General features: G+C 30.4%; 1 protein-coding gene and 1 long non-coding RNA gene across 4 annotated transcripts; one reads left to right on the forward strand and one right to left on the reverse strand.

The window, feature by feature from the left end:
• The first annotated feature begins 38,349 nt into the window (after window positions 1-38,349).
• LOC142320448 (arylsulfatase B-like) lies at window positions 38,350-121,507 on the forward strand. 3 transcript variants are annotated; one of them, XM_075358224.1, is made up of 12 exons: window positions 38,350-38,545; window positions 77,966-78,131; window positions 79,204-79,363; window positions 84,250-84,476; window positions 90,120-90,375; window positions 94,118-94,275; window positions 99,669-99,804; window positions 103,227-103,385; window positions 104,538-104,735; window positions 105,846-106,062; window positions 109,059-109,414; window positions 121,358-121,507. In XM_075358224.1, exons 2-11 carry the CDS (start codon window positions 77,988-77,990, stop codon window positions 109,411-109,413), a joined length of 2,010 nt encoding a protein of 669 aa, XP_075214339.1. In that variant the 5' UTR covers window positions 38,350-38,545; window positions 77,966-77,987; the 3' UTR covers window position 109,414; window positions 121,358-121,507. The 3 variants fall into 3 exon arrangements, with proteins under 3 accessions (XP_075214339.1, XP_075214338.1, XP_075214341.1); XM_075358223.1 differs by lacking the exon at window positions 121,358-121,507 and having other exon boundaries at window positions 109,059-113,061; XM_075358226.1 differs by lacking the exons at window positions 38,350-38,545; window positions 121,358-121,507 and adding an exon at window positions 40,175-40,259 and having other exon boundaries at window positions 109,059-113,061.
• Window positions 90,013-104,662, reverse strand: LOC142320449 (uncharacterized). Its single transcript, XR_012755393.1, has 2 exons — window positions 104,526-104,662; window positions 90,013-90,354 (listed from the first exon to the last, which is right to left on the reverse strand). It is a non-coding gene; the product is annotated as an uncharacterized LOC142320449 (long non-coding RNA).
• Window positions 121,508-127,006: the final 5,499 nt, after the last annotated feature.

Consider the following 127,006-nt stretch of genomic DNA (forward strand, 5'->3'; position numbering starts at 1 on the left):
ATTTTTCTTTGTGAACTTACTTAAAATTGCGATTTCTTTTAATTTTAATTTTCAAGATTGAATATCCAGTTGAATCTAGTGTTAATAAAGATGACATAGAAACATTTTCAAAAAAGGGAATCACATGGTACCCGAGTTAAGAATTTAAATACATATTTTTTTAGAAATTTCTTATATTCTGTGTATTTTACTTCCTTGTACGAAGTAAAGTAAGTATGTGATCACGAAAAATCTGGTTTTTATATTTCAACGGAAACATCCATTTTGACCATCCCTGAATCTATTTTGACTAGTTTCGGCGTGACGTCATTACGAACGTATGTATCTCGCATAACTCAAAAACGATTAGATGCACATATAGTCTAGCACCTCCCCTTTTGATTGCAATCTACTGAACCAAGAGTGTCCAAAAAAGCCCAAAATCCAAAACATTTGGATTTTAGACTTTTTCTTGATTTCAATAGTAAGCCCTCATTGAGAGCTTTTCAACGATATCTCATAAGTGGTACTTGTTTTCATTGGTTCCTGAGTTATAGCCAAACAAAATTTTAATTATATATTTGGATCTTACAAGGAGAAGGCACATCGGTTCAAATACGGCTTCATCTCATATTTTTTTTTTTTTTTTAATTTAAGTATATTGATTTATTAATTATAATAATAAACAAGATTATTTATATGATTCCACCTGAAAATCATTATCAAGATCATGCCGGAATAGGATAAATTATCTTTCTTTTTTTCCTTCCGCGGGAGGAGGAAAAATTTTCTGTCAGACGCCCAGCAGCCCGTTAAAAAGTTTTCCCGCCAAAAACTCACTAATCGGGAACTCATTAAAAAACCTCCCCCTAAAAACAACATGCCCCGATACTCGCCATGAGGGCATTACCCGGAACATTCTGCTATCATGGATCAAGCGTAACCTTTAATATCATCCACATATATTAAACATCTTGAACATCTGTAATAGCTAGGGAGGTCGTTGACTAATAATAATAAAAATATAAGAGGGCCTAGGTTGCTTCCTTGGGAAAATCCTGAAGTATTACAAAACTTACCTGATCTACAGCCATTTAATGCACTTTAGGTAGCTAATATATTTTCTGACGGTATTTAGTATTATTTAAATCCACATAAAGGTGGGAGCAAGACCTTACTTGTAATTAGATGATTCCATTATATTAGTTTGTCATTTTGGATACGAAATCAGGCAATTTCATTTAGGGCTGGGGAATAATAAGCCTAATTTAATTGCTTTTTCATCAGTTATTAATCATTTTGTTTGATATTATCAAAATGGATTAACCTATTTTTATGAAATTTTCTACTATGATTTCTGGTCATTGATGATATTTAATTTTGGTTACAATCGGCGGGAAGGTGCGGTCACCAAGAGTTCCGTATCTAAAAATATTTTCTCAAAGAGTAGAATAAATTTTTTAATTTACATAATTCATTATTTATGTACTTTAATATTCAACTTAATTTTTCTCCTAAATAATATCTGTCGAGGGTAAAGTCCTTAATGTATTTTTAATATTTAACATTAAGAAAATAAATCAGGTCGTGGTTAGTAAAATTTTCAGCTTTATCACTTGAAAAGAATAAAATTTAGATCATTGGGGAAATAATTTAAAAGTACGACAACATTGTTGCCAGTTCTTTTATATAACGTTTTATATCACGTTTATATCTACTAACAAGGGAAAGAGAAATGAACATTGGTAAAATAGACGGAGCATACAGGAAAGTTAAGGAACATTTTGGGGTACATAAATTAAAATCTAATAATGTGTTAAACAAAGATGGTACACCAACATATAATACGAAAGGTAAAGTCGATAGATGGGTGGAATATATTGAAGAGTTATACGGAGGAAATGAATTAGAAAATGATGTTATAGAGGAAGAAGAGGAAGTTGAGGAGGATGAAATGGGAGAAACAATACTGAGATCTGAATTTAAGAGAGCATTAAAAGATTTAAATGGCAGAAAGGCTCCTGGAATAGACGGAATACCTGTAGAATTACTGCGCAGTGCAGGGGAGGAGGCGATTGATAGATTATACAAACTGGTGTGTAATATTTATGAAAAAGGGGAATTTCCGTCAGACTTCAAAAAAAGTGTTATAGTAATGATACCAAAGAAATCAGGGGCAGATAAATGTGAAGAATACAGAACAATTAGTTTAACTAGTCATGCATCAAAAATCTTAACTAGAATTCTATACAGAAGAATTGAGAGGAGAGTGGAGGAAGTGTTAGGAGAAGACCAATTTGGTTTCAGGAAAAGTATAGGGACAAGGGAAGCAATTTTAGGCCTCAGATTAATAGTAGAAGGAAGATTAAAGAAAAACAAACCAACATACTTGGCGTTTATAGACCTAGAAAAGGCATTCGATAACGTAGACTGGAATAAAATGTTCAGCATTTTAAAAAAATTAGGGTTCAAATACAGAGATAGAAGAACAATTGCTAACATGTACAGGAACCAAACAGCAACAGTAGCAATTGAAGAACATAAGAAAGAAGCCGTAATAAGAAAGGGAGTCCGACAAGGATGTTCTCTATCTCCGTTACTTTTTAATCTTTACATGGAACTAGCGGTTAATGATGTTAAAGAACAATTTAGATTCGGAGTAACAGTACAAGGTGAAAAGATAAAGATGCTACGATTTGCCGATGATATAGTAATTCTAGCCGAGAATAAAAAGGATTTAGAAGAAACAATGAACGGCATAGATGAAGTCCTACGCGAGAACTATCGCATGAAAATAAACAAGAACAAAACAAAAGTAATGAAATGTAGTAGAAATAACAAAGATGGACCGCTGAATGTGAAAATATGAGGAGAAAAGATTATGGAGGTAGAAGAATTTTGTTATTTGGGAAGTAGAATTACTAAAGATGGACGAAGCAGGAGCGATATAAAATGCCGAATAGCACAAGCTAAACGAGCCTTCAGTAAGAAATATAAGTTGTTTACATCAAAAATTAATTTAAATGTAAGGAAAATATTGTTGAAAGTGTATGTTTGGAGTGTCGCTTTATATGGAAGTGAAACTTGGACGATCGGAGTATCTGAGAAGAAAAGGTTAGAAGCTTTTGAAATGCGGTGCTATAGGAGAATGTTAAAAATCAGATGGGTGGATAAAGTGACAAATGAGGAGGTATTGCGGCAAATAGATGAAGAAAGAAGCATTTGGAAAAATATAGTTAAAAGAAGAGACAGACTTATAGGCCACATACTAAGGCATCCTGGAATAGTCGCTTTAATTTTGGAAGGACAGGTAGAAGGGAAAATTTGTGTAGGCAGGCCACGTTTGGAATATGTAAAACAAATTGTTAGGGATGTAGGATGTAGAGGGTATACTGAAATGAAACGACTAGCACTAGATACGGAATCTTGGAGAGCTGCATCAAACCAGTCAAATGACTGAAGACAAAAAAAAAAAAAAAATCTACTAACACATTCATAAAAGTTCTATAGAAGTAAAATAAATATTACTACAACAAAGTTACTAGGTATATATTTTTTTTTAATTTGATTATAATAAAATTATGTTACACACGATTCACCACTTGTACACCATTTTATTAACTTGTCACAATTGAAATATTAAAATAAATACAAGGAAAAATAATAATTAATAAACAGAAAAAATTATTTACCTTGATAAATTTAAATTCTTATAAGAAAAATTCATTATAAGGCTGTAAAGAATATAAAACTTATAATTTATAAATGTTTCTTTAAATAGAATTTTATAATTAAACTATAAATTAAATAATTTCTCCTAACCTTAAAGGTAGTTTATGATAAATTAAACTCTTCTGTTTAGTTTTTAGTCAATCATGCTAAATCAAGGATAATATATTCCGATGATATATGTTAATTTTTTTTATCCCTAGAATATTAGAACGCTTGTACCGATTTTCGTAGGTTATTTACCAAAATATTAATCTTACTTCCTCAAATGATACTGAGTACACGATGATTAACAAGATTATAATAATTAGCAAAAGCAGTAAACGATTTTTTCCAAACAAAAAACAAATCAATTTTTTTTTGACAACTTTAACAAATAATATATCAAAACATTCAAATTATATGAGTCAGATCGCTGATGTATAGAACAAGAAAAATCTTGCGTAATAAATCTATATTGTAAATCAATCATATGATTTTAAGATAGAAAGTAACTGACCAGTAAATCTAGATTTTGATACACATCATAAGGGATTTTCAATTTTTTTTTTCTTTTTTTTTTTACTTATTTACATTATATTTAATAAACTAATATTGTATTATAATATATACTTATATTTGTGTTATATAAACGTATTTATATTAATTTTACGTAATGCAGAATGTGTCATGGATATCTGACAATGTTTAAATCAAAATAACTTGGCAACCCTGACATGAAGGAAGGAATCAGATTGATTGTGACCTTGAGTACCAGTTGTTATTTTAGTAACTATGTTGCACTGGATTGCTGCACAACACGGGTTCGAATGGAAACATATTTAGAAATTGGTGGTTTAGTAGTGATTACATAGCAATCATTCTATCTATACTTCATTATTCCTTGCCACGATTCCATTCGGAATACGATAAAGTTGTGAATAGATAAGTTTTCATGTATTGTTTCTGCGACGATAAACAAACCAGGTCGTACAAAGAAAGAACCCTTGCAAATAATGACAAAATTCAGGCTGATAATAAGGAGCTCTCAGTGCTAAATCAGAAAACACGCTCCAGCCATTCGTTTATCTCACAGAATGTTAGAAGAATTCTGTACAAAGATTTGAATTTTCATCCAAATAAAATCATAGTGACACTAAGAGCTAATGAGCTTACACAGAAAATCGGATTATATTCTGTGAGGATTTTCCTAATTTTTGGTGAAATGATCCTACTGGTGAGCAATAAAGCGTAATTTGGTTTATTACACACAGTGAAAAAAAAATCATTGTTACTAATCGGATGACCAACAGCTTTAAATTCAGTCAAAATCTACGTGTAATTTTCTGATATGTTATACCACATTTTGAAATCATAGGCCCATATTTTTTTGATAATACAAGTTTTGAAAGTTACTTCTGCTCGGTAAACAACGACGTTATAGAAATTTCTTATTCATGAATTGTTTCGCGGTGTGATTCCAGCTGGATGTGACAACAACCGGTACACCTAGACCACCCGTAGCAGTGGTTTTTGTGATGTTTCCAGACCACGTAATTTCCAAAGGAGGAGGTATTCAATGGCCGCCACGATCTCCAGAGATGTTAGTAAACAACTATCTTCTCTTAGGTTTTCTCAAGTCTAGATTGTGCATCGGTAAACATAGGGACATTAATTAACTCAAGGTCTCCGTAGAAAAAAAATTACGGTAAAGCAGACAACATGATACAAGTAACGATGCGAAATATGCGGTGCGTTCTGTAACAGTGCGTTAAAAGTGATGGAAAACATTTGATAGATGCGCTATTCCAAAAATTAAGTCTCTCTCTTCATCATATTTGCTATAACACATAATAAAAAATAAAAGTTTTTTTTATTTCCATTTTAAAAATTGTCAGATTCCCTTAGCTCACTCTGTATAAGGCAAGTACCATCATTTTAGTTAAAGCAGAAATCAGCTAATATTAAATTTATTTAATTTGTATGTATCTAATGTTACTAACAGCACGTAGTCCAAGAAATTATTATTTTATTCTTGTAAAAAAACTTTTTAAAGTTTATTTTAAAACAATTCAAGTTATGTTTATTCTTTCAATTTGTAACAATTGTTTTTATTTCAATACAAACTTTAAAGGTATTTGCTAATACGAAATAAAATGAGAGGGTTGAAATTTTAAGGAACGTAGAGAAAAGCTTTTGTAATCTGTTCAAACAATCAACTAATGTGATTAGAGTAAAAACTAATAAAGTCAAACTACAGTATAGGAAGGAGTAGCAGAAAGATCTTATCTACCTGCATTGGTTTATAACTTACTCGTATATATAGAAATCAAGGAAATAACTGATCAGATATTCTTTTAAATGGAAACAAAAAAAGAATTAATTACGTAGATTTATTAAAGGAGAAAAATTTAATTTAAAGTGAATAAGAGTAAAACAATATTAGTAAATAAAAGTAAATTAGATATTAGGTTAAAAACTAATCTCTATTTTAATTAGAAGACAAGATGTCGGTAATAAGTTCTCAAAGAAACTAATGGAACAACAAAAAGTAAGACAAGGGTATATACTTTCACTGTTATTTTTAAACTTATAGAAGAGTCCGGTTGTCAGAACGTCGATTTTCCGGATATCCAACTATCCGAATGCTTGCATCCTCACGAGACAATTTAAAAAAATTAATACACTATTTAAAAGATCTAAAATACTATTCAAAGAAATTTTTTCTTCAACAGGAAATACGTTTTTACAATTTCCGTTTTTAACCAGATTTTTTAATTGACTTTTTTGCAATTCGTAGCACAAAACATATGTAAATTTACCAAATTACCAAAAACAGCAGATCTTATACTGATTTTCTCATCGCTAAGTGGATACTCAAACGTCTGGTAAGGATTTTTATCCAGTACCTAGTATTGTGCGAATTAACATGTCCGGGTAACTGAAACCATGCCTCGTCTGACATGAAATAAATGGATTTTGAGAAGCCGGTCCAATAATTAAGATGTTTCGGTTTATCTGTTCTCTCTTAAGTTGTTGGACAAGTATGATAAAGTTTCAAATTTAAATCATGACGAATCTTATGACAAGATGTATATTTTACACCGGTTTGCTGTGATAAATTTAGATTTTTTCGAACCGGTAAAAATTCTTCTTTGAATATAAGATGGGGTTATACAGCTTTAAGCTCTATAGTTGGCTGTTATAAGCTATGGCCTCTGTAGCCCTAACTTACGCCTCGCCTATTTCGTTTAACGTTTGAAACCGACCCGGTTATAACGCCATTTTTTAATCCGATCGTGTACGCTACTGGAATTCTAGTATTCAGACATTTTTCCCCGAATAATTGACACATTTCTAAGAAGACCCAAAAGGCACATAGACTTCTGGTGTAGGAACCCTTACTTCGATCGAATAAGATGTTTTAAAAAAATAAAACTGCAAAAAACGAAATTATACCGCACTGAAGAACAAACAGTTTATAACTGACAGCAATAAACATACATAATGAATAGTGGCGTTAGTAACAACAGCGATAGTAACAGCATTATAGTTAATACTCAGATAATGGTGTTCGAACCGGCACGGATCGATTTTAAGTTGCTCACCTCGCACAATATGTCGGTTATCGATATATTGGATGAGCAACTCATACACAGAGTGTCCTTCGGAGAAACGTTGACACGTTCTACTAGTGAAAATAATGAAAAAATGTTCATATAAACATGGATTTGGAAACGCTTTGTTTTTAAGTTACGGCTAGCGAAACATTTCGCCCGGATTTCATTCTTCTAATAAAAGAAAGCTCTACTGTAATTTTTGGCACCCAAATTAAGGAGTAAAGTTGGTGGTTTCTTATGTAATTTGAGCTAGGAAATGGGTTAAAACAGGTCCTAGAACTTTAACTCTGGTAGTTTTTAAGATAGCCGAAGTAAAACACAAAATTCTGTGCTGGAAAACAATTTTTTTTAGATTTGTAGTGCAATAAGTTTGTTAAATAGGTAATAAATATGGAAAATTTTGTAGCAGAACTTGTAGAGAATTTAATTCTGAGAAAATTAATGTAAATACAGAAAATAAAAAAAGGACATAAACACTTTGTGAATTTATTTTTTTTATTGAGAAAAACTAAAGAAAAATAAACAGAAAATCGTATTATTCTTTCTGTATCGAATAAAAATTATTTTTACAAAGAAAAACGCTAATTACTGAAAATAATTTTAAAAGAAATACAAAATTTACAATAAAGACACTATTTTAATTATGTATATTCATTAGAGTACACAGGTAAAACGAAATAATTACGTTTAAACCTAAATTGAAATGTATGTTACTTTAGAAATATTTAAAAAGGTTTTTTGTATAGGTTGGCAATACTAACAGCTTGCCAACATTGAAAATTGTGTACTTCGTTTAAATCTGTTGTCATAAATTATCATAAAGATGAAGGAAGTGTAGTCTTATCATATCGTAGTGTAAAAATGCCTTTTCAATTTACTAACGAGGAAATGCCGAAATAATTTCAATTTGTGGGTTTTTAACGTCGCTCGACGTGAATATGAGGAGAGATTTCCTGGAAGGCAGATTCCAAAAACGAAAGGTTTTTCTTCAGTTTATCAGCATTTACGAATGAAGAGTCATTTCCAACGTGTTCGTTTTGTGTTGAGCGCCAAGTAAATCATCGTGTTAATGTTGAACATGGTGTGATTCAGCATAATCAGCGTAGCCCAGGCACTAGTACGAGGAGATTCATGTCGCACTGGTTTGTTAAGAAACAAAGTGTGGCGCATTCTACGGAAAGAAAATCGTTATCGTACCGCCTGCAGAAGGTTCAAAATTTGTGGCCAACAGATTACCTTCGAAGGTTAAACTTCTGCCACTGGCTTCTAGACAACGCACGCTGATAAGGTAAATTCAATTTTATTTACTGATGAAGCCACTTTTACTTGAAACGGAGTCCTCAATTCTAAAAATAGTCATTTATGGAACGAATAAAATTCACACGGTACTGTGGAAACTATTATCCAACATAGATGTAACATTTTTTATTGTGGTATTACTTATGATAAAATTCTGAGACCAATTATTTTCAATGAAAACCTTACGAGAGACGCAGACATTCATTTCTTGAAAAACAATTTTCCGGCTCTTCTGGAGGATTTAAATCTACAAACTAGATTACAAATAATTTTTCAGCACGATGGTATTACGCCACATTTTTCTTTAGTAACAAGAAATCACTTGATTGCCAATTTCTTAAACTGGATTGGACGTGGTGGACTAATCGATTGGCCACCACGATCAGCTGACTTAACGCAACTAGATTGCTTCATTTGGGGCCATATGAAAACATAGTATACCGACAAAAAGTTAATACTAACACATTAAAACACGAATTGCCATTGAATTTATACGAAAGGATCCTGAGATGATAACATATAGCCACCGGAGATATTTTACGTCGAGCAGAATACATTGTGAAGAAGGGAATTTCGAACAATTACTGTAACAGAAGTTTGTTATTGTATTCCTAGCCCAAATTACATAAAAAACCACCAACTTTATTCTTTAATTTGGATCTCAAAAATTACAGCAGGAATTCTTTTTATTAGAAGAGCTGAAATCCGGGCGAAATTTTTTGCTAGCCGTAACTAGAAATCAAACCTATGTTTTTATGAACGTTTTTCGTTATTTTCACCATTAGAACTTGTCCTATAAGTTTCTCCGTTTCTTCGTGGGACACTCTATATATATATATATGTATATATAGAAATAACTGAAATAATTTTTTTTTTTTATTTGCGGGAACTACTAGATTATTCCTCAGTTTTATATATTTACATAATCGTATTTAAACTAAAAATAATATACGTCTCACCTAAGGTGCTGATCGATTGTTACTCCTAAATAAATAACAAATTTAATTCTTTTAATTTTATATATATATATATATATTTCCTGTGTGCGTGTGTATGTCACTGAATTCCTCCTAAACGGCTGGACCGATTTTGATGAAAATTTTGTGTGTGTTCAAGGGGATTCGAGAATGGTTTAGATTCACAATTTGGTCCCCACTGGAAAATGTTTTTCGTAATTAATTTTTTATTTATAATAAGTAGTTGTTGATTTTGGAATGTTTTACATTGGATCCGGCAGACTGCGCTACCTTCGCAGTATCGAATATTCAATAATATTCTATTTTAATTTTAGTTTTTCCCGACAGTTGGTGCTGCGATCAAATTGAGAAAAATATTTCGTAATTTTGTGTTATTATTGTGTTACAAAAAATCGCGAGAAAACAGTTTGTTAATAAATAAGAGGCTAAAAAATCAGATGGAAATGTAAACAAAGGAAAACCAATCAGATCAATGCAACATGGCCGCTGTCAAACACAACGACCAATCACAAAGAGCCCGTATGGCCGTTGCCAATGTAAACAAAATCACAACTGATTAGGTAACAAGTAGGCAGCACTGCGGTCGCGTTTATAATTGTGCGCGTATTGAGAAATATTATAATATTATTTATTGAAATAACGTTTTAAAGTGTAATTAAAAAATATACATTGTGCAAATTTGTAAGGTACAGTATTGAAGTGAACATGTTTTTTTAATTTATTTATGTATGTTATCTTTGGATGGTTAAGGTTCACAATTGGGTCCGGTAGGCAGCGTGTGGGTCCGGTAGGCAGAACTGCGCGTTTTAAAAGTTTTTTATTTAATTTTTGGTTTATCAGTCATACCCGGTAGTTGGTGCTGCGATTCTAGGAATTTTTTTTATTTTGTTGCTTTTTCGCATATCAGTTACTTGCGACGTAGCTTGTTCTTACATTAAAATTCGTATTTAGAGAATAGTTTGAATTAAATTCGATAGGTAGTGCTGTTCTGACAATTGGATTTATTTACATTCTGAATTTTATAAAGTTAAAGGTGAAATTTTATAAGGTTCCGTAATGTTTTGTAAGTTTCTTAATGTTCAGTATTAATTGTAATGATTTTGCAGCCGCAACACTTTTCGTTAAAAAATTATTTTCCACCGAATAGTGTAATTAGAGAGAGTGGTGTGAATTAAATCCGATAGGTAGCGCTGTTGTTTTGCCATTTGGTTTTATTTACATTCTGACTTTTATAAAGTGAAAGGTTAAATTTTGTTAAATTGCTAATGTTCGGTTTTTTAAGGTTTTATGAAACTTTCAATTGTTGTCATTTAATCTGTATGTATACTCAAATCTAGCAATAGCGAAGCATTGCCGAGTCTCCTAGAATTGTGCGCTTATTGAGAATATTATATTATATTATTATTTATTGAAATAACGTTTTAAAGTTTAATTAAAAAATGTACATTGTGCAAATTTGTAAGGTGCAGTATTGAAGTGAGTATTTTACATGATTTTTCATGAATGTTAATGATGTATACACGTGCATTCAATAACAATCAACTTAACCTACAAATTTAAATTGTCAGTTCTCATTTGATTCTATGCAACTTATGAAGTATTGAACGGCTCTTTGAAAATAAAAATTTAAGTTTGTAAAATAAATTATATAACATTTATAAAATTAAAATATAAGTTACTAAAAATATAGTTTAAAGTATATTTAAAAAATTGAATTTATAATGTTGTAGCTGATTAATTTTATAAAAAGTTTTCTAAAATTATTTTTAATTTACAATTATCTAAAATTTGGTAAAATAGATGTTAAAATAAAGAATGAGAAAAATGATAAAAATTTCTACTAATATTTTAACTACGTTGCTTTTTTACAGCGCTTTAATTTTTTTATTAATCGATTAATTAAGCTGTTACATGGTTATGAAACATCAAAATTATTAAATTTAAAAAAATAAATATGTAGGAGGTACTTTTTTAGAATGATGTTAAGTGAAAATTAGTAGTAATGTGGATGAAAATGTATTAATTACATTAATTATTAATTATACGACGTTTCGATTTTTTAATTCAATTTTCATCGGACATCTCAATATTTAGTGAAAATAAATATTAACAATACTACACATAATTAATCATTAAACCCATTACAATAATACAACAATCACACCCATTACAATAATACAACAATCACAAACTGATAATATCATACTAATAGTCATTTTAATGAAATTTTGAACATATTCCTGCTAATTTTAACTTAAGTTATTTATATTTATGTGTGTGCATTTATTACAGAATAATGCCGCGTCTGGACAACGTCTGTCGGGTCCGCTAGTATATATATAAAAATGAATGTTTGTTTGTTTGCCCCGTATGCGTTTCTATACCATTCATCCGATTGCGATGAAATTTTGGTTAGTTGTGCGCACGCCCGCGAAGGATTCTGAATTAGTTTTGATCCGCTAGGTGGCGCTGCGGTTGAGATATTTGGAAAAATTGCATTTATGGTCCGATTTGGCTGATATTCAGAATATATATTAGTTACGTGAAAAGAAATATTTTTTTCAAAAACTATACCCGCTAGATGGCGCCGGTGTTGAGATATTTACGAAACAAACAGATATCCCAACAGACTTTCTACTTCTACACATACAAAAGGCAATGTTCGTATGTATGTCCGCTATAGACTAAAAAATTACTAGACCGATTTACGCACGAGAAAAAGGGAGAAAGGGAAAAAATAAAAAAGAGAAGTATTGAAAAATGGGAAAAAATATAAAAGTAAATAGGAAAAGGGGAAAAAAGGAAAATGGAAAAGGGGGGAAAGAGAGAAAGGAAATAGGGGAATTTGGGATCGAGGAATGGGGAAATAGGGGAAAGGGGAAATTGAGTAAAAGAGGAGTCATGGTGAAAACGGGAGGGGGAAAATGAACAGAGGGAAAGGGATAAAGTGAAAGGTAAATTTTGTGAATTCGGTAATGTTCAGTTTTTTAATGTTTTCTCAAACTTTCAATTGTGTTCATTTAATCTATATATTTACTCAAACCTACCAATAGAGAAGCATTGCCGGGTCTGCAAGTACATACTCGTATATAAAAAAGTATATTTGTTTGTTCCGTAAGCGTTCTTATACCACTCATCCGATTGCGATGAAACTTTGGTGAGTTATTGTGCGCATCCCCGCGAAGTTTTCTGAATTAGTTTGGATCCGCTAGGTGGCGCCGGGGGTTGAGGTATTTGGAAAAATTGTATTTATGGTCCGATTTGGCTCACATTCAGAATATATATTAGTTACGTGAAAAGAAATATTTTTGGAAAAAAATGGGAAAGGGAAATAGGGAAAAAAGGAAAAGGTTAAATTTTGTAAAGTGTATAGTATATATATATATATATATATATATATATACTCAAATCTAGCAGTGGCGAAGCATTGTCGGGTCAGCTCGTATGTTGTAATTTTGATTTGAATCACAATTATTATCATAAGAAAAGGAATGGATTTTTATATCAAATGATCTGATTGGTCAAATATATTAGTAATAATAGTAAAACAAGTTTTACCTATATTAATGATCAACAGATTTATACCTAACCAATTTTATTCACGGTAATTATAGATATCATATAAATTTTATAATGAGTCTAAAACAAAAGAATTGAAATTTGGCATTGAACAAGTGAGTTTAAACACGGGTCGGATTACATAATCTAGTAATGTCAAACAACTTTTTGAGCTTACAGCTATTTAATTTTAATCTATATTCTTCCTTTTTCCGTATTTAGATAATTTTTTAATCTGGATTATTTATACTTACTTCCGGTAATTCATGTAATAATGAGATAGATCAAAATCTGTTAACTTTCTTCAGGAATATTTCATTTAGCCTTGTATTAAAGGTTGTTTCTTTTTTTAAATAAGTAATTTTAAATATTTTTATTACAAATTTTCAAAGAAAAACTTTAATTTTTAAATTATCCTATAATGCAATTCAAGTAAAAATAGTTTTTTTTTTTAAATCTTAATTACTAAAAAAAATGCCGTTCAATAGGTCTATTATTGATCATTTTAGATGAAATTAAAGCAGAAGGAGTAGGTTTTTAATTCGATCTCTATTTACTGTTTTTACTTTCCCCGTCTGTAGCTTAACCGCTGCTGCAGTAGCATAACTATAAGGAAAAGTATAGCGATTGACAAAAATGTTAAGTATCAGTTTTTTTGCAAATGTTAATGTTTAAAGACCCCCCCTCCATAGTTGAAAAAATTCAAAAAACTTACAGAAATTTCCGAAAAATATATTGACATATGTACTGATATTAATATACCTGGTGATATTTAAGTAAGGAAACAGCTTTGTACTGAATATCTGAGAGATATTTGAAGACAGAAAGAAAAAGAGTTCTACACAGTTAAGAAAAATCTGTATTATTGTGGGTTTTTAATTTCTGTTTGCCATCTTGGATCCACCATATTGAATCAAACTTATTTTTTTTTTTAGATATGAAGGTGTACATTCGACACATGATTTTGATTTAAAATTTTATAAGAAAAACAATGATAAACCCCGTTTTTCTGTTAATGCCGTCGTTATCGAGTTATGAGCATTCAAATTTACAACGACGAAGAAATCGTGTTAACAATAAAACGAGGTAAAACACGCTGCGTGAACAATTTTATTACATTTTACATTCATAATGCATAAAATAAAGAACTTTAAACAGCGTTATAATATTGATATTAATTAACAATAACTAATAATTAACAAAAAATTAAACGGAAATATCAATAGATATTATTTACAAGCTAAACGAGCCTTCAGTAAGAAATATAATTTGTTTACATCAAAAATTAATTTAAATGTCAGGAAAAGATTTTTGAAAGTGTATGTTTGGAATGTTGCTTTATATGGAAGTGAAACTTGGACGATCGGAGTATCTGAGAAGAAAAGATTAGAAGCTTTTGAAATGCGGTGCTATAGGAGAATGTTAAAAATCAGACGGGTGGATAAAGTGACAAATGAAGAGGTATTGCGGAAAATAGATGAAGAAAGAAGCATTTGGAAAAATATAGTTAAAAGAAGAGACAGACTTATAGGCCACATACTAAGGCATCCTGGAATAGTCGCTTTAATATTGGAAGGACAGGTAGAAGGGAAAAATTGTGTAGGCAGGCCACGTTTGGAGTATGTAAAACAAATTGTTGGGGATGTAGGATGTAGAGGGTATACTGAAATGAAACGACTAGCACTAGATAGGGAATCTTGGAGAGCTGCATCAAACCAGTCAAATGACTGAAGACAAAAAAAAAATTATTTACTTTAAATATTACAATATTTATTTTAAATAATAAATGTTTTTGATCGTAAATTACTAATGAAATAGATTTTGAAAGCACACCCTTCTACAATAAACGTTCAATTTATTAAATATACGGGCCATTTTATATATTTTCCATATTAAAATACTTTACACATTAAAATAACACGACTATAAGCAGTAATTACTGAATTTATTAATTAAATAATCAAAATATTACTACTGTTAATTAATCAGGTTATCAAGCAAAGCGAGCGTTGGTTATGTTTCGTTGAATTGTGTTGATTCCGTGTACTGACGAATTGTACGTATATTAACATAATCTACGCTCGCTTCGCTCGTTAACCTCGTCTAATTAACGTTAAATATACAAATTATATACTTTATTCTCCAAAAATGGCGACGCTTAAACAAATTCATCGGTAATTATGCATAATCAATGACATCAGATATGACATATCGGATGTTTACGCCAATGCGTAAAGCAGTTATAAGTTAATTCAACTTGTTTGGTATTTGACTTATTTTCATCTAAAATTTAACAGTATTTCGATGTAAGGAATATTTCAATTATAAATAAGAACTTTTTCATACAATGAAATTGATGCATTCCATTCAACGTACATATATGCTCAGCTAATTTTTATTTATGCTTTTTGTATCGATTATTTATTAAGATTTAACTCTGTATTATTTCATGTTTATAATGTTTAAAAACAAAAAAAAAACGTAAACATGTTGCATTCACTCGGCTCCTGATGATTCACACAGCCCCTGGTGGTTCACTCGGCTCCATCTACACAATATAAGCCGGCTCCCCACTAGAGTCAGTCAGTCTCTTTCCGGTCAGTGTCTCTTTCAGTCTCTCTCTGATAACTGTCTCTCTCTTCTGACCGCAGTCTCTGATGACCATCATTCGAAGAATCATTAGTGCGTCTTACAATTCTAATATTGTTTAGTCAAAATTTACACTTCATGCAGTTAACGAGTAAATTACACATATTCTTCAACAATGAATCTTTTTTCGTATGTTAAAAATACTTTAAACATTATGTTTGTGTTTTTTCTTCTCTATAATTGTATGATAAAATATTAAACTTAAAGGAATTTATGTAGACACATACAAAATATACGATTGTGAGATTATATTTTGTGCAAGTGAATATCAAGATGTCAATGTATTTTCATTCTACAGTAACCGTCTGTTAAACTCTCTATTATTATAGTCCAGATTACATTCTGTGCCAGTAAGTATCAAGATATTGTTTTTCATTAACAAAAAACAGTAATCGTCTACTAAATATTAAGGTAATCCTCTGTTAAATAATAAGATATTATTATTATACTCTGTATTGTTATATGCTGTGTTTATGTAAAAGAAATATTTAAGGTAATAAGTTTACTTATACTTTACTTAAGGATTGTTGTATATAATTATCGCACAAGGAGATTTTGTGCAAAGCATTTGTCTTAACAAAACAATAATATGTAATAATGCATTTATGCATTTTTTTTTGTGTTTATGAATATGGTTATATAATTTTGATTTTCATTCTGTTAAAAATAAAGTCCAATTTTCTTTTGGCAAAAACGAGCTATGTGTAATTTTATTTTTGTAACTTTCTCCAACATCGGATGGATATAGCACCAAAAACTTGTCTCTTGGTTGGTTTTGTATGCTTTTAATACATAAATACAGTATGTATATTGTTTATAATTACATCGGTTATTATGACTAATTTTTTCTACCGCAATGCAACATTTTATCGCTTATAATGAAGGACAGAAGCGACTCGTCAGTAACGTAGCATACCTACATTGTGGCTACAGAAATATTTTGACGGTTAAAATCAATCACCTTTTTCTTTTTACTGCATGAAAAATGTCCTTATTTTTTCTTATCTTCTTCCTGTACCATATTATTGTAAACTGAAGCGACCACATTCAGTTGTTAATAAATAATAATCTTTTGCTGCGAGCGTATCATATCGTGCGAGTATCAAATGCGTATCATATAATCTGCAAAACCTATTGTTGTCGAATGCATAGTTTGAAGATTATCAAAAGGTTGACAAAGATTTAGAAACAGATAAAACTGTAACAGATGATGTAGTGACTTCAGTACTTGCAGAAATAGACGGGGACGTAGGTAATGACAACGAAGTTAACGATGAAGATATCAACCCGCCAAATCTTTCAAAAGTTTTAGCGGCAATGAAAACCGTTTGCCGGTATCTCAGTTTTACAGAAATTGCTAATGAAGAAACAAAGAGGGTTTGTTTTGATTTAGAAAAGAACCATCAAAAACTGTATTACAATACGTAATGTTCGAAACAAACGAAAATAACCTACTTTTTGCAGAAAAAGTAATTTAAAAATTTTTCTCTATCTTCTTTTATTCTACCGTATTCGTATTTATTATTGCATATTTTTGTGTTTTTATATTATTCTGTTACGGAAATAAATTATTATTATTTTATTGCATTACAATATCCGTGTAGATGTCTAATTAAAGTAGTACCACTAAGCTGCCTAAACATCGGATTTTTTTTCTCATTCCCTACTCATTCCCCTGGCCCGGACATACTCGTACAATCAATTAAAGCTCAGCTCAGGAGAGTGTCCTTTTACTCAAATGAGCCCCCTCGCCTACCGGCAGAAAGTCCGGCATGGCAGGTCGGCTCACCGATTAGATCTTTAAATCGCCTGCCTCAAATTCCCAGGGAGGGTTAACCAGGCCCGACTATGTCGTTCCTGGACCCACCTCAGAGGCCGGGACTCGGTCAGTCAATTGCCTGCCTCTAATCGCCAAGAGGGGGAAACCAGGCCCGATTATGTCATTCCCGGGCCCCCACCCAGTGGCTGAGACTCGGCCTTTAATTTCACCCCATCCTGATCTCCCAAGGAGTCCCCAGTCGCTCATCGGAACCAGCACAACTCGGCATGCTATTGCTCCCGGTTGAGGCTGTCCTACCCATACACTAACAAAAAATCCCCTTCGTCTACCGTCTTCATCCTATGCACGCAACGTTGTTCTCGCAAATTCGTCAACCCTTCTCCAACCCTTTGTTTAGCATCCTTTGGATGCTAAACATATATCCCTATCAACTCTTCTGGTTTCAGGTCAGTAATACCAGCGCGCCTGCGCTGTTTCCCTCCCCCCTCCATTCTAGGCACTGGAACAGTGTGTGTTCTACCATATCGCAAACACCGCAATACATGCAAGCTGGTGATTCTCTCCTGCGCAAATAAACTTCAAAGTTCCCGTGGCACGATAACAGTTGCGTCATGTAAAAACCCAGCTCGCCATGACCTCTACTATACCATGCGGTCAAATCGGGTATAAGCCGTCTGGTACAAGCTGCCTTCTCACCCGTGCGCTATTGCTCTTGCCAGATGCGCAGAGTCCTTGCCCTCAATTCCGACTAAGTGCCACCAGAATGATTGCAAACTCGTTTCTGGACCAGAAGGTCGATGGGGGAATCCCGCCAAAACGCATAATACCTCATAAGATGCGGTCCGGTAGGCCGGCCCCTCGCCGTGTAAGGATTTGCGATAATATATATATATATATATATATATATATATGTGCATTAGCATTCCTGTCGCAGCTTCGCCCGCTCTATATGGTTTCTTGCGTTTCCCGTCGCGATCAATTTATTTATTTTATGTTTTTTAGTTAACACGTTCGCTCTGCGACGGCCTAAATAGCTTGCGCGGCTACCCTGCGCTACGGGGCATATATGACCCGTACCGTTCTCTCGCTAGCTGCGTTACGAGGTCCACTTGTCCCGTACACCAATGCTTTTGTAAATCTTCCTGGCCATAAAATACATAGTTCTATAGAGTCAAACAATATGTACATTCTGTTGGTAGAATTATGTTCTACTTCCAGCAGAAACAGTTCATGTATCCAGACGTCTTGTGTTGAATTACAATAACTAAATTTTATGCATGTTTTACGTTAAATCGTCAAATTTTTACGCCATCTTTATGCAATACAACAATCTATGTTTTTTTATTGGTCATATTTTAAAATAGTTATTATCAAACTATCTATTATTTACCCATATTATAGCGTAAAATTAGTTTTTAAGAAAAAATAAATAATAAAATGTAGTCAAAAATTCATTTTTGAAGAATCTATCTTACAGTTTATTTATTTCATTATATGTTATATATATATATATATCTATTATTTCATTATATATATATATATATATATATAATTTGGATAGCCTAAATATTTTTAAAATAAAAATTAATGTTTACTACTATACAACAAAAGAAAACTATAATATAAAAAAATATATATATACATCATAAAAAATATAGAATTTAAAATAAAGATTCGTAATAATGACTTACTAATAATTTATTTTGTGTTGAAGTTCCACAAGTGATATAATTAGATAATGAATACCATAATAAGAATATTGTAAATTATGAGAAATAGTATGAAGTTACTAAACCTATAACTTACAAAATATTGTACATGGAAAAAACTACGAACAATTAAATAACAATAATAATTTTACTGGAAATAAACAGAATCCGCACTCCACATAGCAGTGTTATTACTTCAATGCATTACGGAATGTACATGGGTCGTAAAAATAATCAAGGTCAACACTCAACCCACAGCAGAGGAAGATTATTTCATTCTCTGTCGTATCACAGACTGCAGTATGGGACACATATACTGGCTGCGTACCGCAGTGAACATGTTAAGTAATCGCAGACGTGCAGCCAATCTCATCGCACATTCAGTAACAGTGGCAGTAGCTGTGTTGGTGGAGCGTCGCGCTGTACACTCTCACACCTTAAAAAATCGAAATTCAGACCGCTCGAAAGTAGTTTTTAGATATTTATCAGAAGAATATCTTCAAGCCCAAATTTACTGAATAGTAAATTTATAGTCGTTTAGCATACTTTAGTACTCGTATATAGTTTAGTATAGTCGGAAATGCTGAAAATTTGCCACCATTGCTACAAATTCTTTACCTTTCTTCATCCCTTTCAAGATCGAATTTCAGAAAATCTAGAAATTTATTTTAAATATTCACATGAACATTATATACACCAAAAATCAAGTTGATATCTTCATTTGTTACCGAAAAATTTTAAAAAAATAGTAAATTTAATTTTAATCGTTTAAATTCGAAATCAAAAAATAATATTTTCTTAGTGTGCACTTACACCGTAAGAAGAACGTGTAAAAAATTTCATCAGTCTATTTTCAGTCATTTTTGCTGGTCGTTGATTATGAATGACTCAATGAGATGTTATTTTATTTATTTAGAGATATACCCGTATATCATAATTATCTGATGTTATGCCTGGCAGCAGATTCATTATGACACTTTGTTTCCATCCATTTCTGTTCCAAGCCATCTTCGTCTCCTTGCAGTTTCCAATCATCACCTCATCTATTAACTTCATCCTCCTTTTTCCTCGCTTCCTACAGGCTTTCAATGCAGTTGATAACATTCCTCTTTCTCCAACCATGTGTCCTAATATAATTTCCCTTTTTTTGTGTATTTCCCAAATAAGTGTTCTTTCCTCTTTAATCTTGTTCATTATTTCCACATTACTGATATTATACGTCCATCTTATTTTCTCCAGCCTTCTCCATTTCCATATCTCAAAAACCTTAATCTCGTTGCTCTTCCTTCATGCTCTACTTCTACACAAAACACTCAATACATAAAATTTTCTTTTTCCTGTTTAGCTTTCGGTAACTACCGTTTAGATAATACTTCAGAGGATGAATGAGAATGATATGTATGAGTGTAAATGAAGTGTAGTCTTGTACATTATCAGTTCGACCGTTCCTGAGATGTGTGGTTAATTGAAACCCAACCACCAAAGAACACCGGTATTCACGATCTAGTATTCAAATCCGTGTAAAAATAACTGGCTTTACTAGGGCTTTAACGCTGGAACTCTCGACTTCCAAATCAGCTTTTTTGGTAAGACGCGTTCACCACTAGACCAACCCGGAGGTTTAATACATGCATTTGGCTAACCTCTTTCTTAACTCTAACTTCAGATATTTACTAATAGTAATTTCTTTTATTTCTGGAATAGTCGCTTTAATATTGGAAGGACAGGTAGAAGGAAAAAATTGTGTAGGCAAGCCACGTTTGGATTATGTAAAACAAATTGATAGGGATGTAGGATGTATAGGATATACTGAAATGAAACGACTAGCACTAGATAGGGAATCTTGGAAAGCTGCATCAAACCAGTCAAATGACTGAAGACAAAAAAAAAAATATTTCTATTTTGTACCGAAGGAACTACCCTTTCTTTTATTATCATTACCCTCTTCAAATTCTATGTCGCCATTGTCCCCAAATATCTGTAATTCTTTACTTTTTCTATTCTTCCTTTACGTATCCTTACCATTAAAACTTCTTTATAGTTTACTTCCTTTACTACAATTTTTCCTGTATTTATATTCATTCCATACTCTTTCAATCCTTCTTCCAAGGATGACAACAATATCTGAAGCTATTGGTGGTGCCATCAGCTAGAATTATTATATTTAAAAAAATCTTATGCTCCATATTTTTTATCCTTCTATTCTTATCTCTTTCTTTCTTATGAATTCCCTAATATTATACATTTAATAATAATATTAATATAATAATAATAATTACTATTATTATTATTATTATTATCCCACACCTTCACAGCTTTTACTTTTGCCGGTGACATTCCTTAAACTCTGAGTAATTTATACCATTGAGATTAGGCTTGCTATTGTTGACTAAGTGCCTTCCGGGCAACATGGCAGGTGTCAATTATCACGCTCCTTCGCATTAGCGCGTGATCCTTCCACTGGATCTTCAGTTTTTCAAGACTGTTGTGCAAAGTAGATGGTATTATTCCCTCCGTAGATATAATTATCGGGATTATATAAACTTCTTTTTGATTCCACATTTGTTTAATTTCAAAAACAAGATCAGTATATTTCTGCAGCTACTCATTGTGTTTAGTGTTGATGTTATTTGACGAGATGGCTACGTCTATTATGTAAGTTACTTTTTCCATTTTATCAACTACTAGTATATCTGGCTTATTACAGTTGATGGGTTTTGCTGTTAGAATTCCATGGTTCCAGAAAATGTTTGCGTTTCTCCAAAAAGGAGGCTGGCTCATAAGCATAGTAGGGCTCTTTTGAAACTCTAACTTGTATCCATTGCAGAATTCTGTGTACAATTTTTTCCACTTGTGGTGCCTGCTGGTGTGCTCCGTCGGAGCTAGAATCGGACAGTCAGTGAGATTATATGGTCTATTGTTTCATTGTGTACATAGCCTACATTTGTTGATATTTTCTTTAAGAATAAATATCTTAAAATTTTTTGTTGCTACTACTTGATCCTGTATGCTACATATAAACCCCTCAGTCTCGGAATGTAATTTTCCTTGCACAAGCCAGTTATTAGAATCTGCTTTGTCGACTCTTTCCTGGTCTAGACGGTGCCTATATCTCCCATGCAGCTCTTTTCTTCCCCAATCTAGAATTTGATTTGTAATTGCATTGCTCTCTTTCTTGTGTTCTACGTTGTTAGGCCTGTTGGCTAGGTTTAATAGCGTATAGTTTTGGTCTGCCGCTACGATGGCTTGATAGAAGGGGTGTTGCCTGCTACGAAAGTTAAGTTTTTGTTCTGGCCGTAGCTTACATTTTTAATATCGAGTACTCCTCTTCCACCTTCCTTTCTCGGGAGCGTGAATCTTATTATTATTATTATTATTGTTTTTTTTTCTTTCCGTAGCGGAGGAAAAAGCTCTGCCAACCGCCGTCAGGCCCGCACTGACGGCAGTGCGGGGCTCTCACCCGCTAAAAAACCTCCCATTCTACCATGCAGGGGCCGGATCTAAGCCATATGGTATGTACAGTACTGCATGATCACCCAGGCACTCCACTATCCGAATCCGTGTGACCGGAAGGCGTCCCCAGGAAGCGATCGACGAGCGACGACTCCGAGGAGTCCCCGCCGCCCATCCCCAGAAGCTGGCCTCCCTTCATCACCCGTCATCGAACTCCAACCCTCCATAGATTCGCATCAACTCAGCCTGATGTCGCCTCTCTTCATTGGCCTTCTCTCGTATCATTGATGCTCTCGTATCCGAGACACAGTCCCACTTGTTGCTATCGCTGAGCATTACCTGGATTATATTATTGGCCCCCTCCACACCCTGACTCTCGAACACTACGCGGAAGTAGCGCCATCTAGAGAAAAAAAAACACTACATGCTCTGCTGTATCCAGTCCATCGCAATCGTGACAGCGATTTGTATGGCACCTGCCCATCCTGTACAGGTAGTCTCAAAAACATCCATGTCCAGACAGGAACTGGGTGAATTCATAGCCTGTATTATCGTGCTTTCGCTCCACCCAGTTCCTGACGTCTCGTATTAGCCCATAGGTCCGCCTTCCTTTGTCCGAATATCGCCATCCGTCACGCCAAGCCATGTAGAGACCGTCAATTGCCTCCTTTCTGTCCCCTCCATTCACTATTGCAGCTCTCATTTGCGCTTGTAAGTCTATGGGCAGTTCTACAGCTATAACCGAAGCCGCCTCAGCGCTGATCGTACGATGCCCTACGATGACACGTATGTTCAGCCTACGTTGTTGCATAACCAAACGCCTCACGTTCCTTGCCCTCGACAACGTTCCCAGCCATACAGGAACTCCATATAACACCACAGAAGAGTACACACTGGCCAACAGTTTCCTCTTACCCGTCTGAGGACCGCCCTTATTTCTCATCATGTTGCTCAGCGCCTTCACCACATTTTCGCCCTTTCTCGCCGCCTCCTCAACATGTATACTAAAGGATCGGTTCTTGTCCAGTCACACGCCTAAATAGTTCGCGGCTGGACTAGGATGGATTATCGTGTGTCCCACTCTAAAGCGCAATGGATGCAGTCTGCGTCTTCCAGCCAATACAACCACTTTCACTTTGTCTTCAGCGAGCCGTAGACCATGAGCTATTAGCCACCTCTTAACCACGTCAGCCGCTTTTTCTCCGGCCACCATTAGTTCTTCCGTTTTGCACACAATCCCAACTGCCAAATCGTGCTCCCTCCTCCACTACTCTTATGGCCCTCTCCATTACATCTAAAACATAGTCTAGACCGTTCTGGCACTCCGCACTTCGCAGCCATATGGCTATTCTCTCCACACCTGAAACACCTCAATGTTTCCTCCCTCCACTCTGCAATTAATCCAGCCTATCTGTATCCTCTGAACATAGGATAACCTACGCGCCACAAATACAGGCACCATTATCGTGCCATTCTGCGATCCTCCATAAGCCGGCCGCAAGGATATAACTCTCAAATCCGCCTCCATGCAGCCAGCATATGCCGCCACCGACTTGACCACCTCAAGCAGCTGTCGCGTCATGCTCCAAATCTTTTATATAATAGTATGCAGGGCGAGCTCGTCGACCGACCTCTCTGGCCGCAACCCCATCAACATGTTGCCTGATGGACTGCTCTAACAGACCCGCTTGTTTCGCCTTGATACGTATTTGTACTTACAAATACAGGCGTTCCCTTTCCTAACCGACAGCACTTCAGCCACGCTATTGTCCACTCCTTCCTTTACACATTTGAACAGTTCAGCGAACCTCCGCCCCTCAGCTGTGATCAACATTGTACGTGACGGCTCACCCTGTCGAGTAGCCTTCCGTTCTCCAGTAGACTCATCGATGTATAACATCCGCTCCTTACCAGCCTGTATACCATCGTACTCCAGCAATCGTTTCAAGACGGCTCCAGTTCTACCAGTTGGGGACACAAAAGGAGCCTCCACTCCCATATCTCTTAGTTTCCTGATGCTTCTGAAGCAGTCGGCTATCATCCCATCTACATCCTCTGAGTTCACAACTATCGTATAAATAGTACCTCCCACATATATTTCCTCACCACCGAACACATCCTTGGCCCCTCGACTGTCAACCAATAATAGTCCACTCTTAATTTCCGACTTGTCCTCCAATCTTCTGACACTTGGCGCCATCCGATAAGCCCTATTTGTCCGCTTAGCTGAAATTGGTCGCAAATCATGTATTAATACAAAGTCTCGTCCTTCCGTCTGTGAATGATGTATCAGCCATTTTTACTATCTTGAAAACTTTATCACCCCAGTGTTGGGCAACAAGTAGAGGAACCTCGTCGTCATCAACGCCCTCCTCCAGTTTCCTGATGATATCGTCTGATCCTATTCTTTTGAGTGTCTGGGTGGCCTTTTCATACCCTGGCCTTATTCTCGCTCTACAACCGCTACATAACCTCGGATTCTCAGACCCCTCTGCCTGTGCGGTCGCTTCGGTCTTTCGAGGTAGTTCATTCAGCCAACCGGTTGAAATAATCAGCCTAACCCGCTGCACCAAGCCAACCAGGACCGCAGACGTCAACTTAACATGTTTAACTTCAGAACACGGTTTGACGAGAGAATCCAACAGCTCAGCTCGGGAACACAGATCTTCCACGACAGTTGCAAATCCTGTGGTTAGCAGCTCCGGGCACACCTCCTGGGCCCCACGGTTCTGAAGATCAGGACCAGAATCACCACCGGACTCAGCAGTCAAAGTCATAGAACTACCATCATCTGGACACGATCGCCGCTTGATGGCAGGCGAGGACGTTGCCGGCGGAGACAGCGATTTTTGTCGCTTAAGGCTAGATTTGCCTCCATAAAACACTCTTCCATTTCAACTACACAACGGTTCGTGAGATCGGGACTGTCATCCCCCGAAGAAGAGTCTGAACCAGCGTACTCTGCTACAGCAATCCGGCGGGTTTCCAACTGAGTAACCCTATCTTCCTTCCCCTTACAACGCGTCTTCCGACTGGTATCCTCCGATACCACCTTCAACAGGCTCGAGCGGTGACCCTTCCTAGAAGGTAAACCAGTGCCTCTCACTGAGAGACCAGACTCAGAGTCACCAGACGAACATTTGCGAGGTCTACAACCCCGCAACGGCCTTCCCGCTCCCCTCGAAACCGGACGGCAGTCCTCTTCACTTTTCGGATCCTCAAAATCGGACATCAGAAGAAACGAACAGGATAATCCTCCAACGCCAACAATAAAGAAATAACAAACAGTTGTTGTATACAAACTATGCAAATATATAGTTTTACCAACTAAAGTTGGCGTAAAACGCCAGAAAATGTATATATATGTATAAAATAATCTATTATAAATATAAGTAAATAATAAATAACACCCAACACAACAAAATATAAAGTTCAAAAACAGAAATAGTCACTTTTAACCTATGTTGCTATGGTAAACAACTCAGATGTATTATTATTATTGTTCTTATTATATAATTTAATAAATTAGAATAAACTTTATTATTTAAAAAGAAGAAAAGTAAAAGAAAAAAGATATGAGAAATATAATTACCAATCATTTTTTCCTGGATAAACCTTCATTTTCATTTTCAAATGTTTCTTCATTTTCAATGCAACTTTCCTTAAAGTCGATGCATTAATATTATTAATGCTGTCTCCAATATCTTCTTTCAATTCATCAAAAAATAGTGAATTGTTCTTTGAAATAGCCCCTTTAAGATGACCCCATAGATAAAAATCTGCTGGTAAAAATCCTGGGAACGTGAAGACCATACTCCGATAGAAAGTTTTACACGTTCATCGAAAAATTCACTTACAACTCAATATTCGTATCGGCGTTATTCCATTGCCTATAACCAGCAGTTTTGCTCTTCAGTTTCAAGCAAGGCTACACAAATTTACAATAATTTCTGAAAGTTAATTTTTTCTTTGTCATTCTTTGTCGAGAAATCTCGGAAAAAAGTAACTTTTTGTATAATTAATATCGGCTTTTATGATAAATGTGAGAATTCTTTGAATTTTATTGTTTTGGTTATTAATGTAACTACAAAATGAAACTAACGCTTTATCTGAATAAAAAAAAAATTGTTAATTTTCGAAAATAAAAATATACTCACATTTATTTCTAGAACAAATGAAATAATAATAATAATAATATTTATAACAAAAAAAAATTCCACATCGATGATTTATTAAAAAATAAATAAGTAAACAGATGTACAAGTAATAAGTACAAGTACTGTACAAGTAATAAGAAAAAAAAATAAATACTAGTAATGTGGTATTTCCCAATGACCGGGGAATCACCGACTAAAACCAGTTTATAAACGTTCTGAACAGACGTAAAATTATTAAGAGTACAATAACACTACAAAAAAGGTGAAAAACATTTCAGATTACTATTATTATTATTATTATCCAGATACCTCACGTGTGTAATTTAAAGGAATTTATACAGTAGATTATATACAAAATAAATGAATAAATAATGAACAGATTAGAGACAAATTCACATTAATTTTATTATATATTCCAAGAGTTAGTTTAACATATTGGAAAATCTCCAGGGATTCTGTTATTAATGCTGTACGTCATATAAGAAATGTCAAAGATTCATAATGCTGATAACTAATGATAAGCTAAAACGTGAATTAATTAAAACAGTTATCATTAAAATCACTAAGTATAACTTAAATAGATTTTAATTATATATTCTGAATAAATATTATTTTTATACACAATTATAATGATACAGGTTGTTCATAAAGTCATGCAACCTACTTATAAAACTAGCTGTATTTATTTAATGCCAAGAGTAACTTAATTATATGAAACAGGAAAGTAAGCAAACTAAATTACCAATTTTTTCCTCTTGCATGTAACCGTAAATGTTTTAAATGATGCTGGCGTCAACTTGTTTCTTCATTTTCAATGCAACTTTCCTTAAAGTCGATGCATTAATATTATTAATGCTGTCTCCAATATCTTCTTTCAATTCATCAACAAATAGTGAATTGTTCTTTGAAATAGCCCCTTTAAGATGACCCCATAGATAAAAATCTGCTGGTAAAAATCCTGGGAACGTGAAGACCATACTCCGATAGAAAGTTTTACACGTTCATCGAAAAATTCACTTACAACTCAATATTCGTATCGGCGTTATTCCATTGCCTATAACCAGCAGTTTTGCTCTTCAGTTTCAAGCAAGGCTACACAAATTTACAATAATTTCTGAAAGTTAATTTTTTCAGAAAAAAAATTAGGTTCGACCATTCTTTGTCGAGAAATCTCGGAAAAAAGTAACTTTTTGTATAATTAATATCGGCTTTTATGATAAATGTGAGAATTCTTTGAATTTTATTGTTTTGGTTATTAATGTAACTAAAAAATGAAACTAACGCTTTATCTGAATAAAAAAAATTGTCCAAAAGACTCAAATCACCTCAGTTCATCTACTGCTGTAGGTAGGTAGTTTTTGTACGTGATTCAAACGATAGGTTTGAATCACCTACTACTGAAATTATTTTTTAGTCGGGTTCTCCAAGTTCTTGCTTTATTCGAATTCGATATGAAAATATCTTGAATTCTTTTTGTAGTTTTGTGAACAACACCGACTAAACGTGGCAAAAAAAATGTGTGTATGTAATTTAATAGGCGTACAAGGAAGTAATGTGATGTCTACATCAGATTTTTTTATTTATTTTTCTTTCTTTGAAGTGTACTTTCTACATCAAAAAAAAAGAAAAAATGAAATATTTATTTCTTCTCCCTCATAAAAGTACTGGTGCTATAGTCAGAAGACTACTTTTGTCAAAAGATCATCTAAAAGTAGATATGTCAAAGTATGTTGAAAACACCAAACAGAAATACAAGATGACCAGGGTATAAAGGACACTTGTAAAGTAACACTTGCCACATTAAAAACACTTCAAAACATTTAAAATACTCAAACCATTTCTAACGAAAATCAAAATAAATTATATAATTTACCCAATAACTGAATCAAACGCACAAAAGAACTAACTTCTTAAACTCTATCGCCTACGTTTACCCTTAGGTCAGGTCATCCTTTTTTTTCTACTTTTCTCCATCTTCCTGAAGGCTTCAATGTAGAACTCTAGGGTGTTTGAAGCCTCGGAGATGGATTTTTCTGATCTTCCGCAGTAAATCACGGAGGATCTCCTGCTGCCGGCATCAGATGATACCGGCTCCAATGGTGCGATCAGCAATACACTCGATGCTCTCCCCACTAAAGCGCGTGAGGCGTGCCTAAAACCTCCGTGTTTTTTGATGTTCCATTGTTGTCCTGGAAATCTTCCTTCTGCAACAACTTTACTTCTTTCTTCACAGGTCCCTGAGTAGGGATTTTTACAAACTGTACTTAAATTCAGTCATCTTCATTTTAGTTTCACTTTCCTTCGTCTTTTGACTAGTGACACTGACTGAAGAGGCATTTGTTTTTTCTCTATCGGCTTTGCATTAGTTTCTCTAATCGGTCGACTCTTCAATTTATGATCGATGATATGTTCAGCCAAGTTTCCTAATGCTGGTTCCAGTTTGGAGAATACGTCCTTTGGTTTAAAGGAGGCCGCAGGAGCGGCAGCAACCTGTGCGTACGATGTGACCTTTGGCAATCTGCTATGCACGATTTTTCTGGCCTCGAAGTACCTGACCTTTTGAATGGTATTTCCCTCCTGTATTGCCACTTCTTCCTTGTATTTTGGACAATTTCTTGATCTCACCGTGTGATATTCATGATAGTTGACGCAAGTTGATGGATTCTACGCAGTTCATCCGGGTGTAATGCGAATCTGCAAACACAGACTTGTTTCCTCGTGCATCGCGCTGCTGTACAGTATGTCCAAACTTCTGACATCCAAAACACTGCAGTGTATTCAGGATGAAAGGACAAACATCCAGTCTATGAAATCCAGCCTTAATTTTCTCAGGACACTTATTATTTTTATTTTAAAATTTTGTTAAACATGACAGCGCAGGAAAGGGTTTGCTATCCTTTGCCAATCTTTTAAAAATATTTCAGACAAAATAATCAATCAGATAAATTTAAAATACTTTCATTTGAAGTATTTTTGTGTAATTATAACGAAAGATAGGTCAATTTGTATACACACACCAATTCAGAAATACTGCATACTCTTTTCAAATTTTTAATCTACTTCAGATAGTGGCTAAAAAATTCAAGGAGCGTTGAGGAAAACCGTTTAAGGAACAGCTCTCTAAGGTATTCCTATCAAAAAAAACTAGCGACAAATTTCAGGTTTTTCCAATTTCCAACGTCCAAAATCTAATTTTATATTCAGTCTACATATAATATGTATATATACTTTTTTTCAAGCAAACTGCTGAAATATAAACCGAAGAAAGATTAAAGTTATTAATAAATAGAAAAATTTCAACCTTACGCTGATTTTAATTGGAGTCTTTTTTTTTTTTTTTGCTTCATGATTTCGCCACATGAGCTTGAAAAGCTTGTGCGTGGGAAATGTAAATGGAATTTTGTAGCGTATGAAAAACGCCAAGCCTAACCGGGATTCGAATCCGAAACCTCCGGATGAAAGACCGCGACGCTACCACTCCGCCACGGAGATCGGTGGAGTAGTATTTAATCAATTCTACTATTTCTTTTAAATTACTTGTTAATATTTCCTGCTGAAATTTCTAAATTAGACTGTATTATTAAGGGTTTATTATTATAGCCGAACCAGTATTAAATTGCTACTAAATCTATATTGATTGAAATTTAGTATCATTTATACAGAGCTTAAAATTTAAGATATTTTTCATTATCTATTAATAGAGAATTATTTTAATTTTATTTTTATTATTCGCTTGTTTACTTCTTGCTTATTTTGTAATCTATATAGTTATTTTCGTATTAATTCAAGTGTGTATTAAAATATTGATTTAAAAGCGCTTTGAAATGAAATTTTTGAACTGAAAGTTAATTTATAATGATTTCGAGGAATGTAAAAAATTTTCAGGATATATTCTACTGGTGAAAATAAAGACGAGAGTTCATATAAACGCTTCGTTAGCGAGTGTCGGCTGTCAAAAGAATTTGTCCTGATTTCTGCGGCTTTGGTAAAATTAAGCTAGACTGATTCTTGGGACCCAAATTAAGAGTAAATTTAGTGGTTTTATATGAAATATGACCTGAAAATTTAAAAAAAATAAATCCCAGAACTGCATTTTTAGTATTTTTGAGAAATCTGGGATAATGAATAAAAAATTGGGATCCAAAAATACTTTATTTTATATTTTACGTAAAATAACTTCAATAAACAGGTATAAACATATAAAATTTTAAACGAACCTTGTAGAACATTTTATTCTGAGTGACATGGTATGAAAAAAGCTCACAGAATTTAATAAAAACGTAAGAATTTTGAAGTTTATTAAAAGCAAAACACATGAAAATACGGCTATATATATATATATATATATATTTTTTTTTTTTTTTTTAATGGAAACACATTTGCATAAGTTCCAGATTCTGTTAAAATTTGACCCTGAACAAAACATATAAAAATTTAACATATTTTAATTTGATATTAAACGAAACAAGATTTTTCAGTATTACAAAAAGTATATAAAAATTTTAAATAAATAAATAAAAGTCAAATAAAACAACATATCAATAAAACAATTTAAACTCCTTTAAAGCTAATTAAAAATTAATTTTATAAAATTTATTCGAAATAATACATTTGAACAGTAGTAAAAACAATTAAAAGAGTGAATGGAAAAGCATTTTTATCAATCGATAGATCACTGACCGGCTTAAAAATATTTGCTACAACAAAGATTGCGTTTTCTTCAGAAATTGAAGAATTATTAACGTTTCTAAAGGAAGAAATTAATTCAACCCCGAAATCATGTGATATTCGTAACTCACATATTTATCAATGAGCCATTCATCCAAATTTAGAATCTGATATGAGCAACTAAAAGATACAGATGCAGATAGCAACTAAGATTTTAATACTCTTGAACTAAAGTAAAACAAAAATGTTGAAAAATATTACGAAATCGTAGGGGTGTTTCAAATTTTTACCATTAACAATAAATTTCTTTAGTTAAACATTATAAAAGTCAGGAAAATTAAAAATATTTCCTAATAATATTCACTTACTTTAATTGGTTCCTTATCATGTGACTGACCTTGGCCTCCTATATAGATTCCAAAACAACCGTTTTTTTTTTATAGGGCGTGGCTGTTAATTCCTACCCAGTCTAACTTGGAGGATCAGGATTATTCTATCAGAACTTTTTCCTTCTTAGCCAAAAGTTGTAGGATTATTTTGAAATGGAACATAGACCACTAATATTATATAGATTACACCCTAAGTAATCATAGGGACAACTAAAAAATTGAAAGAGTACGATTGATATTTTTAATTTGAATTACGACAACCTTTACGAAAATGGCGGTCATTTAATATTTTCCAAAGTTATTTTGAAAATTTTCTTATACTAACCCAAGTGGAAGTCTCATATCGAAAACTACATCATCTTCAGCCCAAATTTTTTAAGTAATTTTTTTTTCAATACGATTTAAAATAATTTATTACAAGCCAACACATTTTTCTTAAATATTCTAATTCCCCCCCTCCCCATGTAGAAACTTGAAATATGTTGTCCTCATATCGCAAAAATAGATCGTTTCGAGGTAGGAGTATTTGCTAATTTTCATATTTTTATGTTTCAGCATAATGATTACAACTGTTCTAGGAGTATACTTCACAATCTTACAAAAGTGAAAATATTTTTATTACCTTTATTCACTCGGGGAGAGAAATGCTAATTAAGAGATGTAAATACTAATTAGGGAGAGGAAATGAAATGAGTCTGTGTTTCACAGATTAAAAGCATTTGATTGTGTAAAAGAGAAAAAATACTATTAAAAAAATAGGTATCTATTACTTGGTTTTAGAAAAGTTATTAAAGTGTTTCCATTCATTGTTAGTATCCTCTACCCATCCGCTGAACGCTTTTGGTTTTTTCTATATGTTTACTCGTTCATAAAACATATTATTAACAGGTCATTACATATAAATCCTAATCCTATCACCTAGTTACTGTTGGTTCTTTTGGTTCAAGGTTTAACACTTCATTTATAAACTTACGTAAATTTTTTAACGCAGCACAGCTCATAGGATTCTCACTAGTTAAGGCAGCATAGTAAACTATGGCTCCAGATAAGACGGAGATTGTTGTGATGACAACAACCAAGTGAAGGCCAACATTGAAGACTGTGCTTGAGAGCCAAAGGATTGTTTCAAGGATTGCGATAAAACTTTCTCGGAATATGGGTGGACGCCAGGATGCGTTTCGGCACCCACGTCTTGGAGGCCTGCTCGAAGGCTGAAAAGGTCATGCGTCTGGTCACCAGATTATTGCCGAACTGTAACGGACCGAAGCAGCAGAGGAGGAGCCTGGAGTCTAGAGTGATACTTTACGGTGCCGAGATATGGGGATGGATCATTAGATACGGCATATACAGAGGGGCTCTCGAATCAATACACAGAAGAAGGTGCCTCCGTATTACAGTTGTATATGGCCGGTTTCTCGAGAGGCAGTTGAAGTGTTGGCGGGAATATTACCTGTCGATCTGGAGATCACCTGCAGAATGAAGATTAAAGAGCAACGGTCATTAACACCTGCGGAAAAAAAGAGAGTGGCCAGCTCCATCGAAATGAGGAGAGAATGGCAGATGCGGTGTGACACTAGTGATAGAGGCCGATGGACACACCGCATAATTGGGGACCTGAGAAGTTGGTGTGAGAGGTCCCACGGCTCGCTAGATTACTGACTCGCACAATTTCTAGCGGGCCATGGGGGGTTCAGAGAATACCTTTTTAGGTTTAAGCTAGATCACTCCGCTAGTTGTCCGGTGAGAGTAGACGACGAAGAGACAGCATATCACGTCTTCTTTCGCTGCCCGCGATTTGAAGATACGAGGAGGGAAATATTGAACACCATTGATAAAAGGGAAATGTTCCTCCCCGAGAAACTACAATAGATCATGTTGGGGGCGCGGAAAACAACGGCTTCCTAGCAAGGTTTGCTAGGAAGATCATGGAGGAGCTGTACGTCTGGGAGGAGTCTCGCAGGGGTAGAAGAAGGGGTTGTCGGAGGGTGCGGAGGCGGACAGGCATGCGGCTAAGAGCCTAGGGGGTTCCCCGTACGTGTGGGGATCGCTGGATGCGATGAGGTCGTGGGCACTGCGCTCCCACGTCCGATGGTGACCCGTGAGGTAAGTATACTATAGTGTTCGATTGTCTTTGAGATGTTTGTTTATGTGATTGTTGGATGTGGCTGGTTTTGATGTGATGTATAGAGTGTGCGGCGTGAGGTATGTTTTCTGAGTGATGATTGGATGTCGTGGAGTGTGTGGTGAGATTTAGTTTTATGTTTGGTATCTTGTGGGTGTGAGGTCCTTGTCTGTTTACTGTGGTGTCTGAATGTGTGTGAAAGCGTATTCCTCCCTTCTTGAATTAATACACACCGGCTATACCAGGAAGGGTGGGTAGCCAGGGGTGGAGGTTTAGTCGGTAATAAGCAGGAACACATACGCATTTAATAACATCTTACGGAACCTGTTACCTACCTCGACACTGCTAAGCCGCCCGTAAATGGGGTTCCTCCACCTGTTTATAAAAAAAAAAAGGCAGCATAGTAATCGAGATAACAGGTATGATTTTTTGCCATATCAGATACACAAATGAGTAGATCTGTGTACCCTTAAATTAATGTAATTGAAAATTATTGTCTTTAGTGAAGTAGCGATAATAAAAAACCTAAAAATAAAAAAATCAGAAAGGAGTTCCATAAGTTTCCAAGCTAAGCCAGGATTGCTATCAGTTAATACTCGGCACTTCGACAGAGTACTTAGGAGGAAAATTAAATGGAACGTTAAAGAATATAAAAGTATTTACAAGTAAAGATTTATATAAAATAAGTTTTATGTTATTATTAAAATTTTGAGATGCGGTACATAAGGTGCCCGAGTCTCCCCACCACCTTAATCAATTCTTAAATAAACTAAATGATATGATCCGTATTTAGAAATTTATCGTAAAGAATTTAATAAAAATCTGTTAATTAAGTCTGAAGATAGCAAGAAAAACGATAACAGACAAAAAAATCTGATGTGAACACCACATGAATTCTTTGTACGCCTATTAAATTACACATACACTTTTTTTTTTTTTTTTTTTTTACACTAGAGGTTAATATTTATTAATAAATCAATATATTTTTTAAAAAAGTTAAAAAAACGGAGATGAAGTCTGATTCGAACCGATGTGCCTTCCCCTTGTAAGATCCAAATATTTCATTAATTAAAATTTCATTTGGCTATAACTCTGGAGCCAGTAAAAATAAGTACCGCTTATCATATATCGTTGAAAAGTTCTCAATGATAGCTTGTTACTGCAGTTAAGAAAAAGTTCAAAATCCAATTTTTTTTTTAATTTTGGGCTTTTTGGACACTTTTAGTCCAGTCGATTGCAATCAAAAGGGGAGGTGCCCAAATACACGTTACAACAGTCCTGAAACCAAAATTTCAACATCCTACGGCTAATCGTTTTTGAGTTATGCGATATATATACGTACGTACAAAGGTCACGCGCGAAACTAGTCAAAATGGATTCAGGGTTGGTCAAAATGATATTTCCGCTGAAATCTGAAAACCAAAATTTTTCGCGATAATAATACTTCCTTTAATAAAATAAAGATAAAAAAAAGTGAAAAGGACTTTTTCCCCCAACCCTTAACGGGGAAAACAAATAAATCAGAAATATTTAAGTACGGATTCCATTCATCCCCCTTGTTTTTGGAGGTTTTAAAGTTTATTTATCAGTTATTTATTTTAATAATTCATTCTGAAAAACAGACTATTAAAAAAATTGATATCTCTTTTCTGATGGAATATCTAGTTTGAAGAAGTTTAAAGTCAGACTTTAGCCCAATTTTTGATTCCTTCTACACATATTAATATCTATATGTATTTTATACATATATATATATATATATATATATATATATATAAATATATATAAAACCAATATATATATATATAAAACCAAGTTTAAACTAGTTTGGTCGACGAGTTTTCGAGATATGATTAAAAAACGTTTTGAAATAGTCTTGTTTCCTATTCCTAAATCCAATCGAATTATAACTTAATAAGTTACTAACTTGATTAAATAAGTTATTTAGTTAGAAGTAAATCAGTTTTTTAATTTATTTAAATAAATTAATAAGTATCATACTAAAGTTAAATTTTCTAAGACCATTATACAAATAATGAAAATTTTAAAATGGCAAAATCTACCCCTGATCTTTTTGTAATTTTGTCAAAGATTTAATACCATAATGCCCAACTATAGAAATTTTTTCGTCATTTTCGAAGAATATATGTCAAACTAGACTGGAGATATTAATTAAAATACAGGTCAACACATTTAAGTACAATCATCTTCCAAAATTTCTATAATTTTTTTATGTTTTTTAAACCAATGGGAGTCTTCAAAGTCGACACTTGAAAAAATCCCGATACCTAAAAATGTTGTTCGAATGCTATACTTTCTCTTTATAGCTATCCTGCTGCATCAGTAATAAACCTATAACCAGAAAATTAAAAATAGAGTATTAATTAACAAATTATGTGGAAAACTGGCCTGAAGCTCTGTGAAAACCTTAATGATAGCAATTCCGAAAAAAATTGAACCCAAGAATTAATAAATCAGAGAGCAAAAATTTTAATAGTCCATGTCGTCAAAATATTGTAAAAGAATCCAAAATCGGAGGTTGGTAAGACTAATGAAAGAGAATGCAGGACAGGGAGGAACAGTTTGGCTTCAGGAAAGGGATAGGAACCACAGATGATATCAGGCTAAAAAGGATGGTTGGAGAAATATTTAGAGAGAGGGAAGGAAAATAAGACTGTGTTTTATAGATTAAGACAAGCCATTTCATTGAGTCAAATGGGAGAAAATTATGGTGATTCATAAAGAAAAAAAAGTAGAGTGGAAAAAGAGAAGATTTATCAAAGAATTATTACATGAAACAAATAGCAGTAATGAAAGTAAAAAAGAATATAACTGACAGGCTGGGTGTAAGGTGATGTGTTAGGTAGGACCTCTCACCGACACTGTTAAATATTTACGTTGAAAATGTGATAAAGAATACATTCGAAAAAAGGAAAGAAAGGATAAGAACAGGATGACGAAAAATAAGGTGCATAATGGTTGCTGATAATATGTTAATTCTAGCTAATGAGATACACATGTTTCAAAGATTGTTAACAGCCTTGGAGAAAGGAATGAAAGAGTATGGAATGAAAACAAATGTAGGAAAAACAAAAGTAATGAAAGTAAACAACAAAGAGGATTTAATGATAAGGACAAGTGAAGGAAGAATGAAAAATAAAAAAAAATACAAATATTTGGGGACTATGGCGACAGAGGATTGGACGAGGATAATGAAAATAGAAGGAATAATAGCGATGACAAAGAAACCCGTGGAAATGAACGACGAAGAAAATATTACGTAGTAGAAGTCGGGACTTAGAGTTAAGGAATTAGTTAGCCAAATGCTATGTATGGAAAGGGGGGATGAAGCACGGTGATGAGGAAAAGGGACAGAATTGAGGTTTTTTAAAATACGGATAAAGAGAAGGGTGGAGAAAATAAGATGAACGGATAAAGTAAGAAATGAGGATATAATGAACAAGAGGAAAGAGCACTTTGCGAGAAGTCTACAAAGAAAAAAAAAACCGATTAGGACTTGTGGCTCGAGGAAGTCAAATTTTGACAACTACATTGGTAGGGTCAGTAAAAGAAGAAAGGAAGTGAGGAAGAAGAAGGGTAAAGTTAATAGATGAGATGAAGCTCGGAAATTATAAGGGGTCGAAGGAGAAGGTTTGGAACAGAAATGGATGGAGACAACGGTGGTGTAAAGGACCTACAACCAGACAGAAAACCAGATGATGATGACATTGAAATCACACTTACGTACTTAGATACATCTGGAAGTTTCTAAAACTTTTTTATTTTTTTTTGTATTAAGGGGGATTTTGAAATGTCAGCATTTGTAAAAACCATGATAAATTTTGGAACTTTTGCCTATGGCTATACTTACCCTTTACACCTGGGTTATAGGCAGAAAGTAATGATACAAGTAAGTAATATTGGATAATAGATTATAGATAATAATTTATGTAATCAATCAAAATACTGTTGTCACGCTTGCAATTTTAAATAACCTATAATAAATAATTTATTATTTAATAAACAGATAAAATTGTGTAATATAACGTATTTTTTATTTGTCTTAATTCTGGTCCATCGATTGATCAACTAATCTCCTGTAAGAAATTTAAGTGATAATTTTCAGGTGGGGATTTATAAGTAAAGTTTATAGTTTATGTAGTGTGTTAGTATTAGTGTGTATCTAAGGTTATGTTGGTGGATAGGTAGGTAGTTAGTTAGGTACGTATGTATAAGAGTTATAATATCGTGTGACTATAGTGGAGTCTTTATAAGCGAGTAACGATGGAGACGTTAGATCAGTAGTAGCAGGGTTCTTGTGCCGTTGCAACTTCGGTCTACAGCTGCTGCAATAATCGACCGTGTTTAACTGCATTAATCTAACTTAAAATTAAAAAAAGAAAATCAGCAGCCAGTGTGTTTTTACTTCAAGTGATTATTACAAGTGATTTACCTACAATATTTTTTTGATTAAAGTGTCAGTGTTTTTATTTTATTTATTAATTAGTCTAATTTAAGTTTAAATTAATTAGAAAAACTAATAATTTAAATATACATTTTTAATTAAAAAAATAATCACAATATTCATTAATATAAATACATTTTTCTTTTTTAATTTCAAATTTTATCTTTTATAATCTTAACACATAGTGATTGTTCACTTAGTGAACAATTTAACACATAGTGATATATATATATATATATATACTACTGATCATTAATTACTATTTGAATATTTACTGTATTATAATTATATCCATAAAATTAAAAATTTTTTAGCAACCAAAATAATTCATAATAATTTCTAGCTAAACTATTTTCTTATAAATAACAAATTTTAATTTCCGACCTCCGAGTAGATAGCGTCTCGGCATTTCGTGTGGAAGTGCCTGGATCAAATCCCGACTAAGCATGACATCTTTTCATTCGTTACCAATTTTCATTGGGTTAATAACCATATAGTTGTTAATCCCCGCTCTTTCATAAAAAAAAAAATATATTTTTTTTAATTTAAATTTTTGTTAATTTTCTCAATAATTTTTAATTTCTTTTTTCCTTAATATTTTCTAATATATTTTTAAATAATATATACATATATATATTTTTTTTTAATATCATCCTAATTCTGTATATCCAAAACGTTTCAATTTCAATAATTAAAAATTTATTTTACGACAAATGAGGTAGTCTTATAACAAATTATACCTTAAAAATTAATACAATTTTATAAAAAGTTTTTTTTTACTTTTTCCCCTCCTTTTTAGATAGAAAATTATTTATTTATTTATTTTTTAATACCTTTATTTATATAGTCGCATCAGCAGTTAAAGTCATTAGCTGCTTATAATGTAATGTAATTGTACCGGTAAATGTGTAGTCTTCAACAAACTCAGGTCGACTACTCCTAAGACGTATGGTTAATTGAAACCCAGCTACCAAAAAACACCGGTGTCCACGATCTAGTATTCAAATCCGAATAAAAGTTTACCTACAAGTGATTTAAATAACCTATAATAAATAATTTATTATTTAATAAACAGATATTAAAATAAACAGAACATATTTTTTATTTGTCTTAATTCTGGTCCATTGATTGGTCAACTAATCTCCTGAAAGAAAGACCTGTAATAAAGGTTAAAAACCTGTATTAGGATTTGAACCTGAGAACTTCGACTTCGAAATCAACTGATTTACGATGACGAGTTTACCACATGCCAACTCGGTAGGTTTTTAATTTTCTTATTTTTAATCCACTTCAAAGAAAATCTTCTTTTTTTTTTCTAAATAACCAGTATCGATTTTTTTTTTCAATGTTAATTTTTTAGAGAAAGTTAATCTGGTAGTGTTTTTTTTAAGTTTTTTCCTCATAACTTAAATTGAAAATCTGTTTATCTAAGAATTACATTGTCTACTTTCTTTATCTCTCTCTCTCTCTCTCTCTCTCTCTCTATATATATATATATATATATATATATATATATATATATATATATTATTTATTTTATTTAATTATACGTCTTACATATAAAAGTTTAGATATTTTTTATTTTTTGTTGAAACCATTTTTTTTCTTTCTTTTTATATTATATTATTACAACAGGATTATGTTATATTCATTTAAGCCGTTCTTATGTTCAAAAAAAGAAGTATTTTGGCACGAAAATTTAAAAATCTTATTTATTACACTCAAGGTGAAAAAAATATAATGCATATCTCATCTCGAAATTCCATAATCTTAGCTTATATAACTCTGTACATTACTCAGTTCATCGATTACATTATTTCTTTGCCATTCCTTTTCGTTAATTATGTTTTTGTAGGCTTATCCATTGTTTAAAATAATAATCATAACAAAATTAAGAAATTTAAAATTAAATAGATATTGTTAAAAAATAAAAAAGACTTAAAAAAAGTTCCTAAAAAAAATATTTTTTTGTGTGAAATATGTTTTTTTTTTAAATCTGTGCCAAATTGTTTGTTCTTGATTTTTTATAAGTTTTAGACTACTAAAAATAAAAGTTTAATAAACGATTGATTGATAACATGTTTTTTATTTATTTTCGTTAATGTTTAATTGAACTTAAATGATTGATTGATAACATGTTTTTTTATTTATTTTCGTTAATGTTTAATTGAACTTAAATGATTGATTGATAACATGTTTTTTATTTATTTTCGTTATTGTTTAATTGAATTCATAAACTAAAAACTTGTGTTTGGAAATATAAAATGAAAATTTTTTAGCGTATGAAAAATTCTATGCCTGACCGAGATTCGAACTCAGGATCTTCGGAATGAAATGCGAGACGCTACTAAGGAGGTGCAATTTTTAAACTTTATTTTATGTACAACACATTTTTTTATTTTTAACAGTAAATTTTGTACATACAATATATATAATATGAAAGAATTCTCAATTTTTTCTGATTTACTAAAGAAAAAATATGTTACTTTAATCAAAACAGTAATTTTATTGCAATTGTTGGTTTTATTTATTTCTTAGATTTTGCTTCCAATATTTTCGCGTCTTCGTAACAAATATCTTTTTTAAGTGGCTTTCTTAAAATACACAGTAATAATTAAAGGCTATTTGAAATTATACTTAAAATTTCTAATTAGTAATACACTTGAATATTATCGCAAGAATTTTTCTAAACATTGTCATTTATCATCTGGAGAATAACTAAAGTTTTGCTGCAAAGGAGATTTTTTTTTCAGTTTGATGATATCACCACATAAGCTTGAAACTTGTCCCCGGGATAAGGAAATAGATTTTTGTGGCGTATGAAAAATGCCATGCCTCACCGGGATTCGAACCCGGGGCCTCCGGATAAAAGAAAGAGCCTCTAACACTCCGTCACAGAGATCGGCAATTATAAATAATTAATCATAAATAGCAACATGTTACTTATACTAAAGTACATCTAATAGCTATTTTTTTTAATTCTTTTTTTTCTTTTTTTTTGTAAGGTGATTAATTTACCATTAAGCTCCAAGGCTTATGCGTAGAGATATGATATAAAATATCTGTAAAGTATGAAAAAGCGTCAAGTGTGATCAGAATTCGAACCCTGAACCTTTCGGATAAAACACAAAGATTTTACCACCCTACCGCGGGGATCAATATGAGGTTTTGTCTTTCCGGATAAAAAGAAATATTATTAGTACTAAAGATAGTTGTTTTTTTTTGTTTTTTTTTTTTTTGTTTTTTTTACTTTAAATTCGTTTAAAATATTTAAAAAACAATTTTTTGTCAGGTGATTAATTTACCACGTAAGCTCTAAGACTTATACGTGAGAATATAATACAAAATATTTAAGCATGTTGTAGAAAAACAATTGCCAAACTCGAATCTAGAACTTTTCGGTTAATAGACAAAGATATATGGATTCAACCCATCAGGTTGGTCTAGTCGTTCGTTAACTTGTCATTACAAATTCGAAGTCGAGAGTTCTAAGTTTTAAATCCTAGTAAAGGCTTTTATACTTTTATGCGAATTTGAATACTAGATCGTGGATACCGTGTTCTTTGATGGTTGAATTTCAGTTAACCACATGCACATCTCAGGAGTGGTCAACCTGAGACTGTAGAAGATTACACTTCATTTTCATTAATATGCTTCATTCATCCTCTGAAGCAAAACCTTACGGTCGTTCCAGAGGCTAAACAATTAAAGAAATAGCTACGTAAGAAATAGCCACTATTCCCGCCACGGAGGTCAACATTAAATTCACAGTTTTTGCATAAAAACAAACAATATTAATACTGCAGATAGCTTTATTTCTATTTTATTTTTCTTATTTTAAACTCATTTAAAAAATTAAAAAACCACACAACAAAATTGGTGGACTGTAGAAGACCTATCTCCTAACTAAAAATTCAAAATTATTTTAACTTCATCAACGGTAGTAATTTATAAAATTTTTTTTTTTTTTGTCTTCAGTCATTTGACTGGTTTGATGCAGCTCTCCATGATTCCCTATCTAGTGCTAGTCGTTTCATTTCAGTATACCCTCTACATCCTACATCCCTAACAATTTGTTTTACATATTCCAAACGTGGCCTGCCAACACAATTTTTCCCTTCTACCTGTCCATCCAATATTAAAGCGACTATTCCAGGATGCCTTAGTATGCGGCCTATAAGTCTGTCTCTTCTTTTAACTATATTTTTCCAAATGCTTCTTTCTTCATCTATTTGCCGCAATACCTCTTCATTTGTCACTTTATCCACCCATCTGATTTTTAACATTCTCCTATAGCACCGCATTTCAAAAGCTTCTAACCTTTTCTTCTCAGATACTCCGATCGTCCAAGTTTCACTTCCATATAAAGCGACACTCCAAACATACACTTTCAAAAATCTTTTCCTGATATTTAAATTAATTTTTGATGTAAACAAATTATATTTCTTACTGAAGGCTCGTTTACCTTGTGCTATTCGGCATCTTATATCGCTCCTGCTTCGTCCATCTTTAGTAATTCTACTTCCCAAATAACAAAATTCTTCTACCTCCATAATCTTTTCTCCTCCTATTTTCACATTCAGCGGTCCATCTTTGTTATTTCTACTACATTTCATTACTTTTGTTTTCTCCTTGTTTATTTTCACGCGATAGTTCTTGCGTAGGACTTCATCTATGCCATTCATTGTTTCTTCTTAATCCTTTTTACTCTCGGCTAGAATTACTATATCATCAGCAAATCGTAGCATCTTTATCTTTTCACCTTGTACTGTTACTCCGAATCTAAATTGTTCTTTAACATCATTAACTGCTAGTTCCATGTAAAGATTAAAATGTAACGGAGACAGGGAACATTCTTGTCGGACTCCCTTTCTTATTACGGCTTCTTTCTTATGTTCTTCAATTGTTACTGTTGCTGTTTGGTTCCTGCACATGTTAGGAATTGTTCTTCTATCTCTGTATTTGAACCCTAATTTTTTTAAAATGCTGAACATTTCATTCCAGTCTACGTTATCGAATGCCTTTTCTAGGTCTATAAACGCCAAGTATGTCGGTTTGTTTTTCTTTAATCTTCCTTCTGCTATTAATCTAAGGCCTAAAATTGCTTCCCTTGTCCCTATACTTATCCTGAAACCAAATTGGTCTTCTCCTAACACTTCCTCCACTCTCCTCTCAATTCTTCTGTATAGAATTCTAGTTAGATTTTTGATGCATGACTAGTTAAACTAATTGTTCTGTATTTACATTTATCTGCCCCTGCTTTCTTTGGTATCATAACTATAACACTTTTTTTGAAGTCTGACGGAAATTCCCCTTTTTCATAAATATTACACACCAGTTTGTATAATCAATCAATCGCTTCCTCACCTCCACTGCGCAGTAATTATACAGGTATTCCGTCTATTCCAGGAAACTTTCTGCCATTTAAATCTTTTAATGCTTTTAATAAATAAAATAATAGTAAAATCAAATTTCAGAAATACACATTCCATAAGAACGAACATACATAATATACAGTTTAGAAATTAAAAGTATATGTAATTACACATGTAATTTGAATTTTTATTTTGCAATATTTAAACGAATAAACTAATAAATACTCATCTCCATAGCAAAATGAGAATCTATCTTTCAACCGAAAGACACCTGAGTTCGAATCGGAATAAAATTTTGTATTATAACACATTAAAATCCCACCTATATTATAAAATGGTAAGAAAAATAAAGAAAACATGAAAATTGCAATAACATGAGACCTAATAGATCTAATTGGATGAGTAATGGCTTAAAACACGGGGAAAATCAAGTCACATTTAACCAGGCCTAACCCACAATTTTTCCTTAACTCTTGATTTATGAGCAAAAAGTTTTAACCTTATTAATCGAAAAGTTTCGGATTCAAATTGGGGTCAGGCTAGATGCTTTTCACAATCTAAAATTTTATGTATATATGCATTACATACGCACATCTCTCTTCATTCATCTCACTTCTAACATTTGATAAATCATTTTTTTTAAATTGATTAACTTACGAGAGCTATTATTTGGCTAGATAATCCCGCCATCAGAAATAATTTGGTTCCTTTCTTTAATTCTTTCATTATAAAAATAATTTATTTGCCCTTTCTAAAGATAGATGTGTCACCATCCTTTATTAAAGCTAGAATGTAATTTCAGATTATTACACAGGCCTTTTATTGTATTTTACTTACTTGTTTATTATATACAAAGTATGGTAATTCTTAAATAGCATTTTAACAGATAACATAGGAAAATGATAATCAAATGGTCCTGCCTCGAAACTATCTATTTTTCGGTTTCGGATAATCACACCCCATGGAAGGGGGAAACTCAAATATTTTTAACAAAAAAGGTAGGGTTGTGACACATCATTTTAAAGGGCATGAAAAACAAAACGTTTTTTATGTAAAAAAAAAAACTTCAGTTTACGATGACAACTCTAACCAAAATGGCGGACGTTTAATATTTTTCACAGTTAGTTTCAAAAGAGGTCTATGACACACCTGAATTAGTGGTCTCTTACTAAAAATATGTAGTCTGTTTTAATGCTTTACTGTTGAGCAATTATTAAAGAGATATTTTTAGACCAATTTTGAAGCTAGAATGAAAATATTTGAATAGCCTCACCATTTTGTGAGGGTTTCGTTACCCGATGTTTTTTAAGTAGAAATTTTTGTTGTTTAATGACCTTTAAAATGATTTGTCACAACCCTACCTTTTTCAATTTAAATGTTTGAGTTGCCTCCATGGGGCCCACTGGGACTTGAAAATGTGGTGGGATCATAACGAAAAAAAATTAATTGTTTCAAGGTAAACATCTTTTTTTCCATGAAAAGGTTGGGCATACTTTGTATATATATATATATATATATATATATAGCAGCATCTCTATCTGAGATGTAAGTACTACTGGAACATTAGTTTATTTATTTTAATTATTATTATTCTTATTATTATTACATAGGTTTTAATTACTTAAATGTGTTCCGGCTGTATGTTTAATTTGACTCAATAAATAATTTTATTACTGTGACAAATTTAAGGTTATAACTTCAATAACAAATAAATGACTCTCCTGCATTTTTCACCATAAATAATTTAAACTAAACATTCAATATAAGTGCCTACGTTAGTTTCATTCAATTTTTCGGATCGATAAAAGTATTAAACCATCAAATTTATCTTTTAGTCAAAGTTTCAAGAATTTCAGTTTGGATGTATTTTACCCTGGAGAAGAAGTCAGGAGGTAATTTTTCGCAAAGTATAACTCGAAAATAAAGCGTTTTCGGATCTGTTTATATGTACTTATTTCTTTATTTTCATTTTCAGATCGTGTTCTGAAATTCTCTGTGTTTTTCGTGAGTACTACATATACTCGTATATGTACGGTGTGTCCCACAAACAAGTATACGCTTTTAATTTAGTATCACTCGCCCATTCCTCCACCGATTTTATTGAAACATTATAGACTTTTTAACAAAGGTTCTAAAATTGTTCTGTAAAAATGTTAACCTTCTATAGAATTTATAGAAACAAAATGGCGGCTTTCAAATAAATACAATTTGAAAATCAAATAAAACCAATGACGACAGATTAGAACCAGAATAACTAAAAACAGTTAGATAAATAGTCACGGTTGCGGCTAATTATTCCTTTTTTTATTCAATTTTAACAGCTGTTTAACAATATATCATCTGTTTTTAATCATTTTTACCAGGTATTTTGTAACGAATAAAAAATGTGATTTATCTAAAATTGATGTTTTAATTTGGAAGCCCTCATTTTGTTTCTATAAATCCCAGAAGGTTGAAATTTAAAAAAAATATTTTTCAAACTTTCGTTAAAAGGTCTGTAAATTTTCAATAGAACCGGTAGGGAAATTATTGAGTAATTCTAAATCAAAAGCAAATACCTCTTCGTAGTACACAAGGTATATATATATATAATTACATATTCTTTTTTCAACTAGACTTATTAAAATTAAATTGTTTTAACAAAAAAAAAGAAAGATGTGATTTGGTTTAATACAATGAAAGTAGAATTCTATTTTTATACGTAGTCTTGACCTTCAAATAAACGCATTTTATTATCTACGTATACATAACCGTATATATAAAGTACACCGTTAACGGATCTCGATTGTAATGTCCGTTTAAACATTTGTTTAGATATAAAAAATTCTTTATTTGTTATTACAATAAATAAAATGAAAGTTTTATAAATGTGAAACAGAATCAGACTACTATTGTTTTGATAGCCTATTATTATTATTATTAATTAATTTTATCAATGTTTAAAGAAATACTACTGATTTAGAGACGACATCCACCTCACTCCCTCGCTCTCTCACTCTCTCTCGCTCTCTCTCTCTTCCTTTCTTTCTTTCTTTTTCTTCTCATTAAATTCTACATTCGTAAATTCTGAATAGGTAACCTTATATTCTACAGTTTATGAATGTAAAATATATGTGCTGCAAGTTTAAACCTACTGACGTGTTTGTAGATATAAATACATTTACCTTGAGATTAACTGTTACTATATTTACTTGTTTTACCAAAGATATATTAAAGAAAGAATAAAAAAATAAAGAAAATTAATAATTGTAATTAGATTTATTTAATTTATTTTTTACAAGAATTAGTTGTAATGTGACTCATTCTGTTAGTGCATTATTACTAATAGGATATACATCGTGTAAATCCTCTTAAACAAATTTACACTATTAATGATTGGGTTTTTCCTCTTTTATTCATTCATAAAAATACGCTATACGCGGATGGTTTTAATAAACAAATCCGTAAAATCCGGTCATTTTTTCTTACGTTTAAATATTTATATTATTTACATTTTCAATATCGTCATTTTACCTTTAAAACATTTTTAGAAATTTCAACGAATATTATAAAAATAAATATTAAATATAACCGATTCATTTTATGCAACGATCCATTTTATCGGAGATAGGCGTTAATTAAGAATTATTCACGAAAGGAAACTTCATCCCATAAAATGTACAGTTTGGTGTGGAATAACTGCTCGAGACATCATCGGGCCTTATTTTTTTCGAAGGCGAAGATGAAAATCCTGTAACTGTTGCTGGTGAACGGTATAGAGCCGTACTCCAAAATTTTCTACTTTTTGCTTTACAAAATATATCAGAGATGTAGTTCCAGCAGGATGGGAGCCAATCTCATACGGCCAAGCAAAAACGGAACCGGCCTCCGTGGCCCGAGTAGTAACGTCTCGGCCTTTCATCGGGAGGTCCCGGATTCGAATCCCGGTCAGGCATGGCGTTTTCATACACGTTACAAATCATTCATCTCATCCTCTGTAGCAATACCTAACGGTGGACCCGAAGATTAAAAAAAAAGAAGAAAAAAACTACGGAACTCTTAACAGAGATATTCGGTGAACAATTCATTTCGAGGGATTCGGAAATTTCATATCCATCACGGTCTTTTTCTTGCGGGTACTTCAAGGAGAGAGTTTATATCGATAAACCTAGAACTCGTGAACAGCTAAAAGAGAACATCCGAACTGAAATCGGGCTTTTAAATGAATATTTTCTAACATCTATAATGGAAAACACCTTAGGAAGAATAAGAATCTACGAGCCTGAAAATGACAAGCGTTTGCGAATATTGTCTTTTGGAATGCGAAATATTGTCTTTTGGAATTAATTTTAAAAACCTCCATAAATTATATTAATTTTCTGTGCAAACCGTTTTTGTAAACTATAACTCTTAAAAATGTTTCTGGCTTTTGAAATCCCCTAGGAACTTATGATACACTCAACAGTATATTGCACAGCTATGCAGTAAGAAACTATATGTAATTTATAAATAATAAATTATTTTTAAAAAATAAATAATAAATACTAATGTGTTAAATTCATCTTAGATTTGTTATTTTATAAACTTTTTGATATAATCAATCAATCCATTTGGGGGAATTTTGGCACGATAATTTCTGTATATGGAACACTGATGCCAATTAACTTTGGTCACAATCGCTCACCCGGAGGGATCTTATGGGTTTCTGGAACTCGTATCTTAACATTTTACACAGGGATTAGGTAAACTTTTTCGCATAATCCCCCCTAGATTCTAAGAGTTTGCATGTCTATTGAATCTATTTGGTTGTTTGCCGCTTAAATTTTAAGGTTATTTATTTCGACAATTTTATTCAGGAACGAAGGATAATTTTTGTTTGCCTCTTCGTCAGATATAATCTTTCAGACTAAGTTCTACTTCTTTATATTTTCACACTAAGATTATAACTGATATTTCAATCTTTTTTACAGTTGTTTGGATTCGGAGATATGGTCCTCACGAATCCCGTATCTCAAAATTTAATTCAAAGGGTAGATAAATTTTTACACGTAATTTAATTTCCCTTAGGTAACTATGATATTTTTGGATGGGTTCGGTCTTATTCAAAACCCCATAAATCGGTCGGGGAAAGCACATTTTTGTTGTTTCTGAAATTAGTCACATTCTTGCATAGTAAAGCAAGGCGCTATTTTCTCTACTTGCAGCCACACATCTAATCCCCTTCGCTACAGCCTTGCTATAACTGCTCGGCTATACTAATTTCATAATTAAATTAAATTATTATTTCGGTTTGGGAGCGAAATATTAAATATTTTATTTAAATTATTATTATTACGCGTTTGGGAGATTGTATTAAACGGTGAGGGAACAATAAGCATAATTTTTTTGCGTTTTTCGTTAGTTTTCATTTTGTTTGATATCTTCAGTTTGAATTAACCGATTTTTATGAAATTTCGTACTACTTCTGAGTAAGGCATCATTGATACCATGGTCACGTGGCACCCTTATCTGAAAATTTCCCTCAAAAGGTAAAATAATTTTTTTTACAAAGTCAATAACTCTTAGGAGGATTTACATTTTTAGTTCGTATTGAATCCCATCCGACCATTAATTAAAGGGCTAAAATAATTTTTTCATTTTTTTCATATATCCAAAAAAATGTCCTTATTTACGTCTATATTTAAAACACTTACGTGATTTTATTTTGAAGTCTTTTGATTACGGATGAGGGAGTAGTTTATACCTAGAACTGATTAAATATCTAGATAACGATTTTTCATACAATTTTGAAATTTTTCGCAGTGAACTGGGTGTCAAAACTGTAGATTTTTTGGAACAAACTAATAAGGGATTTGGGTAATTTATATACAGAACTAATAGTTTATCTCAATAATGTTTTTTATTTTTTTATTTTTTAATATTAAACTGAAATTTTAAACAGTACACGTGAATTGTAACTCTCGTAAAATTTCCCTCATTAGTAATCTGCAAGTTTGAAGAATCCTCGATAACCAGAACTGCATAAATTTCGCGGCTCCGCCGTAACTCTTTGCCGTTTTTAGACTTGCAAAAAATTTTCTCAGGAATGAATAAACTTATTAAAAATAATAATAAAAACCGCACTAAAAATAGAAAGGGAAAATATGTTATCCAACTCTTCATTAAATTTCTACTTTTTTTTAAATTTAAGTCAAATTATTAACCCTTGATTTGTCAGCGACATGAATAAGTCGTATTTGAAAGAAAGATTTAATAGTGTTATTTTTACGAAATTTTTATTCCTATAGAAGGATTTCAAGGAGTATATATAACACACTTTTTTCATAACTCAAAGCATAGGGGAATATTCATTACACCATCTTCCTCAGATATTCTTATGGTTGTGACCCGTGTAATGGACCTGAAGGTCTAGAGACGCTATTTTTAATTGTTTTCTCTGAAAGTAATGATGTCCGTTAAACATACACTCCCTATAGTTGAAGAGAGTAAAAGTATTATTTGTACAACTGAATATCATAATGCATTTAAAACGTTTAACATGTTGATCTACTAAAGTATATTCGGGTCGGTGAAAAAGGTATAACGAGAAAACAGTTATATAATAATAATAATAATTCTTTATTCCGTAATACATATACAAAAAAGAATGTTTTTACAATATACAGTAACATATAACTATGATAACTAAAAATATAAAATTAACATTAATAAACTAATTTACAAAATTTCTCTAAGTTAATTAAAATCATAATATCCTTAATTTTGTTTTTAATTACTACTACATTTAAACTAATTTAATTAATTAAACGTAGCGTTAAATTAATTTTCATTAAAAAATTTTAATTCTTAAAAATTAACATTAAATTCTTAGATTTGATCTAAAAAAAAAAAATCTAAAAACAGTTTAAGAGACTAACAAAAAAACTTAGATTAATTCTTTATTATTTATTACCGTTAATTACTTAAAAAATAAAAGTATATTTACTAAAGATAGGTGCCTCCTTAGAGCATAGCTGTGTTGAGGTCACCATCAGTTCTTAAATTAATCAGTTGAGACGGTAGCTAACAAGTTTCTCTAATAAAAACACAAAGATTCATTTAATAATTATTTATAACCTAAGAAAATTACACGTAATAGAACTTTACCTTCAATGTTTACACGATTACTTAACGACTTATTTAACACTTACTTACTCATAACTTTATTACGATTATTCAATGGCTAATAAATTAGTTTCACTCGATGAAAAATGAAAAGTTTAGTTTGTTAATTAAAAATAAATTGAATATCCTGCAACGTCAAAAGCCATAGTCTCAGCCTTTTGGAGAAGATCGGTAGAGAATTTACGGATGTTATAGAAACTGGAAGTTTATTAAACAACTTTGGGGCAGAATAAATGAAGAAGCGTTTATAAGCCTCGTTTTTCGGAAATGGAATAGCTACACGGTTCTGTGCTTGTAGCCTGCCTGAATAAACACTATTCTTACCCTTCATATAACCTCCTCTAATATAGAATATCCGCAAAACCCGATAAACATAAATATACCTTAACGGTAAGATTTGCAGTCTTTGAAAGAGTGGGAAGGATGGTTCAAATCTATTTACTTTAGTCATAATGTATGCTTAATTCTCGTATTAAACCTTTAGGCATAAGATGTTTGTTTTTCCTGAAATTTTTTATTCTAATTTTGCGTAAGTTTTTCCTTCTTTTAAATTAGTTTTCTTTTTTAAAGTCTTGTTTTATTAAAAATCAGATTTAGTTTTTTTTAATACTAAAGAAATAAATTTCTAATATGAAAGAAATATCACAACCGGGAAACAAACCCAAAACAAGGAGAAAATTAAAAAAAAAAAAAATCTTTTTAAAATGAATGTTGCTGGAGAATCTTTTAAAAATCGCACTATTTAGGATTATTAATAGATATAAAGAAAATTTTAAGATCAAAGGTTTGAAAAGAAAAATTTCATAATAAAAACTAATTACATTTTTTAAATATAATATTAAAAAACCAACATTAATATAAAAAAAAAAAAAAAATTGTATAACTTATTAATTTGTACAATCATTTTAATTATTAAATATATATGATTAATTATCTTTATTGTTATCACACAATTAATTTTGAAAGTATAGTTTCAAAGATCGACTGATTTAAATCTGAATAAGACAAACCACTCAAACTTAAAGCTAGTAACCTCTGCGGAACCGATTAATAATAAACGCAACCATCCGGAAGAAAAATTTATTATCCATACAAAAAGGTTTTTTTTTTTTTATATTCCCACCTACTCCTCTGGAACGGATCTACAATCAAGTTTGACTCGCGCCAGAGGAGTGTCCTTTACTCTAGCTTGCCTCCCCGCCCGCCGGCTGTATGTCCGGCACGGCAGGTCAGTTCACCGGTTAGCTCTTTTATTTATTTTATAGATATTCATCATACACTGATTACTGAGAGTCCACCACCCTTGTTCTCTCAGCAACAGTCACCCCTATTCTTTAATCTCTCTCTTTTTTTTATATGATATCATACCAACCCAACCAATTAGTTTAAAACTTAAGCCACAGAGTCCTCAGGTTTCTTCACCTCTCTGCCCATCCACGCAAGCACGAGCTCCACCTTCGGCTGTCCGTCATCACAATCGAGCAAGAGCACCACCTTAAATTACCCGTCAACAACAAACAGTTACCTTATGACAGTTTTCAGTGTCTTTTAACAAATTTTTATAAACTTATAATATAAGAAACACAAAGTTTAAGCATCTATAAGTTCCTTCACCACTTATCCGATAAAACCTACAAACCAGAGCTCCATCATCAGCTTCCCCTCAACAACAAACAATTTCCTCTTGTAAGTTTTCAGTATATTAATACATTTTTATACATATTTTATAATTTTTTTTTTTTTTTGGTGTGTAAACCACACTCAAAGCTATATCTCAAGATTGCCCATTCTCTCAAATATTGACAAACGGAAATTCCACCTACAACAAGCCGTCATCAGCGAGCGGTTTCTTCTTGACGAGCTTCCTCATCTTTCTTCTTTATAACTGCGGTTATAAACGACTAGATCACATTAAAGTTATCCTCGTTAAGTAGCATTTTATCCACCACATTCTCCGTAGATAATGGCCCTATACGTCTTACAGAGGATTGCCTGCTTTCAGTCCAACGGTTACATTCAAATACTATGTTCAGGGGAATCATATGCCCCACAGTAAGGACAGTTGTCGTTATCTACCCTTAGTCTTGCACATAAATAGGACCTGAACGACCCATGCCCTGTAAAAAATTGCGTTATCCAGTAATTTATGTCCCCGAACTTCCTTTCTATCCACGGTCGGATCAAAGGTATCAAACGATGTGTCCATCGTCCCGTGTTGGCTACATCCCAACGATGTTGCCAATTACGCAGCATCTCTTCATATGCTTCTTTAGAAGGTTGTCCACGTGCTATATTCACTCGCATCTCCGCCAGTTGTTTAAGCGGAGGAACTCCTGCAATTACGAGTACTGCCTCGGTGGAGACTGAAGAATATGCGCATATCACTCTTAAGCCCGTGCGCCGTTGAATTCCTTCAAGGGCTCTTCTGTTCTTGTCGGCACGCAGAGCTCTTTCCCAGACTTGTATACCGTAAAGTAAGATGGAATTAACTACGTGAGCGTAAATCTTACGCTTCGCAGTTCTGGATCCTGTCATATTACCGAGTAATCTGCTAAGATTTTTGACCGTGCATTCAGCTCGTTTACGTATTTCATTCACGTGTGCCGTAAAACTCCTCCTCTTGTCAAGCCAGATCCCTAAATATTTGGCTGAAGTCTGTTGCTGGACAAGATTACCCCCTACTCGGATTAGGATGTCAGATATTCTCCTACGGCCTGTCATGACTACGTATTTTGTTTTACCATGCGAAAGTTTTAAGCCTTTAGTGGACATCCAGACTTCTGCCATTCGTATCGCTACGTTTGCCTTCTCCGATACCTCTACTTCAGTTTTTCCAGTAACAACCAAGGCCAGGTCGTCAGCAAAAGCCACTGGGAAAACACCCAGAGGATAACTCAGCCCGAGAATTCCGTCATAGACCAGATTCCAAAGGAGTGGCCCCAAGACAGAGCCTTGAGGCACTCCACACGTCACTTTGAAGCGGAAGCAGGATCTACCCTGGTGACAAACAACAAACCTATCCTGCAGGTAATTCTGGATAATTCTTCTTAGGTATCCAGGAATATCCTTATCTCTCAACGCTTGTAGGATCGCATCCCATTTCAGCGAATTAAAAGCATTGCTCACATCAAGCAATATCACAATTGGTATCTTCCTGGTGCGCCAAGTACCCGATGCCGCTTCGTCCACCAGACGCATAACTGTCTTAACAGCACCCACCGTAGAACGCCCCTTACGGAAACCAAATTGTGCGTTAGAAAGGCCACCGTGTTCTTCAATCGCATTTTTCAGCCGCAATTCCAACAATCTCTCTAGGAGTTTGCAGATGTTATTGATCATGCATATAGGTCTATATGCTACTTGTAAGTCATCGGTCCCCGGTTTCTTGATAAGGACCAACCTGGACTCTTTCCATTGCATTGGAATACAACCATCTCTCAGGATCTTATTCATGATATTAAGAAGCTCTGCAGGCATCCTCTCTGCTAATATTCTGATTATCTCGGCTGAAATGCCATCTGGCCCGAGTCCCTTATGTAGCTTCAGTCTTTTCACCCCCATTAATAGCTCACTAGCGTCAAGAAGTTCAAATTTATTATCCACAATCTCTTCCCGAATAGGATCCGCTTGCTGAGGAAATAATTCCTTAACAACACGATGGATCTTATCGTCTGTTAAGGCAGGTAATCTCTTCCCTAACTTGTTGGTAACAATTTTTAAACCCCTGTCCAATGGATCAGCATCTATATCTTGACACAGTCGTTTCCAGCAACTGGCTTTAGCCCTTTTAATTGATGCATTATATGCATTCCTTGCTTCCACGGTTACCTCACGCGCAGCATCCCTTAATCTAGCATTCTGTCTACCCGATCTTTGGTAGGCTCTTCTTGCTTTCCATGCTGCCTTCCGTAGTTGTTCCAAATCAGGCGACCACCAGTAAGCATGTTGCTGCCGCCGGGGATAAACTAAGACCCCCGCTTTTCCGCATTCCTCTTGAACTTGTTCCACAAAGTCTTCGGGGGACATATCGCCAGCAAGTCTTAGGATTATTCTGTCCCTAAACCGTAAGCATCCTTTTTTGGAGACGATCAGCCTTCCCGACATTACACGAATTTCCCTGGATCGGGACTCAAATGCTTTAAATAGATGGTCTGATAAACTCTCTTTATTAATAATCCTCCAATCAAAGAAGTCGTTAATATCAGTACTCGTTGTAAAGGCTAAATCTATTGCCGAACACGACATTCGTCTACGGAACGTCACATCTTCACAGTTTATACACGTCAGCCCTAGTGTATTAACATACTCACTCAGGTGACGCCCTCTTAGACTGTATACAGTTCCCGCAAATTCGGGACTTTTGGCGTTAAAGTCTCCAGCGATTAAGACTTTACGACCTCTATGCCTCATAACTTCTCCTGCAAGATTTTCTAGGAATACTACAAAATTATCTATTCCCGCATTTGGAGAATTGTAGCAAGAAAATACCACGATTTCACCGAGGTCGGCCCATATAAAACCGTCACTGCTGCCACTGCTAATTATAGGGATCCCAGACACCGGAAAACCAATAGCTGCTGTCGTTGTCGTATCCACTAGCCATCCTGTTCCAGAAGTAAGATCATAAGGAGGTTCCGACACAAAAATGACGTCTGAGTGCTCCGTCAAAGCGGTGTCCCACGATAAAGCCAATTACTGTCGGCTCCTATTCCAATTGATTTGTAGAAATCTCATTTTGCAACAGTACACCGACCGGTCCTGTGGCCCTCCTTACCACATAGCATGCACGTTGTCAGGTCTTTACATTGTGCTCTGTGATGACCCGCTTTTCCACACCCGAAGCACAGTTGCGTACGGTCCACACCCTTGCAGGTCGCAGAGACGTGGCCGAAAGACCAACATCTAAAACATCTTTCTTCCGGTTCTCTTATGTACGCTCCACAATGAACCCAGCCGATGCGAACCCGTCTTTCCGTTAATTTTTTTGCGGCCCGGAAGTTCGTGATTACGGTGACGTTTTTAGTTTCACCGTAAGCTTGTCTTATTGACGATAATTTAAAGTCTTCGTCCTCACCGAGTACTCGCGATAACGCAGTGGTTATTTCTTCTTCTGTTGTATCTATGGCTATGTCCTTAACATTACCACCGTCCGCCTGCTTTCACGTGACCTGAGATCAATTTTAAGATCTGCCGCCTTGGTTTTCAATAACGTTTTCAGCTCGGCAGCTTTCGTTGAACCTTGGACCCGAATATATAAATCATCATTTACACCTTTCTTTAGTGACAAAATATCACCCACTTCTTCTTGTGACACCGAAGACTTGACAGTCCGTAATAAATCCGCGTAGGATCTTCCCTGCGCTTTAACAATAACAGTACCGCTATCAGTTACCGCGGGTGTAGTTCTTAAGACCTGTTTTACTTCTTCACGTCCTTCTCCTGGTCGGACATAAATCTTAATGTTTCCCTCCTGTTGACGAAGCAAGTACAATATAATCTTGCGTAAGCTTGTCCCGAATTTGCCTCCAGGAAGAACGAAAGTCGACACTGCAGAACTACTTACAACTCTTTTCAAGGCAGCTAATATCGTCTTGAGTAATGCCTCCTCATGCTCCGATGAGTCATAAAATATTGTATATCGCGTAAATTGAATCGTAGAAGCATCACTACACATTATAGTAGAGATATCTTGCTTTATTTCACCTGGTTTCGCTTGGTACCTCCTAGATTCTTGAACGCTTTTATTTTTCACAACGTCATGAAAATGACACGTGTCACCCTCCTGTGGATATTCCTCTAGTTGTACAAGACGCTGCAATAAATCAATAGGCCATTTCCTATGTAGGAGGCGTATCAGATCATCGTCCGATGTTATATCCGCCATTATGTCCACTACTTGACTTTGGTGTGACAATTCAGTCTGAGTCGGAATCTCATTACATTGCTTCGGATATGAGAGCTCATAAAGAGCCCTCACCGAGGTTCCTAAGTCTTTAGCTAATTCAAAAATCTTAAAAGCGCATTCTTTAATTTCTTTCTTAGTATTAGTGCTTTCATGCACTAATTTCACTAAATTTCCAACTTCTTTCATCAACTGATCAAAGTCTGTGCCCTCGGTAGAATCACTACCTGTGCTAGCTTCAATCTCCTCTAGTTTACGTTTTTGAGGCTTATCACCAAGGGCCTCCCTTCTCTTGTCTCTTTGTGGAAGCGAGACCGTCCGTACACTAGGTGTAGTCTGCGGAGACACGCTCTCCAATTGGCTCACAGACTGTTCCTGCTGCGATACTTCCATCCTAACAGGGGAACGAGCCAGTGTTTTTTTAGGTTTAAAACATTTGTCAGCCATCTCACAATTCAGTAAAAGCAGATAAAATTATAAAATATTAAAAATCTAACTCTCAACTCAATCCCAATTAACTTGATACCCCACTCACTATAATCGGAGGGGGTCCAATACGGGGGTCACGGGGTCACTTACTAGAAGCAAAACTAATAAAACTAGGTTTATATATAACAAGATTAAACTTGACTTCTATTCCAGTAACTTATAAATTAAAATATTTATATACTAACACACTGCATGTTAATAACACACACACAAATGCAGTTAAATGTAAATAGTTTACTCACTACTATACACAAGTAAGTAACACGCACAGTCTTAATATAATAAAGTAGCTTAATATTATATTTATAGGTCTCTTATCAAGAGATAACGCAAACAAAAGAAATAAATTTAACTCTGTTCAAGCCACAATAGCTTATCACTGTAAGCTATTGTTATCAATAATATTAAGTAATTATTATTATTATTATTATTATTATGCTTTTACGGCCAACATGGGACCACTTAAGTCAATTTTAGTTGGATCTTTTCTGAGAAAAACGTGTTATTTTACTCTTTCGAGCTGCCCAGTATTTCTTCATCCGTTCAGATCTTGTTTTCTTTTCTTCATCCGTAAACACCCTCTTCGTTGTATTTTGTCGTTTGTCTGTCTTTTGTTTAAATCTAATGCTCTTATCTTTTAGCTTTGTAATTTTTCCAGTTTTATTCTGTAGGTCAGTCAGGGAAATTCCCAATTCTTTCATATCTTCTCTAATTTCTTTGATCCATCCTACTTCTAGCTTTTGGAACCAGAGCTTTTCAATGATATTTCTTGACAGTCTTGTTTGCGGTGTCCTTATGAGATGACCGAAGAAAGAGATTCTTTTTTTCCGCATAGTATCAGTAACAGGCTCTATTTCTCGATACACCACCTCATTTGGCACAATCCACCATCGGCCTTCTTTTTGGTGTTTTTTATTGATACACGTTCTGACAATTCTCCTCTCTATTTTCAGAATTTTTTCAATTCGGTTTTTCTGAGTGATTTTGAAAAGGGTCTCGCTTCCGTAGGTGACTTCTGGCTGTACTACAGTTTTATAATGTTTAAGTTTTGTTTTAGCAGAAAGGCATTTTTTGTTATATGTTGACCGAGTTAATTTTTGGGATTTAATCATTTTATTTGTCCTGTTTTGCCATGCCACTTTTTCATTTAAATTATAAGTTATTATTTCCCCTAGATATTTAAATTGTTTTACTATTTTAATTTTCTGATTGTTTACCGTAATGTGCTCTATTACCAGAGGATCTATGGCCATTAGTTCAGTTTTTTCGAAAGAGATATGAAGCCCTATCTTTTGTGCTAGGTTTTGAAGGCTCATGATTTGTGTTTTGGCTTCTTGAATATTATTTGCTAAAAGAGCGAGGTCATCTGCAAATCCTAGGCGATTTAGTGTGATGGAGTTTTTCTTAGTACCCATTTTTATATTTTTGGGATTTATTTCATACCATTTTCTCATGACAAATTCAAGGGCGCAGTTAAAAAGGAGTGGTGAGAGGCCGTCTCCTTGCCTCAATCCAGTTTTTATGTAGAAGGGTTGAGAGAGTTCACCTCTGAATTTCACTCTGGACTGGGTATCGGTTAAAGTTAATTTTATCATGTTTACGAGTTTAGGGTGAAGGCCCAGGTTTCTCAGAATATTCAGCATGGATGGTCGGTGTATACAATCATAGGCCCTTTTAAAGTCGACGAAGGTGATTATTAGTTGTTTTTTCCGTCTTTTATATAAGTCCATCATAAGTTTTAGGGATATTATTTGTTCCGGGCAACCTCTCCATGGCCTAAATCCCCCTTGGTATTCCCCAATTATTAAGTAATTATAGATAACAATTTATATTAAACACCTGCATCCATATTCCCCAATTATTAAGTAATTATAGATAACAATTTATATTAAACACCTGCATCCATAAAAATGTAGAAGCAAGCAACTCTGAACCTTATTGAAACTCATCACAAAGTTTTATACACTATTAAAAATGTAAAACACACGAAAAAACACTCACATCTACCTCGCGCACTCACAAAAAACCACCAAAACAATACCAATAGCTCCAGAAAACCTCTGGACCGAAAATTTCTCCTAAATTCACTAGACTATAACCAGTTTCAGTACCGAAGTACGGAGCCAGTTACAAAGCAACCAAACACTCTGACGTCGAGTCAGACACTCCCATACAAAAAGGTTGACCATGAATAGTAACACCTCATCGATTTTTACTAAATACTGTAAACCTCGTGCGTGCTTAGTAGGCACATGGATTTATATTTAAATCAGCTTCTGAAGATAAATTAAAAAGAAAAAAGAAAAGACACTAAATAGATACAAAGATAGCAAAGGTATGAGGGAGGAGGATAAAGAGAAGCTTGAGGAAAAAAGATAGGTAGTTTAAATTTGTCATAGAATTATGACAAAATGACAAACAATAGTTATAGAATCGGTGTAAAGCCACATATCTTTACATTAGTATTATTATAATGTTAATGATGTGCTGATTATGGAAATTAAGTTTTGTTTTCAATAAACAGTTTTTGTGATATAATCAAACGTTAACGACCTTAAAAATAGAATAGATAATAACATAGTTAATATTTATTTAAAATTTAATGAAAGATGCATAAATATATTAATGAAACCTTGAATATATTTTAATTTACAAAAATAGCCATTCCATTTTCTTTTATCATCTCCATTTAATTATGAATTAGCTGCGTACTCAACTTCCCTCGGGTTGTCCCACACCTTTATTCCAGATGTTGCTAAAAAATTCACAGAATTTTTTTTTCTTTGATTGGATTGATGTTTATATTTATCATAATAACTTTACTTATGGATAGTCAATCATATTTGAATATACTTTTACAAAGAAAACTTTAAGTAACAGCTGACATCAATCTCTTTCTCTCTCTCTCTCTCTCTCTGATATATATATATCATTCTCTAATAAAAGATTGAAGCTAGATAAATTTGTCTACTCGAAAATTATAACTTGTAACTGAATAAACTTCTTTTATTAAATTATATATTCATAAATAGGATGTTTATAAAAACCGTTTCAAGAATTCAGGAGATGGTTCCCCATATCGAAATAAAGAAAAAAGTTTATATCAACATTTGTTGGAAGACGCTTAATTTATCGCTATCGGCCATTTTGTATTTTTAACATAAAAATCTATTTCTCAAGAACGGTTAATTGTATCAAGCTGAAATCTTGTGTACTGCTAGGATACCTAGAGGTTTGTTTGATTAAAAATAATAAACCTGATTTCTCAAACTTTTTCAAAATGGCGCCCATATAAACCTTTTAACTCTTAATATTGTTGCAACTGTTTGTTTATTTAAATTTTATGTTATTCAAAAAGATTTTAAGCGTTTTTGACAAAGAAAATGGTACGTTATTTATTCAAATCTATTTAACAACGTTATAGCAAAGATTCTTGAAGCGAGACGCACTAGATTAAAAAAACCACCTTTCATTTCTTCCCAAATAAAATTAAATAACTTGAAACGATCTCAACTAGAAAAATTTTATTAATGATAACATGTAATAAATTGTAATAGTTTAATAATATTGAAAATATTACAATAAAATAAATAATTATTCTTATAAATCTTATTTGGGAATGAGATCTGTTTTTTTAGTCTACACTGACAGAAGAAGTTTTGCCATAACTTTGTTATTTATGAACGGATTTGAATAAATAAGATGTTATTTTCTTTGTCATAAAACGCTTAATATATTTTTTAATAACATAATATTTTAATAAACCGGTGGTTGCAAAGAAAATAATTAAAATGTTTGTAATGGCCACCATTTTGAAATGGATATTGTGAAATCAGGTTCATTATTTTTACAAGTTAACCTCTAGGTACCCTAGCAGTAAAAGAAATTTCAGCTCGACACGATTAACCATTCCTGAGGAATAAATTTTTATGTAGAATTACAAAATGGCGGATAGCCGGTAAACTAAGCCTCTTCGGACATACATTGATTTAACTTTTTTTCTTTATTTTGATGTGGGGAACCATCCCCTGAATTCTTGAAACGGTTTTTATAAACACCTTGATAAATATATATATATATATCTGTGGAATGGCTTCGAAGGAACGATTTGATTTTTACGAATCGAAATCGTTGTAATAAAGCCCCCCCCCCATTCCCTCTCTCTCTCTCAATTTCTCTCTCTCTCTCTCTCTCTCTCTCTCTCTCTCTCTGCGTGTGTTTTTTTATTTACAAAAACATCAAGATTGAACTGAATATAAGGCTGAGATGAACCTCCGCAAAAATATTCTTTGATTAAATTTTGCCAGAAACCTAGTTACGAGGTTTGTTCAGAAAATAGCCGAACTTTATTTTTTTAATCTTTATTATTAATTTTACAGATTATTGGTCCTTACCCCCTTCAAAATACTCCCCTCCCCTATTCATACAATTTTCCCAGCGGTGTTTCCACTTCGCGAAGCAGTCCTGGATAGTTTCATTTGAAATAGCTTTTAAGGTCCGTGACGAATTTGCTTTAATGTCATCAATACTCTCAAAACGCTGTCTTTTCATCACCGATTTTAATTTTTGAAATAAGAAAAAATCGCAAGAAACCAGTTTTGGCGAATAAGGAGGACAGTCGTATGGTTTTTGGCACAAAACTGACGAATTGACAAAGCTGAGTGTGCGGGCGCATTGTTTTGGTGAAGGAGCCATGAGTTGTCTCCCCACAACTCTCTCTTTTTTGCGGGTCGGTCTCTTTTTGAGACCAACCTGTTTCGGTTTTCACGCAACCGTTGTAAAACGCCTTGATAGGACGCACGGTTCACTTCAGGCAGGATTTCTAAATGCATAATTCTATTAAAATCGAAAAAGAAACAGAGAGCATCACTTTGATATCGGATCAAAACTAACGTGCTTTCTTGGGGCGTGGAGATCTTTCGCCAATCCATTGTGATGATTGAACTTTTGTCTCAATGTCGTATATGATCCTTTGCATGAATATATTCATCGTAATTAGCTTGTTCAAAATGTTGCCGACAAACGTTCGTTCTATGTTCTTTCTAATATTCGGTCGTCAAACGAGGAACAAACATTGCTGCAACTCGATACATGTTTAATTTTTCAGTCAAAATGTCATGGTACGGTCCAACTGAGATGCTAACCTCTTCTGTAAGTTCTCTGACAGCCAATCAACGAATTGCACGCACCAGATTGTTAAATTTTCTGAACGCGGGTGTCATCAGTTAAGTCGAAAATTAACTGATCGAGGTCATCTTCAATTAACTGATGAAAACTTTTAAATTGTGAAAACCATTCGTAACATTGCGTACAACCCAGAGCATCATCTCCGTAAACTTATTTCATAAGTTGAAAGTTTTCCCCAGTTTCAGGTAAAGCTCTACTTCATATCGTTGCTCCCGAAAATCGTACATTAAAAAAATCGCTACTAACACTTAAACACGTTGCACTCAAATAACACAAAAACTAATCAGATATCAACAATCTAAGAACATGAGGTTATGCGGAACACAATGTTATCAAGCGCACGTCATTAAATATATCCGTTGGCGCGTAATTAAAAATGTTTGGTTATTTTCTGAACAAACCCATAGTATGTGTCCGTGTGGTGAATTCACTTGAAATTACAATTTTTCATTTTCATTTCCTTCTCTCAGAAGATTTTTTCCCCTAACGAAACAAATTAGCAAAATAAAATTTCAAAGGAAAAATTAAATATAATTAAGATTTTTTTATTTTTTAGTACAAACGGTGATTCTATCCTCTTCTCAGTGACACTGTTATTTTTCTCTATATTATTACACTGATGACTCGTTAAAGTGAATAATAATTAATAAACTAATATTAATGATAATTATTTTTCAATAATTATCATAGAAAATTTCCAACGACGTTTTCACTTCCTTCTAAGAGAAACAATTTTTTTCTGATTGATATGTATTTGAAAATTTAATCAAAAGAACATATTCCAAAACTTTAATCTTCGGGGAAAGTGTTCTTTTTTTTATTAAATAAAAACAGGTAACTGATAACAAAAAAATTCCGAGTTATTCAAATACGGATCTGTAAGTCACATTTATTAACAATTTACATTCTATTTTTATTATTATGTAATTTATTTATTATTTTATTATAGCATTATTATTATTAATATTATTATTATTATTACTCGTATACAGTTTATGTACAAGGTTCTTTCTTGTTAGGTTATATAAATATAGTTAAAATGAAAAAATGCCAAGGTCATTTTGAGAATCGAACCTGGGACCTTCAACACACTGATCTGCGTCAACTGCTGTACTAGTTGTTTATTATTATTATTATGTACGTAATTTTTTTCAAAATCAATTTTCATTTGCATATATCAGTTTATAAAATAACTCTCAAATAAAATTTTAATAATATATATATATTTTAGTCTCGCTTATCCGACATTCCGTATTATCAAACTGCAAGTTGTGAGGGTAGTTTATGTGTTTTGGTTCTCGACTCTACCGCGTGAGGCGCCCGTCTACACTACAGCTGATGAGTCTGTCATTAAATGCTGTGTATTTTATCATTGTATGCGGATCGGTTTACCGCCCTTTTACCGTTCGCGTACGTGTCTGTGTGTGAGTAGCAAGGGTGTTGATTGGAACATTTTTTTTTCTGACTTTGAATTCTTTTTAAATAACATTCTCTTTGAATCATTTTGACTTTAATTTTTCTTAAAACAATTTCTACTAAGAATTCACATAATTTATAATCGTCACTCGTTTTCATGATTAAGAATCACTACTTTAATTTCTTACTTTAATGAACACATATTTGAATTCTTGAAAGCCCCAGACTCCCCCTTGATAATTTTAATGGACCACAGCTCATTAAAATCCAATTTTAGTACCCCCAAGGTAATGTATCAATTATTCCATCTTTCTCTTCTAGAATCATCCTTTTGTCATAATAAAAGTGAAATTTGTTTGTCTTCTTTTTATTTACTGTATTTTTGAGTCTTTACTTTTCTTGTTATTTGATTATAGTTTACAGCTAGAGATCTATTCAACATATCATATAATCTCATTCTCTTATTAGCAGTTGTGAAAGCAGCTAAAAACATTAGTAGTTTTAGGATTTTCTATAAAATGATCTTTCAAATTATATGTTATTAGTGCTATATTATCATTTAGTAAAGTCAAGTCTTTTTTGTCCAGTCTATCATCTAAAAGTACGAATATGTTATAAAATTCCAATATATCACATACATATTTAGTCTGATTCATATTTAATCTTTGCCCAAACTTACCCCATAAACTATTCAGACAAATCTTTAACAGTTCTCTTACTAAGATTTGGTTCAATTTTTTCAATATCTAGTTCTATTCCCAATTTTTCTTTAAGCACATATTCTTCTTTCGTTTCGTAGTAAGCTCCTGCCAAACCGAAGGTTCAAGTTTAATTTCCGTAAAATCTCTTATTTTTCCTTTGAACAACTCGTTTGATTTGTTTTTAAATAACCAAGCCTTGTTCACTTCTAATATCGTGTAAACTTTTTCTAAAGCCTTATTGATCTGTATGGTTGTGCAAGTTGCTGTGATCTCCTTACTGTTATCTGGATGACATCTACCAGTATTATTTTTAGTAGTACATTTTTTACATAATGGAAACAACTTTTCTCCTTTAACTGGAAGTACAAGATGATACAATTTTTTTGGAAGAAGTATTTTACATTTAACTATACCGAACCATTCAGTATCGTAACTCCTACATTTAAAAATCTTCTCTGGATGATCGAACAGATAATAATCATAATATTGAACTGTAGGTTATAAATCACATACGTCTATGTATCTCAGTTTCTTATCTATTACTTTAAATTTACTCTCATTAGTTCTCCCATCGAAGAATGTATTTCTAGGATCAAGGGGTTCTACAATCTTAACCTTATCTGTTTTTTTTTTATTTTCTTATAAAGAAGCCACTCACATTCCCATATCTTTTCTACATTATGACCAGACTCTCTCAGTTGTTCATTCTTTCATTACTCAACAGGCAAGTCACTCATACTCATCTTATTAAAATTGTTTATAGCATCTGACTTGTAATATTTTACACAGCCATGCCAGTAACATCCACAATATTTATAAATAGTATTCATTATTTTATTAAAACCATCTACGTTAGCTCCACATGTAGTAACTTCTCCTTGTTTAGTGGATGCCGTACTCCAGTATATGTATTAAACCAACTGACTCACTGCTTGCTATATTTTCCTTTTCTGTCTGGTTGTATAATAGCTACAGTTTTTTCACAAGGTATTTTGCTCTATAAATATACTATACATACACCGGCTACTGTAATATACTGAAATTGGTCAATGTTAGCAATTTCCAAGAACTAATTTCTTAATTCCAGACAACCTCTTCTCAAAATATCTATGTCACAGTCATAATATTCTTCTAGTTCTTTCGTAAAGTCAAAGACATCATTTTATTCTACTCTAATTGCATGCCATTTTAAGAACTCTTCTCTAACTTTAGGTTTCACAGTACCTGCACCATAATAATTAACTTCAGGAATAGGCCGAATATAATTCTGGTCTTCAGGTGTATTAAAGAAATGTGGAAAGTATCCTTTCTTCATTTCAGTAAACCCGTAAGTCTTTAGAAAAGATGCTAAAGATGAGGCATCAAAGTTGGAGCTATCAATAATTTTAATCTCATATCCAGGTAGAGTCATCATAAGTTTTGTTACATTGTACATGGTGAAAATGTAAACATGTTCTCTGCACACTATCTCAAAATAAATTGTGCATCATATCCTTTTGCATAATTTGTTATATAAGTGTAATTATAATGTTATTTACTTATCACCGTTTACAAAATAGTCATTATCATAAAATTTCCAAATCTTTCCATAGTAGTTTTTAACAACCTCAAGATTTGATACCTGTTCTCCACTTTCTTGCATAGCCTCATGACTGAAGAATAAAAATTTTGTTGTACACTAAAACCAGATTTGGTTTCATTAACATACACTTCTTACAATCTTTACATGTTCCACCTTTTGAACCTTTCACTAAAACAAAAAATTTATGACTTGGTGCCTCAACATATTCAAGACAGTTCTTACATTTGAGTATCTACACTGATAACGTACATTTCTCTTACAAACATAATTGCACACTTTACGCCTAACTGTATTTTCACATACACCATGTTTAGCTTGTGTTCCATCATACACTGTTTATTCTAACAATATTTTTAGGATTTTTTCTTTGTAGAAATCGAAAAATGTATAATAAAAATACAATATGAATCTTGATTTGACACTAGGTCAAATCAAGATTTGACACTTTTGATTGATTTGACACTAGGTCAAATCAAGATAGCATCGAGAACTGAAAAATTAGCCAAAATAGAAAGAACGATCATAAGCACCTGTATTGGCGGGGTAAACTTGGTGGAAGGAAAGTGAAGATTACTTCCAAACCATAAAATCTATGAGGTTGTTACACCAATTACAGAAGAAATAAGAAAGATGAGAATAAAATTCTTTGGCCACCTCTTGCGTTTTGAGGAATCAAGGAGAAGTAAACAACTCTTGGAAAGATTGCTAAAGCTAAAAACGCAACCGGTGTGGCTCACTGAGGTGCTTCAAGACATCAAAGAAGCAGGCATTGCACTGCAGGATCTCAGAACAGGATCTGGAAATTATAACAACTTGCCCGGTGTTAAATTTTCAGAAAATCCTAAAAAGAAAACGGGGACGGTTTGGACAGAGGAACGGAAAAGGGATTTTTTCAGGAAAATGAATGAGTATTGGAAGATAAAAAAGACTAAACATAAATGACTAATTGGTCCTTCCGGGCCGTAACAAAAAAAAAAAAAAATACAATATATACATAATTAATAAAAATGGCTTTATTAATAAATAAAGAAGATTTTATTATAATACATAGATGAATAATGATATTGTAGTTTCATTTTACATCTAGTTTAGATTTAAAATACTCAAAATAGAAATTATTAAATAGTTCATGTGCATGTATTTTCTGTTTTTCTTTTATTTTATTTTTTTAATGTCTGTTTTCTTGTTTTTCACTTATGTTTTATGTTTATGATTGATTCAAAAGAAACATCAAATTCCTTTGTAACCTTTCTTCTACTTTTCCACAAAGCGAAAAGAACAAAAAAAAAAGATCGGAAAAATTGTTTTGGCTACTCAACAAATTCTGCATAATGGTCTCTTTAAAAGTTTGTGATCTCTGTGGAAAGAAAATTTGAAATAAAAATAAGAACTTAAATCGAAATAACATAAGTTCCCAAAAATATTTTAGAAAATGAAGATTTAATTAGAATAGATGATTGGCTTGCAGCCAGTAATAAACTTTAAACATAACTAAAACAGAATAGATAAGTTTTTCTGCAGACTGTAACTATAATGGAATTCTAATACATAAAAATTGTGACTTTGAAACGAATTAACTGTGCTTGCCAAATACTTAAAGCTGTTAACTGCTACAAGTGCCTAGATTGCAACTTAACGTTAAAAAAAGCATTTTAAATAATGCTAAAAGGCTTTTAAATAATGCTAAAAGATGTTTAAATAATGCTTAACTAATTTTAATATAATTTTACTTCATACTAATCGAACAATAACTAAGCACTAAAAAAAGTTTAAACAACATTAAATAAACATTCATCAAACTTCAAACTACCAAATGAATCTTAATAAAATGTAATGAAATGAAAATGACATGTGGATGAATAATATTTGAATAGTAACATTAACTACACATTTAACATTAATGTTGTATTTGGACGGTTTACTGTATATTAAGTTCAATTTTTTTTAATATTATACTCACTTCTTCAAATTACTGAAAAACTCTTCAAAATACTGAGAGAGGGGACAGTTTTTGCAATTTTGGATTTTTGTATAGCGTTGAAGATAACTGAGATTTGGTACAATGAAAGTACTTACTTATTATATTACTTAAAATCCAGAGATTAGGTTGATGGAATTAGGAGTAGGGGAATATTCAGTATTATTTCTAAACAGTATCAGCCTCATACCTTGAATATTCATCGCCTAAAAGTTTAAATTTGACTTGATATAATTCAGCTTTGGCCTGATTTTCACTCTAACGAACAATGGGGCATCATGCTGCTCATATATTTTTTTGAGTTTAGTAAACTATAGTTTTGTTAGCCTTGATAATAAATAACTTTCCAAAATTTTGACCATAATGATCAAGACCCATATTTAAAATTTCAGTTTTTTAAACTTTAATTTTCAAGATTGTTAATTCTAGTATATCTAGCGTTAATGTATTACATTAAGGTTGTTTAAAACAATTTTAAACTTTAAATGAATCACATATGTTGTTTTTAAATTGCAACTGTTTTTTTTTTTTTAAATTTCAATTGAATAATGTTTCAGGATTGAAGAAACATGAATTGCTTGAAATAACTTAATTCATATATCAAGAAATCTTGATCTGGTATCAAGAAAAAATCCTTGTAGCAAAAAAGTATTCTTTTTTCATTTTATAAACTTTATGTCAAGATTAAGGTACAGTTTATAATAATACAGAATTTTTTTACTAAAAGTTGTTACAATATTTCTGCTCTAAGGGATCTAAAAATGTTTTAAAATACAAAATTACATGGATGAGAGACATTTTACGACCAAAATAAAATTACTTTCTTTATTTTATCTATGTTATATTATCCAGAAAAAAGATATATATATATATATATATATATGTACTTTTTTTTGTACTAACAACACATAGATTAATTTTTACCAGAAAAATTACAGTAAGCGTTATGTAATTTTAATAAGGTGGAGAAAGTATTAAAGGCCAATGGGCATCAGACTGGAAGTCATGGTTCTCTTTACACTAAGCCTACCAATAGAGAAAAGTAGATTAATAATAAAAGATAAAAATAAACAGGAAGCATAGAGTATAAAATAAATTTATTGTTATGTATTACAATAAATAATTCTTTACAGTAAAAAAAGAATCCTTACAACAGCTTATCAGGAAGTACAGAGTCAGTTATTAGTTAGAAGCATTCATGTTCTCAATATGTAAATACATTAGAGTGAATAAACTATAACAAACAATAAATAATTTATTTCTATGCAGTTATAATAAAGATATGATGCAATTAATTTCTTCTTGTTTGAAATGAAAATCCATAATACTAATGAATACTAATGTTAAAGGATTCATTGATTCATTAAATAAAAAATCATTCATATTTTATGAAGTAAATGCAAATTACATTGTATATACGAGAGGTTATCTCTAAACTAAAAACCAATTCATTGTAAAAAGATTTATTCTGAAAACTTTATAATTTTTTTTTTTAATTTCTTCTAAGCTATACCTTTTACAACTTCTCTATATAATTCCCTAATGAATTAAGACATTTATCGTAGCGACACACCAGCTTCTTTCGTGACCCTTGTTACATACTTCTGCCGCCAGTTCATTAGGCCAGCGGTTAACAGCATTTTTAAGTTCATCATCACCCGAGAATTACTTACCGCTCAAAAATTTCTTTCAATTCCTAAACAAATGGTAATCAGAAGAAGCTAAGTCCGAACTATATGGTGGGTGATCGTAAATTTCCCATCCAAATGTTATCTGTAAATCACGTCTCGGATCCACATGTGGACTTGCATTATAGTGTAGCAGGACGACGCCGTCGGACAGCCGCCCACATCGCCGATTGTGAATGGTGCGCCGTAACTTACGTAGAGTTTCGCAGTAGGCGTCTGCATTTATAGTCGTTCCACACGGGATGAAATCAATCAGCGACATGCCAAGCCAATCCCAAAAGACTGTGGCCATCAATTTGCTCTGGTTTGGCCTTTGTTGGTGATTGAGGATGACGCCATTCACTTGACTACCGTTTTCTCTCTGGCGTGTAATATGATATCCGTGTTTCATCGCCGGTAACGATTGAATTAAGGAACTCATCACCATTTTCTGGTTACCGCATCAAAAATTCCAAAGCAGATCCCATTCGGATTTTTTTGTTACGTTCCGTTAAGATGTGCGGCATCCAATGTTCACAAACCTTTCTGAAGCCTAAATGGTCATGAACAATGTGACCGATAACAGCTCTTGAAATATCAGGAAATAGAAGGGCCAGATCGGAAATCGTTGAGCGCACTCTTTTCTGATTTCATCATCGACGCTTTTCAACCTCGGTGATTATCGAGACCCACCCCGAACTTTCTTCATCGTACACGTTAATTTTGTTATTTCTAAACATTTCACACCATTTTTGGGAGTTTCTTTCATTCATTACATTATCACCATACACAGAAACCAACTGCCTATGAATTTCAGCCGGCTTAACGTTTTGATGGTTTAAAAAACGTATGCTCCACGTATTTCACAGTCAGCGGCAGCATCAATTTCCTATTCATTTTATAACGTAATTACTCACACGTAATCAAAGATATTACAACGCGACAACTTACAGATAACAATGCAGTGTGTACATTACTAGCGTGGGCTTGAACGACACAGGTTCGCCAACCTTAAGGAGAGAAATTTCCCAGCGGTCTTTACTTTAGAGATATCTTCGTAATAAAAATAATTACTACATATGACTTATAGAAACTAAACTTATTATTAGAAATTGGTTTCGATTCAATCAATTGATCAATTTAATGAAATATAATATATAATGAAGATCTCTCAGTGTGTGTGTTTTGCTTTAAAGTGCCTTAACAAAATATTATTTTAAACCTGTTACCATTATTAAATATTTATTATGCTTAAGCATATTACTAAATAAAATATAATGCCGTCTCCAGGACCTCCCTCAAAAAGGTAAAACAAGTTTTCAAGATACAAGTATGGGATCATTATTTGATGTCCATAAGTACGAATGAAAAATACAAAATGATATTTAGGTAAATAAAAATATTAAGTTGTCCTTAGGTCTTATATTTATGAATGTCCAATCTTTGGTAAAAAGAATAATCATTTATTCTTAAAAAATAACAATGTACTAAAGGCACTTTTTATCTTATAATTAATTGTAACAATCTTAAAAACAGGAATACACCAAGGCAATGGGCTCTCATCGCTGTTATTCAAATCCACTCTAGAAATGGTAATGAGGAAATATTTCCCATAAAAGTAAGAATACGCCAAAAAATCAAAACAATGTCTTGGTATCATTGATGACTTGGCACTGCTAGCAACGACATCGACAAACCTAAATCACAGATACTGGAACTTCAAAATATTGCTAATACAACTTGCTTCAAAATATCAGTTAAAGAGACAGAAATTATTCCCCAAAAACCAACATGATTAAAAGAAGTAAACATAAACGATAATAAAATCAAAATAGTAATGCAATTTAAATACCTCAGAGAAATAATAACAAACAACCTAAACGAAAAAACCTCAATCCGAATAAGAAGAAACAAACTAGCTAAAGCTCAAAAATTATCCTGGTACACTTACAATAAAAAATGCCAATCAATACACAAAACTAAGACACTACAATACAGTTATACAACCAGAAGCAACTTATGCAGCAGAAACACTCTTCCACCTGAACAAACAAGCAAAGACAGACAGACTCCAGAAAATCGAAAGAAGAATTGGAAGAACCTGCATCAATAAAAAGTACCAGAAAAACAGGCAGTGGTAGATTGTGCCTGACAAAGTTATGTACAAAGAGTTAGAACCCGTCACTGATACCACGCATAAGAAGAGACTGGAATTCTTTGAACATATCATGAGGATGTAAGATTCAAGACTTCTGAAACAGCTAGTACAGTACAATCTTGACTTGAAAAATACCAAGACAGGATGCAGATGGATTAGAGAAATAAGAGAGGACTGAAGGAAATTGGCCTTACACCTGAAGACACTATAGATAAGATAAAATTAAACAAGAAATTCAAGAACAAAAACACTCGCTTCACACTCACAAGAAAAACCTACAACATGAAAACAAGAAAATTTTCAACACTAGAAAGGGCACAAAGATCAGATGTATGAAAAAGTACTTAGAGAACTGCAAGGCCCAACAGTTCCATCAAAGAGACTTGGATAATGGACTGACTAAAGAGATCTTATGCAGTCATAAAAAATAATAATAATAATTAATTGTGTAATCTGTAAGCTGCTATATTCAACGTTTTACTATGGTTTCTCTTGATCCACCCAGGCAAATGCTGGGGGAGTTCCTTTTTTCATCCATACAGTAATATATCTAAAAGTTAAGAATAGTTTTTTCTTTAAGTGAAATCTAGCCTGCTCCTGTATTTTATTTTTTTTTTTTTTACATACCCAGGTTATATTTTAGAAAAGTATTTCAATAGATAATGAATTGATTTAAAACCTTTCTATTTTTAATGGAAAGCAGGAATCTCACTCTCCTTTTGGTAAAATTATTTTTGCAATTTATTATGGTTTGACGATAGTATATCTCACAGAATTAAAAAAAAAAAATTAAAAAATTGAGCTCCATAATGAAATGGAAATAATCAAATAAAATCAAGTAAAAACAGAATTTTCAGTCATAGTTAATTTGGTTTGGTGAAATTTTAACTAGAACCAAAAAACAATTTTGCCTTACATGCAATACCATAAGCACTCTGTCCAGGAACATTAGTTATTACAGACTGATAATTGTGAAGAAAGAACTTCCACTGAAGAAAGCACAAAAGTATTTTTCATACTTACTTTCTTGTACAAAATAAAAGAAGTATTGTGTGTGATTGCAAACAATTTTGGTTTTCAGATTTTAACAAAAATATCCATTTTGACCAACCCTGAATCCAATTTGACTAGTTTTGGGCATGATATCTGTACGTATATATGTATGTATCTCGCATAACTCAAAAACAATTAGCCAAAGAATGTTGAAATTTTGGATTTAGGACTGTTGTAACATCTAATTGTGCACCTCCTCTTTTGATTGCAATCGACTGAACCAAAAGTATCCAAAAAAAGCCCAAAATCCAAACAATTTGGATTTTGGACTTCTTCTTAACTACAGTAATAAGCCCATAAGTGGTACTATTGTATTATACAATATCATAAGTGGTACTTATTTTCATTGGTTTCAGTTATAGCCAAATAAAATTTTAATTAATGAAATATTTGAACCAATTGGTTCAAATCCAACTTTATCTCCTTTTTTTAACTTTTTTTTTAATTTAAATATATTGATTTATTAATAATTATTAACCTCTGTTTGAAAAAAAATGTACATTAAATAATTATTCAATAGCAACAATAAAAAAAATATGAAAATATATCAGAAGTTATTTATGAAATAAAATTTTATGTATTTTTCATTTTAAAATATGTGTATATGTAATTTAATAGGCAAACAAGGAACATGTGGTGTCCACATAAGATTTTTTTAAATTCACTTTATAAATTGTGTCTCAGGGGAAAAATGATAAAAATATCTTTAATAAGTCATTAAAAATTTAATAATGTTCTTTAAAAAAATTATGATGTTGTACAGTAGTCTTGGAGATAAATGTTAAAAGGATTAAAAATATTAAAATTGGTCATATCAGAAGCAAATAAATAAATCAATTTTTTATTTTGAGCGGTACATAATATATCACATCAGGATTGGGTAGATATGCTAGTCGATGAATAAAAAAAGGAACTGCCCCAGTATTTGCCTGGATGGATCAAGACAAATACTGGGGCAGTTTAATTTAGCAAATACCTTGGAAAAAACTTATCAGAGCATCGTTGCAAAATATACTGTTAATTATAGATTAAAAAATAGATGTGATTAAACTACCCGTTATTAAAAATATAAGCACAACATAATACTGAAGTAAATATGTGAAAAAACTATTTATAATTCACAATTCAGAAGATATTAATGAAAATTATTTGGCAAAATTATTTGTGCACATTAAATGGGATACAGAAAATTAAAGCTTTTTTATTTTTTAATTAGTATTATTTAAAAATTAATCGACAGAATAATATTGTTTCTGTAAGGAAATTAATTTAATCATATTTTAATTAAACTGGTGGGAAGACTTTTTTATGTTGATAATTTATTAAAAATGGCAAAGGGAAGCATATTAAAGCAAGTTCTCAAAACCCAAAGTATTGTGTTGCATGAAAACGTTCTATTATCTGGTTTGATAGAGGTTTGTACAGTTTTTTTCTTTCAAAATTGCCTTTTTATTAGCAAAGATTTCAGATTCAAAAATATAATTACGCAGGTAAATTAAAATTTTAAACAATTAATGGTTAACATTTTAAGCAAGGGGTGACCATTTGTTCAGCCTGAAACAACAATGATTTGGCAACTCTCCAATACAGCTCTCCATCATCCTTATACAAAACTAGCAGCCACTTATTTAAAGCAGAAAAAAAAATTTAATTTATGAAAAATTATTACAAATGTATCACATTATATGTATAACATATACCCGGTGAAAAACTTTTGTTTAATCAGAGAATGTCATACATATGTTACACAAATAGATTAATGTCAAAATTTCAAATTAAAACAGTACTGCGAATGCATTTAAGTGAAAAATTTAGCAATGAAAATTAAAACAAATAAAGTTTTAATTTATACTCATAGAAACTTTTTGGAAATTTTTTATTTGCATTTCGATGTCCTTACTTCCATCTTCCAAGAATAAATTTTTACCTTCTACAGATAAATTTTAGTAGAAGATATTAGGGTATGAGAATTATTACAAAAAAACTTCTTAACTATTTTCTAATTTTAACTGACATTATTTTGCTGAGTAATAAATAGATAGTGATATCCAAAGTTACAGCAGGTAACTTATTTTTTTTTATAATTTAATATTTTAATACATTTTTGATAATGTTAGTATACCAACGAAGGACTATGCTGTTTATATATATATATATATATATATATAATATCTCCAGTTATCACATTATTATGTAATAACTCTGACCATGACTTAAAACATGTATTTCATTGTAAACCCAATTCTACCAGTATGTTTTCACTGTACTATAAATACATATGAATATAATACACCATTATGGAATCAAGTTTGCATCATTATAAATTATATTTATGACGAAGTCATATAAATACGTAAAACATAATAAAAAGCTAATGATGTTTTTATGTTACAGTATTATATTAAATACTTAAATTTTGTACTAAAGAATACATGTTTTAGATTATAATTTGCATGGCTTTAACTCTAATTATTAATTATATGCAGTAGTTATCCTTAAATTATACAAATGTATGGCTTATTTTACAAGAATTCTTTAAAATTTTATAAATTATCTACAATATAATTAATTTTACTTAACTTACATTATCTATATAATTACAATTATACACAGATGTAGGCTTTATAAAATAAAAACCTGGTAATATGGGAATTTTTTCAATATACTTAACCTTAGCTTTTCACACAGCATTTTTAAAGTGTGCAGTATTTAATAATAACAGAAATAATAACTTGGAATAAGGAAAGAAGCAAAATAAAAAAAATTGTATTTTTACAAAAACTGGCAAAAATTTACCTTTGTGTAAAAAGTGAGAAATAAGCCCTCCAAAGAATCTAATGGAGAAACTCTACTTCTCCGACTTCCACATAACTTTTTTTTTACATGCATTTTAATTTTAACATGTCAAAAAATATCTAAAAATCTAAGATTGATTTTTTTTTAATAGGGATTGAGAATATGAGAAGTCTTTTCAAATATTTTTATAATTTTTTTTTGAGTCAATGTATTAATTATGGATCCTGACAAGGGGGGACAACATACATCTTTGTTCAACTTTCAAAAAACCTGTCAAAAACCAGCCACGGTATCAAAAAAGAAAAACATTTAAAAATTACAATATTCCATAACCTAAATCCTTAAAAGGAGGGACCTGTGTTTCCTCCACATTTACGTTACTCTTTTTATATATATTTCTTTAAAATATTAAAAAAAATTAAACCTTAAATATATACATTATTTTTATTATTTGCAAGGAAGTAGTGAGGGAAATTATCTAACAATTTTTTTTTTTTACGATATTGCTAATCATCAGAGACTGTTTTTTGAGTTTTTTTTTGACGGAGGATTAGAAAATGGTGTACTTCAGACAAGAATATATGTAAGAATAATAAATATTTAATAATAATGAAAGGCCTAGCATTTTATTAAGGAACTATTGTTAATATATTGTTCTAATAATTTAAATTAAATTTAAACAAATCAAACACTTTAAGTGATATAGATCTAATTTGTTTGTAGTAATGGTATTCTGTAATGATAATAATAATAATTATAATAGTGATAATTTCTAATAATGATGAGAATTATACATTAAACAGGTCATTAGGAATGGGTAAATGTAATAATGTGCAGATTATGAAAGAAACTGTTTTGGTACTTGCTTTAAAGAAGTAAGCAACACCAGATTATCAGACTAGGATTCAGATTTAAGGTTTTTTCCATTTCGCTTATATCATAACAATCTAATACTAAGTAATGATAACAAGAAACAAACAAAAAAATATTTTTAACATATAACATGACAATGTAAAATACTGTTTAAAATATCTTCCATATAAGTTATCGGAAAAAACTTTCTAGTGAACAACCACAGGCACTTAACCATCTTTTTCTAAAAAAAAAAAAATTAAAAATCACCAATATTTGTGCAAATGAATATCCTTTTTTTAAATAATCATATTTTGAGTATTTTGATTCTATTCTTCATTTCTTTATGGTTTATACCAATTTTTTAAACTGAGAATAATAACTATATTCTACATTTTCAATCATCTGTTATTTAAATACCAATATTTATCTTCCTTCATTGCTTTTATCTTCAATGTGTTTCTTTACTATCAAGTTAATTAAACCTGGAAGACTTAAAAGACAAGTAGATTAAAGAATTTAAAGTTAATAAATAAATAAAAAATCATAAAAAATATTTATTGGCTAGAGTGTTGGCATTCTGCGAGATTATCTTGGAGTCTGTTTCCTATCAATGGTTTGCAAAATCTGAATTATTGGTAAACCTAGGATGGCTTTCTACTCTTAAAATCTAAAAATCTATCTTCAAAACATTGTTTTAGATTCTAAAAATAGTTGTAAACTTTATCAAAGACATTGATCAGAAGTATTTTTGATTTGTAATAATTTTAAGGATAGTCATTCTGCAACTAGGAGTATAATCTGCAACTATTTCACCAATCTTCTTGGCAGGGTGATAGTACCTCCTCGCCTTTCATTCAAATATTTTGGGTACGAGTCTCAGTCAGACTTGGTATTTTTCATATAATATAAAAATTCATTATCATCCATCAGTAACTGTTTATGGGCATCAGCCTATTGTTGCTGTCTAAATAAATAAATAATCATTTTACACTTAACAACTGTAATGAAAAACAAATAACTTCCTAACTACACCAAGTGGCATACATACATCTCTACATGTGTAATTACAATATAAAAATATAAAATAATATAATAACTGTTTTAATAACTTGATCTTTTTTTATTTACAGGATTTGGAATAATCATATTATAATGTTAGGAGTTAAGGTACAACTCCTGTTAAGAGCAGACTCTGCATTCACTATGATTATATTAATCACTTTTAGCATATTAATCAGTGTAATTAATGCAGAGAGAAATAATCCACACATTATTGTAATACTGGCTGATGATATGGTAAGTTATATATATCTTAACACATATTTTTTTTTTTGTATTTCTGCAATATTATTTTTAACCTGTTACAAAATGATTAACTGATTGACGTCTCGTGAATTGTTCCTCTGATAAACGGATTGACCATTCATAAAATATAAATGGATAGATTGACCAAAATCCTTATAGGAATTATTAAACTTTTTCCTTTTCCACCTGCTTCCTATTTTTTCTTATTTTTTTTATCTGTAGTAATTATTTCCACCTGGCATGAAATTCTGGCGATGAGCAAGAACTATTAATGAGGCCTTAACTTGTTTTCAGGCGATTTCTAAATGTATAGAAAACTAAAACTATTTTTTTCAACATATTTTTCTTTTAATTTTTTAATTTTGAAGCGTTATTACATTTTGTTAAATTGTTCAATATCATCATGGATTTTGTCCATGATGGTTAACAACAAGGATTATTTAAAATATTATAAAATGATATAATGACAAACCAAACCAAATTTTATAATGAAAGGATTAGATCTTAGCACACTTGATCATTATGAAATTCATAAATATACAACAGGTCATAGTAAATAGACACAATTCAGATTCCACATACTTTTCGACAACATTCTACGTAAATATCTGCCTAATTTTAAAAAAAACTGCCAGTATTAATGTCAGCTGATAGCAGGTTGAGAACATCAGCACCAATCATTGAAGACCACCTTAAAAACTAAAAATGTTTTGAAGTTTTTTATAATAAAATTTAGTTTTGCTTGACATTACAAAAGTTTATTTTTTTTAAAGAGTGATACAATATTAATGCAACATATAAATAAAATATATAAAATACTACAAAAAATAAATTACCATAAACTACTTTACTTAAAATACTAAATATAATCTTCCCTTTATTAAATATTCTGGATCAAGCGATATATCACACCAACTATCTAGTTCTACTTCTCAACTGTTAACCCTTCAATACTCTTTCCAACTTCCACATCCCTACTTATAAAAATCCTTCTTAAATTTATCAAACTGCCTTTATAATACATTTAATGTGAAATTAAAGTTTAATTTTTGTTTTATTTCAGGGTTGGAATGATGTCAGTTTTCACGGATCTGATCAAATACCGACACCCAATATCGATGCATTGGCGTATAATGGGGTAATATTAAACAGCCATTATACTCCAGCACTTTGTACACCATCACGAGCAGCGCTGATGACTGGAAAATATCCTATTCATACAGGTCAATACACTCTTTGTAAAGAGATATTTACATTTTTATTGATTTTTTTTTTTTAACTTTTAACAAATTTGTTATAATAACTTCCCACAGTTTCCACTCAACTGACCTCCTTGCCTTTATTTGGAAGGTTCTGGTTTCAAATCCCAATCAGGCTTTGCATTTTTCATTCATTTTTCAATCAGTCATCTAGTATTAAGAAACTGTAATTAGACATCAATCTATTGTTCTTGGAAAAAATAAGTAAACCAAAATACACAAAAATAAGATAAATTATAAAATAAAACTTAGATAAGAAATAAATGTTCAGCACATCTAAATATTACAATTTCCATGTAAACTAGTAAAAATTGTTTAAAAAAATCAGTTTCATCCATTAATATAGTTTTAAAAATCATACCTGGTTAGAGATATGAAGCAAAACTATACTATTGAAAATTTCAATTAATCAACACTATTAACATACTGTAATCAGTGATTTCATCACTTCAAATACACTTAGAATAATTTATTTCATTATTACTTTTCAAGATAAAAAAAAAGATGCATATTAATATTTATTAGCAAATATTAACAGAAATACTAATTATAGATTCAATGAAAGAATAAAATGATATAAATAACAGAAAAACTAACAAAGTAGCGGTTTGAAATCATTAATTACAATTTCAAATAGGCGGTACATGATGTGGAAAAATATGTTTTTATAATTCAATATGGCTAATTTACATTTTTAATTTTTTTTACTCTTTTTTTATAAAATTATTTCTAGACTATTATTATTTTATTTTATTTTTTAAAAATAAACTGTACTTATTCTGTAAAACTACCTTGAAATTAGTAATAGCAATTATTAAGTTGACCTTGGTGTTTGTAGCTTGTATCAATTTTAGAACAGATATCCCCTCCCTGTTATTAACTCCTTTCCCACTCATTGTAGCTTACACAACTACTAAAAACAAGTATACCTTATCATGGAGAAAGTGGTTGGACTCTATAACCTTCACATTGAACTACTGCTGTATTTTTTTAATTTGCTACTTTTTTTAATGTTTGACTAGTAATCACACAAAAATATCATCTACTTTTAATGCGCTGTAAATAAACAGTTAAATAAGTAATTTCAAACAAATATATATAAATATATTTTGCACATGCTTTTTACTTCAAAATATGACGTAACAATAATAGCTGTAATCCTTTTGTCTGATACAATATTGTATTAAACAAATATAATAAAGATCCAACTCAGTTGTTGGGGCATACGTCCTATCCATGATGTAGTATTCAAAACCAAATAAAAGCAACCATCTTTATTTGGGTTTGAACCTTAAAACTCTCAAATTTGAAATCAGCAGATTTACAAGTTTTATCACTAGACCAAGCAAGTGGGTTATTGATTATTTTAAAATTAAACTTTTATAATTTATAATTTAATATTTGAATGTACTCGTAATTATCAAAAATATAAAAAAATTATTTTCAGAAATTCTGTGTATACTTATGGGCACATGTGTCTTTATTTTTCAGAAATTATTTCATATACACTCTTAAAATTTCATGTTGAAAACTTGTATATTAGAAAAATAAATTGTATTTTTTGTGTTAAATAAGGCGAGGGTTTGAAAGGTTTTGAGCAGAACTGCATTTGAAAGGTTGGCTTCATGAAAGCTTTACTTATGAAAAATTATAAAAAAAAGTTATTAAATTGGACTTAAACTAAAGATTACATTTTGTTATTTACATTACAATTTATCAACTTAAAATTTTTTTATCTTTCCCAAAATCAAAGTGGAAAAGATTTCCAACCCTTAGAGTGAACTGAGGTAATAAACCTCCAATCTTGACAATATGAATTCAATACAATATAATTTTTTTTTTCAAGTTTTCAATATCATAGTACAAGTAGTTTTAAAACTTTATAATAGAGAAAAGAGTAAATTATTTTGCCGATCTTAATAGTAAACTGATGCCTTTCTTCCAAAATGTTTTGGATTTGAATCCCTTTCAAGTTTAACATTATTTCACATGCTTTAAAATTAATTTATTATAATAAGCAAAAATAGCATAATTCTGGCTACTAAGGGCTTTATAGATTAGTACATAGGACCAAAATTAAGTGGAAAATTAAATGATGTAAATATGAAAATAAAGAATTAAATAAAAACATGATTCTAGACTTTGAGTAAATTTTGAGATTTAGGATCCATGGTGTCCATGGATCCAGCTTCCCATTCTCTTGACTTATTAAAACCAAAATTAAATGACATTATACTAAATGGTGTTCAAAAATCAAAAATTTCATAAAATTCAGTTTATCCAGACAGAAAATATTCAAAATAACCAATAACTGACTAAAAGAAGGAAAAATAATTAGACTTATTATCTCCCATCGTTGAATGAAATTGTTTGAACACATAATCAAAGTAATATATTAATGTAATGGAATCATCAAATTAGTATAAGTGTTACTAAATAAAAGCAGGGAAACTGTAATTGAGTATAGATATGTAATTACTGAAGAGAGAAAAAACTGTTTAAATTCAAATTTTTTTTCAAAAGATTAAATGTGTAATCATTTGATGAGTTTTTAAGTACATTTTAATAGTAATAACATAAGTTAATATTGCAATAAGATGTCTTAATTCAGTACCTTATACAAGATTAATTTTGTCTTAATTTTTATAACTTTTTACTAGTTTAAAAAATTCTTATAGAATCTTTTTATCAGCAGTGGATCCAGAAGCTTCATAATGGTGGGGGGGGGGGGAGCGATTATACTTATAACTAAAAAACACATGGCTTAATATCAAGGAACACAACAATTTTTCATAAATTTAACTAAACTATTTAAATACAATAAATGCATAAAATTATTATAAATATAATTTTAAATGAATATAAAAAAATATAGTATATATATAAATATTTAATACAGAGAAAATTACAACTCAAATTCTAAGCGTTGATTTCCAGTTTTTGAGAAACAGTGAATTACATTTTTCACGCTTATTTTTACATTATGATAAATATTCATAAGAGCCAAGCCAACTAATCGATCTTCAGTCATAGTTGACCTCAACCACGATTTTATGCATCTCAAAGTAGAGAATGTTCTCTCACCAGTTACCACATTTATTTTATTTTAAAATAAATTTATTTAATTTATTAATTTATTTTTCATATTTTATGATCAAAAAGAACAGCATTAATTGTATGTAGAAAGCTAACAAAAGGTTTATATAATAAAAATCTAAATACCAGTATCGCTAATAAGTTTAACCTTGAACATATCTTTAATAACCAAGTATTATAACAATTTTTATACCAGATTTTTGTTTTCATCTATTTTTTCAATTAAATACAAATTTGATCATTTTAAAACAAAAACAAAACTTGTTTCCAAGTTAAATTATGCAGCAGTTATTTTAGAGATGTTATTTATAACATAAAATAATTTTTATTATTTCTATTTCAGCAAAATCATATTAAATTTGACAGAAAGGCCAAAAACTTTTAAAAGCATAAAAAAGAACATGCAAACTCATAAAAAAAATAATAAAATTATAATGTAACAACAATTCATTAAACATAAATAAATATTATATTATTAATGTTATGTCTGTGTTTTACATTTTTTATTTAATGACCAAAGGTTTATGTATAAAAATAAGATTTCAATTAAAACAAAAATTACATGATTATGACAATAAGCTTTTATAACACATTACTGTAAATAAATTTTGATAATAATATAAATAAGTCTTTTACTCTGATTGATATACAATAATGCATTATGCAGATCATGTCAGGAATGGGTAGATATGCTATTCCACAGATAAAAAAAAGAACTGGATTTATCCAAATGGATAAAGAGAAACTATGGTGGTCTTCTTGATCAAATTTTTTATTTGAAAAATGTGTAATTAGAACATTTTTTAGAGTCCCAAGAGATAATAATATATTATAATATAATTTTGAAATATAATATTATTATACAAACACATTAGACACATTAAACACATTATTATTATTAGAGATGATATACACAATTGTAATAAATATTTATTTATTTTCAAACAAACTGACTTTTGCCAAGTTAAAATTATTTTATAATAGATGAATTCTGCAGCCAATAAAAAATGCCACCCTGTTGAAAAGTTGGCAATAAAACCAAACCAAACATAGTGTCTCATAAATTGTTTTAAACGTATTTAAAAAAGAAAAAAACATTTTAAAACCATTAAAAAAGAATAATAAAAATACTATTAGTAATTATAATAATTTAGTTTTAATTTGTTTCTTTAAGGTTTTACAAACACTTGATTAAAGTAAATCCTAAATGCTTTAAGAAGCTTAGAAAATTATTCAAAAATAAACTAGCATGCATCAAGTGATTATTATGCACTATCACCATTTTCTTTCACGTTTTCTTTTCCATTTCCTTATTTATGATTCTTTCTTCACATTTTTACTTTTGTATGTGTAAGTTTGATATTGTTAAGTCCATGATGAAGATGTAAGAAATTACAGAGCTCATTTGCAACCGGAGGGAGTTGACTTTTGACCAACCCAGAAATTCTGTTTCCTTTGAAGTAGTTTTATAGTAAGCCATTGCACTTATTGGATAAAACGATATACAAATGCAAGAATAAATGAACTGGTGATGTTAATGGCACACCTCATAAAAGAAGGACACATTTGATCGGCCACATACTAATAAACCAGATAATTATTGCTTCCTATCGTAAGTGTGGTTTTAATACTTTTTTATGCAATACTTATCAGATCTATGATGATGACTGCTATGGCAAGAATTAAATCAATAGAATTCTAAACATGAGTAAAATATTACTGAATGTTACTATGACAATTTATTTTTTTTATAGGTATGCAACATTTAGTAATACTGGAAGCCGAGCCATGGGGCCTTCCATTGTACGAACGTTTGATGCCTCAGTATTTGAAGCAAAAAGGATACAGTACACATGCAATTGGAAAATGGCATTTAGGTTTTTACAGAAAAGAATATACACCAACATACAGAGGATTTGATACACACCTTGGTTATTACCAGGGATTCCAGGATTACTACGATCATTCTGTTAAAGCAACAGTATGTATTTATTAAATACTTAATATTCATTAAAAATACTGTTTAATTTAAACTTAATTCTCAAATGAAACCATATTTTACAATTTCACATAATGAAACTTAATAATCAACGGAAACCACATTAAAAGTAGATTGGGAGTATAACTGGTTTAGATTATTATATCTTACATGTAGCAACAATGTGTGGATGTAAAGCATAGATGGCAGTAATCATAAATAACTATTTTGTTAAAAAATTATCGAACAATAGGTTAAGAGTACCCAAAAAACTGGATGGAGATTTTCCAGATGTTTGTATATACATGTGCGTGTTCGGTTTTGCAATCCTTATATCTCTAGAACTACTGGACTAATTTTGACCAAACTTGGTCGTTACTTCAATATATGGGGCATTGATGCTATTAAATTTTCTACTTAAAAGGTCAAGGGTGTGAGGCTGTACACCAAGTATCTCAAGAATTCACCTAATTAAGGTCTTATTTTTCTTAGCACATTTGTTAACAATTAAAATATATGTAATAATTTTTGCAAAAAACATTTTGCAAAATTACACCCACCCCAAAAAATTACCTGAATAAACTACCAGCTAAGTGGGTATACTGCCCCAATAGTACCCCCTCTCACCACAAGGAGAGCTAATATAGCACTGAAATACAGCTGTTGTAGTCATCTGCTATGTTGTGACATCACAGGTGAAAATAAATAATATTTAAAGTGTAAAAAAGTATTTAAAGTGGTCACTAGAACTGCCACACCCACACAAATAAAATTCAGTATACATGCGTGCTTTAGTTAGAATCATTGAATTAAATAAAAAATATTATATTTAAATAAGATGATACATATTTTTAATTAAGTTGCGTTTTTATGTGTGTGTAAGCCGTGCATCAGAAAAAAGCCACACTTGTCACCTTAACTGTGTTGTCAGCTTTTTTTTTAAACAATCATTTGCCATTAAGTAAAATTATTTAATTAGTTCTGTACATAATATATACAATACACAAATTAACAATTTTAATTTAGAGAATAAATAATTTAAATTTTTATTTATTTACAGCATTTAATTAAAAAAAGCTGGCAAAGAGTTTCATAATCCTGGCCTCACTCTTGAGAGATCTTTATTTCAAATACACCGCTGGTTTTTAAATATTATTGACTATTATTTTTTCTTAAAATTGATCAAATAAATTATGAAATACAAATAGGAAACAATTATGGAAATTTATTTTAGATAACAAATTTAGTAAACAATCTTAGAAATCAGTTTCTACAGAGTGTACCTAAAGATTCTGGTGATATTTCACTAGCTGGTATCAAATATAGTAATGTTATCTCATGAAAAAATAAATAAATCATATATTTTCCTTATAAGAAACATTTTAATTAAATCTCGCATGTTAATATAAAAAGTGTTTAATAGTAGAAGAATTATAGATGTGAAATCAGCAACCACCTTACCTGCTTGTCTGAATTTTATCCATTCTTAAGATATTGAAAAACACAAAATTGAAAAAGTGCAAAATAGGGCATTTTGCTACATGGAGTTTTTTTGTTTATTTTTATAACCTGAATTACTTCCTTAAGTTTAGCTGATAACTCCCAGGACACTTCATATAACTATTGACAGGAGGAAGGAACCTTTTTTTAAATGTCAGACATAGGGAAAACGAAGCCGAAATAGAGGATTTATTCACATGAAAAATTGTTTGTTTACTTTAATGCCCTGAGCTGAGCTCAATCCTACAGCAGAAAAAGTGTGTATTATATATTATATTATTTACTTTAAAAAAATAATAACTACAGAATAAAAATTTAATATAAATCTTGAATCATATTACTCTACCAATCTCAATGGTGGACTAGTAGCATCTCTGCCTATTTTCAGATAAATCCATCTGGAGTTTTATTAAGTTTTCTGGGTTTAAAAACCAGTCAGGCTTGGTATTTTTAACACAGTACAAAAATTCCAATTCTCATCAGGTAAGAGAGCATTAATTGTCCGTGGAAACGTACGCTAGTGGTAGGCTAGTGGCATCCAGTAAAAAATAATAATTGGGTAATTAGCTTATAATTACTTTAAAAAAGAAATAAATAATACGTCTCTTTACTTTAACAGAAAAAAAAAAAAATTGATTTGGAAGACCATAATTTTTGTGATTGTATATAGAAAATAAAATAAAATGTAATTTAAATTACATATACTTCTATTAGAACAAAAGAAAAGCCCCACATTGCATTATAAGAATACACATTTAAACACATATTACACAAGTTTGTTTGCATTGGCATAACAAACACAAATACAGGTGTTATATATACATATATATATATATATATATATATATATATATATAAATTTGTTTGTATCTTTGTCTGTGGTGTGTGTTTTGTATGTGTGTGTGTGTGTGTGTACACATATTTACAAGTGAAACATGTATGTTAATTTTTATCAATATGTGACATGTTAATAATGCATATAATGATATTTTGAGCTTGAATGAATGTAAAAAAGCACATAATTAACTTCATTATGTAAATGATGTGAGTGGCAGAAAAGGACAGTGAAATGTAAACAAATATAACTGTAATGAATGCTTCATATACAGTTATTATATATGGTGTAAAAAAAGAATATCTGTTACATAATTCATCATTTTTTTGACATGGATATTATTATCATAAAAAAAAATTGAATCTTTTTAGTTAATGTTACATTTATAAATACTAAGATGACATTGAAATATTTTTAAATGATTCAAGTACATAACAGAAATGTACATAAAAACTGTAGTATTGAGCGCTAAAACATGTTGACAGATTATGTTAATGTTGACAAATTATATTAATTATGGGAAAATATTAATCATTAATGCAATATTAATACAATTTTTTTCAATCTCATAAAAGCATAACACAACCACACATAATAAATTATTAACGTAATGCACTGATCAGTCTACTAATTGGCTCAAGATTTGGGGAATGTTTCTTGAGAAACATGCATGCAGTCACCTTTTGACTACTACAAACAGAAATATAAAATTAGAGATTTTTCAAATTTTTCAGATTTTAATAATTGTTTTAACATAAAAGATTTGACAATCCAAAAAAAATGTATATATATATATATATATATATATATATATATATATATATATATATTATATAATAAATATAATACATTATATAATAAATATAATGTATATATATATATATATATATATATATATATATATATATATATTTATAAAAAAATTATACAAAGTGTTCATTAAGTATAAGAATCCTTAAATAATCAAACAATTAAACATAGAAAAATAAATTAAATTAATTTAGCAAATATTCTTATCTCAAAATGATATATTTTCTCAGTTCCATCACATCCCTAAACATGCAAGGGTCCTACTGGAGGGGGGGGAGCAATTAGAAGTTTTTTAATGAAATAGAAAGATTGTGATAGGTTGTTTTAAAAGGCATTGAAAATTTTGACTTATAAAACATCAGGCTACAACAACTAATGGAGAGTACTTGAGTAATCTCCAAGTAGTCTCGTACTGAAAAATAGATTGTTTTTAGGTAAGAAGAACATTTGTTAATTTTTTTTTGTAGTGTTTCACTGTGGACCAATTTTTTAAGAGATACTGTAGACTGCTTTTGAAACTAGCTAGAAAAATGTTAAGATCCACTATTTTGGTTAGGTTTGTTGTAGCCCAAAGTTTTAATGTAAATTTTTTTCTAGTGTCCTTTAAAATGATATGTTGCAACTTTCCATTTATATTCAGAATCTTCGAATTACTCTCATGAAGCCTCTTAGGTATGATTGTCTCATACCAAAAAAAAAGATAATTTTGAATTAGAAGCATTCACTAAATTTAATTTTTCTGTATTTAATGATTGTTAAGATATTTAAGGGTAGCCATATTTTATTAACACTGCATTGTATTTCTTTGATTTTGTAACTATGATAAGTTAGAGTAAACACATTATTAAAAAATATATTAGAGTTAAACTGGATTTTATTAGAATTTTACTGAAATTTAATCTGAGTAAAATAAAATTTTTGTTTGTTAAAAATAACAGGCAAGTTTATATTCTACATGTTGAATATAGAACTATATAAATTTATATTCAGTATAATTTCATTAATTCAGTGATGAGGTACTGATTAAAAAAAATATGTAAATCTATAATTATAAAATTCAAAAGAGTATCCATTCCTTTACTTTAAAACTTGAGAACCGCTGGACAGATTTTGAAATTTTATATCATTCAATAGTCTACTCTTGAGAAAGATTTAGGCATATGAAAAGTTTATGTGTACTGGAAAAACATAATTTTTTAACCGTTTGAGGTATCAGATTGGGGCTTTTTTAACTTATTCTCTGACCAAGAAAAATAAAAATATTTCAAAAATAAATTTCATTAACTCTATCACTTTCTAAAGAAAAACAAATTACTTCAACCTTGATCTTTGACGTGATAGTGTCATATATTCATAGACTGGGTTGACATCAAAATAAAAAGGTACAAAGTGGGCATTATATCACTCTTGAGTTAGTTATCAAACAACTAACTCTTACAATCAATCAACTGCACTGTACTTCATCACTATAAGATTAATATTATTTCAAACTGTTTTAGTTGATTTGAGTTACAGGAAAAGTAACTTTGCTCTCTGACAAAGCTAGGTTTTAAGTTAATTATCAATAAATTCAACTGTTAAAATTAGATTACTTGCATATACAAATATTAAAACTAATAGATCAAAAGTAGTAATTTAGTACAGTAAATAGACTCAGAACTTTTAAATAATTGTTATTAGTAATAAATAAAAAGATGGAAAGTTTTTTTAATTGATTCGATTCAAAAAATATTCCGTAAGTCTCCGGTTAGTAATTTAGTACAATCTAATTATTTTTTTTTATTCAGCCATAAACAATTAATTACACTCTTCATGTATCTTAACAAGTACCTCGACAACTTGTCAGATTGTTCATTTACTTGTAGTTTACATCCTGAATTTTTGAATTAGAATCCAACAACAGAATGGTCGTTGACTTATCAAGAAAGTACTAGAATTAAAATTTAAATCGTCTGTCTGGGACCTATATTTTCCACCTCCCACATGTGTAACCACCTGATACTTTAATACTTTGAGTTAACAAGAAAAGAGATAGACAAAAGAGAATAACAAAATTTAATAGAAATTTAAATTAATAAAAGTTTGGTATACATTATGCAGATATTTTTATAAGCAAAGAATATGCACATAGTGTTGTTAATTTTTTCTGCAACTCTGTTGGGCTTTGTGGCAAATTTCCAATTCATTAACAACTAGTTTATCTGATTTTGTTTCATTTTCATTATTTATCAGTATTGTGATATAACAGATTGTAGATACCTGTGTTCTTTGGTAGTAAACAGAAAAAGAGAGTATGGTAAAACTTTGGATAATTTGAAATAAAAAAGGAAGAAAAAAGATACCTCTATTCGTCTTCATTAGGCATCTTTCAAAAATAATTGTATATTTATAGCATTACTTAAAAAATTATTTATTTCATAGTTCATTTAAACGTATTTACATAACTAGATATAACAAAGACTTCATACTTAGTTAATCAATGTTTATTTTTTAATCAACAGTTTTCACCTTATGATGGGTATGATATGCGTCGAAATCATACAGTCGATTGGTCAGCTAAGGGTAAATATTCTACTGATTTATTCACTGATGAAGCAGTTAACATAATCAAAAGCCACAATAATAGAAATCCAATGTTCTTGTACGTTGCACATCTTGCACCGCATACTGGTAATCGTCGTGATCCATTTCAAGCACCAGATGAAGATATCGCAAGGTTTAGACACATTCAGGATCCTGAAAGAAGAGTGTATGCAGGTAATATTTTTTTATTGTTAAATTGTATTTAAAAATCATAAACAAAAATTCTGTGAAGAAAATATTTTTAAAAAAATTATTTAAGTATTCTATTGCTGTAGACCAACTAAAATAGAAAATACTTTAAAAAATTACATTCTAAATGAATTTTTTATTATCATTGGTATATAATAATACATAATATAGACCATATCAAAATGGATAAATATACTACTACTCTATGATTAAAAAAAAAGGACTGCCCAATTATTTGCCTGGATGCATCAAGGAAAACTGTGATAAAATCTTGTTCAAAGTAGTATCACAAAATACACAAAAAATTATAAATTAAAAAAAAAAATAGGTGTGATTGAAGTCTTAATTAATTATATAAAATGTAAATACATGAAATCATACTAGGTAAATAGATAAAGATACTAAATAAAAAAAAATAACTATAAAATAAATCACAATAAAAGTATTAATGAAAATTATTTGAGCAAATATTTACATAAACATTGAACAGGAAGTAGAAAACTCAAGTTTTTTTTTAAATTGTTTAATTAATATTATTTAAAAATTCATTAATCCACTTTAAGTAATATTGTGTTTGTAAAAGGCAATCTTTTAATTATACTTTAAAAAAATGTAAGAAGATTTTTTAATGATTCAGCAATTTATTAAAAGTGGTAATGGAAGTGTTATATGGCCCTTTCTTATAAACTGAAATATTGTGTTTAGTTATATGAAAACAATTCTGTTGTCTATTTTGCTAAAGGGGATATTTTATGAATAAGTGACCTTTGATTTCAGTAAAGATGGCAAATTCATAAACATAAACACAATAATTAAACATTTTTAATTTTGTAAATATCAGTCTACATAATTTATACTCATGATTCCTGAACAAAGAATTCTAACATCAGAATATTAAAATTTATTAATTAATTTTCATTTCATAATTAATTATCAGAATATTAATTTAATTTATTAAAATTAATTTTTCCTCTTACTGTTTTTATTTTTTATTCATATTCAATACAATCACAAAGATGTTAATTTCATGAAAAGGTTTATTTTTATTCATAAATTCATTTTATATCAGTGATTTAAATGGTAGACGTACCACCTCTCCGTACTTTTAATATTTTAAATTATGTCTTTAATTTTATTAAATGATCTGATGAACAGTGTAGTATTTGTGTAGTTTGGTGGAGGAAGCCCTGCCTATGCATCATTTCAAAGATTATGTTTCCTATTTAATGGCTTCACAAAAAACCCAACCTAGGCTGAGGTCCTTATAGAAAAAGCCAGTCTTTAGAAGCCCCTCCTAATTCAAGGTTTGTCTGTTAATAACACTGATACAATAACTCACCTTTCTTAATATATTACAATTCTAATTCTTCTCCCCTTTAATACAGCTCTGTGATAAGTGTAAATACACTTATCAACACAGTCTTGTTTTCCATAAGTCAGAGGCATAGAGCAGATCAGTTTTGTCAGACTTTTTAACATGTCTGCTGTTTTCTTTTTTACTGCATCAACTGATTTAAAACGTATTCCTTTAACCACAGATTCACTTTAGGAAAGACAAAACAGTCTTATCCTGACAATTCTGGTGAATATGAAGGATGTTCCAACATAGTAATGCATTTGTCAGCAAAAAAGTTTTCACAGAAAGAGCTGTGTAAGCAGGTCCTAATGAAGAATGAAACCATTTTTTCACATATCTGGATATTCTTTTCTGACTCACTGTCAGCTTTGTCAATAATGTCTTGTAATAATGATAGTTCATTGTTGTATCTTTTGGAATTCACTCTTCATAAAACACAATGAATATGGTTTAAAACTTGGACTCACTTTGAAGAAATTTTTTCCATTCTTGTTAATGATGGTATATTACAGTACATTACGTGTCATTTTGTCCCAAACTGGATCATACTGGAAGATCCAGATTTGTATAAATGATTGTTTAAAATCATCACTTGATTTTTAAAAAAATTGGTTGGAGGTTGATATCAAGTTGCTCCAACATGTCACTGCAATTTATTGGTGTCATCCTCTTTGCTCTAGTATAAGAATCCTATACCATCATGGTAGAAACCTTTTTCATGTTGAGCTCCACACACAAAATTTATCACTCAGTACCTTTGTCAATTTTTATGGATTTAGGTATCATTTGGTCAATGATTCAGGGTTTTCTTGTACAATCTGGCTAGTTTTTTCTACATTTTCTTAGGTTCTTGAAATGGAAGATCATACAGCACATTCAATGTCTTCCATGTTCTGTTGTCCTTCATTGAATTTTTCTGCCACTCAAATATGTATTTGAGTGTCTCATGCACATGTGTGCATGAGACGTGCCCTAAATGTGCGTGTCTTCCCCTAAACCTCAATAAGCATGTGAAAACATCTCATTGGTGTTTTGTTTGGTTTTACTAAAAAATTTTAATTGACTTACTGATCAATTCTTAAAGTTAGCACCATTCCAACATTCAACAAAAACACAACTGCAGTAAATGATGACTCACAATAAAATAAGTGGTGGGGAGCATTGATGTGTGTGTGTGTGTGTGTGTGTGTGTGTGTCAGGCAACTTCAGATATCTCCAAGGTCTCTGTCAAAGAGCTCACAATCAGTTCTCACTGCTTCCTTTAAGAGGTAGAAACACAAGTCACATTATTTAATTCATACCTAATATACCACAAGAACAAAGCACCTACCAGTTATGTAGCAAATACAGTCATTTATCACAAATCAACTAAAAATCTCTTTGTATAATAAAATACAGTTTACAGACCATTTAACTATGGGTATAGAAGATTAAATAATATTATTGAATTAAAATACATAATGAATATGATAAAAACAAAATCAAATTAAAAAGAACAAAAAGATACATCATTTAAATAAGTTCAAGAAGAATCTTCAATTGTTATTAAAATTCATTACAATATTACTAATATAAAATGCTGACAAAGATGTAAATAGACTTCACATCTGAAGTCTCAAAATACAAGTACAGTATTTCATTGATGTAATTTTGAAATAAAAAACTTAAATCTAAAATTAAAAAAACTTAACTAAAATCTCAAACACCTTACTAATCATAATGATGGTTTCATATAATAAAAAAAATATATATATATATATTTTATTTTATTTTATTAGATCAACCAAAGTATAGAAAAAATAAGGTAGGATGACTTACCTTATTCTACTATATATGCAGGAGAACTTTTGCAATTTATTTACATCATCAGCTGCAATACATATTCAAATATTCATCTCAAATTATATTACATACTTCATAAAATAATAACACATTATGCATTTATTTATTTTGTTTAAAATTTAAAACCTTTAATATTTTTATTTTAAGAATTTAAACATTTATTCAGTTAAATTAAAAATTAGAACAAAATTTAAAATATGAAAAATTAATTAAAATTAACAATAAAAATGTTAACTGTAATATTAATATAATGCAGCTGATGATACATGTAAATTACAAAAGCGCTCTTGCATATATAGTGGAATCAGGTAAGTCATCCTCCTTTATTTATTCTTAAATAAACTTTTTATCTAATTAAATGAAATAAAATATATATGTGTATGTATATATATATATATATATATATATATATACATACACATATATATTTTAATTTATATATATATATATATATATATATAAATTCGACATAAAAAAAATCATTAAAATAATATGTAAATAATAAACTATATTTATATTTTTGTTTAGCTATGGTGTCAAAGCTGGATGAAAGTGTTGGGGAAATAGTATCAGCATTAAGAGAAAATGGAATGCTTGATAATTCAATCATTTTATTCATGTCTGATAATGGCGCTCCAACATTTGGTATACATTCAAATCGTGGATCTAATTATCCATTAAGAGGCGTAAGTATTAAACTAGTATGCACTGTCCTAATATATATATGTCTTAGGGGTTTATATTTATGATATATATATATATATACACTTCTAATCAATAGAAATATGTTAGATGCATTATTTTTTCTGAAATTGTTTACTTTAACTATCATATTCATTCATCCTGATGATTGTTATCTAATAGTAAAACACTTAACAAAGAAGTAACAGTACTTTCGAGATGCTTTCTCTGAAAGCAATGATGTACATTTAAACAGTCAATTCCTGCAGCTAAATGAGTAAAGGTATTGGTTGCCAACTCTATGTTACTTGCATTTATTAGGGCTTAGCATGTTGTTATGTAATAGAAAATTTATTTGGCTCAATGAAGAAGGGGACAGGAAACCAGTCCATTTCTCACTTCCCTAAGAACTCTGGCATAGGAAAACGTTATTACTGGGAATGGTCTTACCACTTTCAAATGTAGTCTGTGTTTCATATCAAATCACCAACCATTATATAATGGCCATGATACCCAGTATGCACATAACTAGATCTCACTGTATTGTTTAAAAATACAAACAAAATTAAAATGAATTATACATGTTATCAAAATTTTTTATATTGTTAAATAATGTAAATAAATGTTTTATTTTAATCAGTACATAATTATGAATTAAATTATTAATATAAAAACATAAATTATGAGATAAAAAATAAATATAAAGTCCATATTAATTATTTAAAATATAAACAGGTGAAATGATGTTAAGGTTAAATATATTAAATATAAAAAATTATTATAAAATATTTCAAAATTCAGAAAGCATTTCTGAAAATTATTTTGAGCACATAATTATATATACATGTTGAATGGGATGTAGAGAATCCATGGATTTTTGTTTTATTTTTTAATTTGTATTGTTTGAGAGTGCATTAACAAATATTTTTATCTGTTAAAAAAAATTCTTTTAACTGTATTTTAAATAAATTGGTGGGAAGATTTCAGATGGTTCAGTAATTTATTAAAAATGGCAATGGAAACAAATGCAAGTCCTTTCTTGTAAGCTAAAGTATTGTGTTGAGTTATAAAAAGACAGTTGCATCTCTAGTATGATAGAAGAGGACATTATAATTTTTTTTGAGAATAAGTGATTATTTTTTTAGCAAAGATTGTACATTCATAAATATATATATATATATATATATATTACATAGAAAAGGATACATTAATTTATTACTTTACACTATATGATCTGATCATACTGCTATGATGGAGATACAAATAATGATAGAGATAATATAGAAATAACCCAAATCTGGGTTACTTTTTCTGAGGGTATTGATGTTGAGTGTTCAGAGAACAGCTTGTCATGTTGATATAGAAAAAGTATATTCAGCACAAAATGAAGCAATGAGAAACCGCTTCACTCCACCTTTTCTCTAGTAAGGTTGATACGAGATATTTGTTATTCTTTGTAATGGCTATCCATTTTCATGAGCAACTTATATCTCATTTTACAGCACAATATACACATTAAAAGATAATACTAGTAGCACATGAATAACAAATAATATAAAATAATAATAATAAATCATAAAAGTGAAATTATTTAGGTCAGGAACAAAAAAGGTTGAATGAACTGGTAAACTGCTGCTGTTTATTTTTAGTGTTTAATAGAAAGGAGTTACGTAACCTAGAATATATAATTATTTTTATAATATTTGTAGTCAAATAATACTAAAATAATAAATAAATTTACAGCTACCCACATACTGTGTTTGCACAGCAGTGTAAATATGTGTATGTGTATGCATGTGTGTGTGTGTGTATGTGTGTATGTGTGATGGTTGAACAAAAAGAATGAACGATGTTAATTAGTTAAAAAATTATATTTATATAACAAAATAAAAAGTACACAACTATTATATTTCACAAAAAAATATAGACATTTTAGTCTAATTCAACTTTCATGAAATAAAATTAATCTCTTTGTTTATATCTGACATGAATTTAAAAGACCTTCTCCCACATTTTATAACATAGACTATAAATATACAACTAAATACAATACTTTCAAGATATTAACACCATACTATGTCCCTGTTGACCACTCAACCATTAAGTGCATTATTCATACACATATACCTTATACTGCATCAGTATTCGATGCATAAATATTAAATGTACTTTATCGTGTCTAATAACTGGGTCAAACAAAACTCACGTTTTTTCTAATAAAAAATGTTAATTAAAACCATGTACTGATTGTAGAACATACACCTACTTAAAAATAATTAAATTACAGGATAAAAACTACAAACATAATAACTATTAATATAATTCTACAATTATATTAGGCTATATTATCATTAATTAAATTGCAATGTCATATAAAGTTCTGAATTTTGATATTCATGAGCTACCAGACTTTAAATGAATATTTTCTTTATTAGATATGTTAACTTATCTTTTTGTTTATATTTATGAATTTGCAATCTTTGATAACAATTGTCATTTATTCTTTAAAAAAATGTTCACCTATATCAGACAACAAAACTGATTTTTTATTAATTCAAAACAATATTTCAGCTTATGAGAAAGGGCCTTATTATTCTTCCATTATCATTTTTAATAAATTACTGATCATTTTTTAAAAATTCATACCAATTTATTTAAAATACAATTAATTATTTTCTTTTATAAAACAATATTACTCTGTCAATTAATTTTTGAATAAAACTAATTAAAAAATTAAGAATTTAAAACCACAACATTTTTCATCTCATCTAACATGTACATAAATATGAACTCAAATAATTTTAATTAATATCATCTGGATTCTGCAACTATTTTTTTTATATTTAGTAAATCCATACATTTATATTAATATTATTACATGTTTATATTTTAAATAATTAATATGGACTTCAATCGCATTTATTTTTTTAATTTTATCATTAATTATGTATTCTGTGATGCTATTATGATCAAGGTTTTACCATAATTTCCCTTAATCCATCTATGTTATGCTTTTTATCTGCGGAATAGCATAACTATCCTAAAAACATTACTTTTTTTAAAAAATGAAAAAATGAAATTATTATTAAAAAAAAAAGAGAAAATGAAATGCATTATTATGTACTGATCAGAATAAAAGACTTATTAACCTATTAATTTGTTTATAATATTCACTTACACTAAAAAATAATCAAAAGATCTTCTGTAAATTCATAAAAGCAATCAATAATATTGTATGCCGAACATAAATAAATTATCAGATAATATATGCATAAAATACAAATTATCAGAATATGGTTTGCATAAGTAATTCAAAAAATTTTACTTATGCTGGGTTACAAAACTTGGATGCTCAGGCCATAATAAGTTTTACATAGAACAAAAGGATGCAACTTTTCACATTAAAAAGAATGCATTTCATTCCATCATTGAATAATTTTTTATAAACCCATCTCACTGAAATAAGTGTCTTGCATGCAAACAACAATAGCAATATAAAAATAATATATATATTTACAACAAATGATAGACACTAGACACACTCAAGTTATATGAAATGCATAAAAATGATAATTTAAATGGATACAATTTCTATCAAACAAATCATAAACAACAAAGTTCTTCCAAAAACTTTAGATTTATAACTATAGTAAAATTGAAATAGTTGAAAATTTTAAATATCTCAGAGGAATAATACAGTATAATGCCCTGGAAAACTCCAACTCAAAAATGAATGCAATTAATACATTAATACATTGTCAGCCATTATGTCTGACAAAATATACATATAATAAAAAATCCCTTTCTATTAATGCAAAATTTAGACACTTCATACAACCATTAAACCAGAATAATTGTAAATTGCAGCATGATGACTGATTGTTGATTGCTCCAGAAGCAATGTGACAGTCAGTCAAGATTGGAAAAAATAATTAAAAAAGAAAAAAATTTGAAGAAAGATTTTAGGACCTAAGCCTAAAATTAATCAAAATATCTCAAGATCAAATGAAGAGATTTTCAGAAATTTGAGATAATAAGTATTCTAAAAGAAAAAGAAAATTAGGCTTTTACAAACACTTAAAAAGAATGGAGGACAACAAATTAACAAAAAGAATCTTTAATTATCCTTCTAAATAAGGAGTAAAAATAACTGTTTTCAGAAAATCAAAAAAGCTCTAAAGAAATTAAATATTAAACAAAAAGAAATTTTTTACCGAAATACTTAACAGTTATAAAATGAAAGTATTCATAAGTAGTCAGGAGCCCATCAGGCTGGTGGTTAACAAATTGTCACAAATCAGCTTTTTATCAGCTGATTTTCTAAGTTGAAGGTTCTAAGGTTCAAATCCTAATAAAAGTTAGTTGCTTTTATACGAATTTGAATAATACACAGTGGATACCAGTGTATTTTGGTGGTTGAGGTTCAATTAACCACATGTCTCAGGAATGATTGGCCTGATTCTGTAAAAGACAACACCTCATTTACATGTCATACATATCATCTTCATCTCATTGGGGGGTTGCTTATTATTCACTAGTTGAACAGATTGCAACATAAACATTAGGAGAATAAAAAAAATAAATAAATAAAAAATGACTATTCAGGAAAAACCAAGAAGAAAAGGGGGAAGAAAATTTTCCAAAGAGAAGAGACAAAGTTAGTCAAAGAATGGAAAGATTACTGGCAGAAACAGAAACAAAATGCAAAGTAAAGTTTTTTTTTTAATCATCATCAATGATAATTGAAAACAAAAAAAAGATACTTATACAAAACACACAGATAAAAACAATGTACTTTTAAATTAAATAATCTATAGATTAATCCATAAATAGATCAATTAAATGAATAATATGAATAAACATAAAATTTTCTGCTGAATCACAAATACTATAAACAATATTGATATCCAATTATAAAGTAAAAACACTAAGTGAAAATTCAGAACGTGTTGTTGATCAGTAGTGTTTACTGGACAAGTTGTGGCTTCTACTTAATAATAAAATAAATAATAATGATATATTTATTAGTTAATAACATTATCATTGTTCTTCTAAATAATATTTTTTTATTCTAAATATAAATATTGCTTCACAAAAAAATAAAAGAAAAATTATTGAAAAGAAAAATGGCATAAAATAAAATTATTGTGGTTCATTACATTATGGTGTTAGTGTTGGTTTTGATAATTTACTTTGTGACTTCATGAAGAAGCCAAATGTTGTTGAATTTTACTATTGAATTAATTTTATTGCTTGTTGTTAATATTATTTTTATTATATATAAGTAATTTGTAGATTAAAGGCATTATTTTATCAATGTAATATAACATACTTTCAAGAAGATTAATAATATATAAGTACAAAACAATTTCAATTAGATTTTGTTTATCTGTCACAGATCAAAGAGACACCTTGGGAAGGTGCAGTAAGAAGTGTTGCAGCAGTTTGGAGCCCTCTTATAAAGAAAACACAACGTGTCAGTAATCAATTAATGCATATGGTAGACTGGCTTCCAACACTTTATTCCATGGCTGGTAAGTCTCGTAGGAATCTATTAACTACTTTAATACTTATTAGAAATCACCTACTTTTACAAACATAACAAAAGTTACCCTATTATTATAATGAAACAGATTCCTACCAGTCAGATATGTGTTTTCAAAAGTATTAGCTCCAGCAGTAAGACCATGAACTGTGAGACCAGATACTTATGAGAAAAGGCATAGACAGTTGCTGGGCCCAAAAATTAAATAAAAGAAAAGAGAGTTGATACTTATTTTGACAAGTATTGTTCTATAAAAATGTTAAATACTTGTATCACAATTCATTATAATTAACAAAATATAACTTTTACAATGAAATTTTTTTTGAATAATTAATATCTCAAACAATATAAATTTGTTTACTTTTACTGTTTAGTACAAAAATGATTACTGGAATAGTAATAACTTTGGCATAGGACAAACAGGATGAAGTGTTTTTTATAAAAGTATACAGATTATTCCAACAGTAAATCATTTTACACAAGCCACTTCACTGAAGCAATATGTTCATACATAAAAGAAAATCTACAACGGCAATATGAAAAAATACAAAAAACAATTTTGATGACACAATCTAACCATGGAATAAGAACACTTAAACATTGGCTTTTTAATTTTGCTGCCTCTTTTGTTAATACAAGTATAATAAAGTTAATCTGATTTTTAATTAGAAATAAGTAAAAACAACAAAAACCTAATGTTATCTGATATTTCACAAGAAAACACAATAGTTATGAACTTATCACAAATTAGTGTGAAGAAAAGTTATCATAAATTATAGAGCAAAGAGTTTAGCTTATTATCACCATATTGTTACATATTTAGTTGATTAACTAAACTTGAATGTGATTCCAAATTACCAAGACACATAAAATTTTATATTATCTGAAACAATAATATGAGAATAAAATGTATTAATGTACAGTGTGTGTGTTTGCATGTTCGCACGTGGGATTCCTCCTTTTCCCCTTCACACTGTTTCTGTATGTGATTGATGTAGCTGTCTCTCTTTATCTAAGTGTATGTGTAAGTTATGATAAAAATTAATAATTAAATAATTAATTATTTATTGATTCACAACAGTGATATACCTGTTAAAAAATTTATTTTTTATTATGATAATAAATACAAGTACTAAAGAAAGGTAACAAATATGATCTATAAAATTATTTTTTTAGATTTTTATTTCTCCATTATCACAGTTCAGAATTCAATAAATAAGAATATAAAAATTTAAACATGTTGCATATATTTACATTTACATTTTGAAAAGTAGGATTTACAATAGTAATAGTGACATGATAAGACATTAATGTTATAATGTGATTATATGTTTTCTTGGTTACTCTACCTTGGGACTGAACCTAATTTAATATAAACACAGCCCCAATGGAGAATTAGAAGGAATTATTCAGCCTTGCATTTATTTCACAATTCTTTTATGGATGATATTCACCAACATCATGGATAACACATGCCATGTCCATTCAGACCACAGCATATTTCTCATGATGTTATCTGGGAAAAGTTTACTGAATTTTTTCTGGCATGCTTCCCTATATTGCAAAAACTGAACACACTCTTGAACACCATGTGTTCTGTGGTGTTCTCCTCCCCACTATAGTCACATACTGCAGAGGGTCTCAATGTCCACGCACACAGGTATGTTTTAAAACAGTGATTCTCAACCTTTTTCTATAACCCCTCCCCCCAAAAAAAAGAGTTATATATAGTAAATATTTTGCAACCCCCACCCCCAAGCCAATGAAACCTAGTTAAAACTATTTATCTGCATTGATAGCAATAGGTATGAACATGCATGTATGAAAGTGTACAAACATGAACAATTTATAAGTTCCCACTTGATGTACGTGCTCCTTGGAATTTGGTCTGCTTGCATAATATTCGCTGTGAGAGCATCACATTCGAACATGCATATGATATGTTTGAACACATCATGTTCTCAGCAGTATAAAAAAGGCGTAAGGGGTTGCAGAACATCAGTTTAATTTCGAATGTGAAGTGTGCATCTGGTGCCTCCATTTAAGTTTTTAAAAGCATAGTTTCATTGAAAATAATAATTGAGATTCTGGTTTTTGTGTATGGTCAAACGATGTACCTGTTTTTTTTTCAATTAGATTCTGATACAAAATGGATGAATTTCTGAAAAACTAAGTACTATCTACTTCCAGTGAATCGATTGGTAAAAGACAAGATTGTACAATGACAGTTATTTTAATTATGGTTTTACTTTGTTGATTGGAAGGCCACAGTGCATCATTTGCTTTCAAGTTTTCTCTGATGAAAGCATGAAGCCATCAAAATTAATTCAGCACTTGAAAAATATTATATTATATTGAGAAAAATTTGGATGAAGAAGAGACTATTATTATTCAGTACAGTTTAAATAACATGAAGATACATTTGTATGAGTCAAAAATTCAGTTGGAAGAGTATTTCGTAAAAGATAAAAATGATTTTTCGAAGAGGTGGGTACTGAATCGATTTAGTGAAAATGTTGTTGCAGCTACTAAGTTACCAGTTGAGATTCACGATCAACTCATCAAAATGTCTCCCAATAAAACATTACAAATACAATTCCCATCTGAAGATTTAGATATGTTTTGTCTTGCTCGTCATAGTGAATATAGAAATTTAGTCACAAAAGCATTGAAAATATTAATCCCTATCGCCAGGTCATACCTCTGCGAAAAGGGTTTTTCATCTATGGTTGCCTTAAAAACCAAACAGGAATCTTCTTTATCATTTGAAAACAATTTGCTTTTGCGTGTTTCTATGGTAAATCCACGTATGGAGAAAACTTTAAATGAAAAACAAACGCAACAATCTCATTAATTTATTTTCTTTTTATGTGTACTTATAACTGTAAGTGAAATGTTTATAATAAATTTTTTTTTTCATAAAACGATTTCCTTATTGCTTACATGTAAAGTTGTAGGCTAATTTTGCAATCCTCCTTTCATATCACTGTGACCCCCCAGATTGAGAAATGGTGCTTTAAAGCATCCATAAGGAACTGAGTCAACTTGTACCACAGTTCCTCGTGTTTACGGTCCAGCCACCTCTGGAGGTTTGGGGTCAGTCTGTAGGCCTATCCCCCTTTGTTGACTGATCCCATTATTAGAGATATTAGCTATAACTAAAATGTGATATGATACTGATTTATAACTTTCTGAAAAGCAAAAATTTACGTTGCTTCAAATTCATGATTGAAACAAATTGATACTTAAAACATCATCATTGATTATTATTTCAAACAAGAGGAATAAGGTTAAATTAAAAATAAACTGAGTTGCATGACTTCTAATCATAACTAACTTCAAATCATAATTTACTGTTCAATAGTAATCTAACATTTATTTAACTTGATAATCTAATAATTACATTTGTAGGAGGAGATATCAGTGACCTTGGAGATATTGATGGTATGAACATGTGGTCAATGCTTTCTGAAGATGAACAATCACCAAGAACAGAATTAGTTCACAATATAGATGATGTTGGTGATGTTTATGCTGCTTTACGTCAAGGAGACTGGAAATACATAAAAGGTGATCATTTTTTTTTAAGATAATATTTTTAATTTTGTCTATCAGTAATGAGTATTTTTATTGACCTAATTATAAAATTTCTACTCCCGTTGAAAATTTTTAATAAGTTTATTCCTTAATATATGGGTGATGATAATGCAAAACTGTTTTTTACCCAGAAAAAAAATGTATTATTGTATTATACAGAAAAAAAATTTATTTATACCCAATTGTTTTATTTTTTTAACAGTGCATTATTCCAATTCAAAAAATTAATCAAATTATCTTTGTACACTACCTTTGTAGAGACATTCAAGTTAACTTTCATCGCATATGAACTTAGATAGACCAAGTTTTTTTTAGTATTTACAAGTATTTGACTAATATTATAAAATCTTTATATATGCTTGTATATAAATATCAAACAGATCGTTTTGCTGATAGAAGTGAGCTAATATAGGCAATGGAGTTGTTAGCACTATACTTGCTCACTGTTTGTGGTGTACATAAATCTAATTTAACAGATATTTAAAGTTTCATTGCTATACTGTGTCATGTCAGTATATTGTAACTTGATTAAAACTGTTATGTAGATTTTATTATCATTTAATTGCATATTGTTTGTTTTAGTGTCTATAGGAATGGAACAAATTTTGGAATAGTTTGTAAACAATTAAGATGTTTCTTATTAGTAATGTGAAGTAAAGTAGTATTTTTTTAATATTAAGGGTCTGTAACCATACTCATTTCACTTTCCAAAACTGACCAATATGCTTCATTTTCTACTAATAAAGTTATGTAATTATTCGGTAAGAATAAGTGTCAAGGTCAGGTGAATTTTTAAAGCCAATGTTACAAATTATTCATATTTATAAATCTAATTTGAATCTGGATTTCCTGGAAGGCAACATTAAAATAGTTTTATCTAATTATAAAACTACCCAAAATTAAAAAGAAATATATTAAGTAAAAACGTATGAAACAAGAAATAAAATAAAATTAAAATGAAATTTAATCCACCAAAATGCAGTAAATAGATAATGGAATTATAATTATTGGAATTAATATGGTAAGTTTAACTTATCTATTTACTGTGTTTGGGTGGTTTAAATGTCATTTAATATATATATATGTATATTTATTAATATTAATGAAAATTACATTTATTTATAGGTCAAGTGCACAAGGGTGTTGCTGATAAATGGTATGGTGAATCTGGACGTACAGATGACATCTCATATGATATAAAATCAGTTTTAAACTCTCGAGTTGGCATTACGTTAGCTGGCTTCATTACAAGACAACAGATACATGAAAAATTAAGTAAACAGACTGATGGACACTCATTTAATTTGGTCTCACAACCTGAAAGTAAGTTATTATTTCTTTATTGATATTATTCTATAAAAATAAATAAATCTGTTCACAATTTTGTATTTCTTCAATAAATAGTTAAATTTTAAAAACAGATTCATATATTTTAATGAAATTTGTTTACATGTACTTGAAAACATCTGTAAAATAAATAACTTTGGATAGTTTACCCTTGAAAATTCCATAACAGCGACCATTTAAGCTTTAAAATCAAGCGTTTAAAGTTATTATCATAAATATAAATTTTATCAAATTATACTTTTTATTAAATTTAATCCTAAGCTTTTTATTGTGAAAAAATGACACCCCATTTGTTTAAATCAGTTAGTTAAATCAGATAAATAGCTGAGATGTGGCAGAAATGGTTGAAATGGATTGCAAAAATTATGCTATCTGATATATTCTACCTGTTTTCATTTCCTTCACCAAATGAATTAAAAATTATTAATAACAATTTCTACTATTAGTAATAACAGAAATATATACATTTTTTAATAATATATAAGAACCCTTATGTAATTTTTCAACAGTTAAACATAGAAAAATGAAATTTAGCTAAGGCTAACTGGAAATATTCTATTTTTCGATATGAGACCAACACACCCCTAGGCATCCACAGTGAGAAGGAACTCAAACATTTTAAATGGAAAAGATAGAATTCTGATTCATAATTATAAAAGGCATTGAAAAATAAAGCATTTGTGATTAGACAACTCTAACCAAAATCATAGCCATTTGATATTTTTTCAGAGCTAGTTTCAAAAATGGGCTACAGTACACTTCAAGTACTGGTCTTGTATAAAAAAATATGGCTGATTTTGAGTTAAGAGCATTTTCATTTATATTTTAGTATTTCATTGTTGTACATTTACTTAAGAGACACTCAACGACAGCAATGTTCATCATAACAATTATCAAAATAAATATTTAAATTGCTTCTAACAGGAAAAAAATTATTGATGATTTTCTAAGTGAAAAATTACTTTCAATGAAAAAGTGATATTACTTTCTCTTTCCTCTCAGTCAAACATGATGGATTAAATGTCATTATATATTATTCTTACTAAATAAGTTAATATTTTTAAAACACTCATCCTTTTTTTATAGGTAGTCAATGGAAATTGCTACAAGAGGAAACTGTACTTCACTTACGCCAACAGGCTGAAATAACATGTCTAGAAACAAATCAAACAAGAACAAACATTGAATGCCGACCAAATATTGCTCCATGTTTATTTAATATAAGAGATGATCCATGTGAGCAAGTAAATTTTGCTGAAGATCAACCTTTAGTTTTACAAAGTCTTGAAGAATCATTGCTAAGGTATGTTTAAAACATTTTACTTTATTACTTTGTTTATATACTTTTACTTTTATATTGTTACACAATATTTATTTGTTTATTGCTTTGTCATTAACTATCTGAGTACAGAAGAATAAAATATTTTCTAACTTTTATATAACTACTAAAACAAAATCTTTGTGTATTTAATTTGAGAATATAATTAATTTTTGATTTACACACTCATGCACACACACACACACACACACACACACACACACACACACACACACACACACACACACACACACACACACACACACACACACACACACACACACACACACACACACACACACACACACACACACACACACACACACACACACACACACACACACACACACACACACACACACACACACACACACACACACACACACACACACACACACACACACACACACACACACACACACACACACACACACACACACACACATTATATATATTATGTAATAAAATATATATATAATAATTTTTTTTAAAGTCAGTTTTAAGACTCATATTCCTCTGTACTATTATACAAATATAAATAAATAACTTGATCCACCATGTACATAATAAAATCAAATTAGGTAGGATGACATTTACCTTATATCATTATATATAAACAAGAGTACTTTCACGATTTTCTTGCATCTTCAGTTGATCCAATCTTTTAATTGTTCAAGTAAAATACACAACATTAACAAAATAAGATCTTGATAAATAGAATAAAACAAAATTTGTTAAAACTTTGGATATAAACTTTAAAATTAATTCAAATCAAAATGGAATTAAAATTAAATTTTTTTCCCTTTAAATTTAAGATTTAAAATCAAAGTTAAAAGTTAAAAATTAAAAATTCTATATGTAAAAATAAATTGTCAAATAATAAAAATATTAATTAAAAGTTAAAATGATAAATAAGTTAAAAAAGAAATAAATAAAAAAATTACAAAAATATTTGATTTCATATAAAAAATTATTTTTTAAAAAAAGCTTTTATTTAACTAATATTAATATTAACATTAGTAAAAAAAGGAAACAAATTAGAAAAACCCTCTAAAAAGTAAAAAAACTTGAATCAAATTTCAATCATTTTCATACGATAGTTCATGAGAAATGAAAATTTTCAACTAAATGCATGAATTTAGCATAGGGGTAGCGCGTGGTGGTGTGGGGGTGGGTCATATCAAATTCTAACACCGTAGTATTGTATTGTCATCGAAGTTACATACGTGTACCAAATTTGATTGATTTTCATACGATAGATCAAAAGATATAGCAATCGCAAAATTTGATTATAACTAAAGCAAGTTAAATAAAAGCTTATAAAAATGAATGTGTGGTTTGGCTAGCCAATATTATATTACTGTCAATAATAATATATGACAGTAATATAATAGTAAGACTTAGCATAATAGTATGACAGTAATATAATATTGGCTTGCCAACTACACACACATATTCATTTTTTTCAACATATTTATCATTTTAACTTTTAATTAATATTTCTATTATTTGATGACATATTTTTATATATGGAATTTTTAACTTTTAATTTTGATTTGAAATCTTAAATTTAAAGGGGGAAAAAATTTAATTCCATTTTGATTTGAAATGATTTTAAAGTTTATATCCAAAGTTTTAACAAATTTTATTTATCAAGATAATATATTTTGTTAATATATTTATAATATTTAATTTTACATGAACAATTAAAAGACTGGATATATATATATATACAGAGAGAGAGAGAGTGTGTATGTGTGTGAGAGAATGCACTCACTATAATTCATAGGTCACATATTAAATTTTAAAGACTTTTTCAACGTTTTAGATTTAAAACATCAACCCTTGATCATGTATACCAATGAAAGCAGTTTACTTTGTACTGCTCTTTGTACACTTCTTTTTTTTTATAAAAGACCACATTTTTGATTCCAGTAAACAATAGCTCTAATCTGTTGTACTTACTGGGTCAGACTGAATCTTTCTCTTTTGTTGAACTTAAATGATATCACTTTTATGGATTATTGTTTTGACTGAACATCTTGTTCAACATTTTGTTCCGTACAAACATTTTGTACATTTATAGTGTACAAAACTGTCAGAACAGAATCAAGTAATCAAAAACTATATGTAAAATGTATCCAAAAAATTATTGACTTGTAGAAAATATTGATATGTACAATGAAATCAAAAAATGGTTTATCCATTTTTGGACAGTTGCCAGAGATAAGAAGTCACATTTCGTTTCCTACATATGACTAGGGAAATTTTCAGTTTAAACAATAATCCATAAAAGTGATATCATTTAAGTTCAACAAAGGAGGAAAATTCAAACTGGTCTAGCGAGTTCAACAGATTAGTGCTGGTGTTTGCTGGGAACAATAAGATGATCTTTATCAAAAACAAATAAGAGTACAAAGAGCAATACACTGTAAACTGTAGATGTATGCTACAAATCACTTTTAAAGTGAATCATACTATTCAGAACAGGTGACAGAGCCAACATCAGGAATTATTTTCTTATGAAAATATGATATACTACCATCAATTCTTCTCAGAAGATTCAATTGGAACTTTTTGTCACCCCATTTTTACTAGTGAGACCTCAAATCTAACAACTTTCATATCTTCCCAGTTACACTTCAAGAAATTTCTTTTGTTCTCAATGGTTAAATGATTGCAAATTGTTGAAAATAGCAGAGTGGAACTGGCTGTAAATCCAGAAATTTGTTTTAAATAAGGTGTAAAATAAAACATGCTCCTTATAAAAAACAAGTACTTGTAGAAAAATCATAGTAAATTTTTTTTCTTATGGTTTTATTTATTATCAACTTGTCGTTACTTATGACATACATACATTTATTTATACGTATTAATTATTTATACTTTTCAGTTAAATTTGACATTTACGACTAAGAGAATACATATAATATTTTACTTTTGTTATTATAACCTTGCTTTTACTAATTCTGCTTTTACAGGTATCGAGCAACAGTTGTTAAGCCTCGTAATATTCCTGAAGATCCTGAAGCAGATCCAGCGTTATGGAATCACACTTGGGTCAGTTGGCATGATGAATTGGATACACTAGCATTTATAGAAATCACATCTCAAGGAGAAGATGAACCTACAGAATTTGCAACTTTAGTTATTATGGCAGCAGGACTGGCACTTGGTTTACTTATCATAATTGTATTCCTTGTTCGTCATTTAACACCAAGTAATAAAATAGCAGCTGCTGTAGGTGAATCAGTTAATGTTATCAATGTCTTTAGGATGAATGGAAGTTCAACAAAAAAGAAAATTAATAATGATGAAGCAGATTCATCTGAATAAGGTTATGATTTAATTTAATTTTTTTCTAAAAATCATTAAGTTTATTTTATCACAGATGATTTCTGTGTTAAATTTAGAAAAATATTAAGATCCATAAATAAGTAGCATAATGTGATCTTAAAAATGCATGCATTCCCAACGATATGAAATATCTGTAAAAGAAATAAATGTTAAATAATGTTGTTTTATTTTTTCTGATAAAAATAAGGCAGTCATGAAAAAATATAATTTTTAGATTAAGTGTAGTATATAGATTATTGTTATTTTATTTATTTTGCAAGACAAATTTTCTGTGACAACTAAAAACTCTGGAATTAATTAATGAATTATTCATTTTTATAATTAATAAGTATTTAGGTGTTGCCAATTAAAATCAACTAAAAAAAAATCAAGCCAACTTAATGATTTTATTAACTACTCTTATGTTATTTTGACAAATCTAGCGAAATAACATTTTTTATACTTTTTATTGTATGATTAAATCAACCTTTACTTTAACATCAACATTTTTTGTATTTCCTAGTTATTATCTAAAAGGAAAAATACAATGAGATACCCAGATCTTTTTTTAATTTCTCAGATTTAAAAAAAAAATTTTTAATTAAGTCCCAGAAGCACTGATCCTACAAATTCTATGAAATCAGACGAGACTAGTTTCCATTTCTAATATTTCATGGCAGACACATTTTTGGGAATACATCACCAGGGAACTATTGAAAACTAATAACTGCAACGTAAAATAAAAAGAAATACAAAAAATCTTCCCTCATCCCCTCTCCATCTTCCAAAATTAATAAACTTAATATACATATTCATAGTTTTAGATTTTTCAACATTTTAGAATATAAATATAATAGAATGAGGTATAAGAGTTAGAAATCATACACCCATCTTGGATTTAAAGGATGACGGAGGAAAATTTAAAAAAAAATGTTTATAACTACAGTATTTAAAACATTCTAGATTCTAGACTTTTTTTAAAATTATTTTGAATTAGTTGAGGAAATAAATAAGAAAATAAGTAATAAAATCAAAAGGTTAAAAATGATTTAAAATGTATTACAGAGAGAAAGACTCTATTTTAATCTTAATTGAATTGCTAAGAAAGCATAACAACATTCCCAGCTTTTTTAAAATTTATTATAAGGATTATCTTAAATTTTAAACACATTAAAGCTTAAAAATTTGTTTATCTAAAAATGAGAGAGCTTATTAATGAAAATTGAAAGTAAAATAATTTTTTACCCTCAGCAGGGGTTTGACTAAATGTTTTATAGTTCAGTTGAATTCAGAAAAAATACAGACAAAAAACAGTACATTTATCATCGTCCTCAATAAAATACAATAAGCACATATACAAAAAAGGCCAAAAATATAAAACATTAAGAAACTATAACTAAATAATATGAAATAAAAACTAAAAATGAAAACAAAAAATCATAGACAAGAATTTTAAAATAAATAACAAGAACAGAATAACTGTAGAAGCTGACAAATGTTATAAACTAAAAAACATAAAAAACAAGAAACAGATTATATAAAAAAATGTAGAAGTGACAGTGTAAAGAGCCATCACTTGCATAAAGTTTATAAACAGTAAGAACACATATACAAAACAAAATAGAATTTGAATAAAAAAACCATGCAAATATTAAAAACAGAAACCCAGAGGCGGGAAATAATACAACTTTGAGGATTGGTTAAAAACATTTCCTAAAAAGAAACCTAAGGCTGTTCTCAGATATATTTGAGCTGGTCAATGTAAAGATTTTGAACATTAACATGGCATTACCAGCTTGGGTAAAGATACCTTACTCAACAGATTTTATCCAGATAAGTACCCACTACCTAGAAGAAGCATTAAACCAGTCTTTTGGCTAGGGCTGTTTTTTCATCTCATTTTGCAGTCCCTTAATAGGCAGATTATTCTTTCTCCCTTATTTTTGATCCCTTATTCCATAATTGTGTTTTTGGGATCTAGACTACAAATATGACCTATGACTTGGGAGCTGGATCGCAACTACCTGGATCTGTCTTAAGGATGTACCTTTAGAGATACTTATCTTTGATATTTATGTTATTTGGTGATTTAAACAGGGACTCTTTTGTTTCCTATCCATTTAAAATGCAAATTTGGGGATCAAAACCCTTTTTTATATATACATATATATAAATATAAAATTTCTTAAGTTGGCTTAGATGGTTATTTTATTAAATTAAAATTTTGTATTTATAAACCGATGTAATTTAATTGCGGTTTAAAATTTTATTTTCATTTTCATTGTTTTTCTTAGTCAATTATTGTTAACACGTTTTTACTCAGGCTTATAGTTTTTATGTTTGAGATAAACTGAAAAAAGAAAAATTGTTGTATTTCATCAAAATGAAATAATTAAATAGATATTGTGCAATTCCCTTTAAAGATAAGACATAAATAATCACTGAGTGACTGTTAATCAATTACTACCGTTGTTATAACCTTCCAGTAAATTTAAATGAAAACATTTTATTATAAGAATTTTTCACTGTTCTAAGTAAAAAATTCTCATAAGAAAATATTTATTTTCTTTTGTTAAATATAGAAATTAGCTATAACAAAATGATTAGGTGATAAGGACATAGTGATATAGTAACTAGGATAATAATGCTTAAAAAATGTTGTAAAGATATGAAATAACACTTATTAGATGTGATATTTCTAATGGACTTTCTATTATTGTTACTATTATTCATTTAAATTATAAATGTACAAATTCATCATTTTTATCTTGCATAAAAAGAGTAATATTATTAAGAAAAATGTCTTGCCATTAATATAAATATAATTTTATAACTAGTGTTAATTATTAAGCGATGACTGTGATAGATTTAAGTTATGACAATTGTTACCTCTTTTTGTTATAGATATTTTGTTTTTGTTTTTTTACTATTATTTTTTTGTATGAGTTATAATTTATTTTAAAGTAAAATGAAATCAAATTAATTTTTTCAAATTTATTTTATAGATATTGTAATATTATTCTGTCTAAAACGTAAAAAAACGGAATAGTAATAAAAATTATTGCCGGGGTAAATACTGTTTCCACTGGCAAGTGATAGTGTTGCCATGGTAACAGATAATCCCCTCTATGATTAATTCATAATTCAAAGAGATCATCTCTTCTAGACATATTATAATCATATTAGTAACTAATTTATTAGTGGTTGTCTCAGTAACCTTGTTGTTATAATAATAGCAAAGCCAAATAATTGATATAAATTATAATTTGATAGAGCAAACAGCACACTTTATTTAAATATAAATATTCTACATAAAATCTTGTAATTTTTTTTTTTTTTTTTTTTTTTTTTTTAGCAATTATCATTATGAAATAAGAGCACAATTATTTGTTATGACATGTGGATGGTATTCTTATATTTACAATTAGTAGGATAGCTTAGTAGTAAGTGTACCGAAATAAAATCAGTACATTTTGGTAGGTGCTACCGAAAGAAAATCCTGTTTAGATGTACAAGAATTTATTTCTATATTTATATATATTTAGATAGAAATAAATATTTATACAGTACCTGTCAAATTAATTGAAAAATAATGAAAAAGAGTATTCTTCATAATTTAGTAATAAAAAGATTCTGTACATGTTTTAATATTCCTTGTTCTTTATTATATCCTGGCAACATTTTATCACTGTATGATAATAAGAAACATTCAAAAACTGGTTTTGCCATGTATTTCTTACTTCAATAGCATAGAATTATACTTTAACTCAGCATTTCCAAAACTTTTCCTACAATGGAACATTTCACAAATAGTGAATTTTAACAGAACATTCTTGGTTACATTGTAGAGTAGGTAGGTACAAATATAAATAATTAATAAAATACACAAGTAAATCGCATTAAGAAAACAAGAAATAATTATTCTCAAGTCATAATTTTTTAAAACAAAATTTAAAAATTATTACATAAACTAACATTATATTAACTTATATAATAACATATAAACTTATATATAATATATTATACTATATATTGTAAAATTATATTCTTAATTACTTCAGTGTTTTTGGTCTTTCAATTACAAATTCTTTTAATGTAGGATACAATATTAGAAACTTAAATTCTCATACCTCATGTAACATCAAATTTGTTCCTGGATTTTGATTTGGTTCTAGCATAACATGAAAATCCAGCCTCACATAAATATGTAATTGTAAAAGGAAATGAAACATGCATAGTTAGTTTTGAAACACTGATACTCTTCTGTTAAATTTGTCCAAAAATCATTTAATAGCTTACCCTAACATTTTTGTTCTAAAATTAAATTACTAATTAACTCTATATATTTTTATATTCACAAAGCATAGCTGTCACTGTAAATGGATTTCCCAGGAATTGCCATCACTAGATTTTAGAAAATATTTTTAAAGGGTAGTTGGTAATTTGTGCAAGTATTCTAAAATTACAAAAGAAATTTTTTCATCTACTTTAAAATTTCTTTCACTCAAAAATTCAAATTGTACCAAAAGATACAATGTTATCTTTTTATTAAAAAAAATTATAATATTTTTTCCTGGTAATAAGTTTATTTTGTTACACTTAGTAAAATTATCTGCTGATATGCTAGATCATCAACTTTGGTACTGATTTTAATCTGTTTGAACTTGTCACAGCATTTAAAACCATTCCCAGGCTCATATAAATTTAATTTTTTTTTTACATTTCATGGAATGCTGATTCACTTTTCACAGAACAACATCATTCTGAGGCAAGACAGTTTTGGGAACCACTGCCTTAATCAATTTATCAATCACAGCAAGTTGAACAACTTTTCTTGTAATTTGCTTATACATCCTTGATGGATGATTAACATGTTAGCTGCAGTATTTTTTTAATGCATGTAATTTTCGTGTGTTATACGAGTACATCCCGTTGTCCAGTATGGTGTTACAAACACCTGTACCTTATAAACTTTTCCCTCTTTTAATGCTACTTGTCAATTACTGATAAAACTATCTGTGCTACTTAGCAGTGTTATGAACTGTACAAATGTATATCTTGAGCATAAAACCCTACCAATCCTGTACAAAAATCAGAATGCCTATCATCAGAAAAAATTCACTCTTCTGTTGTTTACTTCATAAGTTTTGGCTTATTATAGATGTTCTTGCCCATTATTGAAGCAGTCAACTGCTTATTTATTGGCCTGTGTGTTCTTTGGCCAGCTTAAACAAGCTGTTTTTTTAGCAGTATTAAAAGATGTTAATGCCACATTTCAATATTTAAATGTACAACAGATAATCTTGTACTTTTCACAACCAATAAACGTGATATGGTTTTACTTCACAACCACATTTTCCTTTTTTTGAGTGAAAAAGTATATAAAGATTTTTAAACTATTTTACATTTCTATTTAAACAACCCCACCTACCAGACTAAAGTAGTCATCCTTTGTGACATACTTGGGTGGTGAGAATACACAATGATACTCCTTTGCTTTTGAAGTATTGTGTTCATCTTGTAAATAAAAAGAGTATTACAAAACTTATAAAAATACAACACTAAAATATTAAGAAAAAACATAATGAACAATACAAAAAACACAATGTTTAAGAGTGTAGTGACTGGTTTTGAAATTACTTTAGCAATAAATAATTAATGAGTGTTACCAATAAAATCAAAATGATCTTTATAAACAATTACAGCAGTAGATAATCTGAACACAGATGTTATTTAATAAAATCTAAGTTTACTAAAAAAAGATCATGTCTGTACAATTTGTGAAATCTGTAATTAATTTGTCCTCCTTTATTATATAATCACTTCACATACACGATTTGGCATCAGTTCAAAAAGTGTACTACACATTTTTTTTTATTTCTTCATCATGATACTATTACTTACTAATGAGGTCAATTTTTAGAGCACAATTCATTTTTGAAAGCCGTTTTTTGACTATTGCTCAAAGATTTTCAATTGGGTTTAAGTCTGGGGAGTTGCCTAGCCATGGAAGCACTTACATTTCGTTCTTCAAAAGATTTTTCCATTTATTTGACAGTATGACTTGGTAACAAATCTAGCTGGTATATTCTGTTGCCTTAGAATTTGTTTTGAAGTTGCGTCACAATCCTTCACTTCAAAATCTTGATGATGACATCAAAATGATGATACTTTTCAACATACCATCTACTCTCCCTTTTTCTTGTTTAGCCTACGGGAATTACCATTCAGGTATTACTTCAAAGGATGAATGAGGATGATATGTATGAGTGTAAATGAACAGTTTACAGTCTCAGTTCGGCCATTCCTGAGATGTGTGGTTAACTGAAACCCAACCACCAAAGAACACCAGTGTCCATGATCTAGTATTCAAATCCGTATAAAAGTAACTGTCTTTACTAGGACACTGGAACTTGACTTCCAAATCAGCTGATTTGGGAAAACACGTTTACCACTAGATCAACCTGGTGGGTTAACATACCATCTACTGAAAGTAATGAACAAGGGTCTTCAAAACAATCCTTGTTTATCATTGTTTCAGTGAAACAACCCATAAACTTTTTTCTGGGGATGTTTAACAGATTGGTGGATATGAGCCATTGATGTATTTTCATCTGACACTTTTCTAATGTATGGAAACCTTTGCCCTTGAAATAAAAATGTGACTTGTCACAAAACAAAACATTTTTTCAGTCTTCATTGGTTCAGTCAGAATGAGCTTTGTTCCACAAGAACCTTTTTTTACACATTGCAGGTGTTAAAAGCTGCTTTTTAGCTGGCCAACAAGGTTTCCGTCCAGCTGCAAGAAGTCAGCATCTAACAGCTATTGTGTAAATTGTGTAAATCTATTCCATTGGCTGCTAATTTTTTATTTTAAAAAAAATTTCCTTTCCTTTAAAAATCTAAAGAATTGCCTTTCCTTTGAGGTAAAAAGGAACCAATTTCTTCATATTGTTTTAAAATAGCATTTGCTATTCCTAGTCCAACACTATACTCAGAAACTATCTGTCATTTTATATTGGTATGCTTAGAAAGAGGAACAATTTTTGAACGCTTTCTTGGAGTTATGTTCATTATTATATATATTCAAGACATACATACAGAACAAAAAATACTAAAATAAGATTTTGTAATGAAAAATGAAATAAACTCTCACAAAACACTATTTACAACATGAAAGTTGCTAAATAACCACAGAACATAAACCTAAATTGCTAAATAACTAAATAACCTCCTCACATAACATAGACAATTTAAAGAATGAGTGTGGTCTAGCAGTACAGCCAGAAATAAACAGAAAATTCCCTGGGTTCAGATTATTCCATGCTACTGTAGTTTAAAATTGAATCAACTCTAACTTAAAAAAATCTTACATGCTTGATACTCTAAATAAAGTACTGATCGGATAAATCAGAGTACAACACAGATTATATAATAATTTTATAAATAAATTAAAATAATTATTGTTAATACTATAAAATAATTTGCCTAACAATATAATTTTTTCGGTTATTTTTTATTTGTGTTCAACTTCAAAAATCCTTCGTTGAAACGAATGAAAACTTTGTTGATTGCATTCTTCGACTCAAAGGACCTGATTCATCATGCATTTGTTTAAACCGGTAAAACCATGAATTCAAAATTCTATTTGGACGTAATGAAACGCCTAATGCATCACTTTCGTCGAATCTGTCCGGAGTACTAGGATCCGGGCAGTTGGACTCTCTTGCACAACAATGATCCGGTACACATGGCAACGGTTTTAACACAATATTACGCCGCAAATCAAATCACCGTCTTATTATATCGCCCATCCACCTTATTCACCTGACTTGGCTCCAGCAGACTATTTTCTGTTCCTGAAACTCAAGTTGAAGATGAAAGGCCGCTTTTTCGACTTTCCCGCAACCCAAAGAGCTTGCACCAAGCAGTTGAAGGTGTTCTCACAAAGTTTCTCCAGAGCGTTTGACGGGCTCTAACAGCGCTGCAACGAGTGTATAACTAGAGAAGGATTCTATGTAGAGGGTGATGTGAGCAAATTCGTTTATCTTTAAATCTGTATTTTTATTTAATTTAGTTAGGGAACTTTTCAGACATACTGTGTATCAAAGACCTATCATTAATATCCAAGGAAACTGTATATAACTTCTACAATCTATGGGGAACTGGTTTAGGTGATGGCATCTACACTTAAAACAGTAACTAATATTTATATATATATATATATATATATATATATATATATATATATATATATATATATTAAATAAATAAATAATCATATATATATATATTTCAAAGCTAAATACCACAAACAGGTTTTTTTATTTTGTTTTACAAAATAAGTAAAGTGGGCTACAGTCTACAGAAAATAGTACTGTATTAAACATATTTTTTTTAAATTTAATATTTTTTTGGTTAATATTTTGCTTATTCGCCACAGAAGCTCAAAGCTTGTGTATGGGAGTATGGAATCAAAATTTTGCAGTACACAAGAAATGCCATTCCTGATTAGGATTTGAACCTGGAATCTTATAGATCCCAGATGAAAGACTGAGATGCTACCATTCTACTATCAAGATCGGTTATTTAGAATGATATCTTCTAAATTAAATAGTAACTGAATAGTTTATAAACAATTTCATTATACATTTTATAAATTTCCATTATACTTACTGTAACATGTACTTAATCATCTGTTTTGTTTTAGCTTAATTAATTTTACTGTCGTACTCTAATACAAAGTTCTTGATTAAAAGTAAGTTCTTGATTAGTAAACACTGAAAAATTTTTAGAAATGCCATTGCTTCACTTATATAGAAACTTATATAACTAATAAACTAGTGTCTGGTATTTACTTACCATAATTTACTACTAATGTAGTTTAAAAAGGTGAAAGACCTTAATTATTATCTTTTATCTTCTTTTTCATTGGACTTATCAGACAGTTGACTGGTCTGATACTATTCTTCTTTTGTTTCTCTTCTGTGTTAAGAATTGCAGCAAATTTTACTACATCCTTTATTCTCAGTTATCAGTTTTACAGATTCCAATCTTTTCTTTTTTCAACAGTTTTTACCTTCTACACTTCCTTCAATCTTCCTTAAACCTGGATTTTTAATAAATCGGTCATCAATCTAATTCATTTTTTTCAAGATGCTGTCACAAATTTCTATACAATATTTCTATTTGTCTTTAAACAACTTAATTTTAAATTTTATTTTCAAAATTCTTCTGAACACCAAATTTCGAAGGCGTTACCTTTTAAAGTTTATAAAGTGCTACAATTCACACATATATTTTTTAAGAATTTCTTACTAATTCATGGATTTATAATATTTGTTACAAGCAGAGAAAATGTATTTTAGAAGGAAAAATTCAAAGAATAGTTTTTTTAGTTCATACAGAAAATAAATCAAACACTAATTTCTGATTAAGTGATCATTTAAAAGATCAAATATTTAAAAAATCAATATTTTTAGCAATTTATATTTTATACAAAAAAAACAAACACACTTTTGTTCATTTTTTTATTTGGTTCATAATTTTATTAATCTAAAAAATTTCTAAAACATAATTTTACAGATTAAATAATAATATAAGTACAGATAAAAATTGTTTTTTTTTATTATTATTTTTAGTTTTTATTATTTGATGCAAGTATTATTACGAAACAATCATTTTTAAATGAAAATATATATTTTAGTAGCATTTTATTTTACACAAAACATACAACTTTAACTGACCACTTGCTAGTACAAGAGGTTGTATGTATGTCTGCTGCTATAAAGGTTAATTCCCAGCTAAGGTGAAGAAAATTTAAATGAAGTTCATCCCAATATAATCACTAATAACTGGTTCAGTTGACCCAACTTAAAAATCAAAATATTTTTCACTAAAACTCGTTATTTTAAAGAAAGAAAATGTTTTATCACCTTAAGTTAAATATTAAATATTAATATATATAAATGTATATTAAAACTTTGGTTAATAATAAAAAAAAGGTTTACATTAAAAAATTCTGTATTAACATTTAAGTTTAAAAAGATTATCATTCCAGGGGCACCTAAGGCAGTTACAGCAACTCTTTTTCATCCAGGAAGTTCAGGATTTGAATTCTACTTCATTTATGGCCAAAATTTCCATAGCTCATTCCATATATTAGTTGGTAACAGAAAGCCCATCTGGCCATAAAAATCCTGACTAAACCAAGAAAAATGGAAAATAATTGGTATACGAAAAAAAATTATCAAACATATTTAAAATTATAGAAAACTTTTTAAAAAATATTTGTAATAAAATCTGTTTGATTTTTTTTTTGCAAAAGACATAAAAATCTAGTAAAACATAAATAGATTCACAATGGAAGGAAAAAGAGTTTTAATCTTAAAATGACTGTGAATGATTGCGATAAAAATTAATATTGCTAATCTTTCACCAGAAAAAATAAAATTAAACGAAACATTCATTTTTTAAATAATTTATTTTTAATCATTAAAAGGAAAACATTTTTTTTAAATCTAGTATATATTATGATAGTCTAGAAGGAATGATTTTTAATAATAATTATTTTTATAAATTGTTTTAAGATATTTTACTGAGCAGATTTTAGATAATCCTGTATTTCTTAATGTGTAATTAATACTGTGATTATTTATTGCATAAACATATTTATGAAATAGTAACATTTAGTATAGATTTTACCAAAATGATTTGATTGTTAATGCGATTAAATAATGTTATTATTATTATTATACAATTAAACTTTTATACGAGATAATAAAATTATGGTGCATTTAGTTATTGTGTTCTGATATTGTATTTAATATCATTGAATATAGTTGTATTGTTTTTTAATCTAGAAATATATTTCTGATAAGTTTTAAAAATAAAAACACACCAATCAGTATTAACAATGTCAATTGTTATTGTGCGATTGTTATAAACTATTACCTCTGATTAAAGATATAGAATAATAAGTATGTAATTGTAATTTTTGTTTATGTATTTTTATTTATTAATTAATAAAAATGTACTAAACATATATTAAGATTGATTTTCCTTTAATTTTTTAAAATATTGTATTTATATTACCTTCCTTTACCAGAAAATTTGTACATTGACTATAGTTAGATGATAATATAAAAATTATAGATCACAGTAAACACCTCATTGATTAGATTGCTTGGGCCTGATCTTGAAAGAAAGAATAGAGAATGTTTTACAGTATGTAGAAGAGCAAAGTTATTCAGATCTGGGAGGTCTTGTTTGGATAATATATATTAATTTATGACAATTATTGGAAATGAGGAGGACACACGTAGGACTGATAGATCTTTCTTTTTCCTGTTTAGCCTCCGGTAATTACCTTTCATATAATACTTCAGAGGATGAATGAGGATGATATGTATGAGTGTAAATTAAGTGTAGCCTTATGCAGTCTCAGTTCAACCACTCCTGAGATGTGTGGTTAATTGAAACCCAACCACCAAAGAACACTGGAATCCACGATCTAGTATTCCAATCCATGTAAAAATAACTGACTTTACTAGGACTTGAATGCTGGAACTCTCGACTACCAAATCAGCTGATTTGGGAAGACGCATTCACCACTAGACCAAGCCGGTGGGTTGGGACTGAAAGACCTAGAAAAGGCTTATGACACTGTACTGCTAAAAAATTGCTTAAGATTTTACAGAGGTTTAATTTTTCCATAGTTTTTATGTGTTATCAGTTATACAAAGATAAATACTGCTCAGTTAAACAAGGAAAAAATGTATAACTCTTTTTTCCTGCTAATAAATGTTTGAAATAAGGATGCTGCCTATCAACATTTTTTAATTTCTATTTGTATGAAGCACTGATTGGATCGTTTTGTAAATATTCCAACATTTTTTTGGAAGTGAGACAGAGAATTACTTCATTTACACTTTGCTATTTGCAGATGATCAGACACTTGTTGCTGGGGACTCCAAAGATGAAGAGTAAATGATTAAAAAGTTGAAGGATGAAGAATACTTGAAATGGGGTTGAGGATGAACTTCAACAAAACAGAGTATATAAGAGTTGGGGAACTCAAGAAAATTTTTAATTAGAGGATAAAGATGAGATGTGTATAGAATAAATTATTTTAAAATAAAATCTAAAAATATTTAAACAGATATATTGTCGTGCAATTAAAATGTTTATATAATTACAATTTAATACTTTAAGAACATGAATAAAATAAGAAAAAATCAATAATAATAAACAATAAATACATACAAAACAGAACTTTAAGTAATCGTCAGGATTTATTTACAGGTAATTAAATATTGAAAACTAAAATTCAGTCGAATTGACAAAAGGCGATCAGTATAATAATAGTACAAGTGTCTCAGGGAAATAGGAAATTTTGAGAAATAAATATTTTGTATAACATACTATTTGACAAATTTATTTATACAAAAACAAATTTACTCATGTAATTTAACAGTACAAAATGTGTCATTTAAGGAAAACTCGCCCAACATTTAATTTTTTGAAAATAAACCTAGGCACGCTCCATTTCTTTACAGACATTTCTGCAGGCTCTTGAGTTACATTTTGCATAGTTTTGACACTCTGTTGTAACAGAAATGTTGGCAATTTCCTGGCATGTATTGGCTTTTTGTTCTTCTGTTGTAGTAGGTTCACTTAGTACACTTAGTTCTTACGATAACCTTACAAGAAGAAATTCCCTGCTGACAAGTTAGAAGACTATTTCTTGAAATTATATTTGTCAAACAATTGTTTTTCACCTGCCATGAATGCATATATGGTGCATGTTTGTCTGATGTTATGGATCAACATCCATGTTTTTGAAATAAATTGTTTATAATCATTTTGGAAATGTCTTAAATTTTTCAGAAATAAAAGTTTCCAACATTTTTACTTATTGAGCAGCAGTAACAGTAGGTACAATAACAAAATAAACCAGCCTCACACACACTTTTAGGTGAATTTGTCATTCAACTAATTGACTAAAAGAAGTATGTCATAGAACTGCTGCTAATATAATAAGCTCCTTTACGAGGAGAATATTTTAATAAATTACAAATAATTGGACTGATGAATTGTCAAAAAACTTAATACACTTTAAAATTAATTTTTTGATGAAATTTTATTTTTTTTTAAATATCATCTATAAGGTTTATCATATAGTAACTTTAATGTTAGATTTATAAAGTATTATATTATAATATTTTAATCCTCAAATAAATAAGAGTTAATTTAGCGATGCAAAGTAACATCACAACACATAATAACTTTGATTCTGTATAATGTATAGCGGTATATTACAGTAGCTTTTCAATGAACTCAGCAGTCACAAAAATTTTGCTTATTGAAAAGTCATTCACTTAGAAATGAGCTTAAAACATCTAGAGGTTGTTAATGAATTCATCATATTCATTTATCTTTTCAAGCACTCATTCACAGAATTTTCATTGCACATAATTAACATTAGATTAAACTTCCTAGATGACCTGCAACTTGTACTAACGGTAATATAAACCCAGTGACAATATCCTATAAATACTCAAACAATGAACTATAGGCATACTGCCTGGTGATGAATTGAACAACTTAGACTTTTTATAAATGTAACTGTAGGTTTCTTTTTTGTTGTTGAATCTGTTTCTTCAAAATTGCACACTTTGTGCTTATTGCATGTGCTTGATCTTGATGTCCTAAATTAAAATGCCACCTCAATTTTTTATTACAATGATGTAATATATTTTTTGTCAATTACTTATTGATTAATTGTTTGTTTTTAATTTGATTATATTTTTGTTTATCTTAAATTTTTTTCTCTTTATCATTTATTATCTATATTATTATTATTATCGATTATATTTATTATAATATAATTATATCATATTTATAATAAGATATATTAATGAATACATGTTGTATATACATACACTTTCTTTTTTTATTACTGTATTTTGCCAACACATATGTTCTCATTTACACAACTGATTGTGCTGAAAATAATCAAGGAGCACCGCTAGTACAACCTCTGGCAAGTATGACAAAGAGGCAGAAATGCTCTTTAACACTTTCCATACGGTTGTTTGATATTAACAGAATTAATTGTAAACAGTTCTTATCCTTGGAGTAAAGAGGTAAGCAGTTACAAAACGACGGCTCTTGTCCCTGTCGTCAAGAACACATACTTTTTACAGAGAGCTTTATTGGCATCTACATCAATCTTTTGCAGCTACACCGTTTACTATACTATCCTGTACACTACATGAAGTATTTATTTATCTTGCACATTCTTGACTCCGGCAACAAGAACCGTGGTTAGAGGCAATAAAACGTTTTTGAAATATTTTCTTATAATTTTTTCCAAAAACAAATTATGACATAGTCTTGTAAAAACTTTTTGTTGTTAAAAATCATTTATCAGTAAACAAAAAATCATCATTAGTTTTCATTAGTAATCATCATAAGTGGTTTTTTTTTTTTTTTTGACAACACTTTTATTAAGAATAAGCCCGGCTAGTTTTTCTGTAGCGTATCGGTTTGTTTCCTCAACTACTAATTGAAAAATATCGCTATCTATGAGCAAGCTATAAATTTGGAGTGGATTATCAACGTCAATGGATTCCATGTTATATTGTCCGCCTAAAGGAAAATCAAAAAAGTCAGGATCTGATACAACTATCTACTGCCAATAATTTTGTGATTCAGTAATTACTGACAGTAAATATTTCGGCTGCTGCTGGTGTCTTGTTGACAGCTGTGAATTAGTACCTGTCTCTGAACTTACTAATGTCAACACATCCGTCTTTGGCTCCTGCTGATCTGGGTCTGTTGATTGATGTGAACTACTTGTGTACGGTTTTGATTCCAAAACATTATCATTTTGACAAGTTTCATCTCTTTACTCGCAGTCACTTGTGTCACTGCTAAATTCACTTTCAGATTCATAATTCTGGTCATTATCACTATCATTACTACTAAATGGTTCACTTTCACTTTCAGAGTCAGGTTACATCAAAGCTAATGCAAGTAACTTCTTTCCTCATGAAGACATAATCTTATTTTATCTAAAGAGCAAAATGACACTAATTAACTAGATCAATGGTTGTACACAAACTGAGGAGCAGCATTGCAACACCAAAATTATTGAATGAACGACCTGACAAGAATCAACATATCTGTATTCAATGACCCTATACAAGGTGCGACAATAAAGTAATGAGACTGATGTGAAAAAAAATGTTGCTTACCGTTTTAGTCATGTTTAGTGTTGTCTCCTTCAAAGTAGTTCCCCTCTGATTGCACACACTTATTCCAGCGCTTCTTCCATTGATGGTAACATTTCTAGAACTCATCTTCTGTAATATCCTCCAAGACCCTTGTCACAGCTTTTTGGACATCTTGTGTTGTTTGAAAATGGTGTTCCTTGACCGCTATTTTGACTCTTGGAAATAGAAAAAAGTCCCACGGAGCGATATCTGGTAAATAAGGTGGCTGTGGTAGTACTGAAATTTGTTTTGAGGTTAAAAATTGCTGTACTGACAGAGCAGTATGGGATGGCGCATTATCGTGATGCAGAATCCAATTATCAGCAATGTTAGCACAGACATGAAGAACTCGTTTACGAAGTCTTTCTAAAATTTCTTTGTAGAAATATTGGTTAACTGTTTGTCTAGGAGGCACCCACTCTTTATGAACGATTCCCTTGGAATCGAAGAAGCACACAAGCATGCATTTCATTTTTGACTTTGACATGCGAGCTTTTTGTGGTCTGGGTGATCCCTTTGAGCACCATCGCAAACTTTGGCGTTTTGTCTCTGGATTGTATTGAAAAAACCAACCTTCATCACCAGTGATAACATGGCTCAACAAATCTGGATTGATTTCCATTTGCTCTAGCAGATCGGCTGCCACATTTTTCCGTGTTTTCTGTTGTTGTGTGAGATTTTTGCACAAATCTTTCTCATACCAAGATCTTCAGTTAATATTAGACAAACCGTTTCTCGATCGATGTTGAGTTCTTCTGCATTCATTCTCATGGATAATCTTCGATCAGATCGTACAATTTCACCCTGGTCATGTTGAGATCTGTCCGTGAGGTTGATGGTCGTCCACTGCGGTCTTCATCTTCAACATTCATTCTGCCTTCACTAAAAATTTTATGCCACCGAAAAACTTGAGCTCTTGACATAACCACCTCTCCAAAAGCCTTCTGAAGCTTACCATAAGTTGTCGTCTCGTTTTCCCCCGATTTAGCGCAAAAAGAAATGGCATACCGCTGCGCAATATTTTGCGGTTTCATTTCTGTGACGAGAGACACAAACACGTGTTCACTTATTACAGCACAACTCATGACTGAGCAGTTGCATCAATGTGCCGCTTGGACTAGAAGTAGCTTATAGACCAAGGTCAAAGATGGTGTGCCTACGCAAGCTGCAGGGTTGCCACATCTTGCAAAGAAAAATCAGTCTCATTACTTTATTGTCGCACCTCTTATATATCTAGTGTATGATACAATAGCACTCACATATAATTATCTCAATAACATATAGATATATATAATATACTAGGGCTGTCCAGAAAGTAACTTGTTTTGAAATGAAAAATCAACCAAATAAAAAAAAAAATTTTATTATGTACATTTGAAAGGGACAATTTTAAAATATTTTTCTACATAGTTATCATTTAAATTGAGGCTCTTATCATAATGATGCACAAACTTTTCAATTCCTTCTCTGCAGAAATCTGCCGCCTTACATTTTTGGTATCCATCTTGCACAAAACTTGTGATAACCAAGCTTCCCTGATACAATTTCATGCAGTAAACTTCGTGAAATTTGGGGGAAATGGAGTGAGATTTCCATAATTGTGATGCAGCAATTTTCACAAATTTTATCATTGATTTTCATTGTCAGTTCATTAGTCGCAAGGTTAGGCCAACCACTGCAGTCCTCATCATGAACACTGGTGCAGCCATTTTTAAACTGAATGCACCTCACTCCCTCTTCACTCATTATTCCATCCGTGCACCTCACAAAGTTGCCAATGAAATTAAATTTCTTTGAGGTTTTTTTTCAGTAAAAACCTAATCACTGAACACACCTCACAACTCATGAGATTTTCTATTGAAGTGCATATTTCAATAATTTACAACAAAGTAGAAAAATCACAGTCCACACACTACGACAGCTTAATGTATAGTGAGTGTAGAAACGTTTTGACGCCAAGATGGCGGCTCTATCCCCACCCATCTCTATGCAAGGCACAAACATAAGTTACTTTCTGGACCGCCTTCATACATATGTATACATATGTATTATTATGTATGTTGTATATTAATATACTAATGTAAAATTGTTTGAAAATATATATATTTACATATATAAACAAACAAAAATAAAAGCAGCAGACATAAATCTTGTACAGCTGTATGTCATTGATAGCTGTCGATTAATTATATTTATAATAAAATATATATAAATAAAAGACTGATTTTAAAAACAAAACTTTAATTCGATCATTTTCCTACTATATGAAGTTACTTTTTTATTTCAATATAAGAAATATTTTTTCTTATGCCTAA

This window comes from Lycorma delicatula, chromosome 2 (genome assembly GCF_047948215.1).
Source record: "Lycorma delicatula isolate Av1 chromosome 2, ASM4794821v1, whole genome shotgun sequence".
NCBI classification, from domain to species: Eukaryota; Metazoa; Arthropoda; class Insecta; order Hemiptera; family Fulgoridae; genus Lycorma; species Lycorma delicatula.

What these genes read in the sequence shown, in the direction of transcription:
- LOC142320448 (XM_075358224.1), top strand. Translation starts at nt 77,988, where the DNA reads ATGTTAGGAGTTAAGGTACAACTCCTGTTAAGAGCAGACTCTGCATTC. An exon ending in AAAATATCCTATTCATACAG is followed by an intron (nt 79,364 to 84,249) that starts GTCAATACACTC and finishes TTTTTTTTATAG; the next exon opens with GTATGCAACATTTAGTAATA. An exon ending in CTAATTATCCATTAAGAGGC is followed by an intron (nt 94,276 to 99,668) that starts GTAAGTATTAAA and finishes TATCTGTCACAG; the next exon opens with ATCAAAGAGACACCTTGGGA.